The sequence below is a fragment of the Sitophilus oryzae genome, unplaced genomic scaffold, assembly GCF_002938485.1.
Source record: "Sitophilus oryzae breed Bouriz unplaced genomic scaffold, Soryzae_2.0 scaffold_1701_pilon_pilon, whole genome shotgun sequence".
Lineage (NCBI taxonomy): Eukaryota > Metazoa > Arthropoda > Insecta > Coleoptera > Curculionidae > Sitophilus > Sitophilus oryzae.
In genome coordinates this window covers 202,790-346,968 of record NW_022146393.1, presented here as the reverse complement: position 1 = coordinate 346,968, position 144,179 = coordinate 202,790, and positions in this window count along the sequence as shown.

Here is a 144,179-nt window from a genome sequence, read left to right as displayed (position 1 = left end):
AATAAATAACACAAACAATTCGCGAACAGATAAATTGCATCACAGCAAAAGTTTTCTAATGTTATCTTTACAAATATTTTTGTTAGTTTATAATGTACTGAAAATACATATTTCATAAAAGCCGTAATGGTGAAAAGATGTTAGTGTGGTAAAAAAGTTGAACTTTTTAATAAGAAGAAAAATATGGTGTGTTTTATTAAAGTTAATGCATTTTTCTGATACACATTTAGATCCCGTTTTGATTTGTTAGATTTCGAAAAATCATTTCAGCGTTGATGTAGCAAATGCTGAATTAATCTTTAATAAATATATACAGGGTGTTAATATTTAATAATTTACTTGATCATGGTGTCTAAAATCCAAAACGTCAAAATTAACCTTGCTATTTATTAGGCGAAAAAAGTGTCAATCGCCAGTTGAAAACTAATTTCATCCATATCAGTTCAAATAATTCTAAAATTTTAGTAAAATAATTTACTTATTTTTCAATTTACTATTTTTTCTAAAGTTTTAATTTGCATTTATTTAAGAAAATCAATGTAGAATTTGAACCAACAGGTAATTTTTAATTTTTTAATTTCACTAAAAATGAGTTATTTGGGTCATAAATGACCTAAATACAAAATATTTTCATAGTGTCTGTCTATCTGTTTATCTGTTTTTTTGTTTTTTTTTTTTTTTTTTTTTTTTTTTAGATTTAAGAGGTGAAGGGAGAAACCTGCAACAGGTACTCGCCTGGTAAAACCTCCTATGAGCAAGACGAGTTATGTGGGATTTTTACCTCACTAAAACCTAACCTACACCTCTGTCCTCTCTCCAGGAACGTTCTTTCCCCGGCGGCACTCTTTGTAAATACTACTTCGCCGGGCGTTCTTATTTGGTGTTACTGCTGTCTATTCTTCGTAGGTGGTGCGAAGATCCTTGAGTATGGTGTCAGCATACTCCGCTACCTTGTTCCATGCCGATTGACTTTTCAGTATGCAGTCCACTATATTTTCTGGGCTGATAGACAAGCCTAGATTTCTCTCGAGTTCCGTCCTTATCTCCTAGTATAGAGGGCATCGGAAGAACACGTGCTTCGCATCTTCGGTCACCACGCAGCAATAGTGACAGTTCGGGGAGTCACTTCTCTCACCCTCTTGGGTGATGTAGAATCCAACCTGCCTGTGCACACGGAAGAACACCAGGTGATCCATTTGGTGACATCCGGGATTAGTCGATGTGTCCACCGACCTTTCGTCGAGCTGTCCCATCTAACTTGCCAGAGACAATGACTTTCAGGCCTCTCTTCTTCACAGAAGACCTGTCGCTGCTCGGCTTTCTTCTTACGGTGTTTGGTTTGGGCGCTGGCGTTCTCCCGCCAAGGTGTCGATAGGCAGGCATGATGCCACTACACTCACTGCATCCTGTGATACCGTCCGGTATGCTGATGCCACTTAAATCGCTGAGAGTCGGTGGACTGATGTCATTTTTCTGCGATATGTTTTTAGTTCCAGCGATTCTGGCCACACCGGTGCTCCGTATAGCAGGACGGAGGTAACTACTGTTGCAAGTAATCGTCTCCGGGATTGCCTGGGGCCTCCGATATTGGGAATTATCCGTGAGAGTGCGCCCTGAACTACTCCCGCCTTCTTGCTGACGCTGAAGATATGCTCCTTGTAGTTGAGCCTCTCATCTAAGACCACTCCAAGGTACCGGATATGGGGTTGCGGCTGGATATCATGGTCGGCTACTCTGATGGTGATGGTCTCCATTTTCTTCCGACTACTGACTAGGAGTGCTTCAGTTTTATGCTCCGCCAGCGACAGGTCTGCCGATTGCATCCACTATCTTATCCTCCTGATGGTGATGGAGAATGCAGCTTCCAGCTCCTCCAAGTATTTCGCCACAAGGACAACCGCCACGTCGTCCGCGAAAGCCACGAGTGTTGTGTTTGCCGGTAATTCAAGGTGGAGCAGACCGTCGTACATGACATTCCACAAGAGTGGCCCCAGGACAGAGCCCTGAGGTACCCCTCCCATGACCCCATGCTCCGCTGCTCCCTGCTCCGTCTCGTAAAGCAGAAGTCGATCGCTGAAATATGATCTGACCATCCTTCGTAGGTAGTAGGGTACACCCATGTGCCCGAGAGCCTCCAAAATGCGATACCAGCGGGCTGAGTTGAACGCGTTCTTGATGTCCAAGGTGACGATGAGGCAGTACTTTTTGGAACCGCCTTTCCATCTCTTTCCTGAGATGGCTTCCTTTGCGATGTTCGTGACGAGTTCCAGTGCGTCGATGGTCGATCTCCCCTTCCTAAATCCTAATTGGAATTTAGAAAGTTGAGGATCGATGTATTGCTCCAATCTGTCGGCTACTATCCGCTCCAAGTTTTTCCCCTCTGAATCCAGCATGCAAAGTGGACGAAAAGATGCTGGGTCGTCCGGTGGTTTCTTCCCTTTTGGGAGAAGAACCAGTCGTTGTTGCTTCCATCGGGTCGGAAATACACCTTGCTGCAGGCAGGCGTCGTACATGCTTATAAACATGTCCGGTCTCGCGGCAATTGCACTTTGAGTGCGATGTTGGGTATGCCGCTTGGTCTTGGTGCCTTGCCATTCTGCAACCTAGTACAGGCCTTCGTGAGCTCTTCTACCTTCACTCCGGGGATATCCACTTCTCCATCCTCTGGGTGGAATTCGGGGAGTTCTGGTTTTTCCGGGAATAGGTGTACCACTATTCTGTGCAGCATGTCGGTTGGTGCTGTTGAGGGTAGGCTTTTAATCTTATGCATGACCGTTTTATACGGTCTGCCCCACGGGTCCTGGTCCACTTCCGCCCAGAGTTCCTTCCAGCATTCTCGCTTACTCGAGCTGATGGCGTTTCGCAGGAGACGCCTTTTCTCTTCATAAATCTGTCTGAGCTCCTCTGTTGTGGCCCTATCTCGCTTTCGGGCACGCTGGTGTTGCTTTCTTGCCTTGAGGCACTCTCGCCGCCGCCGGTGCTGGGCGATGGTCGCGTTCCACCAATGAACTAGTGGCCGTACTGTCCACTCCTCGGCATCGGCTGCCTCCAGAATGGCTGCTACTTCTTCTGTGAGTTGTTGTTCGGGGTACTGGTGAGGCCCTCATCATCAATTGTAAGGTCTCCGCATCCAAACGTTTGCCGTTCCAGCCTGATGGCTGCCTCCTTGTGATCCCCTGGCGCCGACCGCTGCTGGGATGGGTGTTGATTTCCCAGATTATAGCCTGATGGTCGCTATTTGTAAACTCCTCATCGACTCTCCATTCACAGCCTCCTTTTGAGAGGACACTGCTAATGAATGTTAGGTCGATGATGGAGCTCGCGGCGCCTTTACGGTAGGTGCTCGTATTTCCCTCATTCATAAGAATAAGGTTTAATGATGAGAAAGCCTCTTGCATGGCTTTACCTCTTCTGTCCATCTCACGGCTGCTCCATTCAATGGACCAGGCGTTAAAGTCACCAGCGATTACGACTGGGTCATGTCTCCTCCTCACGTCTTCCACGAAAGTGTCCAGAAAGGTCTCGAATACTTCGATTGGAGCACTGTCTGTCTGTCTGTCTGTCTGTCTGTCTGTCTGTCTGTCTGTCTGTCTGTCTGTCTGTCTGTCTGTCTGTCTGTCTGTCTGTCTGTCTGTCTGTCTGTCTGTCTGTCTGTCTGTCTGTCTGTCTGTCTGTCTGTCTGTCTGTCTGTCTGTCTGTCTGTCTGTCTGTCTGTCTGTCTGTCTGTCTGTCTGTCTGTCTGTCTGTCTGTCTGTCTGTCTGTCTGTCTGTCTGTCTGTCTGTCTGTCTGTCTGTCTGTCTGTCTGTCTGTCTGTCTGTCTGTCTGTCTGTCTGTCTGTCTGTCTGTCTGTCTGTCTGTCTTCGTCTGTCTGTCTGTCTGTCTGTCTGTCTGTTCGTCTGTCTGTCTGTCTGTCTGTCTGTCTGTCTGTCTGTCTGTCTGTCTGTCTGTCTGTCTGTCTGTCTGTCCGTCTGTCTGTCTGTCTGTCTGTCTGTCTGTCTGTCTGTCTGTCTGTCTGTCTGTCTCGTCTGTTCGTCTGTCTGTCTGTCCGTCTGTCTGTCTGTCTGTCTGTCTGTCTGTCTGTCTGTCTGTCTGTCTGTCTGTCTGTCTGTCTGTCTGTCTGTCTGTCTGTCTGTCTGTCTGTCTGTCTGTCTGTCTGTCTGTCTGTCTGTCTGTCTGTCTGTCTGCCTGTCTGCCTGGCTGCCTGGCTGCCTGGCTCTCTGCCTGGCTCTCTGCCTGGCTCTCTGCCTGCCTGCCTGCCTGCCTGCCTGCCTGCCTGCCTGCCTGCCTGCCTGCCTGCCTGCCTGCCTGCCTGCCTGCAACGATATGTCTGTAACGATAACTCAAAAACCGCTAAACCAAATTTGGCACAAAAATACTGTGGCGCTCTAGAATCTGGCCATCAGGTTTTGGTGGGGGTGGGAGGTTGGTAAGGGGGTATGGGAGATGGTTAAAAATTTTAAATAATCGTAACTCCAAAATTACAGTAGCTAGCGAAACGCGGTTTTCAATTTAAGATTAGGAATAATATTTGCAACAAAATTTGTAATAACATCAAAATCAGTCAAAGTCGCAGTTTTTGAGATAAAAAAAATTGGAAAAATTCCTTTATTTTGAAACTAAAAGAACTGCCTACCAACTTTTTATTAACATATTTTAGTATGGGCGGCTATACGTGCCTCCCGGCGCCAGTCGTTTAGTTATTCCAAAAGCTTTATTTTTGCTTTATGTGAGTTTTGCGATAAAATGCAAGGTTTTCGAGTTATTTATAAAAAATATGAGTTTTTAGATGAAAATTTCACACCTCTACTTTTCAACCAATAACATGCTTTAATATTGACTAGTTACCACGGCAACTGAAAAAATTTCCGGAAATTTTTTCGAGGCGCCACGAAACTTTAGTGGAAATTTTTTGACAGTTGAAAAGGTAAACATAAGATCTACAATCATAATGTGAATGAACTACAATGTCTATATATTGAAATATTACCCATTTGAATTTTAGCAATACCTTGGCCAACTTAACAAATTGAAATTATTTTAAAATGTCATGTTGGATTAATATTTTTTTTTTCAAATTTAGGTGTGAAATTTTCTTACCGAATACCACGCAAGCTTAAATTATTCCTGGAAATTTTCTTTCGGGCACGAATATTTTAGGAAAATTATCCCTCGTCTTCGACTCGGGATAATTTTCAAAATATTCGTGCCCTCAAAAAAATTTCCGAAAATAATTTAAGCTCTTGTGATATTATAAGTGAAAAATCAACATTTTAAATCCTAAATAACTAGGAAAATATTATTTTTGTGAAAAAATGTTATAGAACATTTTTTGCTTAGAATTAATCCCTTTATTGATTTTTCTAATTATAAAGGGTGATTTATTTTTTACCCCCGAGAAGAGGTGGCACTCACCCCCAGGGTGAGGGTGAGAGCATACATCGCTACTATTTACTTTTGTTTCTTACATATAGATATCTCTATTCACTGTTAAAATTTCACTTCAATCGGTGCAGCTGTTCAGAATTCGGACCCTAAAACCCCCAAGGCCATCAAATTAGAGGGTTCACATGGAAAAAAGTGTTGGAAAGCTAATTATGGTCTTGATTTGTTCAGTTGATTTGAAAGATAAGTATCCTAGTTTTGCACGGTTGCTCGACCGCCGCTCGACTCAGGAGGGCCAAAAGGTGGTAAAATTCTTGGACTTTTTTCAGATTTTCGCCTATTGTTCCAAAATGTTGCGTTCCAGCTAATGTTGTTGCAAAAATTATAGATGTTTTGATTTATAGATGCTCATTGTTACAAAAATTATAGACCATTAAATTCTGCGTATAATGAGTATCAATTTGTTCAATTCGGTATAGTAGTACGGTTATTATTAATGGTGATATTTACTTATTATGCTGATAAAGGCATTAAAGTGACATATTTAAACGTGCGTCACACGGAAACGATCATTCTAAATAATAAACCACACACCTAACACTTAAAGTTACAGAGCATCAAATTAACATTTTACATGAAGTAATACATACAGAGAAAATAAATATTTTCGCGTTCCGTCGTCCAAAAATTCTGCGAAGAATGAGTATCAGTTCGTTCAATTCGGATCAGTATTCATAGCTAAAACTGATACTTAAAAATAGTTATTTTGCCAGTTTTACCACTTCAAAAGAGCATTTCTTATCCAACGACCGTATTAAGAAACGCCTAATTAGCATGCTCCATAAAAAGCTAGATGATGAAGGATTTACTATAAAAGTAGCAGAGGGAGATGCTGCTACTGCAATTGACTGCAATTGACTTATCACTGAGTTATCCATCAGTAATAATTGTTGGAGAGGACACGGATCTTTTGGTCCCACTCATAGCATTAGTACCTACCACATCAAAGACTGCACTAATAAAGCCTGGAAAAGGTGCGAAGGAAAATAATTTGTATTCTCCCAGACACTTCAAATACTGGGAGAGTTTAAATCAAACATTCTTTTCATGCATGCTTTCAGTGGATGTGATACCACGTCATCATTGTATCAGCAGGGGAAAATTAATTTTGTCAAAACTTTGGATAGGCACATAGACTTACAAGATGCTGTGCTCATCTTCAAAATAATAATGCTTGTGCTGATGAGATAGATGCTGCTGGGATAAAATTCCTTGTATTTAGAATTAAGAACGAACCCACCATGAAGGTATAGACATTATCGTGATTGTGGCTTAAGAAGAATACTTCATATATATTACGTAATATTAGTGAAATTTATATATAATAATTTCAATGTTAATTAAATGTACGTGTGTATTAGTTTAATTCAGAATACCACACTTTTTCAATAATTTTATGGAGAGTTGGACGGAACGAGAAAATTTTCAATTTCCTCAGCATGTATTACTTGATGAATAATGCTAATTTGATGCTCTATAACTATCATTGTATGGTTTATTATTTAGAATGACCATTCCGTGTGACGAACGTTTGAATGTCGCTTTAATGCGTTTATCAGCAAAATTGATAAATATCACCATTCTTCATCTTTCGATTTCTGTCATACTACTGAACCTAATTGAACGAATTGATACTCATTTTTCTCGCAGAATTTAATGGTCTTTAATTTTTGTAATAGTGAAATATTGGCTAGACCGCAACATTTCGGAATTATAGGCGAAAATCTGAAAAAAGACCAAGAATTTTACCATCTTTTGGTCCTCCTAAGTCGAGCAGCGGTCGAGCAACCGTGCAAAACTAGGATACTTATCTTTCATATCAACTGAACAAATCAAGACCATAATTAGCTTTCCAACACTTTTTTCCATGTGAACCCTCTAATTTGATGGCCTTGGGGGTTTTAGGGTCCGAATTCTGAACATCTGCACCGATTGAAGTGAAATTTTAACAGTGAATAGAGATATCTATATGTAAGAAACAAAAGTTAAATAGTAGCGATGTATGCTCTCACCCTCACCCTGGGGGTGAGTGCCACCTCTTCTCGGGGGTGAAAAATAAATCACCCTTTTTAATTAGAAAAATCAATAAAGGGATTAATTCTAAGCAAAAAATGTTCTATAACATTTTTTCAGAAAAATAATATTTTCCTAGTTATTTAGGATTTAAAATGTTGCGGCGGTCGAGCAACCGTGGAAAACTAGGATACTTATCTTTCATGTCAACTGAACCTATCAAGACCATAATTAGCTTTCCAACACTTTTTTCCAAGTGACCCCCTATAATAGATCTTATTTGACTGACCTAATAATGATGATCTAGGATCTAGACTTATAGAAAACCGTAATAAAATAGCACTTTGTAGTTTTATAACTTATCCAATTGACAAAAAGATAAAGAAAACAATTTAATTACTCAGATACAGTAAACCTTGAATAACTTTAACACAAAATCCTAGTCACAACTCTAATCCCGTCGCATTTCCAATAAGAAATAGCTCGAACTACGAACATTTAATTTACTTTGAAACAATGCAAACAATAAGCAGTAAACTTTACCACTTCGGCGTAATTAGCCAGCTGCATCTTAAAACGCTGAACTAATTTTTCAAATCTATTGTATAAGGTCGGTTAATCCTTTGCTAGAGTTTATAAATCATCTTTTTAGTCAGTACCAAAATCAGGGTTGGAAAAATATCACAGTTCTTTGTGTTTTATTATACTTAGTATAGCATCACAAAGATTCCAAATTCCGAATTTTAATTCTAATTCATAAAAAAGGCAGAAAAGAAATCAGAAACTATAGACCAATACGCCTACGGCCAGTAATATATAAAATTTTTACAAAAATAATAAACAACAAAGTACAAAGCACACTAGCCGCTGCACAACGACGAGAACAAGCAGTCTTTAGAAGCGGCTTCATCACGATTGCTCACATATCACATACATAAATGTTCGACTCATATGCCGAATTCGCCCATTGAGCGAAATAAATACTCATTTCGCGATATGATTAAAGCCAAATGAACGGTTGCCAAAACCATAGTTTATTTCGGAATCTGCTTACACTGATTTGCACATTTTGCGAAATGGACAATCTGTAGTTGCTCAAATGCCGAATAATCATATATTTTAGCGAGTGATCATTTTTATTTATTTATTTCGCCGATTGTTTAATTTAGGAATACTCAAACCTCAAATACAATTACAAATATGATATTTATCGCGAAAAAATTACTTTTATTTCTCAAAAATAACTAGTTTACAACTGAAGTAGAAATTTTAATATTAGGTATAAGTATAAATCTACTTATTACAACAAACAGAACTGCCATGACATTTACTGTTGCATTAAGACACATTGACACTTTTTATTTTGGCATTGTTTCTTGCAATTACATTTTATAATGCCTTGCTTGGACTTGCGGAGGGTGCGGGGAGTAGTCGGGTGAGCACTTCGGGGGAGTAGTCGGGTGAGGCTTTCTATCGAATTCTTCCTTCGGCGGAGCAGAGCGGAGCTGTCTTCTATTCACCAAACCAGGAAACCAGGTACCAAGCAACTGACAACTTTTGATTTTCTAACGGTACTGCTCTCGTCTACAGGAGTGGGGAAATCAGCACACAGTAGGGACAACGGCACGCGCCGGCGCCGTATCCCCGCGAGTATCGATCAATAAGAACCAAGACTCTACTACTTGCTTTTAACAAAATAATTATTTTATAAATAATTTAATAATTAAAAGCTAATTAATTTAATCACTACAAATTAATTATCACAAAAATTACGTAACATCGTTACAAACTGTAAGAGACGAAAAAATTTTGTATAAATTCACCAGAACATTATAATCGTATTATACACAAAAAACGAAATGTTACTAACCTGAAATTCATTTCTAGTATATATTTTCTCCAAAACGCCATGTGCTGTTCCTAGTTTGTAAAAACCATCTTCTTCAGAAATGACTATAACCATAATATTTTTAGGTGCCGCACGGCCTCTGTCTTCATCAGGAATTTTAATATAATCACATTCTGCCCAACAGTAACCAAGGGGAACTTCTTTGCACTGTAACTTAATGTCGTATCTGCTTGCCTTTTTAACCCATGTGCTCTCGCAGTTCTATTTTTCTAGATTAATACCGTCCGGGCATTAAGTTTTCTGAAGCCAAATAAAAAAATTCCCATTTCGCAAAATATGCAAATCCGCGGCAGATTTCGAAATAAACCATGATTTCGGCAACGCGTTCATTTGGCCTTAATCATATCGCGAAATGAGTACTTATTTCACTCAATGGGCGAATTCGGCACATACACTAAGAGAAACTACCAGCCGAACAAAAAAATACTAACTTCCACTAGCTATAGCCTATGAGAAAGTTTTTGACTCTATACAGGGTGTCCCACAATTAGTGCGACAAACTGAGTATTTACAACTTTGAGTATAGGAACCCATGTCGGGAAATGTGCCGTTTTGGCATGAGGTGGAGTGCAACTAAAATTTAAAGTTGCATTATTAATTTATTCAAAACATTTACAAAAACTGGTCAAAGTGCCGTCCATTCTGTTGAAGACACAAATGCATACGCCTGTTCATGGATGTACCTACGAACCCTGGCAACCCCGGCGCGGCGTGCAGTCCGTGTTGGTACCTTAGTGCACGTCCAGTCAAGTTCCTTCCGCTCTTTTTAATAATACCGGACATGGGTTCCTATACTCAAATGACTTGTTTTGATGCCCTCTACAACCCCTTTCAGTTTGTCGCGCTAATTGTGGGATACCCTGTATATCCTAAGGCAATAATAGAAGCCCTAGCGAAACAGAGTATTGACGAGCCTTAGGGTACGAACATAGTGGAGGCAGGTTTCTGCTTACCGGCAACCAGCGCCGTCTCAGGGTACCTATTCTTGACCACTCGCATCTTCAAATATTGCTCACATCTCGCATCTCCTAAAAAGCCATATAACAATACACGTGATGCGTAACTTTGCGTATATGCATCACGTGTATTGTTATATGGCTTTTTCGGAGATGCGAGCAGGGTTCGGAAGTAGTTAATTAAGAGGAAATTTACCTGATTAACTAACCTAACCTAACCTAACCTAACCATATTCAAACGCCTCGCCCGCCGCGCCGGCGCCGGCGCCGCACATAGGGGTATTTGGTCTATAAGCCTGGCCAAAAGTGATATTTTTTTATTTTCATTTTTTATCTTAACTGAATACAAATCTATAAATACTAAATGTAAGCACGTTTATTAGCTTTTTTTAAGTCGTAAGATGACTATCAAATAAAAATAATATATTTCAGTTATAAGTATGAATTATCCTGAGTGTATTCTGAATATTTCTAAGATTATAAAATAGTGGAATTGTTTGAAGCGCTTTTTTTGCAAATTGTTTATAATAACTGTCATGATGAATACAGAGCCAGCTGGCGAGTCCTGTTTTATGCCATATTTTTATTTTGAAACATTTCCTTCTATTCTATTTCTTTATAATGTTTTATATTTAAAAAAATCAGAGGCATTTTTATAAGGTGTATGACTATTCGGCAATATTCCGCATGGAAATTAGTATCCGTTCAATGCTTAAAGTCTCCAGCTTTGGAATATGTACAAAAATCTTGCCAATATTTGCCACTGCCAAAAAAAAAACATTGATTTAAATAGATTCTTAAAGGAAATAGTCTTTACCCTATAACACCCATCCTCGCTCAAATATCGTCTATAATATACAAATTACTTTCTTGTTCTAGCATCCTCATCCAATTGCTTGGTTTTGCACAGAATGGCCCTATTTGATAGTTGGAAAGGGTTTCAGAGCAGAGGAAAAAATATTGTGTGGGAAAAACAAAATGGGGCTCCATATTAGCACCCTCTCCTCTAATAATTAATATTACTAGCAAAAAAGCAAAAAAATCATAAAACATAATTTTGGCCAACTTGTAGTTCTTAATACTCTGTGCGCCGTCGGCGCGTGCAAAAGCAGAAATAAATAAATTTTCGTTCCGGTAAAAGCGAGAACGCCGATGAACGCTGGTTGACGCCTACCTGCTTTCACTGTGAACTAGCCGATTTGATTACACGCTTTAATTTTTCAAGGTTATAAGCGTGAGGCGGCGCGGCGCTACTATGTACCCATATACAGGGTGTCCAAGAAATAAGTGCAAGTATTTTAACTTAACTGGTAGCATAGTTCAACCCCAGAAAAACACGCCTATGAGGTTTTTTTTGCGAAAACATTTTTTTTGAAACTTCGGAATTTCTTGAAAATTTTTTTGGAATTTTTTGGATTTTTTTTTAGTTTTTATTTAAAAAAAAATAATTTCTTGATAATATAGCGACATAGGTAGTAGATTAAATTTACAAGAAAGAAAATCCAGAAAAGATCCAGTGGTTCTCAAAATTTTAGCAAAAAATCTTTTTTTTTTAAATTTTCAAAGTAAAATAACTCTGTTATTTTGGACTTATTTGAAAAACGATAAAGAGAAAATATGTTTCTTTTATCGAGATCTACCACCCCTTAAAATACTTGCACTTATTTCTGGGATACCCTGTTTATAACAATACACGTGATGCGTATACGCAAAGTTGCGAACGATGTCAAGAATAGGTACCCAGATTGGCGCCGACTACCGGTAAGCGGCAAACCTGCTTGCACTGTGTTCGCACACTTATATCGAAACTCTGGCCAATATACCGGGTGCGTTTCAAAAGTGGCTCACCCCTGTAACTTTTTTATTTTTCAGATAAAGAAACGAGATTATGTATGTTAATATAATACGACATAAATTAGGACTGATTGAAAATGACACTCTGAATAGAATGACATCATATTATGTCAACTTTTGACTTTTTCACATATGATTTATTTCAAATTGTAACAAGCGGTTCATAACGATAAATGTGCTAATGATCCATCCTTATTCCATTTGAAAAAAAAGAGATATGATTAAAAAAGCAGACCAGGACAAGACACGAAAAACATTAGATAATCAAATATATTTTTCTAAGGCTCCTTGATTAAAAATTGTTTTTTTTTAACACAGCCATGGCTGTAGATTGAAATAATTAAAAATGCACTTTTTTTGTCGACTGGACCAAGGATTAATAATAGATGGAGAATAGCGTAACCATCTAAAATTCGCTGATATAGTCCTAATTGCCAAGAGTCTGAAGAACTACAAGCATAAATTACGCTATTTTTTAGTATTATAGAGGCATTAGTATTATAGAGGCATTAGGCCTCAAAATGAATTTTTTCTACAAACGTCAGTAAAAATGTAATTCTTAACTCATGCTGTCAGTGCCTAAAATGTGACATTATGTCACTGATGGTAAAAGTCACGTTATTTACATTTAACATTGAAGCGATAATGATCGAATGTTTGGAATCTTTCAATTACCCTAGCAACCATAAACTTAATAATTAATTTGATTTCAGCTTGACATATTATGAATTATTCATTAACGTAAAAAGTAAGAATACCTTGATATATACGAGCATAAACTTGTTTGTACTGAAGTAATATACAATGAACTAGTAGACAGAATATACATTCTAATAAATAACTCAACACCGGAAATAGATGAATATCAAAAAATTAAAAAAAATCTATTTAAAAAAAAATTCAAATTTTCAATTTTTTTGGTAAAAATGATAAGTGCAACAGAACTGGAACTAATTTATAATATTACAAGAAAAACTAAAACTAAATATTTTTAATTCAAAGGCAATAGTTATTTGCGCACATTGCCAAATTGCCCGCATTTCTTTTATGCTAAAAACAATAATTAAACCTCATTTGCATATCGGTTGTTCATACTTGACGTAGTTGGTAACACGAAAAATACAATAAATTAGTTAATTATTTAACGCAATTATTTAAAATAATTCACGACATTGTTGTTTTATCATCTAGCAAAATTTGTATAAAATGTACCCGCACAATCATTGTACTCTTATACTTACTACAATAAGCAGGTGAAAATATAATCGCATTTGAAAATTTAATTATACTGTACGATCAACAAAAAAACGGCGTCAAAGACGGCTTGCGAATGAAAGTAGATGAAAATTTTAGAGAAGTGAATCTCTAGACATCATTTACTAAAAATCGACATAAAACTTGTCAAAAATCACTAATTTTAGAAAGATTTTAAAAGGATAATATGTTTCCAGACACACAAATCTATATCCAAAAAAATATTTTTGCTCAAATTATAAACTAAACCATTTAAAAATAAGTTTACTCATTAAAAAAATAAATGAAGACCTTCTCAAGACTATCTGGTAGTAAGGACCATTAAAGAGTAAAGAGTACGGGCCAAATAATGACATCTAAAGTTTGACCTCGCCAAATTTATCATCGATTTTCATTACCCAACCGTCTTTGACGCCGTTTTTTTTTCAAAAATTGACTAAATATAAAATTATAAAACGGGGACTATGCATAGGCATTAACGCCTTAATTTTCTATAATCAATAAATCAGCCCTCCGTACTAGTGATGGAAATACCGGTTCCACATGAGTCGCGTAACAATAGCGATAGTTCCAGAAATATACTGCGATTTTGTAATCGAGGTTCCGATTTCCAAAGTGTCGCGGTCGTCGCTTGCAGTATTTCTGGCATTAGTGCCTAGCTACTCCTAACCAGTGTTGTCAGGTTCTTACAATTGTACCAGCTGTTAAAACCATTCGTGCCATAAACTTAGGTACAACTGATATTGAAGATTGATAATAACTCTGTATAAAACCGTCCCAGATACTGGCTTTTGTTAAAGCCCTGGGACTGTATGATGAGTTATCACTCAAGGAAGGGGGACACGATAGATCTGTACAGTCGCAGTGATTAACCCCCCTCCTACTCCCACTCATTCTACCAGCACAAAATACATTTCGCTGAGATTTTTTGACATTTCCACCACCTTTTTTCACAAACTGCAAATTTTAAAAATGAAACTTTCGTAATGATATAAATTGTATTTTTAAATTTATTATAGAGAATGATAGAAGTTCTGGTCCCAACCCTGCCGTTATCTATGTGCTTGTGTAAATTCATAAACAATTTCATAGACAAATTTGTAAACGATACAGATGGCTAGACAAATTTATGACAGTGGCGATACGTTAGGTTTCAATTTTGGAAATTAAACTATTAAATAAAATACAAAAATATGATCTATTCCTATTACCCCAAACTGACGTCTAGTTTTTATTATTTAAGCACGAATAGATTGACATAAAATATGTACATGCATTTATTAGTATTTAATAATTTTTATTCGCCATCTATTCTTCAGAGTGAATAATTTTTATTTTTCCCAATAATAATTTAGATTTATATTCTTTTGATCTTTATATTCTTCTGATCCACGTTATAACCGCTGCAATTTAAGCGGCCCATACGTGTTGCGCTTTGTTGTGCAATATTTTAGTTCTTTCATCCAAATTCTTTGTTTTCTTTTTCGTTTTTTGGTATCACTGAAATCATCTAGGGTATATACGATAATAATTGACGCAATGGCAATTGAGGACATGATTATTTCTCAAACAATGCACAACTTTAAATGAAAAGTTTGATCAAAATTTTACTAAGTGCATGAGTGATACAGTTGTGCAACGGAACGTTGCGCATCGCTTCGTTGCGCAACTTGTTTGATAATGAATGGACCGCTGAATCAGTTGTGCAACGGAACGTTGCGCATCGCTTCGTTGGGCAATTTGTTTGATAATGTATTGGCCGCTTTAAGGTAAAAAAATACTTTCGTAAGATAATTACATTTTTCTATTTTTTGTTCTTAAAATACTTAATTTATCTGAATTTAATAGAACGCTTATGGAGAGCGATGATTACTTTATAGAAAATAGACCTATATTTTTAAAATTTTCGATGCTGAGAAATACAAAAATAAAATAATACTATAGTTAGTTGCTTGCGAAACTGATTACCTGACGCTCTATTGTTTTTGTTCATTATATTGCGGGAAGTAGCATTATATTTTAATTTTTAAAGAAATATTTATCAAGGAATGACGATGACATCACAGATTAGTTATACTATATGTATACAGATAAAAATCTTATCCCTAATTGTTTTTTATGACGATGTGCAAACGAGTAAAATTTCCTGTGCGCAAAAATAAACTCGCGTAAAATAACAATAAACAGCGTAATAGAGAGATATCGCTAAACCGAATATCGTGCCTGGACGTTAATAAGGCCAGGTGTTATTTCCTTTACGTGAGGTGGTATTAACTCTCTTCATTTATAGTTATCGGATCGGAAAGAATTCTGTTCGCGTCGCGTCCGCTATTTAAACTTAACCTAACTTTGAATTTAAAACTTTGAAATTGTTTTGTTTACTAGGTATTTTAAAACTAAAGGGCTAAAGTGCTTATTTCCAGTACTTTGTTGTTCAACGTCTGCCAGTGGGTTTAGGGCAACAAGCAACAAATTCTCTTAGAAGGGCTAAGTCGTCATCTGCTGTAAACCTAAGCCTCTTTATCGGTTCTTTAATATTGGAAGAGGTGGAATCCATATTTTGGGCCATATTTATTTAATTAAAACTAATCCCAGCTACTTAAATATCAAATTACCTAGTAAAACTAAAGTAATAATTCAAAACAATTCAAACATAACCTAAATTAAAAGATCTCGCCGGCCGGCCCCGGTTATCAAATACCCGCACATGCCCATTTAAACAATTTTTAAACATTATTTAGAAATAGCGCTTGGTGTAATTGATCCGCAAATTACGTCAGACGGTAAAGTTGTTAGCGGGTGTTGCGTTAAAAAATGACTCGCGCATATGGTAACCATGATAAGGTACGCGTAAATACTGCATGACGCTATTCGGTTTTCCGATATCTCTCTAATAACTGTACCGGCGCTGTGCACAATTTTAGAGGCATTAAGTGTGCGTATTATGTGCGCAAACTAGTAACCTAACTAGTATCCGATTCTTCAAATTGGAACCACGAAAAACTATAAAGAAAAAACAAAGTTTATAATCTGTATGATCTGTGATGATGTTCCTTGTTATTGTCCATCAATCTTAGTGTAAATAAAATCAACGGCTCATATTTACGTGTATTGTAATATAATATATTTAATGTTAAAATCAAGAACAAAGTCCAAACCACTATCAAAAAAATTGTTTATTGGTTAAAAATAGATATAAACACTACAACTTATATAAATGTATAAAAGCAAATAAAATATTTTTATTTTATTTTATTTGCTTTTGCGTTTCATCTTTCAACAACGCTATTTTATACCATGCCTAGTACATACCAAAAGTCGTAGCGACGGGAGCACCAACGCCAATAGTAACCGACCAAATCGCGACAGGCAAAACCGGAACCCTAAAAGCGCTCAAGTGACTGCCGAGATCGAGCGGCGATAATCAATTACAGCAGTTACTTCTGGTCGCGACAGGAATAACTATGGCTCTAGGGGCGCGACGGCTGGAGCTAAACACGTCGCTATGCAGTTACTACGGTTCGAGCTTCAAGAGCGATTATAAATAATTTATTTGCAAATTATAAATAATTTATAATTTTGTCGTCATTATGATGTCTGATAGTCGTTCTTCAGTCAACTGATTACGTTTTTCAGTAACAGGTTCCTGATTCGTTGTGGAGCGCTACACGACGTTACAAAACGATACCGCTTCAAAATCGCGTTACTCAAATTCCGACACATCACTACTCCGTACTAGAGATGGGAATTCTAGTTCCTTGGTTCCTTAGTTCTAGTTCCTCCAGAGGAATAGTCCTTGAACTAGGTCTTTAGTTCACAATAGTTCCCGACTAACAATGACATCCTCGTTGTTTGCTAATGGGTTTCGTTGTCAGTCAGAACTATTCACAGTATGATCTGTATAATTTTCATAATGTACGAAATGTAACGAGACGTGTAATTACGTATGTTAAAAACATAAAACATAAAGTTAGTAAAAAACATAAAGTAAGTAATAGTAAGTTTTATTGCAGATAAAAAAAATTAAAAACAAACTGAAATCAGATTTTAAAAAGCTATATCACAAATCAATTGGAGCAAATAATACGAAAATTTTACGAAAAATTGCTTTTTTCCTCACTTCAAGCTTTTTGTTTTTGTTTAAAAATTCAGAATATCTACTTCGTTTTATAAGATATTTCTTAATTTTAGAGACCTAAAGTGAAACATTCCATTAAATATTCAAAGAACAAACTAAAAATCAAAAACAGTATCCACTACAATTTTCTGTGGTAATTACGCCGTCTGTGGCAATAGACAAGGCCGAATCCATCGTCGTTGCCTTGTATTATATCTCGGATCTGTCGAATGAACAGATTCCCGTGAACTAGTATTTTAATTAGTTCCTCTAGGTCTGGATCCGATAGCATACGGCTGGCACTCCCCACTCCTGCCTAGTATCGATCGCGCTGGCCGATCCGTCACCGTCGCATATTATTATACTCGATCCCGGAATAGGTCCTGAGGAACTAGTTCTTTGAGAAACCGGGAACTAGTTCCTTTCATTCCGGGGTCGGAATAGTTCATTGGAACTAGTTCCTTCACGAACTATCCACCTCTACTCCGTACACTAATAAGTTTATGGCTTTTTTAACTTATCGAAAGCCCATTGATCTGAAAGTATATGCATCCTCATCACTACAATTGCAGGCGTTTACGAAATATAGAGGAATATTTATCTTGAGGTTTCTGACTGTAGCTCTGAAGCTTATAAATAAATTAATAGTCAGGCAGAAGTACAACAATAATATTATTTCGAACTTCCGGTCAACATAGTAAATATTTCATTTTATTGATATATTGAAAAATGTAATAATCTACTGTTTGATATGGGTAAGACACATTATCTGAATAAAATATACCCAAATTGAAACACACCACCAAGTTTTCAAATATTTATTCATTTGTATTAATGTCGTCTGAAAATACTGGAAAAAGTTTTGCGTGTCCGGCTAACCCGGAAGAGCTCTAAATTATTATAGTGACCTCAGCCTCTCGTTTGAATAAATCCAGATTTTGTTTGGGAATTAATATTAACGAAGTGGAAATTTATTTGTATGGTTTTAAGCCATATAAAAAATTATATGCTCGCATGGTGCTAATTGCGCTTATTAATAAAACATACTGGAAATAATTTGTTATTCTTCAAATTTTAATTACAGTTTCCAATCAAATTCAGATGCAAGTACATTTATTAAATTTTAATTATACAGGGCGCGTTCAGACGCCGCGGAAGCTCTAAGGAGAACGGTAGTCTATATCGAAATAGAATTTTGGCAGCATATGTATACATATATAAACCTATAATTACGTGACAAAAATTAGCTAGATGAAATCAAATGCTCAAAATGATTCCGTTCTTGTTAACTGCATAAAATGAGTGTCTTTTCAAAAGGATCTTTTCATTTATATATTTTGCATTATGTGGAGTTCTACCTCGAAAAGCAGCTACAATAATTTCTCTCATATTGTCGACAATAGTTGGTCGAGTTTTTTAAACACTGTCTCTAACATATCCCCATAAAAAACAGACTAGATAAAATTAGGAGCATTTAAGTATTCTATTAATTGGTGAATGCACACTGCATTCGCTATCATCAATTCTTCAATATCTTCAATATCAATTCTCTCTGATGTAGGTTAAGTTTGCATTTTTGGCAAATTTCTGAGATTTTTTTTTGTTTTAACTGACACAAAATGATAACTATTTGTTAAAGTTGGACTAATTAGACAGCTATGTTAAAGTAACGTCAGACATATTACAGCCACGTAGATTTTATCAAATAATGAAGATCTACCCAGATCAAATCATGTAAATGAAAATATCTAGGAAAATCTTTGTTTGAGGGGTACGTAACCTTAATAGTATTTTGAAGAGACACGAATTCTCCATTGAATATCGGAATAATATACTGGGTGTCCCATTTAAACTAAAAGAGTAACATGAGTTTTGGTTTCTTAAAACTAAAATTACTTTTTAAAAAAAAATATTTTTACTGAACTACAAGTTTACAGTGTGAAGGCTCGAATCTGACTGCCTAATAACGGTTGAGTTCCCAAGGAAGGAACTGCTGACGCTGACGCTTGGGATGACGGGGTCCGCTAGGTGGGCTGCTCCCATAAGGATCTGCACTGGATCATCACATAATTCCTCCCCCCGAAGATCCAACGATGAGGGTTAACGAGGGAGTTGGACAGCTGGTAACTCCTCTGGAGGTGGCACACGTCTTATGAAGCATCGTTTTGATATGATTTTTCTCCATAAAACGTAGACAATAAAAATTAATAAAAGTCCGTAAATGATTAATGTCCAAAAACTAGGACGGTTGGACACTTGACCAAAGTTAAGTTTCGGTTCACTCTCGAAAATTTGTGTTTTTATTAGGCTAAGTTCATCTAGTTCGAATTCGCCAAGTTTTATGCGAGATTCGGCACTGTTAATATTGTCATTATTATATTCGATATCGGGAAATAAAAGCATACGATATTGATTGCTTATTGATTCGATATTACTAATAGTCTCTCGCGAAGTTGATATTTGACAGTTTCGCGGGATGTTTATGATATAAGTACTGGCTTGTAGCACTTGGATATCTTCTTGTTGTCTGCAGCTTAGCTTCAGTGTTTCTCTAGCTGGAACTAGGCTGATCCATTGGTCGGTTTCGGCAATGTTCTTGACGGAGAGTTTGCTCGGAGATTTGGACTATAACTTTTTGACAGTTTGTAGTAGTACTGGAGCTTAATATTTGGAGCTGGCAAGGACTGGATTTCTGGGAATCTTGTAGATCGTTCTTCTGACAGAAGTATTCGTTCGAAGATATTTCGACACAAGGGTCGTTCATAAATGCGTGGTGCAATTCATTGCTTAATAAATACTTTTTCTAGGTATTAAAGCCTTGAACTGACCTTCGTTTAATATAGGTATTGAGTACAAGTGAAAGTAAGAGAAAGTTTCTTTATATACAATTGGAACTTCAAAAATATAAGTTATTTTATTATTTAATAGAAAACATTTGATTTTAATGATTTTCTGATAAGTATGAACATTTTCTAATTTGAGTTCGATTGGTAATTGTTTATCGTTTAAGTGATTTTTTAATATTTTTAATTCTTCAAGTAAATCTGAAGGTTTGATTATACTAGGATGCATTACTTGTAAGATAGAAAATGTTAATGCATTCTCAACGTCTTGAAGTATAGAATTTATGACGTCATACAAGTTTATAATTTGTGTGATAGTATCCTTTATGGTGTCTACGTGATTTCTCATAGTCTGTTGTTTAACTATTAAAGAAACTTGTTTAAGCCTTGTCTCCAAAAGCTTTTTATTATGACTTATTTGTTCATTGCTTTTGTTAAAATTATGTATCAGTTTAAGCGCGTTAATGTATCAGTTAAATTTGCGCTGTTGCAAGACTTTCTGGTATTTCGCAGTTTTTAAGCTTTTGATACGGTATTATTATATCGCCGTTTTCGATATTAGTTTTTATTTTATTATTTGTTCAGATCTAGGAGAAACATTAATTAAATTTGTATCGCTTCCTACAGAATGATAACAAAGTTTAATTTTTGAAAATGGAGTAATTAAATATCCATCGTCGAAATTTAAATTAGCCTGGAGAATTTTTAAATCGTCTATGCCTAGTAGACCGTAAAAAACGTTGTGGAATTTAAAAAGGAAAAATTTAAATTCTTTTTGTTTTGGTAAATTAAATATTTTTGATGCTGGTAATGTCGCGCTAAATTTGTGAGAAGATTTTTGGAAAACAGTTGAAACTACAAAAGGATCATATTTAATTAAATTTGGAAAATAATTTTTGGCAATTTCTGGGTCAATAAAAGATTTTGTTGATCCGGAATCGATTAATATTTTTATATTAAATTCAGGAAATGTTATATATGGCAGTTCGCTGTAATTTACTGCGTTAAAAGATATTTTTGGTGGTTCTTGCTCTAAGTTTGGTCTTTGGTTTGAGGCTGGGTAGAAAAATTTTCCTCGTAATAATTTTCTTCCGTATAATTTTCGTCTTGTTCGAACATTTCAGGTTGTTCAAAATATTCGTGACTAGTAGAAGGTATTTCGCTATAATCGATAGATTGATTTTGATTTATTTGGTCAGAATTATTTGTCTCCGTATTAAATAGTTCTTCAGAGATGAAATTTCCAGGACCTGTGGCTTGGAAAATGTTTTTTATAGGAGGTTGATATTGTCTATAATTATGCGAGGTGTTTCTAGTCGAAACGCTCATTGGAGTTGGTTTAGGGAATGTCTGATTTGGATTGGGTTTAAAAACGTTGACATTTTTTTGTGGTTGGGGTTGTTTAAATACTTCAGAATTAATAAAGAATTTTTGTGGTTTCGGATTAGGTCTAGGTTGAATATTTAAAGGCTGTGAGGGAACGTTTGGCTGTTGCCGGAAAAAGTTGTTAGGGGTTGTATTAGAATTAAATTGGTTATTAAAATTAGAATGTTTTGGCTGAACAAAATTTTTATTTTGATTATTTTGAGGTTGATTTGAACGAGAGGAGAAATTTTGGAAATAACTAACGTTATTTTCTTGTGTAACAAATTGCATTGCCTCGTTTAAACTGTTAGGTTACATGCATCTAATAGTAGTCGTTAGTGGTTCTTTTAACCCTGACAAAAATGTTCTTAGAGCTAGATTATTGTATAGACTTCTTTTTAAAATTTTCGATTCATTGGTAATTTCATGTGCGTCTATATAGCTAGATAAAAGGTTAAGAATGTTTAAAACTCGATCGTAAAAATTTTGTGGTTTTTCTTGCGGTTGTTGCCTCATCATAACGAGATCACGATTCAAGCAACTTTCGTCTGTCTGATCACCAAAATTATTTAATAAAGTTTGCTTTAACTCTTCCCAAGTCGAGCAGTTTTGTATGTTTACAACTAATTTGGCATTTCCTGTTAATTTGGAAATCCAAGAATTCAACAAATAAATGTTATGAAAATTTTGTGGATTTTCTCTGTCGTAAAAGTTTAGTATCAAAGAATCACAAACTTGTATATATCTGTTTAAATCATTTGCGTTGCTATCAAACTGTGGTACGCAGCTCAAATATTCGGTTTTAAATTGAGAAGGCATTTTAAATTTATTTTGATTATTACTAGTATTAAAATTACTAAAATTATTTTGAGTCAGATCGATTTCCGCTTCACTACTTGCGAAACTTAGGTCAAGACTTGAGTCACTTAAAGGGTTATCATTTTCAATCGATAAGTTTTCAAATATATCTGATAAATTTTCTATATTCATTTGAATTGCACTTACATTAAAAAGACGACTGCTATCTTCATCTTTTCTATAAGGCTGCAGGCTGGTTTAGCTATTTTGTCTCCTCCAGTCCAACGTCCTTGCAAAATTGGGCAATGTGGGTCCCAATTCTTGATAAATCGTTGTGGAATCGTTGTCTTCTTTTTCGCGATGAATGGATTTCTTGGAACCTCTCAGGAAAACTATCCGAATGCACTCCGAAATATCTCGACACTTTCAGTTAATTGGTAAAACAAAAATCACTCGTTCGATACGATAGTGACCCGAAAGTAGCCTACCGACTGCGCCAGTTTGGGTTTCTTAAAACTAAGATTACTTTAAAAAAAAAATATTTTTACTGAACTACAAGTTTACAGTGTGAAGGCTCGAATCTGACTGCCTGAGAATAACGGTTGAGTTCCCAAGGAAGGAACTGCTGACGCTGACGCTTGGGATGACGGGGTCCGCTAGGTGGGCTGCTCCCATAATGATCTGCACTGGACCATCACATAATTCATGCTTTTAAACGTGACCAATGTTCAATATTAATTTTGTCTCACTCTGTATAACTTTTTGGATCAAGTTTTAATTTAATTTAAAGTACAAGAGTTAATTTAACTACATATTAGGCTATACCTAGTAAATTCCAATTTAGGTAGCTTTTATTGTGTAATTTAAAAATTTCTCTTTATTTCTAGAAAATGTTAAATATGTCAAAAACCTAGTAATGGGTTATTATTTAACTATCTGTTATTTTATAACAATTATTTATAAATAACATAACGCAACCGTTACTCCTTCTAAAAAATAACAGATATAAAATAACGACACGTAGAGATCGGCCACTCGTGAAACGAAAAACGAAGTCGGCGCTCTGCACCGCCACGAAATTCTATGCTGCTCGAAGCAATTCCAAAAAACAACTAGGATGGATGGAAAACATGTTATTTCGTCAACCATCAATACAGGCGGGAGACGGAGTGGGAAATGCGCTACGGCGAACGTAGCTGTTTCGGTCGATGCCGTCGATGGTCGTATTGGGTTTGCAACAGCTTAAAAATAATAGGATATAAATGAAGCAGGTTTTTTGAAACAGTTGCGGGCATAACGCCTGGCGTTCGAGATAACAGGAATGGGAAAGGAACGCTGCTGCATCGGTCGATTGTCGATGGAGGTTCGAAACAGGTTGGAGAATAACGCATCAGTTGTTTTAGATACATTGTTTTTCAACCTGTTACGAGCATAACGGGCGGAGGTCGAGATATTATGGCGCTGTATGTTTCAGTACTTACTTATTAAGTTTCAATATTTAGGTATTTATTTATTCTGAAAAATTTTCAGAATAATATTTTAAGATTTTTTAAAAATGTATACAGTGTGTTTTGAAAAATCTGGTCATTGATTAATCACGATCCTGCTTAAAGCCCTTGACGTAAAAAGCTGATTTTTGGAAAACAGATTGACTTTAGGATGTAGAAGTTCGATAAGAAGGGATTTTTCGAAACTCGAATCCTAAGGGGGTGAAACTACCCTCAAATATTAGAATATTTTTTATTTAAAAACCGGTGAGTTTTTCGGAAAAACTCTTAAAACACGTATATTTTATTATGTTGTTTTACATATTTTACGATTTTTTAAAAATATATACAGGATGTTTCATAAAATATGACCATTGAGTAATCACTATTCTGCTTAAACTGCTTGACGTTTAAAGCTGATTTTTCACAAACGGATTGACTGTGGAGTTGAGGTTCGATAAGGAGGGGTTTCTCGAATCTCAAATTCCAACAGGGTGAAAACGCCTCTCAAATATTACAATATTTATTATTTAAAAAACGGTTAGTCGTTCCAAAAAGTTGAGTAATTGATTAACCACGATTCTGCTTAGACTGCTCTACGTTTAAAGTTTATTTTTGGCAAATGTGAGAAAATTTTATCCAGTTTGTATGTTAATGGAAATTCTTGTTTTGCTTTATCATCACCATTAGAAATTATTAATTCGACGCGAACGAAGTCGCGGGTACACGCTAGTTTAAGTGTAAAATTAATTCGAACTCTAGTGTGTAGTTGGTTTACTTATGAAGAATATACTACACATTTTCTTATATTGCTATTTTTTGACCGCAAATGGTAAAATCATAACTAAGAGCTTCTCGCCCGTCGAGTGAGATGCACCCTGTACACTGCTACACAATTCAGGATTTACGCGGATCGAGGGGCAGGGCGTAGGTAGATCGGAATGTATAGGTCTAGACGAGTGGCGGAATTTTGGCTTTTTTTATATCGCAATTTGTAAACAGCGCTTATTTGTAAACAACCACCGTTTTTAGAGAGGTATTTTAGATAACAATCGATATTTAGAAATGTTTTGACACCCTGGAAACACTACCACCGAGCACGTCATTGTTGCAACTTGCAACTGCGTTAATACGCCTGGCGGTGACCGCCTCATACTCTTTCAGATATTTAGCAGTAAAATCAAGAAACCTGTTATTTTTAAGCTGTTATTTTAAGCTGTTTTTTTATAAATAACTATAACAGTTTCAACTGTTATCTAAAAATAACAGTTTTGCCCATTACTACAAAAACCTTACATTTTAGTCATATACTTCTCTTATAAAACTCACCTTTATTTTTCTTCCAGAATCCGAAAATCAATTAATATATAGGGTGTTCCATTAAAAAAAACACAACTTTGATATGTAACTTGTTTTACAGCCTGTAGAACTCTCTATCTATGTTTTTAAAAAGTGCTCTGAATTAACCTACATATATTATATTCTCACAGAATTTCATTTCAATACAAACTGTCGTTCTCCTTGAGCCTCCGCGGCGTATGAGAGGCGCCACCCTGTATATTTTAATCTTTCAATATTACTAATATACTATACATACAAATCTAGAATGCCACTTTATCTAAAGAAGAAAACAATCGACCAATGTGTACTACCAGTTATGACCCATCTGGACCCTTAAAACGGACAATCATGCATTATACAATATACTAACTTAGTCAAAGAGTCGATTTAGTGTTAACTCATGGTGTTAACTTTGTATATAACTTGTAGGTGTATATAAGTTTGTCTGTAAATATACTTATAATATTATATTCAAACAAAAAACAATGTCACCATCAAAGTGTAAAAATTAATTTGTATTTAAAAATCCTGTTCTGAAATTTCAATTTATAAATATCTACCTACATAAAAAATAAAACAAATATGAAATAACCATCAATTCTCATTAAAATATAGTTCTTACCTATTATCGTCCAAATCCATGTTAATAGATAATTGTAGATAACTAATATTTTGGATTTTTATCTTTTATTTTTAAATATATTTTTGAAACTGCTGGTTTATTAACTATTAAATTAATAGTCAACGTAAAAAACCTAATCATCGTTACATGGCTAATTTTTCTTGTAAAGTATCCTTTTGTGTAGCCATTATGAAATAGTCATGTCTGCCAGCGCGATCCCGGGTCTGAAAGCGGGGGCGCCCAATCGAAAGGGTGAAATTTTAACACTAAAAATATTATAGGTATACAAGTTCTAATTGCGAAAATAGCATTTATCTACAACCGTTTAGTTATAACGTTTTTACATCACTATTTTTTTAGTAGTTCAGTTACGTTATGAGATTCATAACACAACTAGTGGTGTTATGAATCTATAACACAACTAGTTTTTTATAATAATGAAAAACAACTACGAACATCTAAATGTATTAATTTTTCATACAAATTCCTACTACTAATTATTATAAATATTAATAACACATTTTTACACTTCTCCAAAACAATTCCTGGTAATGATTTTTCTGGGCAAAAAGTGCTCGCGTTAACTTGACAGGGCAAACTGACTTTTCAGAAAAAAAACTCTCTGCTTGATAAACAACGTTTGTAACTATAGTCTGAAGCAGGTAACAATTGAAATTCCTCACAATTATAATTAAAAAAATGTGTCAAATGTCATAGTTAAAGTTGGGCGACTAATAAACGACAATTAAAACAGCATTTTCTTATTTTTCGGTTGTAGATAAAACGTTGTACATGACACGTGCGTTTAAACATGATTACAACACTCGTGTGATTAGAACGACTCCTCGTCGTTCTAATCGTTTACACTCGTTGTTATAATCATGTTCATAAACACATTGGTACTGTAAATAACTATTATTTACTATTAAGAAACGTGGAAAATTGTTGGCAGACATTTTTCTCGTCGCTAAACGGCAGATAACGCGAAAGAGGGATGAAATTTTGAAAAAAAAAATATGGCATACATACATGCCGATTTGGTGGAATGTCATATTTATTTATTTTAAAAGCCGTATGCAAAAGGGCTGACAAAAAGATGGTGGCTAAATCAGAGGCAGCCAGTTATCAAAAGGCGATATTACTCTAGCGCTTTCAGGGAACGCTCGCCGCCTAATCCATTTAAGTATAGATAAATCATATTAAGCGATTTACCTAATTATAAATATATTTTTTATTATTTCAATAACAGATATACATTTACTATTCTGTCTCACGCATAGATTTAGGAAGAACAGATATCACATTGTGCATTTTAACCCGATCAAACAATCGGAGGTTGACTACGTACTGTAAAAACCAACTGAGATAGAGAAGGCGACATTGCCATATCTCAAATTTGCGCCTATCTATTTAGTTTGATTTGCAGAAAAGGTGATTTTAAAACCTTCACCGGATATCAATAAATATCAATTTCTTAATTAAATTAATAGTTTATTTTTAAAGAAATATGCGTAATAATATGTTATTAACCAGAGGATATATGCGTTACTATTAAAGGACATGTTTACTGTTTAATATGCTGAAACGTCTAGAACTATTGGCAACGTCGCTGCTAGTCTTCCAGAATGAAAATGAGCCGTCCTTCCCACCACCCCTCGCGACGGCCCTTGGTCGTTATAGCGTACTACGTTTAGCTTACGGTGTGTTTGAAGTCGGAATCAAGTCCGAAGTGAACTTTTCAGTGCTTTTCAGTAATTTTTGTTTTTGTTTAACGTACTTTTGAATCTGCGAATTTTCAATATGGTACGACAGTGTCAAGTGTGTGGAAAAATAAGCTTAAATTACCAGAATTTGTCTTTTCACAGGTAGGTACAAATTTCCGCCGTAATTGTACATAGGCGTCCCACCCTTACAATTAAAATAATTTCTAATTATATTTGTTGAATTTTGATCTATTAAAACAAGAACGAAGTAGCCGGTAATTGAATTATAATTCGCCTCAATTACTACCTAACTGTTGTAGATCATAACAAATTTGAATATAAACGTTGCATTTGAAACTTTATTATAAGCCAGAAAGTTACTTTTTTTTCTTGGTCATATTTTGGTCATTATATACGATATTCTAAAGGAATTTTGCTCAACAAATAAACAAAGGTGTTTACCCGACCTTTTTTACATTTTACTGCTTTATTATATCTGCCCCTTCGGCCTTGTTTAGACAATTTTTTACCACCGTACAAATAACTCTAGGAAGAGGTTGGGTGCGTTTACCTTTTTTTTAGAATGAGACGCACTGTAAATAATTTTTAGGCTACTAGTTTTATACATACCTATATACAGAGTGACCCAGGCCTCCAAAAAAACTTTTTACCTATTACGTTTTTGGTTTGTGATTTTTATTTCAATTTTTTACATAAGATGGGGGCCATTGTAACGCACATTTTCAAAATATTTTTGTCAACATACAGGGTGATTCAAACCGCAATACATATGCTTAATAGAGTTCATGAAGATTGAGACATTTAACTAAAATTTGATTGTCTGATGAAGCTACCTTTAAAAGTAATGGGTTTGTAAATAAACGTAATATTCATTATTATGCGACAGAAATCCCATACTGTAGCACACAGATTTAATACTTTTAATGATAAATGCCTTCTATTGAGAGACTAAAAGGTAATTGCCTCGTATCAGAGCCATCATAATATAAGAAGAAGACCGAAAGTCAAATCTTGTCTTATATTATTATTATATTATATAATTTTTTCAAAAAAACACAATTTTCTCATTAAATATTGATTTTAGGTATAGGAAGTTATTAATAATATAAGATTAAACAACTATTACACAGTACTTCACAGGAAGCTATCGATTGCGAGCTAACTAAATCGTTACTAATTACTAATTTTGAAAAGTTCTTTTCAAGATCAAAAAAGGTAAAACTAAAACCTAAACTATCATTTGAGATTAAACGGGAAGTTCTAAATAATGTTGCCTATTCTAAACAAGAAAAATGTATTTATAAGTTTTATAACATCTCTAATTAAATTTGGACGAAAAGAATATTTCTGTTTGCTGTAGGTAATTTTCTCAGGGAAAATACGTAAATAAAAATGACTTTTTAAGTCAAAAAAAGTCAAAAGGACAAGTTATTCCAAAAAAGGACTGTCCTTTTCGAAAAAGGACAGGTGGCAACCCTAGTTATTTCTGGAATGGAAATTTAATGGCAAATCTAAAACTGTAGTTTGAAAATATGTTCCGGCCACCTATGTTTACAAAAATGTCTAAAATGTGCTTTACCATTGCCCCCATATTCTGAAAAAAAATTGAAAGAAAAGTCACCAACCACAAAACTAATATAGAACTGTTTTAGAAACATGAGTCACCCTGTAAATATTCAAAAGTAACTGAAAGTTGATATAGAAGTAACTGAAAGTTTAAATTGAAAATCGAGGTTGGAGCGATTTTCGAAAACTACCTACTAACGTTTCAACATAAGTATATGTGGGATATTAATTATATTATTATATTAGACCTTATAACAAAACTCATCTGACGAAAAAGTGTTAATGTAGTATATTAATATGGAGTAAACATTTTACTAAGTAATTACTTTAATTTTACTTCACTAATAATTAAATTCGTTCCAAAAAACGATACGCCACTGGCCATTAGAACAATCCAAATGCGCCTAGTTGCCGGGGACGGAAATTTTAGACTTCTCTGCACAGCTTCTCTGTCTCTTCTGTTTTTGTTTGACACATTGGAATGTTTGATACACTACCAACGAGTATTTATGAATGAGATGTTCGGTCTATCTTTATAATGTCTTTGGTCTCACGTCTCACTATTTATTTGTATATGACTCATGGTGCTGCAGATTCTCGCTCTCGCTGACGAGTCTTCCTTTGAGTCGATATCTGCACCGTAACTTTTTTGTAGATTTACATGTATTATGTTTCAATTGATAACGTGGCTAGCGTTTCCTGAAAACGCTTATACAGGTATAAGTGGAAACACTTTAAGGGGTGATACTGACCCCATACTCATATTTCAACCACAAGAACATGTCAATGAAGTTTATTCGCAAAAAAACATGTGCATTTTTTTAATTATCCGGTATATTTTAGAGAACTTTTCAGAACTCCCTCTTCACCGCAAATTAACCGTTATAATTTCTTAATCTACAAAGCTTACTGCCTTACTCTATGGTCACGACACTAAAAGAATGGATGCAAATACAGAAAAAAAGCAGGTGACAATAAATCAATTTCTTTGTAAATTTTCAAACTTGAGTAACTCGGATATTTTGGACTTATTTGAAAAACGGTAGAGAGAAAATATGTGTCTTTTATCGACATCTACCAGCCCTGAAAATATTTACACTTATTCAAGACTCACCCTGTAGAGTAATATCGCGCTTTTGATAACTGTCTATCGCTGATTGAGCCACGATTTTTTTATCTGCACTTTTGCATATAGCTTTTTAAATAAATAAATATGACAATCCACCAATAGGCATGCATATGCATATGTTCGTTATAATTTTTTTTTTCATAACTTCATCTCTCTTTTTCGTTGTCTGCCGGCATTTTATCGACGAGAAGAATGTCTGCCAACAATTTTCTACGTTTCTTAATAATAAATAAAATCTATTTTCGCAATTATAACTCGTGTACTTTATAATATTTTTACTATCAAAATGTCACCCTTTCGATTGGCCGCCCCCATTTTCATAACGGCTACACAAAAGGATACTTCACAAGAGAAATTAGCCATAAAACGATGTTTTTTATGTAGCCAGCTCTCCGTGTATAAACGAACTAAAAAGTCTGAAATAAAAAACAAATTCTCAACAATAACCCTATAAAATAATCAAATAACGCACATCTTTTGTCAATTTCCTCCCAGTAGCGAACATCATTGATACCGCGTGATCTAAGTCTCCGATTACTTCTTTGATCTGATTGGTTGCGTAATTTAATGTATCCTATTTTTGTGACGCTTGGTGTCCTTGGCGGTATGCTTCGCGTTTTGCGTAACGCTAGCTTGTGTGTCGTGGCCTTGAATTTTTACTTCCATCGCGCGTAAAGAAGTTTCACTTCAAAAATCGAAATCATGTTTCAAAAATTAAAAAATAAATCGAGATGCGCGAAATAAGGCAACTCGTACCACAGACCCACTTTCAGCGAAGGGCTCGAGCATAGTGACGTCACCGCAAAATTATCGACGTCACGGAACAGGTCGCACAGAGTGCGACGCAGTAGGAGCCGGATATTAGAAACATGAAAATAGGGAAGAAAATGGGAGAACAGGGAATAAGAGAGTTTAGGGGACGACTGTTTGAACCGATGGCAGACGAGTTCTCGGTTTTAAATTTTAATTCGTAGTAGTCTCCTGCCTGTAATCAGGCAGCTTTATATTGCAAATTGTAGGGTACTGTTTTACTCTTCCTTTTAAATATGAACTTGACATATTTTTGAAAACCGATAGCTTTGTAAAACAACTATAATATTCTACTGTTCTCTTAGATTCATATAAAATTAAACATTATTTAAGGAGAACTTTGGCGGTGTATTTTCAGATGTTTAAACATTTACTAAAAGAATAATAAATTTGTCAAAAGGTAAAAGGCACTTGCTCATAGAAAAAGTAGGAGAATTTTTTTTAAGATAGAGAGAGTAGAGACACAGATTAAGTATACTAGATGTATACAGATAAAAATCTTATCCCTAATTCGTGGTACGAAAATTGTTTTTTTATGACGTGCAAACGGGTAAAACTTCCTGTGCGTAAAAATAAACTCGGGTAAATAACAATAAACAGCGTAATAGAAAGATATCGCTAAACCGAATAGCGTGCATGGACGTTAATAATAAGGCCAGGTGTTATTTCCTTTACGTGAGGTGATATTAACTCTCTTCATTTATAGTTATCGGATCGGAAAGAATTCTGTTCGCGTCGCGTCCGCTATTTAAACTTAACCTAACTTTGAATTTAAAACTTTGAAATTGTTTTGTTTACTAGGTATTTTAAAACTAAAGGGCTAACGTGCTTATTTCCAGTGCTTTAAGGCAGGCGGCCACTGCGAGCGTAACTAAACTAAGCTAAGAATATAAAAACAAACGGTAACTAAATGAAAATAAGTTTCATCGGCCACTGGGAACGATTTTCGCTCAGTAGTCAGTTAAGTTAGCTGCGTTTTCGTATTGTGTCTCTGCTATTATAGAACTAATCGCTGCAAAAAATTTGCTGGAACATGTCACGATCACGAATTAAAACAAGCGAAACTAAACTACGATTTGAATCTTCGTTCATATATTTTCGTTTAGTTTCGCTCAAGTGACCGCTGATGCATTTAAAAGTATGGGAGCTGATTTTTGCAACTCTTATCTTCGCTTAGCTTAGTGGCCGCCCGCCTTATTGTTCAACGTCTGCCAGTGGGTTTAGGACAACAAGCAACAAATTCTCTTAGAAGGGCTAAGTCGTCATCTGCTGTCAACCTAAGCCTCTTTAAAGGTTCTTTAATATTGGAATAGGTGGAATACATATTTTAGGCCATATTTATTTTAATTAAAACTAATTCCAGCTACTTAAATATCAAATTACCTAAGAGATTTGATTTAATTTAAAATATCAGAGATATCCTTATAAAAATTAAAATTCAAAATTATCAGGTGCCCATATTAGTCCACGCCGTGGTAACCGTGCTTGTTGATTGTTTCAATTTTGACTTTGACAACTCAATTATTGATGTTCAATTTTGTGTTAAACGTTCAGTTTTAGCAAAAAGCAAAAAATAATATTAATATGGGTGATTCTGATTCTGAAAGTGTCCCTTCGGATATTGAAGGCATTGCGCAAAACGTTGTCGATTCCCCACTTCCCGAAAAATCAAGACCAACGTACTAGCAAGGCTATATAAAACTTGAAAATTGGTGTAAAGAGAAAGGAATCAAGAATATTAGTAACGAAAAGGTTCTCCTGGTATATTTTAAACATCTTTCAAAACATAGGAAGGCTTCATCACTTTGGGTATATTATTCCATGCTACGTTCAGTTATATCAATGAAGAAAAATACAGATATTAGTAAGTACGTCGATTTAATTGCATTTCTAAAAACAGTCAAGGGAAGGATTTCAAAAGGAAGTCAAAATCGGAAGGATTTCGGTCTAAAAAATCGAGAATTTTAAGAAAAGAAGACATAACTCGTTTTTTGTTGGAAGCCAATGATAAAACTTATTTCCTGACAAAAGTTTCATTGATAGTGGGACTTGCGGGAGCCTGCCGGCGTATCGAGTTAGCAAATCTACAGTTGCAAAATGTTAAAGATGAAGGACAATGCATGCATGTCATTATTCCATTTACGAAAACAAAGATATCACGAGAGTTTTTTTTATAACGAAAGGAGAGTTGAAGGAATAAATATGGTGGAAATGGTTCGAAGATATATAGCTATGCGGCCAAGCAACACAGAGCATACTCGATTTTTTGTGGGGTACAGAAATGGAAAATGTATTAAGCAACCCGTTGGCAATAATACTTTAGGGAAAATGCCGTATAAAATAGCATTGTTCCTAAGTCCACAATTGTGTTCACAGTATTGTTCCACAACAATACACTGGGCATTGTTTCCGTAGATCGTCTGCGTCGTTGCTTGCAGATTCAGGAGTGGATTTATTAACCATTAAAAGACATGGTGGTTGGCGCTCTAACACACTGGCAGAGAGCTATATAGAAAATTCCAAAGAAAATAAGAAAAAAGTGTCATGTAATATTTTGGATAACATTTCTGGCAATGATGGGTCTTCAACAAGTTCAAGCACTCAGGAAATAAATGTACTTTCGAAAAATTCAACTCACCTGTCATCGTCGGGAATTAATTTAACCAATTGTACTGATATTATAATTAATGTTTACAATAAATAAATGTATTTAGGTACATTTTTTTGCTTGTTTCTTATTTTAAAATTTGCGTGTTATTATGAATTCATAATTCCTTATGTAATTTTATTATATACCTATACTGCAAGAAATTTGTTTTCTATTTTATAATTTGGCTTGCCTGAAAAAAAAGCCTTTTGCCATCCTTTTACCATCGATAGTTGCGCCCCGGTGCACGGTGGGGTATTAGCATGAAAAAGGTGATCGAAATTCGAAAAAGCAAATCTGTTTAAGATTGCCCAAAAAAAGATAAATGATAAGTTAAATCATGTTTGCCATGAATGGCGTTGCTATGGGTGTGTTTAGTTGCATTCATTCGTTTCAACGAAACGTCAAAGTTGTTACTTCTCACAGATAAGAGGTAAATGGCTAAATTTTATGTTTAAAATTATAAATTGTTGTTGTTCTTGTGCTCTTTTTACGTTTATATTATTGTTTTGATTGAAAATGGCTCAGCAAGCTGCAGGTATGTATTCTACAAAAACGTATTATTTATTTTGATATTCTCTATACTAACGATTTTTTTTGCAACTAAAAGTTAGGCGTACAGAAAATTTTATTAAATTTGTGACATTTTTATTATACTTAGAGATTTAGTTGCGCATTTCGAAGAATTCAGCATATTGTCTATATACGTTTAACTTAGTAAACATTGGACTTTCATACAGTAAAATAAAATACTGCGACTTTTTGCGATATTGCTGGTAAAATGAGAAAAACATTCTTGGTTTCCTCTAATTTACCAATCAGTGATATACTAATGCGAGGTGTAAATCGCGATGGCATTGTTGTGTATAAAGTGATCGCATTAGTGCCATTAGCAATATAGCACCATTTGGCATTAGTAGCGAATTTAGTGGTATGGGCATTGCTCGCAGATCAGTCGTAGCATTAGTAGTATTAGTTGCGATATTACTACTGGCATTAGTGGCATTGACCGTGGAAACACTGGAAGAGTGATTTTTCTTTCCTTATTTTAGAATCGACGAATTATCCTTTATTTTGTTCATATTATTTCCTCTTTAATTGAAAATAGCAATAATTTATATAAGGTCTACATAAAAAAATTGCGATCAACTATCTGTGTCAAATACCCCACTGTGCGGTGGTACGAAAGTACTACCATGGCACGCAGGCCGCTATCTCCCGTTCGGGACTTAATATCTAACCGACACTTTCCGACAAGTCGAATTAACTATCTCTGCGCTGTGGTTGTCATTTTGTGGATCTGCCCAAGCTCACCTGATGATGGAGTAGGGCTCCGAAACCGGTAGTGAGAGCAGGTTGATCCACATTATGACAAACACAGCGTAGAATTAAATTTCTATATAAGCAGTTAAGTGGCAAGAATCCTTATATAATTTTATTATATACCTATACTGCAAGAAATTTGTTTCCTATTTTATAATTTGGCTTGCCTGAAAAAAAGCCTTTTACCATCCTTTTACTATCGATAGTTGCGCCCCGGTGGTACGAAAGTACTACCATGGCACGCAGGCCGCTATCTCCCGTTCGGGACTTAATATCTAACCGACACTTTCCGACAAGACGGAGTTAACTATCTCTGCGCTGTGGTTGTCATTTTGTGGATCTGCCTAAGCTCACCTCATGATGGAGTAGGGCTCCGAAACCGGTAGTGAGAGCAGGTTGATCCACATTATGACAAACACAGCGTAGAATTAAATTTCTATATAAGCAGTTAAGTGGCAAAAATCCTTATATAATTTTATTATATACCTATACTGCAAGAAATTTGTTTTCTAATTTATAGTAACTATTACCCTCAAAATTTCATTCGAATCACTAAAAGCACTTGAAGAAGAAAATTAATAAATCGGAAAATATTAAGACTTTAACGCCGTATAGCTACAAAACAAATCAGAATAGAACCTATGTTGATATGAAAAATAAATCTTATTTTTACGTGAGGAATCTCCCCACGAGAAATGGCACATGTTTTTTGAAACATCCTGTAAATGAGCAACTTACAAAAAAAAAATTCGCCTGTCTCATGAATATTTTCCTTTATTGAATTATTTATTTTTAATTATTCCTCGAGCAAAAATCTGCATAACAAATAACTTACTTTACATATTATCATTCGATTTCACGATTTTAATTAAAAAAGTATCCTCCTACGCTGTTCCACGTTTGTTTTCCCTCCGATTCTTCCAATACACAACCAAAAACGTTTTGCCGACGAGCGAATCGCTTGGGGAATAGATAGAAATGCCGTTTTCTTCTTTTTGCCGGCAAATGCCAGACAGAAAAACAATACAACCGGTAAAGATTCCGAGCCTGAAAACATCTAATCTTATACAAAGTATGGAAAACGTTTTTTATCTGAAGATTTTTGTGTTTCGGCTGTTGCGGTCAAATTGAACCTCCGCCTTGGTTTGGTTCGATAGAGAAAATTTAAATATAAATAAGGAAACGATTTTCTATACTTAATTTTCATAAATTGTTTCCCTTTTTTTGATAACGTCAACACTTTGAACAGCAAGCTTTTGAAATATCAAATAATAAAGGTAAAGTAAAAATATTGATCCTCGAATATTATTCCTGTCTTGTCCTGGCCGGTTAAAAGATGCCCAAATCGTATTTTTAAACATATCTCACTCTCTTCAAATGGAACGAGGGTGTATATTTGGAAAAAGCATTTTTTTACGAATAATTTGGTACCACACACTTCCCAACCAGCACACTTATTTTATAATTTTTAACATTCGGTACTATTCTATTTTATAATTACTTTATTACATCTCTTCAACAACCATTTTGCTGTATTAAAATTGCAAGTGAAATATTTTAGTTTTTAAAATGATTTTGCTTTATAAGTTAGTCGTAAGAACATTCGTAAAGCAAAAATAGGGAACGGTCTTACGACAAATTTTAATTCTGTTTTATAAACGTTTATATAATATATTTTATAAGACATTTTACCTTACCGAACAAATTGGTTTTATAATAAATTTGTACTGCTGTTACTCGACACTAGGTCATTCGTTTGCGAACATATATAAAATTGTTTTATTAAAGTCATGCGACATATTTATAAAATTATTTTATAAAAGTTTTCTTTCTGATATTATTGCTGACATCAGCATATTTTACTCAGACAATACCTTTAAAAAATGATTATATAATTAATACAAACACTGTCATAATAAAAGCCTAATGGAATAATTATAAAACAAGAAAATAATTCTGATGATACAAAAGCATTTGATAATACATTTATAAAACGTATAGACATTTTTGCACGCCATTACTTTCTACTTTGATCTTGTCCTAATATACTACTTGCTTTATCATGTCAAAAATCTCAAATTATTAAAAATAATAAAAAAACATAAAATAAGTGGTGCGTTTAACAGAAAAATATCATAGCTAGTTCGTGAAACAGTTGATCTCTTTGTAAAGGAAGAAGACTCAAGTGGACAAAACGTTTTCTCTTCCGACGGCCATTTATAAACGCATTACAAAAAGTCATTTTCCCATAATAAAACGCCACAACTCTCTAGTCTAAGTATTTATATAGTGGCGTAGGATGGATCCTTTTAGATATTTTATTACAGTACTGGCCAAATGAAAGAAAAACACGAAATAGTATTTTTGATTCTTTCTCTTAAAACTCAAAAATAGATAATATATTTAAGGCGCTTGAATATTTTGCTATTACATATGAGACGCAATATTTAGCTTTTTTGTTCTCAGAACGATGATTAAAAAATAAATTATGCTCTGTGGGAACAACAAAAGCTTCCTCTCATAGTATTCGTCAAAGCAAAATCGGAACCGCTGGTATAACAAAACAACTTTTATAAAAGTGTTTTATTCTAGTTCGATAATTGTTGTATAATTGTCATAATTTTGATAAAATGTTTAACTCTGTAACTGTTTTCAATAAAAGTGTTTTATAATTGTTCCAAATAATATTTTATAATAATTTTGTAAATGTTTATGTAATTATCCTGTAAAAGCTATGGAAACTATAATAAAACAAATTAAAGAACTAAATTGCTGCACAAAAGTTCGCCCTTTTTGGGTTTATAAGCTTGTATAACCGTTGTTGAAATATTTATCGCAACACTGTTATTTTATAAAAATAGTTCTGTATACGTTCTTAGGACATTTTTAAAACAGAAATTGTTAGTTGGGTTGGTATTTCGAGTCAAATTGTCATTATGAATCGTATGTAGCAATTTCAAATAAACCATACTCTAAAATGTCAAAAGTTGACTTATAATATGTCATTCTATTCAGAGTGTCATTTTCTATCGAATAAAGCATCAAAACAATGAGGGTGCCATTTAAAAATCAAAAGTTGTAGTCATTTCCGGTGAAACAGGAAGTAACAGAAAACAATTGAATGCGTCAATCAATCCTAATTTATGGCATATATTAATATACCAAATCTCAATTTTTTATCTGAATAAATAAAAAAGTTATAAGGGTAAGCCACTTTTGTGACGCACCCGGTATTGTAATTTTTGTAATCCATCTGTCGTCCGTCCTTCTGGATTTTCTGGATTTCTGTCCATTGTCACTAGAGGAATTTGATTCTATACATGACATCTATTATTTCGATCTTTTGTCGTATCCACTCTATTCTTTTTACGGTTTCTCTTGGTTATTCCCAATATAATTTCATTGCATTGAGCGTTATGCAACCTGCAGTATCATTATGATGTCCGCTTTCAGTGTCCAGGTTTCGCATGCATAGGTCATGACTGGTAGTTTGTTTGGTTATGACTGTAGTCTGATTTGAATAAATGATTGAATTTCTTCCATAAGTACTCTATGCTAACTTAATTCTTCTGTTGATTTCTGATAGTAGAAATCCCGAGTTGTGTATTACTTGTCCAAAATATATATCTATTCTTCTTCCAATGTTGTGTTATTTATTAGAATGCCTCTTCTTTCCACTAGTTCGTTGTATATTATTTTAATTTTTGCTAAATTCATTTTGAGACTCATTTTATTGCTGCCGGTATTTAGTTCATTAATTTGTGTTTGTAGTTCTTCAGGGCTATTGGCAATTAGGACTATATGTCATCGGCGAAATTGCCGTTCACATCGGTGAATATTGCTGTAAACAGATTTGGGGATATCGGGTCTCCATGTCGTACTCCTTTGCCAGTTGGTAACTCTGCGATTATTTTATATTACTCTTGCTTTGGTAATATACAGCGTGAGTTTCCTACGATGTTTTCTATGGGTATCTCGGAAACTACTGGAGATAGAGAGTCGGTTAAATGGGGAAAGAATTGCAGTTTTGTGGGGTCATAAATATGCGCCTTTCAGATTTTTGAAAAAAAACAAATTTCGGCTATTTTAAAAATTGTCCGTAATTCCATTATAAGCTATTTTAGACAAAAAGTTTTCAGATAAAAGTTGTAGATAATTACATCCTTAATGAGACTGTGTTCTCCGTTTTTTTTTCTAAAGCCTGTCATTTTTGGCATATGACACAAACATAGGTTTTTTAAATGGAAACCATAGTTGGCCATGACTTCATAAAAAGCGCCATTTTTTAAGCTTTTTAGCGATGTAAGCTATAATATCTTTTCTTCGAAAAATTACTGAGTTATACCCAATTCTTATTATTTTTAAACAATTTCACTTAGTTAGCCATGGAAACAAGTTCAATCGCCATTGCTCTCAGAAATGTGAAGCTGTCACATCCAAACTTTGCAAATTAAAATAAACTAAAATTGTAAATATGAATTTTTCAAATGAAGAAAAGCGTGTAGGTACTGGCGCATCAATAAAGTCGTTCCAATATGACTTTCATTATGACACACCACCCCCACACCCCATAATAAAAGAAATGATAAAAATTATTTATATCATAATTATACGCAGGGATAGGAAGAGGTGGACTAATTGCATGGGCTTCCCCGATCACCTGACCTATCCATTTTAGAATTTTTTATGTGGTATAGTTAACAATAAGATTTACAAAACAACTTATGAATTAAGAGAGGCACTCGAAGTGGCGGTACGAGAAAAGTTTAATTAAGTCGACCGGTCCTTCTGTGAGAATAGGTAGTAAAAAGATGCAACTCAAAACAATGGCGGATTTTTTGAACATTTTCTAAAATAAATTAGTGTATGTAGTGATATTATTTTTTTTAAGTATTAGTTTGTCTAATGGTACCTACACATCAGAGCGCTGTGCCGCGAACGCGCAACGCGCGCGCCGAGCGTTGGTCGCGCGTTACTTTTATTGTTTTAACGAACATCCCGCAATCCATAGAAATCCCGCGAACATTAGTTTAGTCGTTAATCATGTCTCTATCATCCGAGAAGAACTACGCCATTTTAATCATGAGTAGTGCGACTCTTTAAACACTCCATTAATAAACAATATTCAAAGAAAAAACACAAAAAAGGTAATATATTCAAAGAAAACACACATAGTCACTAATAAATGGGCGCGGAATGCGCGCGGTGTCTTCACCGGCCGTCCCAACTGAACAACGAACAAACAAAGCGGAGCGTCGAAAAACCGACTAGAGATGGTTCGCGGCTAGCTGTTTGCGCGCAGAGCGCGCGCAACTTGAAAGCACGTACCAATAGAGGCAAAAGGGTGCGCGCGGGCCGTGCGTTTGCGGCGCAGCGCGCCAATATATACGTGCCATAATGTAAATTATAAAGAACCGTTTAGTAATATAGTCTGACTTTTTATAAGTTATAAATCATAACAGAATAAGAATACCATGCAATCTAAGTGCAATTAGTCAAGAAAAATAAAAATTAGCTATTACTAAATTTAACTTTTCTAACATGTTTTAAAAACCGTTTTCTAAAAAACGTAACATTTACCGGTTAACGCATCCTCGAAAATGAATGGTGAAGAAAAGTTGAACCAATAATAATCCTACACGCTTTTCTTCATTTGAAAAATTCATATCTACAATTTTTGTTTATTTTAATTTACAAAGTTTGGATGGGACAGCTTCACATTATTTATGAGAGCAAAGACGATTAAACTTGTTTCCATGGCTAACTAAGTGAAATTGTTTAAAAATTATAAGAATTCGCTATAACTTAGTAATTTTTCGAAAAAAACATATTATATCTTATATCGCTGAAAAGCTTAAAAAATGGCGCTTCTTATGAAGTCATGGCCAACTATGGTTTCCATTTAAAAAAATCTATGTTTGTGTCATATGTCAAAAATGACAGGCTTTAGAAAAAACGGAGGACACAGTCTCATTAAGGATGTGATTATCTACAACCTTTATCTGAAAACTTTTTGTCTAAAATAGCTTATAATGAAATTAGGGACATTTTTTAAGATAACCGAAATTTATTTTTTTCGAAATATCTAGTAAGCCATGAACTTTTTCAAAAATTGGCGCTTTTTATGAAGTCATGGCCAACTATGGTTTCCATTTAAAAAACCTATGTTTGTGTCATATGTCAAAAATGACAGGCTTTAGAAAAAAAAACGGAGAACACAGTCTCATTAAGGATGTAATTATCTACAACTTTTATCTGAAAACTTTTTGTCTAAAATAGCTTATAATGGAATTACGGACAATTTTTAAAATAGCCGAAATTTGTTTTTTTCAAAAATCTGAAAGGCGCATATTTATGACCCCACAAAACTGCAATTCTTTCCCTATTTAATCGACTCTCTATCTCCAGTAATTTCCGAGATACCCATAGAGAACAACGTAGGAGACTCACCCTGTATACTTATCTTGCTTTAGCTTCTTTCTTATATCGATAATATATTAGCAAGTGTTTCTATATAAGACCTGTCAATACCTTGTTTTGCTATGGATTCTATTATTGCCTTAGGATTGTATTGACTAAGAGTGGGGTCCATGGGACCCTCCACTGCGGCCGCGAGGGCCTATCGAGTCGAAAGCCTTCTCAAAGTCTATAAAGGCAATGACTAGCAGAAGTTTATTCTTTTGTTCGGCTGATTCTCTTGGTGTATGTTGTAACAGTCAAATTTCCTCGCAACGACCTCTGTGTGCTAGCTCATAAAATATCGCAAATAGCTATTATTTTTGCATCATGTTTACTATAGTTTTATTGTTAAATATTATTTTATTTAAATTTTACAATTATGCAACCCGATATACACCGCGATTTCATACAGCTACAGCTCCATAATATTGTCACTGGCCCAGCATTAGAATTTTTGTCCATCTCTCTATATCTTTGATCATCACCTCCGTCACTTGTCACTGTCAGATCAAATCAGATGTTTTTGGATTTATTTATCCTTTGTTTTGGTTATTGAAATTTTATAATTATCAGATAAAATTTCGTAGTTAAATTGGTTATTTTTGATGTGGATCGCAGTGTGCAATTCGTTCATTTAATTGTGGGAATTTGGAGTTAAGTTCGTTCATTGACCGGATATGAAATATGACTGTTGGAAAATATTCTAGAACATCGTTTTTTATTTATGCCTTTTTGTGAGTGGGACTAGTCGAGATATATAGTTCTAAATAAAAAATTCTAAAAATAATAAAATAAAAAATTTAATAAAATAAAATTCTAATTAATAAATAGATCTATAGTTCTATCTATATCCTCGAGGGAGATTTCCGGTTGAAATCTGATTTTGTGAAGGAGATCGAATCCTTGCATCACTTCTTATGTACTCCCCGACCGAGAATATCGTCGTGAAGAACTGGCTGCCGTTTCGTGAAGCATTCCCTGTTGGTGAATAGCAGGTCTTGGTAGAGAAGGATTAAGACTTCCGAAGCACATTTGGTCAGAGACATGGTTGGATTTTGTTGATTTACATGGACCGCCGACCAATTTCCGCAATGGGATTAAAATAGCCAAATTTTCCGACCGATATTCCGATTCCACGTGCCCAAGAAGTCCCCAAGTAGAGTTCCAAAGTATGCTATAATTCTTCTGCCTATTCTAAGTCAATGCTCAACTAATTTTTATTCGTATTGTTGACTGGTTTTCGACTTTTCCACGCCCACGTGGTGTAGAAAGATTAGTTGAGTGTTATCTTTCTTAAATCTTATTTGGTTGTTCGTAATTGTAGAGCGAGAAGACCGATCCAGACCGTAGCACAGAACAGTCCAGAAAATAGTTATTAAGATCTTTGAACCCCGACCACCCGGCTGTTAAAATTAAAAAGCTAGTGGCCTCTATGCAAATCATCCCGATTAAGTAAACTTGTGTTTTATTGAACTTCGAATTAGAAAAGGACGCGGCAATGTAATGCGATTAATCGTGTTGAAGCCGCTTCTAAAGCTTGCTTGTTATAGTGGTTGTGCAGCATCTAGCGTGTTTTGTATTCTGTTGTTTATTATTTTTGTGAATATCTTGTATGTCACTGGTAGTAGGCTTATTGGGTCCATGACCAAACCAAAACAATATTTTTTTTATAATTTTGTTGGTTATGTTAAGGCTGTTGAAAGTCGCAATCATGTAAACATTTGTCATGTAAACACTTACCGCCGAAAATAGGAATCTATCAATTTCAGAGAGGGCGGAATTTCAAATTTCTTCTCGAAAATTAAACTTGTGTCAGCTTTCGCAAATATTGCCACCTCCACTCGAAAATATTTACGTTGGGGTATTTTCTCCCTCGAGTCGAATTTTCACCTGAAATTGGAACTTATCCCGAACTGTTATCGATATTTTCGTCACTCATTCGATTCTGACAACATAAAACGTCTTATAAAATAGATTTCTGACGTTTCTTTTTGGCTTTTTAAAGGACGCGAGAGGTAGAAAAATATTTCTGTTTCTCACAATGTGCTATTATTCAATTTTTTACGTTCGAAGAAACCAAAAAAACGAAATATAGAAAAAATAGCCATCAGTGGATTTTTGCTCCTATAACTTAGGACTATTTTGTTTACTATATACAGGGTAATCCGAACTGTATTCCGGAAACTTCGGCAGCATATTCTGCAGATAAAAATACGTAAAAAAGTATAATTGTATGTCCTAAAATGCTTAGTTTCGGAGATACAGGGTGTAGAAGTTTCATTTTTATTTCGATTTTCATTGCTAAGAGATGTGGAAGGGGATATAGTAGATTTGTCGAAGTCGATCGATCGATCCAATTAGTACCTTTGCCACTACTTAAAGTTCTAGGGAAAGGTGTACAGGGTGGGTCAAATTCGACGCTTTTAAAGGGAAACACCCTTTTCTATATGAGATGGACGAAAACTAATATCGGTGTCTGGAGCTCAATTTTTATCAAGAACATGATGGTGAAAACTGCACATCGATATCTGTTATCGTTCCGGAGTTACAGGGTGTTTTTCGAAAATATGCATTTTTAAAAAATCGCTGTAACTTTTTTGCTATAGAAAATTTTGTATTTTTATGAAAACATTTCCAAAGCACCTTTTTACGTAGAATTTAATGGTTTAAGTATAATTTTTTTAAAATTAATAATTTAAGAGTTATCAACAAAAAAATATTTTTTTTTATATGAGACACCCTGTATATTTTTAATTTGTTGAAAAGAACTTAATATTACCTTTCTAAAAATATAGCATACTTGATGTTTTGCTCGAGTTCTCTTCGAAATAGAAATTTTTATAAGTTCGCCCACTTCAAATAAGTAGGCTTTGGACGGCGCTGCCAATAATGCAAAAAACAAATGCTTACCGGTAGCTGTAATCAGTAATTAAAAAAACAAATACATACAACAAAATGTGGTCACTTTTATAACAAATTAAACTATATTTAACAACAAAAACATATTTAAACTAAGAACAATAATAATAAATAACAAAACAGAATACTCAGAATTAATTTTCCTACAAGAGGTGTTCGAAATGTCGACCTTCTTCTCTGATGCACAGATGGCACTATTTCTGGACATTTCTGGCGGAATTCATTAACTCAATAGGGGTGAGAGATGCAAACCCGCTAGTTCTAATTCTTGTCGTTGCGTTGTGAGGCGGTGCCCCGTCTTGTTGAAAAATATGTCTCTGAGTTCCATTAGGGGAAGATCATCAATAAAGTTTCAATTTAAAATCTATTTTGTTGCCTTAAAAATTGCAAATATCTCTGAGAGGTCAGAGTGCCATCAACGGGCCAATGATCCTACCCCTAAAAACACCAGCCCACACCCTAAATCCAAATCTTCCTTGATTTCTCCGCTCCACTACTGCATTAGGGTTTTGTTGTGCCCAGGTATAGGAGTTATACCGATTAAAAATACTGGCACTACATATATATGCTTCGTCTGTCCAAACACATTTTAATGGAAAATCGAGTATTTGGTTACATTTTTCTAGGAACCACTGGCAAAAATTTATGCGGCGTTCAGAATCTCCGGGTCTAAGATGATGCACTTTTCTGGTCCTGTATGCTTTAAATCTGTGTTGATTTTAAGTTCGTCTAACATTACTTCTTGTCAGTCCTGTTAGTGTCTTTAGCTTTCGTGTTGACGTTTTGGGATTATTTTCAAGGGCTCCTAAAACCACGATTTCTTCTAACTCCCTATCCCTGTTTGATTCATACTGTTTTGCCTTGTTTTTCTTAAACTGACCATTATTAATTAGGTTGTACCGCGATCTACCGAAAATGTTCTTAAAAGGTAGCATTCTCTCTGGATATCGGTCGTAACACAATTTGCTTGCTGCCTCTGCATTCTCCCCGGCTTGTATATAACAAACTATCATATCCCATTTTTCGTAATTTGCAAATTTCATTTTAAATTTATTTAATAGATTAAACTAAAACTCAGTGTATTTATGCTAAAATCACAATTTGACAACTGTCAATACAATTTGTTTTCTGTATTATGGCCGAGCCGTCCAAAGCCTACTAGTTCAAAGTGGAAAACGTTTAAATCTCTGTATTTCGCAGAGGATTTGAGAAAAATATTATGTGTGCTATATTTTTGGAAAGGCAATTTTAAGTTGTTTTCAGTAAATAAAAAATATACAGAGTGTCCCATATAAAAAATCGAATTTTTTGTTGATAATTATTAAATTATTAATTTAACAAAAATTATACTTAAACCATTAAATTCTACGTAAAAAGGTGCTTTGGAAATGTTTTCATAAAAATTCAAAATTTTCCATAGCTAAAAAGTTTCAGCGATTTTTAAAAATGCATATTTTTGAAAAACACCCTGTAACTCCAAAACAGTAACAGATATCGATGTGCGGTTTTCACCATTATGTTTTTGATGAAAATTGAGCTCCAGCCACAGATATTAGTTTTTGCCTATCTCCTATAGAAAAGGGTGTTTCCCTTTAAAAGCGCCCAATTTGACCTACCCTTTACATCATGCGTTCAGCTTCACTATTTAATTACGTCTCATGATACGTTATTTGTTTATTTACTAACGAGTCTTGTTGTAATTTTCTCTATAGCTTGAAAATTTTTAAGTGGAAGGTAGAAACACTTGCATTTTTGGTAAAAATAAGTGGAATTGAGTTGGTGTTCGACAGTGGTCGCGCTATTAGTACTCTGAATTCAAAAATCAATATCTCGAAATCTATTAGAAATAATTGATTTTGGTTTATTTCAAAAACTTTCTTAATATGTCTGCTATACTTTCTTCGCAGACAGTATGTGAACATTTTTATAAATAAAAAAGTTACACGATTGCTGGAAATTGCTATGCACTAAAGTAAATGGATGTGTTGTTTAAATTTTTTTAATGGAAAAAAGCAACCTTATCGAATTTTTCTTATTTAAACATATTATAAAAGATCCGTTCTTTAATAAAAAAAAGTTTCAATATCTAAAGTGCTTCTTAAGTTATGGCGTGTTATGCGGTTAAAAGTTGAGAGTTTAAATTACCGCGATTACTGACTTTTCTCGTTATAAAAAAATGGACACTCTCACGATATCCTTATAATTCCACTTCAGATGCTCAGAAACATATCTAATGATTTTATCTAGTTATCTTTTCGAAAATAGAAGGTACTTTACTTGAAAATACTTTACTTCATATGGAAAGGCGCACCAGCAACGCCGCAACAGCACACCGTCACATTCCTCTCACTCCGACTTAATAAGATCCCTATGCGATTTACTTCCACACATGTAAATACGGACCTCAAAATAACAGTTGCCAGCACGGTATACTAAACTAACATACCAAATCTGGTTTTTTTATCTGATAAAATAAAAAAGTTATAGGGGTGAACCACTTAATTACACAAGGAATTAAGAGACCTAAAAGAAACTCACACCAGAGGGTCTACATAGCCAACATTAGACAAAAATGGGCCCAATTTTGTGATAATCTCTTTGTAGAGATTATCCAAATATGTGAGTTGCTACACCATAATTGGAAATGGTTGAATAAGCTGAAGATGATGATAATGATGATGATAACACTATTTAATATTGAATATTATAGTATCTTTTATTTACAATTACATACCTATGTAATACTGACATTACTGAATTAAAAAATTTGAAAGTGTCAAATTATCTACATTTCTTCCCTCTTCCATTTCCCTCACCATTTCCCTCACTCGGTTTTTCTTATTTCTCGTCTCATTTAATTAAGCAAAATATTCTTGTAATATCTTTATTAAATACTTATCTAACATCAACAAAAATAAACAAGAAAATTAACAATAATAATTGTAATAAGATTTTATTACATTTATTTGTTGAAGTTAAAAATTCTAGACTTCTTTGGCTTAAAACCTACATTCTGACATTTTAAAAAAGCGACGAGTTTGTGATATTTTGATATGTCAGTCTTTTCCCTAAATTCTAGCATTGTCCGTATCATGCTGTACGTCGCCCAAAGAGTAGATGGCTTTTTCTGCTTTGCCATGTCGCTAAAATATGCCATCAAGACTGTCTCCGAAGCAATATTCTTAGCATTTCTTTCGGCACACTATTTTTCGTATACTTTCAATGCTATTTCAATCGCCCCCTACTTTTCTCTGGAAGTAAACTCGCTTCTGCTCTTTTTGCAGCTTCTGTAAGTTCTGGTGGAGTACCAATATTAAGCTAGTCTTCATTATCAGAACTTTCCGACAACATTCTGGCTTTCTATATTATATAAATTCGAAAAAACGAAAGAGGAATTCAAAACTGTCACTTAGTTGTTTGTTTTGCTGTTGAAGGTTTGCGCCATAACAACCACTGGTACCGGTAACTATAGATATGGAAATGCCAAAACAGAAAACGACAAATTTTCGCATATTTGTTTATTTTTCAAAATAAAATACTGTCCCGATTTTTTAATTAATGATGTGGTTGTAAATAAAATAATATACAAACCTCGGAGGAAAGTTTTGTTTTCATTATTGTCTCGAGATTTAGTTTCCCTCCTACTCTTAATAGTTGTTTAGAAACCTTAAATTTTGTCACGCTATTTACAATACACATAAGTTATTAGTTTGTTTACCAAGAACAAATATCTTTTATTAGGATTTATCCAAGTAAAAGCTAGATATACCCCGCCAAAGAAGTTAATGTTTGTGAGAAGATGAATAACAAGAACAAATCCTGCTCAGTGAATGTCTTACCAGCTGCAATTTTAAAATGCAAAGACACATCCTGCCGCTTTTGCAAATACAGTCTGCGAATCTATCGTATGAGCTTTTACAGTTAAGCCGCCGGAGATATTCTGGAACACGACAAATGGTACAGATATACACGTATCGAGGGCGCGCATTTATTAGTACTTAGATATTTAAGTATTCTAGCAAGATCCAGACATAAAAGTGTTCTATTTCATTTTTCCAAAAGAACGGAAAAGAAATGGGTTTTACTTAAAGGCGTACTTTTTCTTTCCTTAAGAAAGTAAACCGTAAGAATTTCTTTTTTTTCAATTTGTATAAGCTTATATCGTTTACTCTAATCACTCAAGTTACTAATAAGTTCATTGGACACAGTTTACTCTATACAAAAGTGCATCGTTTGTCCGCTAGAGGGCATCAAACTTAAAAAAAAATATTTATACTAAAATTTATGTAGGAGTGGGTAGTGTTGCACAAGAGTCTTGAAAAAGTTTTGCAAGACCAAGACTCTTGCAAGAAATTCAAGACAAGACTTTCAAAATTTCTTGTCTTGAATTTCAAGACAAGACAAGACTTTAATATGAAGAAATTTCAAGAGTCTTGCAAGATTTCTTGAAAGTTAGAAATAATACATTTTTTAAGTGATAATTAGGTCTTTGCGCAACTTATGCTGGGTTTATACAACATTTACATAGTCGTAATCACAATCATAGTCATAATCATAAAAGTTAAACTATCCACTTCCTATAAACCTGTTGACAACTACCATTAACTTAGCCTTTAATTATGTTACCCAACTTCACTGATATAAAAATTATGATTATGAAAATGTTCTATAAACGTACATTAAAATTGCGTTGTGATTATGACGATAATTAAGACTGTGATTATGATTACGACTTATGCAAATTTTGTATAAACGCGGCATTAATATTGACCAGTGTTCATTTTTTTTTTCTATCATACCCAGTGTTTTAGAGTTGAGAATGAAATAAAATAAAGTCAAGGCAACAAACCGTATATTGGTATAATTGGTATTATACACAAAATTATATTGGTATAATGGTATTATAAAAAAAACTAACGGTAGTTGAAACTAATGGTGGGTTCGTGGAGCACGCTATTTGCGCTATTTGGTACTACTTTTCATGCACGAAATTGCTCCGCTAACAAAAAGTAGTATCAAATAACGCAAATAGTACACTCTAGCATGACCTTTTCGTACACCCATGTACGGAACACACTCTGTGTGTTCACTACCGACACTTATATTATTTATACTGCTCATATTTCATATTAAAACTTTTTTTGGTAGTGAGTAATAAATAACTTAAGGCACAAGGTTAGGTACGAAATAATAACCCAGAACATCTGTGCCAGAACCCATAAATCGAACTTAACCTAACTTATTCTTATTCAGCTTTTATTTGCATGGTGGGGTATTGGTGGGGTATTGCATGGTGGGGTATTAGCATGAAAAAGGTGATCGAAATTCGAAAAAGCAAATGTGTTTAAGATTTCCCAAAAAAGATAAATGATAAGTTAAATCATGTCTGCCATGAATGGCGTTGCTATGGGTGTGTTTAGTTGCATTCATTTGTTTCAACGAAACGTAAAGTTGTTACTTCTCACAGATAAGAGGTAAATGGCTAAATTTTATGTTTAAAATTATAAATTGTTGTTGTTCGTGTGCTCTTTTTACGTTTATATTATTGTTTTGATTGAAAATGGCTCGGCAAGCTGCAGGTATGTATTCTACAAAAACGTATTATTTATTTTGATATTCTCTATAGTAACGATTTTTTTTGCAACTAAAAGTTAAGCGTTAAGAAAATTTGATTAAATTTGTGACATTTTTATTTTACTTAGAGATTTAGTTACGCATTTCGAAGAATTCAGCATATTGTCTATATACGTTTTACTTAGTAAACATTTGGCTTTCATACAGTAGAATAAAATACTGCGACTTTTTGCGACTTTGCTGATAAAATGAGAAAAACATTCTTGGTTTCCTCTAATTTGTCAATCAGTGATATACTAATGCGAGGTGTAAACCGCGATGACATTGTTGTGTACAAAGCGATCGCTTTAGTGCTATTAGCAGTATAGCACAATTTGGCATTAGTAGCGACTTTAGTGGTATGGGCATTGATCGCTGATCAGTCGTAGCATTAGTAGTATTAGTTGCGATATTACTACTGGCATTAGTGGCATTGACCGTGGAAACACTGGAACAGTGATTTTTCTTTCTTTTTTTTAGAATCGACGAATTATCCTTTATTTTGTTCATATTATTTCCTCTTTAATTGAAAATAGCAATAATTTATATAAGGTCTACATAAAAAAATTTCGATCAACTATCTGTGTCAAATACCCCACTGTGGGGCGAGTTGAGTTGCGGTCCGTTAAGATTTTTTTTGCTAAAATTGGCATCGTTGTTCATTTTTTCGTATTACATTTTGTATAGGAAGCTTTCTATGAAATAAAATATAGAAATATTATTACCTTTTTGTTAGAATGTAAAATATTTCAATACAAGAAATTTCAAGAGTCTTGCAAGACAAGACAAGACTTTGCCATTCGAGAAATCTGCAAGACAAGACTGAAAATTTCTTGTCTTAAATTTCAAGACAAGACAAGAAATGGATTTTCAAGACAAGAATTCTTGTCTTGTGCAACACTAGGAGTGGGGGTAGTTTTCACCCTTCCCATACTTTTTCTTGAATTTTGTGAAAGTAAAATGTTAAAGCGCTTAGCCACAGGCTTAGCAAAACAAGCTAAGTTTGATGCCCTCTAGCGGGCACACGAAGCACTTTTGTACAGAGGTACTTTGTGTTCAATCAACTTATTTTGATTCCAAAAATACGTAGTAGTTCTATGTCCACGGATTATTGGGACACCCTGTGTATTATAACACGTCTCTCTCTTTATTTCGAAATATTTTCACTTTCTGCCCAACCAAATTATTTTTAACATATGAGGTAAAGAAACCTATAAAATTAATGTACGAAGCAACATCAATTCGATTTATAAACTGCAGATTATTGCATCTAATTTAAAATAGGCCAACAAACTGAGTACGAGCTTATAGTGACAGCTTAATGGTTTGTGATGAAATATTTTCTTCAAAAATATCCCAGTGATTCGTTGATAGATCTGAATATTTGCTAACTTGTCCTAAAAATAAACTGTGATTATTCTGATGTATATGTATACATTTTCTTTCATATTCATTTAAAGCAAATTAGTTGTACTCTATTGTAAATAAATATAATTAAGGTATGATTTTTTAAATTCTTGAAATTATTTTATGAATTTAAAGTACTACTAAGTTCACAGGTTACAAATAAATGTATTTTATTACCAAAACTACTAAACCAAACCAATTACATACATTCTATATTCTAAGACAAAATCTGTGAAGCGTAATACCCAGAGGTAATTAGAAAAAGGTTTGTTTTCCGAATAAAACATACTCAATTTTAAGAACGCGATATAGGAAGTATAGAAAGTTGAAAAAAGCAATCAAAGTTGCAAACGAGAGTGGAACAAAATAAAACCAATCCAGCTTATCGATTTGAAGCAGTTAAAGTTTTTCAATAACAAGCGATATTCTTTTGTTTCCAGTCAAAGATAATTTTACAATAACGAGAAAATGGAAAAAAAAACTTTGATTAATAAACTGAAAATATTTAACTATATTTTGCTTGGTTAATAAATATGAACATTTATCAACAAAATTTAAGTGTATATTTATAGTATAATAATAAATATTAAGTATATATACAGGGTGACTGAAATAATAAATTTGGGAAATTTTATTTTTTTAAATTAATCATAAATTTTTCTGCGAAAAAATGATGATAAAACAGTTTCTGTTGAACTTTTGACACAAAAATATTTCAAATTTCTGCTCTCAATCTAATAACTATTTAGTCAACATGTTTAATTTATGTCAGTGATGAGTTATTTTGGTAGTAACGCTTGCGAATTGTGAGCTACAGCTTAACCAGTTTGCAAATGGTGATCACACCCTTCATTTACAAGTGCACCCAGATATCTAAAGGATGACACTTGTTCAATCATTGTTGATTCCTCCCGTATTGATAAAGCCGGAAGGCAGAAACACTAAGTGTCTACGGGTAGTGTGTTACAGCCATGTTTCGTGGCTAATCTTACTTCTTCTTCTTAGCACATAAAATCTCAGCCGGAGGTTGGCGATCAATTGGCAATTGTGATTCGGGAGATGGCATCCCTGAAAATTTTGGACTGATGTTTGATCAAGCCATCGACGCGGTCTTTAAGCCAGGAGTTCTGCCTTCTTCGACGACCTCTTTCCCTCGATTTTCCCCTCAATTATAAGACATAGTATTTCGTATTTATCTCCTCTCATGATATGCCCAATATATTGGATGTTTCTTTCCTTGATAGTTGTAAGGAGTTCTTTGCCCTTCTGCATAGCTCAGGTACTTCAGTGTTGGTTTTTCTATCCATCCAGGGATATTCGTAGTATTCTCCTGTACAAATACATCTCAAAGCCTCGATGCGGCCTTCTATGGGCGGACTGAGAGGCCAGCTCTCTCCCACAGCCATAAGGAAAATTGGGGAATATATAACATCAAAGAAGCATTCGCAGTCGGAGTTGTAGGTCGAGGTCGCCTGATGAAAAGGTTCTCATACTGAGAAAAAAGCACTCCCTAACTTGTTCAATCAGTGACAGGATTCTGCGCACCGGATCACCCTTCATTTACAAGTGCACCCAGATATCTAAAGGATGACACTTGTTCAATCCATGTTATTGTTTATTTGAAGAGTGGCTTGTATTATTGGTGTTTTTGAGTAAACCATAAGTTTCGTCTTTGCCCTGTTCATAAGCAACCCATAACGTGCGCTATGTTCCGACACTGTCCAATAACTGTTGGGTTCAGGTAAGCTGCTTGCTAGCAATGATGACAGTATCGTCGAGAAAGTATCGTCGGCATATCTGATATTGATTAATTATGGTTCCATTGATTTTGACTCGACCGTGCATATCTTTAAGGGCTTCCGTGAAGATCACCTCCGAATATAAATTGAAGAGCAGGGGTGATAATATGCAACCCTGTCGGACGCCTTTCCCTATAACCATTTCTTCCGACAGGCGGTCCTCCACCATTACTAGGGCCATTTGATGCCAGTAGAGCTCGGTTACAATTCTCAGATCACCCTCGTCCACACCCGTGGCTCTCAGGATCTCAGCCATTTTCTGGTGTTGCACGCAGTCAAAAGCCTTACAGAAGTCTATGAAGCAGGCATATATATTTATGTTCATGTCGCGTGCCCTCTGTGTAAGTATGTTAAGCGAAAACAGTGCTTCACGGGTCCCCACGCCATTCCTGAAGCCAAACTGGGTGCGATCTATCTGCTGTTCATATTTCCTGTATATACGCGTGTGTATGATTCGTAGAAAGATCTTTAGCACATGAGACATTAAGCTTATCATTCGATAGTCGTCACACCGGGATGCGTGGGCCTTCTTAGGCAGGGTAACAAAAGTTGACTTGAGCCAATCTGATGGTATTTTACCGGAACTGTATATATCGTTAAAAAAGTCTGTTAGGTAAGTTAGCCCAGCACCGTCTTGATAGGTGAGGAGTTTTAGTGTTTCCGCGTGAATTTCATCCCGTCCTACTGCTTTACCATCCTTTTGTAGATTGATGGCCTGCCGTACCTCGTCCTTGGTGATAACAGGGCTCGCCTCATTGATGTGGCTTGCCTGTGGGCTCTGATTTGGCCAATTATCACGAAAGAGGTTTACCACATAATCTTTCCAGTGTTTCAGCTTTTCCTCAGGGCCCACGAGGATTTGGTTTTGGGTGTCGCGCAGTAGTCCGCTGTGCCTTTTTTGATGTTTCCAAGTCACTTCTTTGATCTTTTTGTGCATATTAAACAAGTCATACTTCTTTTGAAGCTGCTCTATTTCACTGCACCTATACTGCATACCTATGTTCCACTATATCATCCTGCTTTTCACTTGTTGGTGCGTATACCTGAACAATGCTCATTATTCGACGTGAGGTTTTAATTTTAAGAACCATCAGGCGATCCGAAATGGGAAAGAAATCGACGACCGATCTCTCAATACCTGAAGAGACCAGAATTCCGACACCGTTGTAATGGTTCGGGTTGTCATTTCCTGAGTAATAGAGGGTTCCGTGTTCTGTTCTTATAGTGCCGGAACCGGGTCATCGGACTTTACTTAGGCCCAAGATCTTTATTTGCAATCGGTGCATCTCCGCATCCGGGTTGGCAAGTTTACCAGCCGCGTAAAGACTTCGCACATTCCATGTGGCAACCCTGGTAATTCTGTCAAATATCTGTAATTTTGCATACGGGGGGATTCTTCGCACCCTCTCTCCATTTAAGGAGTGCCCCGGACTGAGGGCCCTTTCTGAGTTTGTATCTGCCATATTGAATTTTTTGGAAAGTTAGTACAGTAGGACTTCCGTTTCCTTTTTGCACCGCAGTGCAGAAGCCGTTTAAACTGTACCAGTCACGCCTTCTACGTTCGTAGATATGCCGTAAATGAAGATTATTTTTCAATCGCCACATATAGGATACTGGGGGAACTGCTGCCTTCCACCAGGTAGATTTTGGTCCGCCCGGGTATTTGATTTCCCCGGTACCCCCCATATCTGGGAGGCATTCCCCAATTCGCCACCCGGGGAGGCGCCCGATGGGGGATCTACAACCCCACACGGGCATAATTAGCTTATGCTAATCTTACTGTAGGTTGCCCAATAATTTCATTCTTCTTTTTTATTATAGTCCCCACGATAACATCTTTTGTTTATCTATATAGATAGCGTCATCTTAAAACAAATCCGTCCTTTTATATTGCAGAAACCTCTCTTAGCACAGAATATTATTCTAAAATGTCCTTTTTCATACTCCTACTAATGACTTGTAATATACGTTTATTAATCTATAGCTTTGCTCTTTCGTTGTTTTTAGCGCGAAAAGAGTTTACGACGGGGCAGTTAAATGTTTAATGCCACTCTTAACCATGTTTATGACGTACTAGGTAAATAGTTAAAGTTTTAGGTAAATTTTATGGGCACAAGTAGAGATGCGGTATGATGATATAATTCGTAAAAGGTTTCTTTTAGAATATAGGGCAATAATACGGCACTTTACTGTAACGGTAGTCGAACAGTCTTATTTTTGAATGTAAATTTTCCTTTAACCCTCAACTGGTGTGGTGGGGTCCAGCGGACCCCAAGCACTATTTAAACCTCTGTAAAATGTTTACGTTTAAGAATTAGGCCTCGCCGCGCCATTTACATTTAAGTTAGGGTACCAATATGCCACTGTTAAAGGCGCACTTGAGTTTATCAAGTATTGTTCCTACCAGCGGGGGCTAAAGTTTCATTGGGGTCTGTATGGCACCACCACGCCAAGAATGTTACATTATTAGGATGGTGGGTAGTCTAAAACGTCTGCCTCACTGGGACGCTAATTTTGAGGAAACATTGATTTTTCTCCGAAGAATAACCATAACTCCGATTCTGAATCTCTTACTTATAGAAGAGAGAAAATTGAATAATCAACATCAGAAAAGTAAGAGATGTGGTATATGGCACCAACTGTCAATTTATTTATTTCGTATGAGAAGCACAAATACAGGATATGTGAATACATTCTATAAACATACACAGAGATAAGCATATATAAACAAACAAATAGTTGTAAAAGAAAAAAAGAAAACATGCATGAGAAATATAAGGACTTAAAAATATTACAAGTTTTCATAAAAAAAAGTCATAAAACATATATGTAGTCAGGGACAAAATTTACATTAAACATTTATATTGAGGTCATTTATCCAGTCAATTGCCGAAGAAGCAGCGCAAAATAAGTTCTGGATGCCCCCAGGAAAGGCTCTGGGTGGACATTCGGTCAGAATGTGGTCCATCGTTTGTCGTGGAGCGCCACAGTCGCAAGCTAGTGAGTCTTCAATTCCCCATTTATGAAGCATATCACGGCATCTGCCATGACCCACCCTAAAACGATTTAAACGACTCCAGGTATGACGAGAAAGGTCCATGCCCGGGAGGGCACCCGATATATCGGCAACTAAGTTCAAGTTGCGTGTTCCCAGACTGCTAGCCACAAGCTCGTTCCATTTGGAGTGCATATTGTACTCGCTCTTAAGTTCGTCGTCCATCCAGATTGGGTTGCGAGATTTGAGGTGCTTAGAAGGAGGAGGATTGATAGACAGTTCAATAGGTAAGCCGTCTTGGGTGGAAGCCTTCATCCACTCCTTTTGTGCCATAGCTGTTCTGCAAATTTGAGGGGGGGGGGCAATATTCGCCAGGATCGGGAGCCATACTGTTGGGGTTGATCTTAATGTCCCAGTTACAACTCTCATAGCTTCATTGAGCTGCACGTCGATTTTATACGTGTGGTGACTTTTGTACCATACCGGTGCACAGTACTCTTAACCAATTGTCAATGAAGTAACGAAGCAGTGTTTGCAAAAAAATCGAGTTCCTAGACGATTTTTGAATAGTTATCTTATTTTATTAATTTTAAAATATCACCCAAATTTTTTGCCAAATGTATCTTGCTTGGCCATGAAGCTTGAAGTTGTTCACTGAGGCATGCTAGCATTGGTGAATTTTATAAGAAACATCAAAGCAAGAGAAAAAGTGCATCTACCCGGTACCTTGTGAATGCCGTGAATCGTATATTGAAAAGACTGCCTTCTAAATTTACTGCTTAACGAACATAGAGAATATTTGAAGCAGAGGTGAAACATCCAACTCAGATATTCAAGCTATATTTGGTCTAAGTAGCTCAACATAAAGTGGTCGATAACTCAGATTGTCCACAAAAAACCTCATCGAAAATTTCTTTAATTTAATGAAGCTGTTTTCGTAGCAATCAATACCATCTTTATCAATAGAAGTATAAGTAAAGAGAAAAACTCAGCTAAAAATAGTAGTACTTTAATTTATCTTTTTAATTAAATACAGGGTGTGTCAAGTGCTACGTTTGGCCTTTGTTACTATACGGATGCGAAACTTGGACCCTAAAACAGGAGGACCTCAGGAAGGTGGAGGCATTCGAAATGTGGCTTTATAGGCGAATGCTACGTATAAGCTGGACTAATAGAACAACAAATGTGGAAGTACTGACCAGAATGAACACCCGTACCCACTTTGTCAACACAACAAAAATAAGGAAAACCGCTCACCTCGGGCATATAATGAAACACGAAGAATACGAACAGCTTCAGCTAATACTTCAAGATAAAATCAAGGGAAAGCGCGGCATATGAAGGAAGAAGAAACCGTGGCTTCGAAATATACGAGATTGGACAAATATTTCAGACGGCAATACTTTAATACATCGAGCCCAACAAGGAAGGGACGATTTTGCCATAGTGGTCGCCAACCTCAACGGAGACGGCACCTAGGAGGAGGAGGAGCTTGATATAATGTCATTTTAACAGAAAGTCAACGGTTTTTATACGTATCTGTTGGAAAAAAAAAGTGTTCCTAAATAATTGCATTTAGATATTTTAAATAATTTTTTCTTTGTGTTTTTGTGCTTCCGATGACATGAAGAGATAAACTTGCCGAAACATTGTTTGTGTACTACCTATTTTTTGTCCTTTAGGAAAATTTGTTTATTAATAAATCACTACTGACAAGTTGGTCTCCGTTGGAATAACGAAGCAGTGTTTGCAAAAAATAACTGTTTTATTTTGTAGATTTTCATACAGTGCGAGTGGCGAGTTCCTAGACGATTTTTGAATAGTTATCTTATTTTTTTAATTTTAAAATACCACCCAAATTTTTTGCCAAATGTATCTTGCTTGGCCATGAAGCTTGAAGTTGTTCACTGAGGCATGTTAGCATTGGTGAATTTCATAAGAAACATCAAAGCAAGAGAAAAAAGTGCATCTACCTGGTATCTTGTGAATGCCGTGAGTCGTATATTGAAAAGACTGGTTTCTAAATTTGCTTTTCGCTTAACGAACATAGAGAATATTTGGAAGGCAGAGGTGAAACATCCAGCTCCTACATGTTCAAGCTTTATATTTGGTCTAAGTAGCTCAAATATAAAGTGATCGGAAACCTAGATTGGTCCACAAAAAAACCTCTCTCGAAAATGTCTTTAATTTAATGGAAGCTGTTTTCGTATCAATCAATACCATCTTTATCAATAGAAGCGCGTATAAGTAAAGAGAAAAATTGAGCTAAAAAATAGTAGTACTTTTTTAATTTATCTTTTTTAATTAAATACAGGGTGGTCCGAACTGTATTCCGGAAACTTCGGCAGTATGTTCTGCTGATAAAAACGAGTAAAAGAGTTCATATAAATGTATGTCTTAAAATGCTTAGTTTGGATATACAGGGTGTAGAAATTTCATTTTTATTTTGATTTTTTCTAAATAATTTCTGAGTTAACGTCAATATTTGGATGAAAATTGGTTTTTGGGAATTTTTACATGAGAAATTTGAATTTGAGGTCAACATGACTCCTATTTGTAGGGGGCGCCACCTACATGTGTTTTATCTGTTTTGAAGAGTAATAACTTTTCGTCCGTACCTGTATAAAACTCCCGAGTGAAAAAATATATACATTTCTGTGCCTTTTAACGTAAAAAACGTCTCTTATTAAAAACCGCTACGATCAACCGTTCTCATGATATTTACAATAGAAATAGTCAATACATATCATTATTGACTGAAAATAAACATGTTGAGTATATACCCAAGTAGCATCTATCTGACTTCGAACTAAATCTCACCTGAAGCGATGTCAGACTTTGTGCAAATTTAGGTCGGGTGCTGGTTATACGACCGGTGACGTCGCTTTCCTATTAAAAAACGACGTCGTTGGATCCGAGTCCGTAAATCCAACGATCTGTCGACGTACAAAATAACAACGTACCATTTTTATTAATTTCCCAACGTTGTTCCCACGTTGGCTTGCACGACGTACATATACTTGAACTAGCTCGACGTCTACCCTTTGTCCGAATAGGATACGTCTCACTGATAATCCCTAAAGTAACGTCCAATTATATTTTGTTGTATTTTATGTTCATATTTATAATCTAATTTACGTGTCTCTATTTAGGTCCGTAAATACAACCCATTAAGTAGAATTTGCGGCCTAATGAACATCATGAACATAACCTATTAAAAAGTTTTTGTAAACAAACTTAATTTTTATTATTATGCCTAAAAAACACTAAAAAGGCATTTAGACATTCATCTACATTTTACAGAAAGAGGTCGAGGCTTTTGCAAAATAATAATAGTAGTAGTGATGTCTTGCCTCCACCCACGAATGCTTTTTATCCGGAAGAGATGCTGCATTACACTGGTGCATCTTAATTTCATTTTTTAGCTTAGGAAACCAGCAGACCCAAGAATTCGAACCAGTACGTCCTCCCAGATGTGAGCTACTGGTTCCAATTCTTTTAAATTTTGTATATATACTATCTTAAAAAAGTGGCTGCCCATTTTTTTTAAGGAGAAAACAAAAACTAAAGTATAGTTGCACAAATCCACAAATCACTGATACGCAAAGTGAGATTACGTGGCGTACGTTGGAATTATATACGTCATAATACGATTGCCGGTCGTCCGGTTTGATGACTTCGGTCGTGTGAGACGACTAATGTTGGAGACCCGGTCGGAATTGGTATATTGGTAGTTCATATTAAGTTGGACACACAAATCCGCCATTCTTAACAAGTATCAGATTGTCAGCCATTTTAAAATCGTTTTTTGTTTTTAAAATTTATATTCACATTCCGATTTCTAATAGAATAATATTAATAAGGTTGAGTTTGGGGGAACCACAGTACAGTTTTATGATTAAACCAGATAAAAAATAAAAAAAATAATTTGCGAGTTACTTTTTTATAGATATTTTTATTTCATAAATCTACCTAATTTTGAAGGCGCTCGTTGTTTTCCAGAGTATTTTAATCAGATATATAAAAAAGTGACTTCCGTTGACAAAACTGATGTCTGGATTAATGATTCAGAATTATTATAATATGAAATTAGGTACGCACTTATCGTTATATTCTAGGAGTGATTATGAATCCATTTGTAATTAGGTAGTTTGGTTAGGTTTTTTTCATGCATTCTAGGTAGCGAATATGAAACCAACCGTAACGTAAGTGCTTAGCGACGAATTTTAAGTAACTAAAATCCAATGTAATATGACGTTGGTACTTGGTAGAATTACATTCCCTATTAGGTCAGATACCGACGTCGAGGCGACCCGAATCTGTATTCCCCATTTAGGTGCAAATAAGGGTCGTCAGGCGGTCGAACCGACGTTGGTACCCGACGTCGGGTTTAATGAACGCGACGTATACCCGACGTTAGATAACGTCCAAATGCTACTGGGTAGTTATTACTAGTACCCTTGGAATAATGAATATACTAAGAGTTGGCAGGGTAGGGTAGAAGATGCACAGGGCCGGACTTCTTTAAAATATTAGTGAGTAATTGATGAGTGAGCATGCATTAGGGTGCGTTTATGTTGGAGTGGCGATAAACGATAAGAGCAGCGATAGTAGTATTAGTAAAGAATATTAGTAAAGAATATTATTAGTAAATAGTAAAGTAAATTAGTAAATAGTAAAGAATATTATTATATTAATTTATATGTAGGTGTTTATATTGGAGCAACGGGTCGAGACACGGTTGGCAGTTGAGCAACGATAAGAGCAGCGCTAATTCACTGCTTTTATCGTTTATCGCAGCTCCAACATAAACGTACCCTTAGTGAGTACCCAAAGGACTACTACTTGGTAATTATAATTAATATCTTCAGACTGGAAGTCTACTAAAATTATGATCGAACATCACAGGTAAGTTCGTTTTATCATATAATTATTCACAAAAATAAATATTGCTGAGTAGATAGTTATTTGACTGAAATGATAAATTTGGGAACTTTTATTTTTTAATTAATTACACATTTTTCTTCCAAAAAATGATGATAAAACAGTTTCTGTTGAACTTTTTGCAAAAAAAAAACATTTAAAATTTATGATTTCAGTCTATTAACTATTTAGTCAACATGTTTATGTCAATAATGACAGGTATTGATAATTTCGATTTCAAATATCTCGGGAACCATTATCACTATTATCCGTAGCAATTTTACCAAGAGACTATTTTTACGTAAAAAAGGTCGTAAATGTATATTTTTTTACTCACTAGTCTTATACAGGTACGGACGAAAAGTTATTACTCTTTAACTCTACTAGTTTACTCTACAAGTAGGAGTCATATTGACATTAAAATCAAATTTTTGGCATCAAAATACTCCCAAACACCAATTTTCATCCAAATATTGACTATATTGCAGAAATTATTTGGAAAAAATCGAAATAAAAATGAAACTTCTACACCCTGTATCTCAGAAACTAAGCATTTTAGCACATACATACGAACTGTTTTAATTATTTTTCTCTGTAGAATATGCTGGCGAGGTCTCCGGAAAAGAGTTCGGACCACCCTGTATACAGGTACTTGATACGACTGATTGATTTCTGCAAAAATAAATAGGATATTTAAAGTTTCTGTATAAATTAATATCGGTTTATTGTCGGTCATACTTTTGATATTTGGTTTGGCCGTTTTTATAGCCAAAATCTCCCTTAATCCCATCTGGAAAAAAGGAGGAATCCGAAAACAGAAAGGCTCTAATTTGTGATGACATGAAAGGGAAAATTGCAGTTGTCAAATGCCAATATGATTCGTAGCTAGCGGTCCTTTTTGACAGTGAAACGATCGATTCCTCTCTGCCACCCCTGATCTACGTTCGACAGCGTCGTTCAGTCGCAATCATCAATAACAGCTTAAGGGAATACCGACAAAAGTGCTAACAGTTAAATTGTTTTTTTTATCACATTGAAATTATTATTTTTCAATTATTAGAAGCAACAATCCTTTCGTACTATTCTCCATTGATGTTCTATTCTATAATTATGTCACTGATTTGGTTTGTCAATGGATATCAATAATTATTACAATTTAAGCTTCATTCTGAACCTCGAAATCAGTGGAATAAATTAGTAGTTTCAATTATCCGTTGAGAAGTTTGTTCACCTAATTTTAATATAAGCATTCAGAACCTCATAATTAGCGGTAGTAATTTTCAATTAATGGAAAATGTTAACAAACTTTTGACGTTTCCACTAATTATACTTCAAAATTTGGGAGAAATGTCATTTTGGCTTTTGATTATCACCCGTCAAGAAAAATTTGGTTTGAAATCAAAAGTTTATTGTTGTATATCTAAATATTATGCTTTCTCTATGGATACAACAGACTACCGCAAGCTGTTGCTAGGATATTTTATTAATTTTAATTGTGTTTGTCTAAAAAAATTGTGAATGATCTTAAACTAAAAAGTATAAAAACTAAACGCTCTATTTTTCCTTTTACCCGCCTTCAAAGGTTTTGCTTTGATAAAAAGTATAAAGTGGAATTGAAACCACTAATTTATTCCACTAATTGGGAGGTTCTGAATGAAGCTTATCAAAATAAAAACATTAAATCACCACAATACACCAAAACACTTTTACTTTTACACTAGACGCGCTTATCGCTAACCATGTTAGCATCATCAGCAGATTATTTATTCAAAGGTTTAAATTTTGATTTGCCCAATGCAATGTTTTGGAAGAAATCGTCGTGGGTATTGAAACTGCTATTGAGCACTTACCCGATGCTTCCAAGGTATTTACAAGAGAGGCTTGGATCCATTGTCAAAAAATATCGTTTCAGATAAATTATTAAAATATCAGGGAGTACAAGATTGTCAAGAAGTTGCAAAACATAGATTGTTTCTACCTAAAATCAGATAAGGTAAATAAGGTTGTTAAATTAGATAAAAAAGACTATTACGATAAGATTAACAACTTAATCGATAATGGTCCCTACACTAAATTAAAAAAGAATCCTTTGTCAAAGATGGTAGCAGATGTTAAAAAAACTTTAAAACAATGTAATATTCTTATTGATCTTCCTTTAAAAAGAAAGCTGCAGGTATCCAATCCCTCAGCACCAAAATTGCATGCGTTGCCAAAATTCGTAAGACGGATAAATTTATGCGCTCAATTGTTTTGGCTGTAGATTCTCCAACTTGGCAAAATAGTAATCAAGGGAGTTCGAAAATTTACCTAATTAAAAACCCTCTTTCTCAGTTAAGTATAAATCGGACCTTTAAAAAAAAATTAACTAAAGAACTGTTAGAGACACGGGTTTCTAAAAAGTTTTTTATACATATTATTGGGCAAGTGAATTTGTAGACATACTTTGACTTTTTATGAAATTGAAGTTTCAGAGATAGGTATAGCATAAATCCGACCTTTTCTAAAAAAATAATTTTTACTAACAAACGATTCGTGACCATGAGTTTCTAAAAATATTTTTATACATATTATTGGGTAAATGAATTTATAGACATAGTTTGACTTTTTATGAAATTTTACTTAAAAAGTTAATTTTGTGTATATTTTTTTTCGTAATTTTATCTCATATTTTAATAGTTATTCTGCTTTTCAGGGCAGAGACGAATCCAACAAACCAGAGATTATTTAAAAAAAACGTTCTTGGGTCGTAAATGGTATAACTCAACCGATAAACAAATTAGACAAACACAATAAAGTCCTCCAGGTGCCAGCCCACCAAAGGATAAAAGATAATTAAAAAGTAAATTATCTAGCTAGAAAAGGAGCGAGCACTCCAATAACTGGACAAGAACAGTTCAACTTCCCAAGTGGAAAGCAACATATAGCGGTTACGTATGGATAACCTGGAATAGGAATCATCCAACGCAACGGTCTAAGTTACTCGAAGAAATTTCTTAGAACTAAATTTTCACGAACGTGCAAAATCAAAGGTTTTCATTGATTTAACTAAGTACAATCTTCGGATTATCATGGGATTTTTAACAGCACACCGTCTGCGTCTCCTCAAAACCCACCTCATCTGGAACCGACGGGCTAACTTTAAAAATGTTTTCGAATCTGCCAGAAAGCACTCTGAATCACTTAACTACTTTAATAAAAATGTTATTTCAAAATGGTATTTTTCCAAAAGGTCTTAAGATGGCAATAATCATTCCTCTGCATATAGGAGGAGACAAAAGATCAAGCCAATCGCCCAATTGCACTCCTTCCAACGCTATCTAAGATCATAGAAAGGTTGGTTATAAGAAGGCTGGTATCTTTTCTGTTTAACAAAGTACTTACAGAACATCAATTTGGATTTTTGAGCAGCAAGTCCACAAATGACGCTATGTTTTCCCTCCTTAGTAAAGTTTACTCCAGCTTAAATAACCATCATTCTACATCAACAATTTTCTGTGATTTTTCTGAGGCGTTCGACTGTGTAAATGATAAGATCCTAATTAATAAACTGCAGCACTATGGGTTCAGGGGAACATCTCTAGAATGATTTAAGTCTTATCTGAGCAACAGAAGTCAAACTTGTGAGGGTGGAGACCACGTTGTCTCCTAGCAAGCCAATAGAATGTGGAGTACCTCAAGGCTCAGTACTAGGCCCTATTTTGTTTCTTCTTTTTATTAACGACATTGCTAACATAAACATCAGTGGTAAAATATGTCTTTTTGCGGACTACACTAGCTTCACTTGGAGCAACAAGGACGTCATGGCACTTCATAGGATTATATTGAATGACTTAATCACCATTAAATCTTGGTGCGATTCGAACCTCCTGACTCTCAACATTTCTAAAACTAAAGCTTTGTCGTTTAAAAACTCGCTGCAGCCTTTTGTACTTAACAACACCACCATGGACGTCGTAAAATCTGTAAAATTCTTAGGGCTTGTTGTAGGCAATTCTCTGAAATGGGACATGCACATCGACGCTTTGTCGAAAAAATTAAGCTCTGCCTGTTTTGCATTAAGATCTGTTTCTAAGGAGCTTAACTTGTTTATTATGCACTTTTTGATATTCACTGGGACTAAACAGCAGAACTCATTGCCAGGACTTTTCTAAAAAATTAAAAATATTAACTCTCCTTTCCTTACTTATATTTGAATCCGTTTGCCTAATACGTAAGCATGTATCAGCTTCTCAAGAAAGGCCATCTCACACTTATCCACTCAGGAACGCGGAGCAAGATCTTTATCTACCTACCCCACGCTCAGAGTTGCTTAAAAGTTCAATATTATACACCTCGAAAAAAATGCAAAATCACCTGCCATTTGAAATCAAATCCATAACATCATTTTCTTCATTTCGCAAAGCATTGAAATCTTATTTACTAGACAAGGCTTTCTACGCGGTAAATGACTTATATTTTGATAATCGAATTTGATCTTGTAAACACTGGTCTAATATTTGCTATTATCTCGATTTACTATAAACTTACTAAATATTTTTGAATCTTATTTTTATTTTTTTATTCTTTGACATTGTAAACATTTATAAATGTTTATTTTAAACAATAAGACTGACAATGTAATTTGTATACTACTTGTTTTGTATTCTCTTTTGTTTGCTTACTACAAATGGTTTGTCTACAAATTGTAAAATTTTTTGACAATAAAGGTATTTATTTATTTATTAGCGTGTACCAGCGACTTCGTTCGCGTTGAGTTAATCATTTGTAATGGTGATGATAAAGCAAAGCAAGAATTTCCATTACCATACAAACTGGATATAATTTTCTCACATTTATGTCAGCATGAGAAAGAACAATATGGCAATATTAATATATAACTTGGTAATATTTGAGGGGCAATTTCATCTCGTTGGCATCTGACTTTTGAAAAATCCGTTTGCCAAAAATAAGCTTTTTACATTTTACAAGCAGTTTAAGCAGAATCGGTGTTAAGAAATTACCCAACTTTTTGGAACACCCTGTATGATTTTTTAAAAAATTTCAAAATATATAAAAAACCAAATAAATTTTGCTTGTCCAAGCGTATTCCCGAAAGAATAACCGTTTTTTAAATAACAAATATTGTAATATTTGAGGGGCATTTTCACCCTCTTAGAATTTAAGATTCGAGAAACCCCTCCTTATCGAACCTCTACACCCCACAGTCAATCCGTTTACCGAAAATCAGCTTTAAACGTCAAGCAGTTTAAGCAGAATCGTGATTACTCAATGGTCATATTTTATGAAACACCCTGTATAAATTTATAAAAAATATTGAAATATGTAATACAACAAAATAAAACATACGTGTTTAAAAGTTTTTCCGTAAAACTCACCGCTTTTTAAATAAAAAATATTTTAATATTTGAGAAATAGTTTCACCCCCTTAGAATTCGAGTTTCGAAAAATCCCTTCTTATCGAACCTCTACACTCTAAAGTCAATCTGTTTTCCAAAAATCAGCTCTTTACGTCAAGCGCTTTAAGCAGGATCGTGATTAATCAATGACCAGATTTTTCGAAACACCCTGTATACATTTTTAAAAAATCGTAAAATATGTAAAGAAACAAAATAAAATACACGTATTTAAGCGTTTTTTCGGAAACTTGACCGTTTTTTAAATAAAAAATATTGTAATATTTGAGGGGTGGTTTCACCCTCTTGGAACTGGAATTTCGAAAAATCCCTTCTTATCAAACCTCTACACCCTAGAATCAACCTTTATGCCAAAATTGAGCTTCTTACGTTGAGTGGTTTGAACAGGATTGTGATTAATCAGTATGTCAGTCACATTTTATATATTAGTATAGATTTATTTAATGGGGAAACATTACAACACCTTATCCCTCAGTGCGCCAAGCCGACCATAAGCTATAGTAAGACTGAGATCGAGAACTAATTCTCTAAAATCGTCTCAGATACTAGCCTTTGTCAAAATCCTGAAAATGCATGATGAGTTTATAATTCAAGAAAGGGGGACACATTAGATCTATAAGCATATAATTGACTTGGTTTTATTGATTCAGATATAGGGGGGAAAATATGGTAAAAACCATAATGTTACTCAACGCAAATTAATATACTTTGCATGTGCAACACTTTACTAACTTCATTACTAACATTACAACTTTATTATAAATACGAAATTCTGAATATAAACGTCCAATTTAAAGAGATTTTTCAATTACGTTCACCAGCCGACGAATAAAAATACCGAAAGTATGCTAGCTCTTGCACTACTCTCCGATTTACAGAAGAACATGATCCCTGCTAACTCGTTATCCCATCCTAACGGTAAGTAATATAAAGTAGCATTAATTAAAATATTTCCACTATGTTTAACATCAAACGAAAGCCTAACCAAGAGATTAGGAGTGCGGGGAGCGCGGGGAGCAGGGGCGTGCAGTCTACAATAAATAACGCTTTAATGTACAAAAAGCCAAAATAGCTTCATCGACAAAGCACTTACAAAACAAACAAAAGCACAAAAAATATACAAATAATAAAAATATCATACAATAAAAATCAATTCAAAAAAATTTACGCCATTAAAATTACAAATCAAACATACATGGACATTGCAGAACACAAAAAAAGGCGTATCAATAAAATTTTACAATAAGAAAATTGCAAATGGATATAATCATGTAAGAGTTATAAAATATTAAATATTAAATACTAGACCTTTAACCAGGGTGTGAGATGATCAATATTTTCAAATTCAAAATTAAACATCAACAAAAAAGTCGTTTACCGCATATAAGTATACCGCTCTCTCGAGCTCTCCAGTAAGTATGATTTCAAAGCTTTGCGAAATGCGGGAAAGAATGAAAGTGACTTGATATTCAAAGGCAGATTAACATTATTTTTAGCATTGTACAGTATTGAGCCTTTAACTGGTTCTGAGCTCGGGGTTGGCAGATAAAGATGGTGCTCCTAAGTGGATAGTTGTGAGATGGCCTTTCGGGAATAACAGATATGTGCTTGCGGATTAAGCGGATTCAAAAATGAGTAAAGAAGGAAAAGTTCTCTGAAAAGAAATTCTGGCAGTGAGTTCTACTGTTCAGTCCCAATAAATATCGTACTGCTCTCTTTCGAAGTTTGAAAATACGATCAAATTTTGTTGCACAGCAAGTACCCCAGAATGGAAGGGCATAACGAAGATGTGACTCATAAAAGGCATAATAGGCTATTCTAGAGGTTGATATGTTAAGTTTCTTAGAAACTGACCTTAGCACAAAACAGGCAGCGTTTAGTTTCTTTGATAAAGCTTCGATGTGCAAGTCCCATTTTAACGAGTTGTCCACAACAAATCCTAAGAACTTCACAGAGTCCACGATGTCAATAGTGGTGTTATTAAGTACAAACGATTGCATAGTACTTTTATAGCACAAAACTTTAGTTTTTAATAGGTTGAGGCATAGAAGATTAGAATCGCACCAAGATTTAATGGTAAGTCGCTGTATATAGTATTATATAGTGCCGTAACATCTGGGTCGCTCAAAGTGAAACTAGTATCGTCCGCGAAGAGGCAGATTTTACCGCTAATGTCTAGATATGCAATGTCGTTGATAAACACCAAAAACAAAATAGGGCCAAGTACTGAACCCTGAGGGAGACCATATTCTATAGGCTTACAAGAAGACATATACGTATCAATCCTCACAAGCTGCCTTCTGTTGCCAAGATATGAGGGAAGATTCAAGCGGCATTTCTCTGAATCCATAGTATTGCAATTTGTTAATTAAGATATTATGATTTACACAGTCGAAAGCCTTAGAGAAATCACAGAAAATTGTAGCTGTAGAGTGTTCTAGCTGAGATGTGGCTAGAGTATACATTATTAAAAAGGTCGAACATAGCATCATTTGTGCAACTGTTACTTAGAAATCCAAATTGATGGGTAGTAAGTATTTTATATTTAAGGGGAAAAGATAGAAATATTTTTTTAATATTTCAATGATCTTAGATAATGTGAGCAGAAGTGCAATTGGGCGATAGTTCAAAGCTTGATCTTTATCTCCTCCTTTATGCAGAGGAATAATTATTGCTGTCTTAAGGCAGTTTGGAAAAACTCCTTTTTGGAATGACTCGTTAATTAAAGTAGTAAGATGGATTAATGTGCATTCCGGAAGTTCAGAGAACATTTTGACAGTAAGCCCATCAGTCCCAGATAAGGATTTGTTTTTAATACTTTTAATTGTACTACGGAGCTCTTCTAATGCTACGGGCGTTAAGAAGAAACTATGTAAATTCTCATTTGCTATGGAAGCAAGAGAGGCATTGCTTTGACTAAAAAAAATAGGATATATAACAAATTTTTGAAATAGTCATTAATCAAGTAATTTAGTCTAGAAAAGAAACTACTTTCAATTTCACAATTTTTCTATTATACTGACATAATATACCTATCTCCAACATGTTTTGAGATAATAAATAAAACGTGTAAAATTGACATAAACATGATCTTAAATAAGCATTCGTAAAATCATGAATTGATTTGAGCGATTTTATAACAAACGGAAATAAATATTTTTTGATCTTCCTGTTTGATATCCAATTGGTTGATTTAGACAGGTCGAATAACTCGGCTTTTATGATCTATGATTTAACCAATTCTTATTCAAGATGTTTTTGTCAATTTTACGCATGTTTTATTTTTTATATCAAAAACTATTAAAGTTAAGTATAGGTTAATATATAGGCTATAGGTTAATATAATAGAAAAATTGTGAGATATGAAAATATTGTAATCGCAAAATATTTTTCGATGCACGTCATCAATCATATCGACATTGACACTACCTGACTAGATCAAATTTTGGAAAAATTATTGTTTAAATTTGTTGTATAATTTAAGATACCGAGCAGCTCTTAATTTGGCTTTATAGAGGAAATTATTGTAACAGATATTTTATTTAGATTAAAGCTGCAAAAATTGGTTTAAACCGAATTTTATTATCGCTATGTTGGTCACATTGCGCCGTTTTCAGTAAGGTTGTTGTATATTATTTGACAATTATCCTAATGTCAGTCATTATTTTGTATAATATCGTGTTGTTGTTGAATATTTGTGAGTAATTTTCGTTTTTTTGCCTATTTCCATAATATTTTTTTTAAAAATTATACTTTTAAGCACAAACAGTTCATTTAAGAACTAAATTTTAGAGTTTTTGTATTGCATCTCTTGAAATTGTGTGTTGAAAATACGCCGAAGCGTTTAAACAATCGAAGGAAAGAGGTTGTAGCTTCCCTGATAAACTATTTTGAACGAGAACGTGACAATAGAGGTTCTTTATGACCCTTGACTGCAGTCAGAGAAGTAAGTTTTATTGTTAAACACATTATACCACTTTCAAAATTATTTCTACGTTAGTTTTTATTAAATTCTGTAATTATTAGTTTGTGCATTAATAGCACCATCTTACTTGTTATTACCACTTATGGCGTTGTAATATGTACATCAATAAATAAATAAATAACACATAATAACGCGTAGAATAATCTTCATAGACTAGTTTTTGCCAATATGTAATAAGTAAAATAAGCTATGAAACAAATAAATCAATTAATTACTAAAATATTAGTTAATAAATTAAAAATAAGACGTAAACATTTTTAAAAAATGATATAATAAATACATTTTTTGTCACTTTTAAATTAAGATTCACCTCATAAATCTATCACAACCTGGCAGCGCTGTCGCCATCGCTTGCCACTCAAAGTTGATCACGTGCATCGGAAATTGTTTTGCGATTACCATAGTTTCGAAAAATGTCATACTATACCGGGTGTTCCATTTAAAGTAACAAAATTACACTTTTACTATGAAGCGGTAATACTGTAAGCGGTACTGTATACTGGACATCTGTCTAATTTAGACAGATGGAGCAGGTGCCTTTATACAAAAATCAAATTTTAAAAATTCACACCGGTTCTCCATAAATATCTAACGTATTATGGCCGTGAATCACCCTGTATATTTAATTAATACCTGAAGCAATACAACAGAAATATCTTAAACATGTAAAAAATACAACAAAATAAAATACTAAAAATAATATATTTAAACTACACCAACTAAATTTAAAACAATTACTAAAATATAATATTATTGCTTCTACACAATAACAAAAATAAGTTAATATAATAACAAAACAAATATTACTTTGAAAACTAACAACAAAATAGAAACTAGAAGAAAAACAGATATCAGGACAGCCAAGAGAACTAAAAAAAAACTTTCACAAAAACTAACAGAAACTATCACCAAATACAATATGTTTCCCAAAAAATTAAATTAAAAAATCTTAAGAAACAAATTAAAAACCTGATATCTAAAAAGCTAAAACGTAGACGAGCCATCGACCAACTTATAAAAAAAGACCAATAAAATAAATAAATAAATAAATGCCTTTATTGTCAAAAAATTTAACAATTTGTGGACAAAGGTAAAGTAAACAAACAAAAGAGAACACAAAACAAGTACACAAATTACATTGTCAGTCTTATTGTTTATGGTAAATATAATAATAGCAAATATTAGACCAGTGTTTACAGGATCAAATTCGATTATCAAAATATAAGTCATTAACAGAGCGGCCTTGAAAACCTTGTCTAGTAAGTAAGATTTCAATGCATTGCTAAATTAAGAAAATGATGTTATGGATTTGATTTCAAATGGCAGGTGATTGTGCATTTTTTTTCGAGTTGTGGGCAACGGCTGAGCTACGTCGAAACACCGGTTCCTATTAGAACACCGAAGTTAAGCGACGTAAGGCGATACTATAGTGGATGAACGGGTGACCGGTTCGAAACTCTGTATCGTGCTGTTGTCCAAAAAAGAAAAAAGTGTAAAATCTATTGACACACACTGCTCATTCACGCCGGTTCGAGGCCTGATGAGATCGGATATCTCGTGAGTAAGAGTCGATTTAGACACTTGCCAAGTCGGTAGGCCATTGACCATGATATGGCCGAGGACAGCGGTTCGGATTCCGCGTAAACAAAGTAGGCCCCGTCCAGATTAGCCCTGGCAGCAAAAAGGAGACGTTAACTGAAATCTTTACTTTACTTTACTTTTTTTCGAGTTGTATAAAATTGAACTTTTAACTAACTCTGAGCTTGGGGTAGGTAGATAAAAATCTTGCTCCGCGTTCCTGAGTGGATAAGTGTGAGATAGCCTTTCCTGAGAAGCTGATACATGCCAATATTTTCGATACCATCTGCCCAGAGAGAGCCTTAAACGTCTTCAAACTGTTACAGACGATAAAAAACATAACCAACAAATGCGAAAAAAAGGAAATAAAAAAATAACATATTTTGTTTTTTTATAAAAAAATACTTCTCTCAACCTAAACACAGTGAACAAACAATTATATTTTTGATACTGAACTTTACGAGTGAGGTATGTTTCTTAAAATTGTCTTTTTATGTAATATTTCGCCGTACGCCACTGGTAGGGAGCGAATACGAAAATGACTTCTTCGAAATTTAATTTTCTTGCAAAATCTTACCGCGTTAAAATTTATGTTTAGGTACGAGTACAAAAGGTCGGGTGGGGCCCAGTCCCCCATTAATTTGTTCTTTGCTCTCTTTATCTCTGCTTCTTTTGGCTTCTTTCTATTTTATTTAGTAACCTTCTAAATTATTTTCAATTGGAATTAAATTTGAGTTAAATCTACTGCAGAAGTCAAAAATTAGTTCTACAAAAAAAAAGTTTAAAAGCAATGAACATGTTGATATATCCTTAATTGTTTAATGGGGAATACGACTAATATTAAATATTTAATTTAATTTTGTAGTCTGTTTATTCCTGAGTATATTATTAGTGAAACTGAAAAATCTGAAAATTATTTATATTTTTAAAATGAACTGAAATTTCTAAGTAAAAGAAAAATTTAATTTAATTAATTTTTTTCTTATTCCAATTTAATTTCATGCAAATAAAAATAACCTCTTGTTTTTTGCATTATATAAGATCTTGTAGTATTTTTTACACTTTGGATTTTACTAAATCAACGGGATATTTCTGAAATTAAATTTGCTGATTTTTATTTAATTAGTTTTTCCATTTTCTATGATAACATTCGATTATTAACTCGTAAAAATGTTCAAAATTAAAAATGTACTATTAAGGTTTATGTAAATATTATGATTTTATATACATATTATATTTAATAAAAATCCAACAAAGCCACGAAAAATTCCTATTAAACGAAGATAGTGATTAAATAATGGTTTAAATTGACAACAAGTATTAAATTAGATTTTAAAATTAATTTGGAAATATATTGTTTAATTTAATTTTGCTTTAGTATAACAATGGTCCATCTATTTTATCATAAAATTCAAATAAAAGTTATAAAAAATACAAAGATTATATTTGAACACAAAGATGAATAACTGGGTAATATTCAAATTTGGATAGTCTTTAGGATTGTTTATTGTTAAAATTTTAGATAAAATTTTAATAACCTTAACTTTCAAACTTAAATAGGAAATACTTCAAAAATAAACATTACTACTAAAAAAACAAAACATTTTTATATTTTTCAAATTGATTTTATTTCAACATCATTTTTACAAAAAGTTGAATTAACAATGCAATTTATGTGTAAAATATATATAATATACAAGGTGTCGCAGAAATGAGTGCAAGTATTTTAACTGGTAATATAGTTCAACGCCTATGAGGTTTTTTTCGCGAAAAAAAAATTGAAAATTCGAAATTTTTTGAACAATTTTTTGAATTTTTTTTTTAGTTTTTAGTTAAAAACATAAGTAAAATAACTCCGTTATTTTGGACTTATTTGAAAAACAATAAAGAGAAAATATGTTTTTTTATCGATATCTACAACCCCTTAAAATACTTGTACTTATTTCTGCGACACCGTGTATATACAAGTTAAAAAATGTCTATACCTATGTGGCGGATTCATCTCATCTCTCCAAAAAAATCCTTTATGGGTATTTCGTACGTAAGAAAAATAAAAAAAATAAAATTAAAATGTAATATACCAAATACCCTGTGAATGCGATAAATTTTACATTGGTGAAACATTTAGACCCTTAAGTGTTAGAATTAAAGAACATAAAGATTATTTAAGAAAGGGAGATTTTCACAAATCTACGATTTGTCAGCATTCATGGGACACAGGGCACAGATAAATTTTAATAACGCCAAAATTATAATGAAAGAAGCGATAGCCTCATAAAGAAAAATAAAAGAAGCTTTTTTAATTCAATCCAATAAAAATAATGTATTGCTCATGCATCTGTAGATGTTAGTAATGTATGACAATGTGTTCTCGAATAGTTGAATTTAAATATTTTAAATAGTTTTTTTCTTTATTCTTTGTATTTTTTTTGCTTCCGACGACGGAAAGAGATAAACTTTCCGAAACTTTAAGCATTTTTTTCTTTGTTAGGCAAATTTGTATAACGGTAAACATAACTTCTGACAAGCAGTGTCCGTTTAGGTTTAACGCAGAAGTGTTTAAAAAAAATAACTATTTCATTTTGTAGATTTTCTTGCAGTGCAGTGGCGAAATACACCTAAAGGATTTTTTTATATACAGGTTGTTAACTCGACAGTTACTTATAGAGGAACAGAATGGCAACACTGCCTATTAAGAACGCATGCACTTATAGGGTTTTCTGCCGACTCGTCCCGTCGTCGCGTCGGCCGGGCCGGCATCGACGACCGGGCCGAGGTTGCCATATTTCAACATAAAGCTCTTGCCGCGAGTAATAAACAAATTAGCAATTGATTGCGGTTACCATTTGAAGAAACACATTTTGTTTCTAGTTGTTCAGGCATATTTCTTGTTCATTGTTCATAGTTCGGGTATATTTCAGGCATCTAAATTACTCAAAATTAAAACTATTAATTGGTAAAGTGGCAAATAAAATGGCGTCTCTTTAAATATTATACAGGATGTCAAAAAATAGTATATTTAACTTCGTTGGTTAATTTTACAGATAAAAACAAAAAGTTCCTTTAAATATTTTTTGTTCATTTTTGTTTATAAGAACATTGGTAAATAACCATTTCTCCTGAAATTTGGTACACTTACACACATTTTAATGCCAAAGCGAATGGCGATCGTATAAAATTCCGTAACAGCCCTAAGAGTGTACTTTCCATTAGTGTAGGAGAGTACTACTGGTGGTACTTCTTTTATTCTTCTAGACACAGTAATTTCAACTTTTTTATGTTAAAAAGATGCTCTTCGTTTATTTGGTATTTCTGAACGGTGAACAGTTTTCACGATATTTGCATTTAAAAGTTCCGATGCATCGATTTTAGTATTAGCGAAATCTGATTAATTTAATTCAAATTTGTTTATATTATAACATTTTACTAATACTAGAATCGATGTACTGTAATCTTTGAACTCAAATATCTGGAAAAAAAAAAAAAAAGTTTTACTTTTACCTATAGAATCACCCACCGAAGACACTATTTTTTGACACCCCGTGTATTACAGTTGAGGGTTGAAACCTTTGGTGTTAAACAGCAAAATAAAAGCACTAAATCACCACAATACACAAAAACACTTTTACCTTTTCGCGCTTTTACTTGTAACGAAAATATTTTCGTTACATTTTTCCTTTTATATCGTTTATCCGTTTTTTTATATATTATCGATTTTTTGCGGAACCTCGATAGTGGTACACATCACTAGCGATGGTTGTTAGTTTAAATTGTTTAAATATTTTATATATTTTCTGGTTGCCTATGGGTTACCGCGAGGGGTAAACCGCAGAGGAATTATGGTGTACACTATGAAGGAATTCTACAGGAATTCCAAGGAATTACGAGGAATCCCAAGGAATTCCATAGGAATTACTAGGAATTCCAATTATTTCCGTAGGAATTCCTTAGAAATTTAGAGAAATTCCACAGGAATTAAGAGGAATTACAAGCAACTTTATAAAAAATTAACGAACATTAGTAAACCATGAATACTATAATAGGTAGTACTAAATTTAAAGAAAAACGTTTTGCAGGCGATTTTTTACTATCCATTTTTCATTTTCACTTCCAAAATTTGCTAATATCAAATATCTACACAGGTTAGATATTCTTTTAATTTAATATTGTACCCTCGATTATATATCTAAAATATTTTCCAATAGTACGGCCGAACCACCCCCGAGAGATCTACTTATAACGTTCCCTGATTTCGCCATTTTAAAGAAACCCTCATAAGATTTTTTTATTCAGTACTCAGAAAGTGTAAAGTTGATTTTTTCATTTCCACGGAATAATACCTAGGTATATACTATAGGAAATTAATACAACTTTAGGTGCACTTCATCAATGATACCATGCGTAATCTTATGGAATTTACTGGTGATCGTATTATGACGTGCAACTGAAGTTTTATTAATTTCCTTTCCTATAGATACGAGTATAACTAGGTCCCTATCATTTCAAAAAATCCCGAGAAAAATTAATTTTAATAAGTAAGTGCCGACATATTTCCAGTATTTTACCTCATGATCCCCTATTAATCCTAAAATTTAACTAAAAAAACGTAAATCTCGTAATAGTACTTTTTATTGTTAGATCTAGTACTTATAGAGACATTAGACATTTATAAAAATCACCAGAAAATTCATAGCGGAACTGCGAAACCGAGGTGGCAACGCTGGTTCAGACTGAAAGAGTTACCGAGTTCGTACCAAAGAATTCCAAGGAAGACCTTGAATGATTGACCTTGACCTTGAAGACCAGGAATTTCAAGGAATTCCGAAGGAATTACGAGGAATTCTGAGGAATTATTTGAGTAAAAGGGATTACGGTGTACACTTTTCCCTCTGCGGTTTACCCCTCGGGTTACCGATAATAATTTGTTTATTTTTAATGAAAACGAAGGTTTATTATTAATATTTTGTTTAGTGTTAAATAATTAAGATGCAATTGTTACACACATTTTTTGAAGGTATGTAGGAAATTATATCGTATTTATTATTTTTACTATTAATTATAAATTTTTATATTGACATTTGGTACTTAACGCATGTCTAATTGAATGGGAGAATTCTATAAAGGGACTTGTTTTGCCGAAAATCACTCTCTCTCATCTCGATCTTCTTTGCTTAAACACCTAGTGTTTTTCCAGACACCGGCACGAGGTACGACTTGGAAATTATTTATTAGTTTTATTTTTTTAACATTTCTTACTATCTAATATGATTTAATTATTTGATTTAATTATTTAATTAGCTTCTAACTTTAAATTCCTTTTTTCTATTTTATCTTTTTATCTCACAATTAATTTTTTTATCATAATTTTTTTATCTTCTTATCTTAGTAGCACGTGTATAGTAGTTTTATAATTTTTCTAATACCTTTAATTTTTATCTAGTACTAATTATTTTTATTTTTATTATTTATGTACTGAGACGCAAGCTGTCGAACAGGAACCCGCAGAGGTGTTCGATTTAGCAATCTCAGGGGCCATGAATAGAATCAATCACTGCAGGAGTACTCTCAGAGACGAACCAGGAGGGACTCTGGTAAGAGAAGTAAGGATTTTTATAATATTTTTATTATACGACTTATGTCACCTTTAACGAATCCTTGCTTGCCAGAGAGGCAGCTCTTGCTTTATCTGGACCCTGTAGTGGTGGTGTCTATTGGCAGGCCATTCGACAGATAGATTTTGTTTTTTGTTGTTTTTGGGTCACTCTAGGGAACGTATCTTTACCTCGTATCTGCCAAATTTACCTTACCTTATCTTTATCTTATTTGGCGGATGCATTATCTTTGTTCCTGGGTGACATATCTTTTTTCTTTAGTTTTTATCTGTCGAATTGAGCATTTATCGTTTTCGTATCTTATCTCTATCTTTCTATTTACCTTTATCTTTCTATCTAGTTTTTTAATTTATCTTTTAATATCGCATATTAGTATTAACTTTTGTTCTAATTTAAATTTTCATATATTTCTAGTTTTTTTATCTTACATATTTTTTTATTCTTTTTACACGTGTCTACAAATTAAATCAAATAATTTACTGTAACAATATATATTTTTTTTCAAGTCGTACCGAAGTGATTATGGTGGTCTGGAATTTTCTAGAGAGAGAAAGCAAAATATTTCTCTTTTATATTTTTTTTATAATTCTATATTTAGATTCCTTATATTCTTTAAATAATTTGGACAATCTTTTCAACTATAACTTAATTTAAACTGTCATTTCCTATTTTCTTTTTTAAATTTTAATTATAATTTTTATTATAATAATTCGTAGTTGGATTTAGATATTGATTATTGTTTATTTGAATCACTAATATGTTGTTTAATCATAAGTTATTTTTATTGTACCTTCATTGGCAACCAACAGACAGTTAAATTGGTAATTTAGAACACCACCACAAAACTGTGTACTTATCAATTGTGTTGAGTAGAATACTGCTGTTTGTTATCTTCTAGGAAGATACGAGAATTGACCCTCCCCATAAGTAGCTCACGCACTGAGACTGGTGGAGTCTCACAAGCTCTCCAACGTTAGCCGGACAATCACGCTACCCACCAGCGGACGAGTGCAGCGAAGAGGGTGAGGCCTTTCTCCCAACCAACCGAAGCAGAAACACTTAAGTATTCCAGTTGCATATCTAATCTCATATAATCGAGACTGTCACAGCCAATTACATTGATTGTTTATAATTGTTAATTAAATATAAGTCATTAATGAAATTTTCTATTGTCTTATTTAATTCCAAAGCATACTTCCACAAACCAGTAACTTTTAGAATTTTGTGGGTTATATACTTTTACACTGACGCGCGTTTCGCTAAAAAGTGTTTTGGTGTATTGTGGTGATTTAGTGTTTTTATTTTACACCGTGTGTATTTTATCAGATATACATGTTTAATTTAAAAATGTTCGAATCCAAATCCAGTATTTTTGTCTTTTCGAAAGAAGGTGGTAGGAGAATATAAAAAAACACCTTAATTATGTAATTGAGATAAAGATATCAAAATGTTAGTTTCTAAAAAAACTGTGCGTTTTTGCAAAATGTAAACACGTTTAAATAAATAAATTGGAAAAAAATCTTTATATTTCAAAAGGTATTTACTATAAGTATTGGCTGGTTGTCGAAATAAACCATTTTAATTGGTTATAAATTGCTGGTGTGAATTCAAGAGCAAACATATTCTTGGATGATATAGAACTCTCCAAAAAATCCTCTATGGGTATTTTGCCACTGCAAGAAAATCTACAAATTTAAATTGTTATTTTTTGTAAAAAATTCTGCGTTAATCCCAAACGGAGACACTTGTCAGAAGTTAGGTTTACAGTTATACAAATTTGCCTTAACGAACAAAAAAAAGCTTAACGTTTCGGAAAGTTTATCTCTTTCCTTCGTGGGAAGCAAAAAAATACAAATAATAAAGAAAAAAACTAAGTATTTAAAATATCTAAATTCAACTATTCGAGAACACTTTATTTTTTTTAAAACAGATACGTCTACAAATCTACTATACAGGGTCCGGCAATAGTGCGTCGGGCATCTGTAGCTCATAGAATAAAAAACTTGTTGAAGTGCAGACCTAAAGTATGTACCAGGATGTATTTCGGGAAAATATTTTAACTTCTATAGGGTGGCTCAAAAAAGTGTGAGTGGACCTGGATGATTTTTTTTAAATGGAACACCCTGTATATTATTGCATTTTTGGCTTCCTTTCAGATCACTTTACATAACCCTATGATATGAATAAATATATTTCGATAGTTTCAGAGTTATTAAAAATTAAATCAAAAATATATATGTTTCAGCCTTTCTAAAAAAAATTATTAAAAATACAAGCACTGTCCTGAAATAAAAACTATATTAGGTATTTACATTAGATGGTCTGTTCTCACTTTGCTATAAATATGATAATCGTAAATCATACAGGATGTTCAATATTCTACGCCAAACTTTCTAAAATATAAAATATTTTTTCTTTGTTTTTTTTTTAAATGGAACACCCTGTATATTATTTTTTTATTAGATGGAGAGTAAAAACATTTTATTTATTTATTACATTTTTTGTATTTAGAGTATTTCAAAATTTTTAACGATTTCGCACATACACGCAGTTATTTATTTCATATGGCGCTTTCAATGGTAAAATATGAGAGAAAAATCATTGGTGGGCTTTGATAAAAATTTACTGTGGAAAATGCCATATGAAATATAAAACCGCAAATATCTGCGAAAACGTTCAAAATTTTGAAATACCCTAAATACAAAAAAAATTTCATTTTTTAATTCTCCGTCTATTGAAAAAATAATATACAGGGTGTTCCATTTAAAAAAAACGAAGAAAAATTATTTTATATTTTAGTAAGTTTGGCGTAGAATTTTGAACATCCTGTATAATTTACGATTTTCATATTTATAGCAAAGTAAGAACAGACCATCTAATGTAAATATCTAATGTAGTTTTGATTTCAGGACAGTTCTTGTATTTTTAATAATTTTTTTAAGAAGGTCTGAAAAATATATATTTTTGATTTATTTTTTAATATCTCTAAAACTATCGAAATATATTTATTCATATCATAGGGTTATGTAAAGTGATTTGAAAGGAAGCCAAAAATGCAATAATATACAGGGTGTTCCATTTAAAAAAAATCATCCAGGTCTACTCACACATTTTTGAGCCACCATATAGAAGTTAAAATATTTTCCTGAAATACACCCTGGTACATACTTTAGGTTTGCACTTAAACAAAATTCTCAATTTTTTTATTCTACGCGCTACAAATGCCCGACGCACTATTGCCGGACCCTGTATATCAAGTTAAACTTCAAAATTAACAATTACTACCTGATAACATTTACTTAATAAGGTAAAACCAAAAAGCCCCAAACTTTCTGTATGACTATTTTTAATTTTTACGTGGGAATGTTATGTTTATTTGTTTAATGTTCTTTAAAATCAAAGAAGCGATTCCCATACATTACTAACATCTACAGATTCATGAGCAATACATTTATTTTTATTAGATTGTATTAAAAAAGCCTCTTTTATTTTTCTGTTAGAGGCTATCGCTTCTTTCATTATAATTTTGGCGTTATTAAAATTTATCTGTGCCCTGTGTCCCATGAATGCTGACAAATCGTAGATTTGTGACAATCTCCATTTCTTAAATAATCTTTAATATAATCTGATAATAGAACATTATAACTACACAAAATTAAACTAAGAAGAGAAAATCCAATAATTCCCCGCTTCGATCCTTTGTAGGACGTAGCAAAAAGCTCAATTCACCTCGACGGATCCTGTTTTCAGAATATAAATTCCTGTATCCGTATATATTTCATCCCAGGCCGTCCCACCGAGATATATTGCACGCGATATGCAAAAAGATATTGTTGTATTATGATATATTACCTTTTCTTACTGAATATAAAACCTCTTTCGTTCGTACTAGTCGCGAAAAGCTGCTAGTTGTTCCGGATATTTTGCCTCGGAGCCCCTTTGCCGCTTATATTGGAAGCGATCAAACTGAAATTTATTATCGAAATTTTAATGTAAAGAAACAGATGTTTCAGAACAACATAGTGGAAGAAAATAAAAGCTTATCGGAATTTTTTTTTCTTGTTAAATTGGAATTGGAGATATTAAGTTCTAATGTTGTATACTAAGTGTAGTGTTTTAATTTTTATAATTTAAAAATATTCAAAATTTTGTGTCTTCTTTTTCTCGACCGCTAACTCTCGAAAGAGTATAGTAACATTATAGCTCAATTGCGGGTATCGTTGTTCTCAATCCATTTCTATCTTGAGTAGATAGAGAAACTATGAAATTATTCACATTTTTCTTTAGATCTACATTTCGAAAGCATCGATTTTTCTTCTGTTCGCAGTTTTCAGTGTCCAGGCCTCAGATGCATAAATAGCGATCAGTGTATTTAGTAATTTTAATCAGTGGCAGCTTAACCATGAGGTCAAATGGCCAATGCCCCTCCAAAAAAATCAGGAGAAAATTAGAAAAACTTATTTAAATTATACTTTTTGTAAATCACTTTTTTTCATCCTAAAATATTCAAAACTATTCCCAATCTATCCAATTTTCGCTTGAAAACATTTTATTTTACCCATTTTCTCTACTGCCGGTCAAAATTTTATTTTGTCCTCCGTTCCCCCTATTTTTTACACGTATTAAACTCCAAGTGCCGCGACTCGTGACGCCAACAAGGTAAGGTATACTACGTATAGAAAATACAATAGGTTAAGGTGCGATAGATATAGTATATATTGGCCATTGACCGCGTCATTCGTAAAAGAATTTGTAAGGTAGGCAACTTTATATACACTTGTATTTGGTAGTTTACTGACAGACGATATAAAAATTGGCGGTTTTTGTCTTTCTCTAGAAACCAGCGTGTTATTATAATTTGTAATATTGTTTATTAGTTCAGAATCAATATAGTTGATTAAGAAATATCGAATGCATTATTTCTATATTATTACAGGATTTCATATATCATCATATCGGTGGAAAAATTTCGTCGTTTGGGTGTTTATATAAACTCAAATTATAAAACAACTCAGGTTTTTGTATTGTTTATCGCGTATCGCGTATAATGTTTGGTTTAGTCAATATAAATCAATATTTAAATTTTTAATATCGAAAAAATTTTTAGTTTTAGTTGCCGTAGCTTTGTCGTAACCGAGGGTTTGATGCAGCGCGAAATTTCTGCAGGTAATAATTCATAATTTTCTGGTTCTGGAAAAATGATGAACTCTTGTTGGCTGATTCTGGAATAGATGTTTTCAAATAGACAACATAGTGTTTAGTTTGTAAAATCGTGCGGTTAAAAGAGAAGAATTGCTGAAATTTCGAAAAACGTTTAGAGAAAGAATTGACTTAAAATATAAAATTATTTATCAAGGACCAATAGACCAAGACCTGCCAATCGCTTACGCGTCGAGGACACTTAATGACTCTGAGAAAAATGATTAAAACGTTTAGTGAAAGAATTGACTTAAAATATAAAAAAGTGAAATAAAACTTCTAGAAATGTGTATGTGTATACAGGGTGTTTCAAAAAACATGTGGCATCTCTCGTGGGGAGATACCTCATGTAAAAATAAGATTTATTTTTCATATTAACATAGGTCCGATTCTGCTTTGTTTCGTAGCTACAGGGTGTTAAAGGTTTAATATTTTTTCGATTTATTATAATTTTCTTCGAAGTACTTTTAGCGTTTAGAATGAAATTTTGAGGGTAAAAGTTACTATAAAGGCAACATATTTTAATGCTAAAAAAGTGTCGATATATTCACCAGAGACGTGCATATGGGTTATCACTGGAGTATTTTTCTAAAAAAAAGGTATGTACGCCACTGACTTTTCCTCGCTTGATGATAAATTTAGGAACTTTTTGTTTTTTTAAATCAATCATATTTTTTTTTCGAAAAAATGATGAAAAAAAAAGTTTCTGTTGAACTTCTGGCACAAAAATATTTCAAATTTATGATTTTAGTCTAATAAAAATTTAGTCAACATGCTTAATTTATGTCAGTGATGACAGGTATTGATAATTTCGATTCCAAATATCTCGAGAACCATTATTCGGTAGCGATTTTTGCGAAGAGACCTTTTTTACGTAAAAAACGTAGAAAATTTATATTTTATTTACTTAGTAGTTTTATACAGGAACGGACGAAAAGTTACTATTCTTCAAAAGTTATTACTCCTCAAAATAATTAAAATACATGTAGGCGCCCTCTACAAGTAAGAGCCATATTGACATCAAAATCAAATTTCTCATATCAAAAAACTCCCAGACACCAATTTTCATCCAAATATTGACGTTACTTCATAAGATATTTGGAAAAAATCGAAATAAACATTAAACTTCTGCACCCTGTATCTCCGAAACTAAGCATTTTAGGACATACATTTGTACGGACTTTTTTACTTATTTTTATCTGCAGAATATGCTGCCGAAGTTTCTGGAATACAGTTCGGACCACCCTGTATAAGTGGCTCTCCCTAAATGTAGGAGTCATATATCGGAATCGAATTTCTCATGTCAAAAAACACCAAGGCAGCAATTTTCATCCAAACATGGACGTTAGTTTAGAAATTTTTTAGCATAGAAAAGAATAAAATTGAACTTTCTACATCCTGTACCTCCAAAACGAACGATTTTAGGACCTTATTTCATACAAACTTTTTACTTATTTATACAGAGAAGACCAGGCTACTAGTAACATAGCAAGTTGCCGGACGAATTTACGTGCGTTCGTACTCGAGATTCACAGCCGGCTAGTCGGCTATAAGGCAATGGCAGTACGCAGTTGCAGTTGTGATTGGACGGGTCGGTTGTGACAAACTAGGAATACGACGCAAGGAGTGCCGAGTATTTATTATTTTCATTTTAAGTTTTTTTACCTTCACTTAAGGTAACATTTAAAATAAAAGTACTTAAATATTTATTATTTGAGTGTGCTTACAAGCCAAAACTAAAAATAAATAAATTCTCTAAACACAAAACTCATTTCCAAAATTAAAAAATACACCAATAAAATAAAAAAAAATTACTCTAAATAAAAAAAAAGTTATAACAAGTGTTCAAAAAGACCACCTTCTTGTGCTAGACAGAAGCCTAGGCAGTCGTAAAATCCCCGTCTGACACTGGCTAACATATTAGGGCTAATAGTTTGGAAAGCCTTTCGTATTTTTACTTGAAGCTCATCCAGATTATTAGCCCTATTATGACCATACACTTTGGATTTTACATTACCTCACAAAAATAAATCATTGGGAGAAAGATCTGGTGATCTAGCGGGCCACAAAATAGTTCCATATCCACTAATTAAACGGCTGGGAAAAGTATTGTTCAAATATTCTTGAACAATACGGGCACTGTGGGCAGGGCAACCATCTTGTTGAAACCAGACATTGTGGAATCTTTCTCTCAATAACTCACGAATTCTAGGGATAATCTGCTGCTGTAACAAGTCCAAATACCTTGCAACAGTTAAATTACCCTCTATAAAAAATGGACCAATCATATGCTTCCCTACAAAAGCACCCCAAACATTTAGCTTTTGAGGATATTGCGTGCGTACCTCAAAATATCTGTGCAAATTTTCCCGAGACCAATATCGTACTTGTGTAGGGTTATGACGACTCAATAAAGGAAAACTTGATTCGTCGGTGAAAACTATACGCCGAATAAAGTTTTCATCTAAATTGGCCTTTTCCATTACAGATTCACAAAACGCCATACGCCGAAATTGGTCTTCATGGAAAATTTCTTGAGTTTTGCGCGCTTTATACGATCTGTATCCATTCTTTTTAAGGACTCTTTTAACCGTGCTAAGTGAAGAATCTGTTACATCAGCAATTTGATTACTTGAAAACGTGGGATTTTGATCCGCGGTAGCACAAATGAACACTTGCTTTAACTCCAGTTCTTCATTAATCAACACATCAGGATTTTTGGGTTTTTGGATACGCACCCATGTGTTTCAAAACTATTAATAACTCTTGATATAGTAGGTAAAGATGGAATTGGCCTGTTTACAAAAGTTTGTGGAAAAATTGTTTGTATATCCCGATATGATCTATTTTGGAAATACCATTTACTATTTTTCAATTTGAATTTTCTCACGAACTTCGTAAACATCCATTATTTTACTTAAAAAATAAATTTTACACGAGAACTGTCGCGAGAATCTATGTATTCGTCTTGGCTATTAAAACACGAATCAATACAAATTCTGAAACATTCTTATCACATATCGATCTATTTTTATTTTATCGCATTTTTTCGCCTGCTTTTTATCCGGCGGACGGGTATATATACGCTAATTCGTCCGGTTCTGCCTATGTTGGTTACAGCATGTTTTAACATACACTCTGAATAATACTCAGATATATGGCTAAATTTGATTAGAATATTTTTTAAGAAAAATACTTTTCATTTTTTTCCACTAAAAAGAAGATAAATGTATTTCCACCACAAATATTTATCTATTTTCCCGAAACGACAAACAAAACTAGCCGAACGTCAGACTTAAATAAGCTCCCAGATGCAACCGTACAATCTCTTACTCCTCTTCGTCCCTCTCAGCGATTGAGATTAATCATTTCGAGACAAATTTTGCCAGAATAAAAGCTTAAATCTTCGTAACGATAATGGCAAGGGAAGCGACGGGCGCATTTGCATAGAGACTTGTATGATAAATGTAAATGTTCGGGTACTGGGCCAGATCCAGACGTTGTTCCAGATGATTATTGCGGAACGGCAGGACCAGCAAAAGTACGGCAATAAATCTCGGATTTATTATTGATTGTCTTCTAGTTTTCATAATAAGCGAAAATCTTATATCGATTTCCAGTTAATCATTGTCGCAATTTTCCTGAAACAAACGGATAAAACTTCATATTACTTAAAGTTTATATACGGGGTGTCAAAAAAACAGTGTATCTAACTTTGGTATGTGATTCTACAGATAAAAATAAAACAAAAAGTTCCTATGAACATTAATTAATTACATTAAATTATAACATTAAGAAGGTTAAATAAAAATAATATACAGGGTGGTCCGAATTGTATTCCGGAAACTTCGGCAGCATATTCTGCAGATAAAAATAAGTAAAAAAGTTCTTATAAATGTATAAAATGCTTAGTTTCGGAGATACAGGGTGTAGAAGTTTAATTTTTGTTTCAATTTTTTCCAAATAATTTCAGAAGTAACGTCAATATTTGGATGAGAATTGGTGTCTGGGAGTTTTTTCATATGAAAAATTTTATTTTGATGTCAACATGACTCTTATTTGTAGGGGGCGCCACATACATGCGTTTAAACTGTTTTGAAATGTCATAACTTTTTGTCCGTATTTGTATTAAACTACTAAGTGGTAGTAAAGTACATTGCCGTGACTTTTTTTGTCATGGTAAATAGCGCTACGAACAACCGTTCTGAAGATATTAGGAATGAAAATTGTAAATAGATGTTATTATTGATAAAAAATAAACACGTTGAGCAGATAGTTATTTGACTGAAATAATTAATTTGTGAAATTTTTATTTTTTCAAATTAATCATAAATTTTTCTGCGAAAAAATTATGATAAAACAATTTCTGTTGAACTTCAGTAGTGAAATACAGGTAAGTACGGAAATATATTAGTCTCCAAACAATTAAAAAATTAAAACATAATATGTAGGTGGCACCCCCTAAATGTAGGAGTCAGACATCGGAATCGAATTTCTCATGTCAAAAAAACACCCAAGCAGCAATTTTCATCCAAATATGGACGTTAGTTTAGCATAAAACGAAATAAAATTGAACCTTCTCCATCCTGTACCTGTAAAACGAACTATTTTAGGACATGATTTTATACAAAATTTATAATAATTTGTATATGCAAAATATGCTGCCCATGTTTCACCATCCTGCTACAGCATGTTTTAATATACACTCCGAATTTTTAAGAAAAATATTTTACATTTATGCTGCCCAAGTTTCACCATCCTGCTACAGCATGTTTTAACATACACTCCGAATTTTTACGAAAAATATTTTACATTTTTGCAATAAAAAATAGATGTATTTCCGCCACAAATATATATCTATTTTCCCGAAACGACAAACAAAACTAGCCGAACGTCAGACTTAAATAAGCTCCCAGATGCAACCGTACAATCTCTTACTCCCCTTCGTCCCTCTCAGCGATTCAGATTAATCATTTCGAGACAAATTTTGCCAGAGTAAAAGCTTAAATCTTCGTAATGATAACGGCAAGGGAAGCGACGGGCGCATTTGCATAGAGACTTGTATGATAAATGTAAATGTTCGGGTACTGGGCCAGATCCAGACGTTGTTCCAGATGATTATTGCGGAACGGCAGGACCAGCAAAAGTACGGCAATAAATCTCGGATTTATTATTGATTGTCTTCTAGTTTTCATAATAAGCGAAACGGTTTCTCTTATATCGATTTCCAGTTAATCATTGTCACAATTTTCCTGAAACAAACGGATAAAACTTCATATTACTTAAAATTAATATACACGGTGTCAAAAAATAGTGTATCTAACTTTAGTGCGTGATTCTACAGATAAAAATAAAACAAAAGGTTCCTATGAACATATGCCCTAAAATATTTCTCGAACAAGTTGCAACGCTCGAAAGGTTAAATAAAAAAAAATATACAGGGTGGTCCGAACTGTATTCCGGAAACTTCGCCAGCATATTCTGTTGATAAAAATAAATAAAAAAGTTCTTATAAGTGTATAAAATGCTTAGTTTCGGAGATACAGGGTGTAGAAGTTTAATTTTTATTTCAATTTTTTCCAAATAATTTCAGAAGTAACGTCAATATTGAAAATTGGTGTCTGGGAGTTTTTTTCATATGAGAAATTTTATTTTGATGTCAACATGACTCCTATTTGTAGGGGGCTAATTTTTCTGCGAAAAAAATTATGACAAAACAATTTCTGTTGAACTTTTGACACAAAAACATTTCACATTTATGATTTCAGTCTAATAACTATTTAGTCGACATATTTCAATTTATGTCAATAATGACAGGTATTGATGACTTCTATTCTAATCTAATACCTCGAGAACCATTACTCGTAGCGTTTTTTACGAGACGATTTTTACGAGATCTGCTAGCCCTGAAAATATTTGAACATATTTAAGCCTCGCCCTGTATATGAGACTAATATTGTATTGAGACCAATCGATTTGACAATTATTGTAACTTATTGTTCTTTCTAATTTTGTTTACACTTTGATTCAAGTGTTTTATTCACATTTCAATATCTTTCTAGATTTATAATATACCATTTTCCCACCATTTTCTGTTAAATCTATACTACAATGTGTAGTATATCACAGTTTTGCAGTGAACATTTGATGTGAGCCTTAATTGCGAAAGATTTTAGAAGACAATTATGGTTCGAAACCTAGCTTGTTTAAAAATTAATTTTCTGTGAAACTTATTTTTTTGTGAATTTTGCCGATATTCAAACTTATTTTGCTATTCGCGGAGAAGAGTGCAATAAACCAGACTATAAAAATCGGTGAATCCAATTATTTTGTTTATTTAAGATAATGATGATGTAAATATTTACAGACATTGTATATTTTAGAATAAATTGTACCTCTGGATACGAGATTTATACGAAGGGCTGGCAAAGGTTAATCTTGGGTCGAGATTTCCGTATGTAAGAAGAGTACAATGCGTTTATAATGTACTGAACAAAGAGAGAACAGTAAGCACGTTACCAAACGTATGAAATGAACCGCGAAACTATAGCTTTGTTCGGGTTCTTGTTATTACCGATTCTGAACCGTCCTAGAATGTCTTCATATTTTCTTCTGCGCATACGCATCATAGTTCTAGGACGGTTCAGAATCGGTAATAAGAGAAACCCGAAGTAAGCTAATGCATATTGCTAAGAGACGTGGAAGGGGATATAGCAGATTTGTCACAGTCGACCGATCAACCCAATCAGTACCTCTGCCAGTACTTGTTTATTTATTAACAAGTCGTTGTAATTTTCTCTATAGCTTGAAAATGTTTAAGTGGAAGGTAGAAACACTTGCATTTTTGGCAAAAATAAGTGGAATCGAGTTGGTGTTCGACAGTGGTCGCGCTATTAGAACTCTGAATTTAAAAATCGATATCTCGAAATCTACTAGAAATAGTTGATTGTAGTTTTTTCAAAACCTTTCTTATTATTTCTGCTATATTTTCTTCGCAGACAGTATGTGAACATCTTTATAAATAAAAAAAATACACGATTGCTGAAATTGCTATTCACTAAAAGTAAATGGATGGGTTGTTTAAAATTTTTGAATGGAAAAAAAAACCTTATCGAATTTTTCTTACCTAAACATATTGTAAAAGATCCGATCTTCAAAATAAAAAAAGTTTCTAAAATGGTTTTTAAGTTATGGCGTGTTTAGTTGAGTTTATAAATTATCGCGACTACTGATGTTTCCTCATTATAAAAAAAAGACACCTTAATGATACCTTTATAATTCCATTTCAGATGCTCAGAAACATATCTAATGATTTTATCTAGTTATCTTTTCGGAAAAAAGTCTTATAAACAAGCGGTCTGCGATCGTGATTTTACTTTACTTGATAGGGAAAGGCGTACCGGAAACGCAGCAACAGCACACCGTCGCATTTCTCTCACTCCCACTTAATAAGATCCCTATGCGATTTACTTTCACTCATGTAAATACCGATCCAAAAGTAGCAGTTGCCAGTTGCCAGCACTGTATAATTACTTACATATATTTTTAACAACTAAAAATGTCCTGATACGTGATACCATTTCTAGTATAGATACGATGTCGTTCCAAATATCTATCGGAAGTGGCGTCGGTCGGTCGGTGGCGCCAAATTTAAAATTTAATTCAAAGTTATTTGTACAGAAAATTGAAACACAAGGCGATGGGCGTGAGCGGCAGCGCTTCGATTTAGGGTCCTTTATCAAAAGGGCATTCGCAATAAAATTGAGATGGTCATTTTGGCGTAAAATCGAAACGATGGCCTCGCTCGATCTTAGACCATGGTATTAGAAGTAGATAGACACTCAAAAATCTTTGTATAGAGAAGCTTAAATATAGTGTAATCTATAATATGCGTATAACAAATAAAAACTAATACTTTAATTCATTTTGGTGTTCTGTACAGGGTGGGTCAAATTGGACGCTTTTAAAGGGAAACACCCTTTTATATAGGAGATAAACGAGAACTAATATCGGTGTCTGGAGGTCAATTTTTATCAAAAACATGATGGTGAAAACCACGCGTCGATATCTGTTACCGTGTATGAGTTACGCCGGTGTGCTTTTCAAAAATGTGCATTTTTAACAAATCGCTGTAATTATTTTGCTATGGAAAAATTTGTATTTTTATGAAAACATTTCCAAAGCACCTTTTTACGTAGAATTTAATAGTATAAGTATAATTTTTTTAAAATTAATAATTTAAGAATTATCAACAAAAAATTTGATTTTTTATATAGGACACCCTGTATATTTTTAACTTATTGAGAAGAACTTAAAATTACCTTTCCAAAAATATAACATACTTGATATTTTGCTTCATTCCTCTTCGAGATATAGAGTTTTTAATAAATCGCCCACTTTAGGCTGTGAACGGTGCCGGCTGTAGTACAAAAAAATTGTAGCAATGAGCAGCAATTAAAACGAAAATAATATTTGCAATGAGAGATTTAGAATTTCATAACAATTTAAACTTAATTTAACACCATCAGCACATTTAAACTATATCTGATAACAATATAAATTAATAGAAAACTAAGACATGAGATTTTCCTACAGGTGTTCGATATGTCGACCGTGTTCTGTTATGGACAGACAAGACCGTTTTTGAACTCATCTCTCGGAATTCATTAACTTAATAGGGGTGAAAGATATCTAATTCTTGTGTAGATCATACAGGCAATTTAGAAATAAGAACCTTTATTCTTCAGCAAAGATAAAAATCCATAGGCACTAAGTCTAGCAGCCTCGACGGTCAACGGCTGAGATCTAAGTTAATCAAGTTAGCTGATAACTTCAGCGTTCTGAGGCGGTGCCTCGTCTTGTTGGAAAAATATGTTTTCGAGTTCCATTAGGAGCAGATCATCAATGAGAGGTCCAAAACCTACTAGTTAAAAGACGAAATTTTAAAAATTCTGTATTTCGAAGGGGATTATAACAAAATACCAAGTGTGCTATATTTTTGGAAAGGTAATTTCAAGTTCTTTTCATTTAATTAAAAATATACAGGGCATCCCAAATAAAAATCAATTTTTCTGTTGATAACTGTTAAATTATTAATTTTCAAAACATTATACTTAAACCATTAAATTCTATGTAAAAAGGTGCCTTAAAAATGTTGTCATAAAAATATAAAATTGTCCATAGCAAAAAAGTTACAGGGATTTGTTAAAAATGCACATTTTTGAAAAACACCCAGTAACTCCGAAACGGTAGCAGATATCGATGTGCGGTTTTCACCATCATTTTTTGATAAAAATTGAGCTCCAAACCGATATTATTTTTCGTCTATCTTCCATAGAAAAGGGTGTTTCCCTTTAAAAGCGTCGAATTTTACCCACCCTGTACATACCTTGTATAAAAGCTATAAAAAATGTTAGTATTTCATCATCATTTTTTTTAAATAGCTGACTAAAACAGGCTAAACCCCACCTAACCGTAAAGTGAAGTGAAGTGGGAGTTTTTTAAACATGTGGTACGGATAAATGGTTGACCGACTGATCTGGAATGATCGAGACTAATCAATTTGACAGTTTTGGTCAATGATTCTTTATATAATTAGTTAAAATCCTCTACTGAAGGACAGGACACTCAAACTCACAGTCTTGTATAAAAAAAATATTTTAAATTTTTATTATTTAAATAGGGGCAACATGTTTCGAGAATCAAATCCCATCTTCAGACCCAAAAGCCCAAAATAAATCAGTCAAACGAATAAAGGTAACAAAACAACAAATCCTAAAAAGTTAAAAATTATCCAAATTATTAGAAAAATTATTATTAAAATTAAGAAATGTCACAGAATGCCAAGCTGAGCTTTACAACAAACAAATTATAATTACATTGACAGCATTTACAAATATAAACTTTCTCAAATATCTAGAGGAGTACTTAAAACGATTTCCAAAGGAAGGAAGGAAGGAAAATTGAAAATTCAAATTTTTTAGGCAAGAAGAACCAAAGTATTTGTTGTAGTAAGTGTGATAATGGAATTTAGTTTCTAAGATGCATTTCAATTATTTAGATTTATATATGTAAATTAGAATTAAGTAAATCAGTTTTAATTATCCGTTATGTAAATTAGAAATAAGTAAATTAGTTTTAATTTAAGCAAATTGGTATAATTGTTCAAACTTCGGATTCGAAAAAAAAACATTTTTTATTGTATTTTAAACTATACACACAACGCTTTATTGTATAAAAAGCCAAAACAGCTTCATCGACAAAGCAAAACAAAAAAGCACAAAAACAAATATACAAATAAACAAGTAAAAATGTCATACAATACAAATCAATTTCATGAATAAAAACGTAAAAACATGATTAGTGTTAATATGAATGTATTACATACATATGTTTAAATAACGAACTTAACAGAAAACAACAGATTTAAAGATTCACTGAAAAAGTGGTAGTGTTAACATTAAATAAAACATTATCAAAAATAATTATGCGATCGCACCTATCCGTAAAACAAGCAAGCAAAAAAACCTCGAAAAAAACAAAATAACATACAAAACATCAGGCTAACATGATGACAGATCATGACCAATGACAGATAAAAAATTCTTCCGGAAAGTTACACTTTACGATATAATTTTTTAACAGTTAAAGGCAAACCCCATTTAAACACAAAACTTTTTAATACCTACTACTGTATCTAAAAGACTTTTTTAAATTACTAAATTCTTAGCCACGCTTCTGTTTTTCTTGGCTGTTGTGCGTCACGTCACAGATTAACAGGCCCACGTTTGCACCACAAGGCGATGCTGCAGACCACTAGGTAGACCAGTCGTAGCAATTTATGTTATACAACTTGTAGTCAATCTACACAAATATTATCAAAAACTTTTTCTTTTTTAAAATGTTCAGATTTGTAAAAAGTATAAGTCAAAATCGCAAAACTTAAATTTGATATGAGTTTCTTAGTTTTTAACTAATATAGTGGCGAATTACAAAAATTCCTTTTCAATGAAAATTAATGAGTTAAATAAAATAATTTAATAAATTACTAGCTTTTTCTCGCAACTACGTTCGCGTTACACCTCGAATCGTTTATGCATTGATTTAAATGATTTTTTACTTCTTTATAGAGAGCTAGTGAACATATAGATGTTTTTTATTTTTCATCTTTTTTTTATTTATTAAGAGCACTAATACTCTCTTTATAGGTTATTTTTTATTCTTTGAAGGATAATTGAGGAAGATATATTTCCTTATGATGTCACTAAATAAACCCTTGTATAAAATTTTATACTGTCTGGTTTATAATGTTATAGTATTGCATTTTCGTACAGCAAACTTTCATTCCCTATTTTACTCCCTAAGGGTATAAATTTCATAAATTCGCTTTACCTTTGTGCCAATTTTTATGTGTATAATCCAGACGTCACCAAGTTTTATATAAATTTTTACTAACTTTACCCATTTGGTTGATGAATTTCAAAAATTTCTTCTAATTCTTTTTGTAGGATTTCATTCTTCTAGACGAAATAGTAAGGAATTTTCATACAACAAACTGTTCCGAGATAATTTTACTCTCTAAGAGGATGAATTTCCTAAAATCGCTTTGTGTAGCTAATTCACTAATGTCGTTTAAACGAACCTTTGTGCTAATATTTATGTATCTAAAGCTGGCGGCATCAACTCACTCTAAAATATCTAAAAACGTAATATATAATCTAACTGACACACCACTGACAATGACAACTAATTTATTTCTGGAGGTATTGTGTGTAGGTGTTTTCAGGTATGTTTTAGTATTTAGTCGTTTTACACAAAGAAATAGCCATTAAGCACTATAAAAATACTTCATAACAAATCTACACATATATACCTTTCATTTAAAAAAAGAATCATCAAGATTGGTAAAGCGCTTTCGGCGGGATGGATGCAACAAAAAAACCCTTTGAGCTTTTATATATGTATGGACTAATTATTTTTCCAACATATTTTACTTTGCAAATTTTTATAATATTCAGACTCGCCAATATCGTACTCCACCGTGTCCAGCCTGTTTAGCCAAACGTAGGCCGATTCCTCTTCGGCGGCGTCGTGACCCTGGCCGAAGGAAGAGTCTTGAAGACGCTCATCCGCGCATAGGAATAAGTTGACTGCGTAGCGTATTGCGTATTAATCGATTCTGAAACTTTCTATCTCGTGTATAACATGTTACGCAAGTTTATTATTTTAATCTCGATTTTAATAGATAAATGTGTGAAATGCCACCTGAATATCTTCCGCCATGACATGTTTTTACTTTTTTGTTATGGTAAAGTGATTTGTATAAACTTTATTCAATAACGTATATTTTCCTCCATTTGTGATTTTTTAATTTTAAGCGAAAATTAAGTATAACATTTTAGGAAAAAGAAACACTGTAATATTTAAAAGAATAAGAAGAAATTAGTCTTATTTTGAAAGGAAAATATAGAAAAAACTCTTTCTATAGAAAAAGTCTTTATACTAACCAGAATCCGGTGACATATACGCGGTCTCACCGGAAACATTACTTATTACTTCGCATAACTTGAAGAATATCTACTTTTAATAATGAACACTTCAGAAATACACCAGTAAAAACATTTATTATTTGAGATTAAAACTCGAATTAAATTATAAATATTAGTTACCTATGTTGTTATAGCTTTTATAGGCCTGTTTAACGACTTAATAAGTTACCTAGCGAAAAAATCTGTGCGCGTACCTACCACTATTGTTACAGGTTAATTCGTTAAAGAAATATGTTACACAAGTTAAAAACGCTAAAATTTTAATGGTATTACTTGTGCATTATTGGCCTTATAATGTAATTTGTTGGAATTATATCTTCTTTAAATATAATTAGACTTTTTAACGACTTTTAAGTTACCTAGGAAAAAATCTGTGCACGTACCTACCAGTATTGTTACAGGTTAATTCGTGAAACAAATGTGTTACATATTATTCGTGGTATTAGTGGTATTATATTGGAATCAGCTTGGCATTAGTGGGGCATTATATGAGAAATTTTGGTATTTAATTTGTATTTTTGGCATTACTTTGGCATTAGTATACAGACATTTGTCAGCGGTTTACTCCTTGTAGATAATCAAAAAGTTTTTTGATAAAATTTGCTTTTCATGTCAGATCATTTCTATGAAAAATTACATTAGATTTTTATTAAAGACGCTGGGTAATTAAAACATTGACTAATAAACCTTGTCCACTTTAAATACGGGGTCACGAAATATCCTCCTTGGAGTGTTTGGGTTAAGGGGTGTATAATAAATTAATCGTTGTTTTATAATAAAAACCATAAAACATTTATTTGTGAGTAAAATAATGCAATGGTTGGATATCTCTCCTTTATAATTCGGTGACTAAAAATACACTAAAATAATTAGAAAAAAAATCTTGTACTTATTTAGTAATTACGTCAATATTAATTAATTGACTTTCTAGTCTATTTTATTTTATGTACAAATATATTATTAAATTTTAAGCATTAAGTAATAAAACACTTTGTGCCCTCTTATATCGTAAAAGGTTACGAAATATACTCCTGGTTACACCCCTTACAGAAAACAGTGTAAGGGGTGTAAATAAATTGTATAATCACTGTTTTTTATAATAAAAACTATAAAATATTTCTTATTTGTGAGATTAAAAAAACAAAACAATGCATTGGTTAAAATAAGTACATTCAATACTGTTTTCAATTGTTAATTCAATAATGTGTTATAACATAATATAGCCATTACTATTATACTATTATTATTAAAATAATATGTGTGTAACATATTTCTTTAACGAATTAACCTGTAACAGACATTTATATGCCCAGTATATTTTTGTTTAACAAACCAATCAGGAAAAATCCAAAACCTACCGTTATAGGAGGTATAAGACGATTAAACTTATATAATGACAACTACTTATCGGATAACAAATTAATTACTACTGTCAGCTAGTTCAGCTACTGTCTAGGTAGAATTTACCTAGAGTACCTACACCTACCTATGATGATGTAGGTAGATTAAAGCTTATTTTGACGTTACCTCTCACTTCGGTGTCACAAGCTGAATTTTTCAGGGATGGAAGTACAGTACATCACAGTACATGATATGGGGACCCTTATTCCGAAAGTAGTACAAAATTAGACCGTGTAAAAGGGCACTATTATCAAAAATCGATATATTAATACCACCGTATATAGAAAACAAATACTTATTTTTTGATCCAGTACACAATAAAGTCTTCGTAGGGAGTATTTTTTATAATTATTTACAAAAAAAACATTTCCATTAGCGCTTATGACCAAAAAAAACTTTAAACATGAATAATCATTTCAATCATGCGAAAATTTGGTTTAAAAATAGATTTTTTTTTAATATAACTTTCATTTAACGAAAAACGAAGGCCTAAATGAAAAAAAGAAACAATTTAAAAGTTTCGCTTATGTCTTGACAAGGTACCAAAGCAAACCCCATATTTTTTGCTTTTAAACTAATAAAGATATATCAATAAACAATTAGCGATGTAATGGTTTTTGCGCTGCGCCGAGATTTCCTACACCCTTGTATATATGACGTCATGGTGTGGCAAATGTAGCATTTTAATTCGATTTGGGCTCCCTTATATAGGATAACAGAAACATTTTCAATGTTAAAAAATTTACGTCATAAAATTACAAATAAAACATATATGGTACACATTGCAGAAAACTGGCGTATCTAGAAAATTTTACAAAAGGAAAACTGTAAATAGATAAAATAATGTTATATATTATAAAATCAAGAGTTATAAAATAAAATATTACAAAAATATACAATGAGGAACTGCATTTTTTTGAACAGAGAAATTAAAATTTTAGTGAAAATAGCAATCACTGAACGACTCGGATAAAACTCACATTTTAGTGAAAAGCTACTAGAGCAGGAATATTTTCAAAACCCTACATTGCAGGAAGCATTTCATGTAACAATTGGGAAAACAACGTTATCAGGGTAATTAAACCTCGCTGAATACGAATCTGCCTGTCGCCAAAGCGAAATTTTGACCGGAACTCCAGAATCTATGATGGCGGCCAAACACTATATTTTTGTATATCTCCATTGTCCGTTAACTAAAAATAGTCATTTGAACGTCTGCTTGGGCTTTTTTTCGGATACCAAACACATTGCAATTCGTAGAATTTACTTAGCTTAAGTTTGGAAAGCATAGGTTTTAAGATGGCGCCCAAGATGGCCGCTGAATTTTTTTTGCTGGGACTTAAGCCACGAAATTGAGAAAATGAATATTTTAGAGATCAAACATTGTTTAATATTAAAAAAAATGACAAAAAAAATAAAAAAAAAACAGTAACATCGGCCTCTTCTTGAGAAATATGAAGTCCTGACTGACCCGGTAAATCATGCAGCTACCCTCTAAGCAGCAGTGCAGCGTGAACAAGAGTTCGAAAATCATCATTGACCACTTGCCTCGGAATCGGAACGTCTTCGTCTATGTTTTCTAAAGCAACATCTGCAACAACTTTTGACGAAAACTTCCGGGGAATAAGAAGGGTTTGTCTTTCTGTGATATCCAGATGTCTTTCTTCTTCCAGCCCTTGTCTAAGCTAAGGGCTGGAAGAAGAGGAACGAGTCTTTAATTATGTCTTGCAATTTCTCTTTAAAAGTTGACAAGCGGGAATCAAATGACTTCGGTATGTCAATGTTGATTATTATCGCCAAGTGAACGTATTTACGCCAAACATCTGAGAGTTTGAAAACATGACCAACATAACATGTAAATTACTACTGTTGTCACATTCCTTTATCTGCACCTGCACCTTTTTTTTAGCCCTCACTATACACAGACTATGGTATTTTACCTCTAATGCTATCAGGCACGGCATACAATTGATACGATCAAACAATTCATAGTCATAATTAGCAAGCTGCCTTATAGTCTCTTTTATTGGATCTGACATCACCTGCCTTAGTATCTCGTTTCTCTCGCTTTGGCAGAAAATACACTTGTTAATGTCCACACGGTTAATCTGAGCCCTGGTGACGTATCGCGATGACGACGACGACGGTTCGGTGAGTTCGGTGTCATCACATCCTGCATCTAGCGGTGGTGCCGATTTGTTCCGCAACCTTTCCAATCTGCAAGGATCGGTAAAGTTGGAGTAGCATCCGCGGTGGTACTTAAATTTCTCTTCACTATTCACTGACAATATTTGTTCGATCCTAAAAATAGTGGCAGGAAAATCAGCATCATGAAGTTCTTTCCGCAAGCCAGCATACTTCAGAAGGGTCTCTTTGCCATGATCTGTCAGGTTTGATAATTCCTTTTTCGAGCTTTTTCTCTTCTGGCAAATTATGCATAAGAGGTGATTGTACGTTTCAGCTGTATCAGCTAAAGAGCACATCGTTGACGCCATTTCCTGCAAAAACGGCATTATATTAGAAAAAAATACTAACAGTGGCTACTTCGAGGCAAGGTGGTGTAAAAAGATCCCCATTTTACAACTTTTGTGTAAACCCCAGTACAAACTTAGCCAATTGCTTGTGACACAGCGCAGCTATGGCGTTAGTTGTAACGACTTTTACTTCCGAATTAAATAAAAATAATTCTTAAGAGAACACACTCAACCACTAAAAAATATCCATATTTTACATTCTTAATCAAAAAGTTGTGACAGAGCGCAGTTATGGCATTAGTTTGGGTTGCCCCAGATAGACAGCGCTGCCTGTAACGACTTTCACTTTTGAATTAAATAAAGAGAATGTTTAAGAGAACGCACCCAACCACTAAAAAATATCCATATTTTACATTTTAAATCAAAAATACTTCTAAACTAAGAACCTACTCAGTTTTGGCGGCCATTTTTAAACCTATGCTCTGCAAACGGGTCGAATTACCTTAAAAACGTTGTTTTCCCAGTTGTTACATGAAATGCTTCTTGCGCTTTAGAGAGAAGGAATTTTTAAAAATATTCCTGCTCTATACATGATAGTAACATTGACTTTACAATTCACAAATAATCAAGTCTCTGTCAAATTACTCTATAATTCCCCAGCTTCAATTTTTTGTTTTATAATTTTGGCATATTTGTAATTAATTTTTTTTTTCTGGTATTGTTAACACTCAAAAATTATAGAATTAAATTATATACCGGGTGCGTCTCAAAAGTGGCTTACCCCTATAACTTTTTTATTTTTTTATTTCAAAATACTCGATTTGATATATTAGTATATGACATAAATTAGAATTGATTGACATATTCAATTGTTTTCGGTCCCTTCCTGTTTCACCGGAAATGACTACAACTTTTGATTTTTAAATGGCACCCTCGGTATTTTTTTACTTTATTCGATAGAAAATAACACTCTGATTAGAATGACATATCATATGTCAACTTTTGACATTTTCGCATATGGTTTATTTGAAATTATAACTTGCGGTTCGTAACGAAAATTTGACTCGAAATACCAAGTGTGTGGTATCAAATTATTCGTAAAAAATGCTTTTTCCAAATATGCTAATGAGCCACCCTTGTTCCATTTGAAAAAATTGAGATATGGTTAAAAATACGATTTGAGCATTTTCTAACTGGCCAGGGCCAGACACTAAAAACATTAGACGATCAAATCTATTTTTCCAAGGCTTCTTGATTAAGAATTAGCGTTTTTAACATAGCCATGGCACTCTAGATTTAATTTTAAAATACGATTTTTTATTAAGCGAGAATGTCAAAAGTTGATATATGATATGTCATTCTATTCAGAATGTCATTTTCTATTGAATAAATTAAAAAAAAATACCGAGGGTGTCATTTAAAAGTCAAAAGTTTTAGTCATTTTTGGTGAAACAGGAAATGACCAAAAACAATTGAAAACGTTAATAAATCTTAATTTGTGTACTAACATAACAAATCTCGTTTTTTTTATCTGAAAAAAATTAAAAGGTTATAGGGGTGAGCCACTTTTGAGACGCACCCGATTTTTTTTAATATAATCAATGCAAAAATTTGAATATTTTTATTTTCATAATAATATCGTTATCCTTTGAATCTTTAATAGCATGTAATTCAGTCGCCTTCAGAAAGACGAAATAAGGTTATATCCACAAACTCTATGGTCCAAGAATTCGGCATTGACGTACGTCCAGCTAGCTTTTGTTCAAAATGGGAGAGACGGGTATACTTTATTATCTTTTTTTCTCTTTTCTTTGATAGGGGTTAGGGGTAAAATAAAAAACGATTGTTTTGCCTTGCGGTGGCACTCCCTCCTGATACGTCCGGTTGATGTATTTGATTTCGTTTCTTTTTTTCTGGCCCGAATGGTTTTAGATAAGAATATTCGACTATTTATTTTTCTTGGCAATCTTCTGTAGATCTTCTAGATACTAAAAAACATTAATTGTACAGGGTTGGTCAAATTGGATGCTTTTAAAGGGAAACACCTTTTTCTACCGAAGATAGACGAAAACTAATATCGGTTAGGTTGTCTGGAGCTCAATTTTTATCAAAAATATGGTGAAAACCGCACATCGATATCTGTTACCGTTTCGGAGTTACGAGGTGTTTTTCAAAAATGTGCATTTTTAACAAATTGCTGTCACTTTTTTGCTATAGAAAATTTTCTATTTTTATGAAAACATTTCCAAAGCACCTTTTTACGTAGAATTTAATGGTTTAAGTATATTTTTTTTTTTAAATTAATAATTTAAGAATTATCCACAGAAAATTTTATTTTGTATATGGGGGTGTCCCATATACAAAATAAAATTTTTATTTTGTATATGGGACACCCTGTATGTTTTTAATTCATTTAAAAGAACTCAAAATTACCTTTCCAAAAATATAGACTTGATATTTTGCTCGATTCCTCTTCGGGATATAGAGTTTTTAAATATTCGCCCACTTTGAATAAGTAAAATCTAGCTGTGAGCAGCAACTAAAACGAAAATAATATTTGCAAGAGATGCAAAATTTTATAACAATTTAAACTATATTTAACAACATCAACATATTTAAACTATATCAATAACAATAAAAATTAATAGCAAACCAAGACATGAGATTTTGTTACAGATGTTCGACATGTCGACCGTCTCCTGTATTGGCAGACGGGACTGTTTTTGAACATTTCTCGCGGAATTCATCAACTTAGTGGAGGTGAAAAATACCGTCATATAACTGCTAAGTACTTCTAATTCTTGTCTAGATTATACGGGCAATTTAAAAATAAGAAACTTTATTCTTCCGCAAAGATAAAAATCCATAGGCACTAAGTTCGGCGGCCTCAATAGCCAATGGCTGGAATCTTGGTTTGCTATTAAATTATTCTCGAAATCGGCTGCAAAAATTTGCTGATAACTTCAGCGCTCTGACGCGGTGCCTCGTCTTGCTGGAACAATATGTTTTCAAGTTCCATTAGGGGCAGATTATCTATAAAGGGTCCAAAGCCTACTAGTTAAAAGTGGTGAACTTTTAAAAATGCCGTATTTCGAAGGGGACGATAACAAAATATCAAGTGTGCTATATTTTTGGAAAGATAATTTTAAGTTTTTTTCTTCATTTAATTTAAAATATACAGGGTGTCCCAAATAAAAAATCAATTTTCCTCTTGATAACTTTTAAATTATTAATTTAAAAAATATATACTTAAACCATTAGATTCTACATAGAAAGAACTGAAAACAGAGAAAATTGGAGACGGGCGGTGCGTGCGGCTGTTAGGTCCTTAGAGCCAGAACCAGACACACGTCGTACGCGACGTACGGACTTAGACGACGAATTGGTGAACGCACACTGCATTCACCAACTAAAAGAATCTTACCAATTCTCTCTGATGTAGGATAAGTTTCGATTTTTCGCAAATTTCTGAGATTTTTTTTTTGTTATAACTGACACAAAATTATAACTAGTTGTTAAAGTTGGACTAATTAGACAGCTATCTTGAAGTAACGTCAGACATATCACAGCCACCTAGATTTTATCAAATAATAAAGATCTACAGACACTAAATCATAAAAATAAAAATATCTAGGAAAATCTTTGTTTGAAGGGTAGGCATCCTTAATAGTATTTTGAAGAAACATGAATTCCTCATTGAATATCGATATAATATACTGGGTGTTCCATTTAAAATAAAAGAGAAACTTGCGTTTAAATGTGAACAATGTTCAATATTTATTTTGTCTCACCCTGTATAACTTTTTGGGACAAGTTTTAATTTGATTTAATGTACAATTGTTATTTTAGCTGTATTTTGGACTATACCGGGTAAATTCCAATCTAGGTAGCTTTTATTGAAATTTAAAAATTGTTCTTTATTTTTAGAAAATGTTAAATATATCAAAATCCTTACATTTCAGTCATGTACTTTTGTAATAAAACCAACCTTTATTTTTCTCCTAGAATCAGAAAATCAATGAATATATTACAAAAAACAAAACTTTGATATGTACAGTTTTCGGGGACACGCTGTAGAACTTTCTATAATTTTAAAAAGTGCTCTGTATTAATCTACATCTGCTCAAAAAATTTCATTTCATTACAAACTGTTCTCCTTGGAGTCTCCGCGTCGTATGAGAAGTGCCACCCTGTATATGAATATTTCTGTTTTATTCTGTATGGTTTAATTGAACTCTGTATCTCTCGCAATTACATTAACCATTCCACAGAATCTCGCCAGCAATCCCACATTATTCCATTTTCAATTTATCCTCCGAAAACCGCACAATACCAACTCCATACACACTCGTCATTCTGTTACCGATGACCATTCGTCTTAGTTTCGAAACGTCCGTCAACCGGCGCTATCTGCAACCACTGAAGCGAACTATTTTTCATCGTTGTTATAGCGCCGTACACACAAACGCGTTTTGCCAAATCCATTTGCCGCACCGCCGTTTGCGCCTCGAGTTGACTGACGCGAGAACGCCGACTTGATTGTGATTAATATATTCCTCAAATCTGGATTCGCTGTTGTGGAGTCTAACGAACGGAATAGGAATAAAAGAGTAGTGTACAATGAGGCGTTTGGTCGATGGGCATATGTGCAACGAGGTATACCGTGTTGGCAACTGTTACTTTTGGGTCGGTATTTACATGTGTGGAAGTAAATCGCATAGCGATCTTATTAAGTCGGAGTGAGAGAAATGCGACGGTGTGCTGTTGCGTTATTGTCAGTACGCCTGTCTCTGTCCAGTAAAGTAAAATCACGATCGCAAACCGCTTACTTTTAAGACTTTTTTCAAAAAGGTTACTAGATAAAATCATTAGATATGTTTCTGAGGGTCTGAAATGGAATTATAAGCATTATAAGTTTGTCCATTTTTTTATAACGAGAAAACGTCAGTAATCGCGATAATCTAAAAACTCAACCTTTTTACACATAACACGCCATAACTTAAGAACCACTTATATTGAAGTTTTTTTTTATTTTGAAAATCGGATCATTTACAATATGTTTACATAAGAAAAAATGGATAAGATTGTTTTTTTTAGGTTTTTTTTTCCATTCTAAAATTTAAACAACCCAGCCATTTACTTTTAGTGCATAGCAGTTTTCAGCAATCGTGTAACTTTTTTATTTATAAAGATTTTTGCATGCTGTCTGCGAAGAAAGTTTTTGAAAAACTACAATTTATTATTTCAAATAGATTTTGAGATATCGATTTTTGAATCGAGTTCTAATAGCGCGACTACTATCGAACACCAACTCAATTCCGCTTATTTTTACCAAAAATTCAAATGTTTGTAACTTGCATTTAAACATTTTCAAGCCATAGGGAAAATTACAACGACTCGATAATAAATAACCAAATAAAGTATCACGAGACGTAATTAAATCGTGAAGATAAATGCATTATGTACACCTTTCCCTAGAACTTTAAGTACAGACAGAGGTACTGATTGGGTCAACCGGTCGACTGCGACAAATCTGCTTATCCCCTTCCATGTCTTTTAGTAACGTGCGCAGTTTCTCGGTTTATTTCATACGTTTGGCAACGTGTTTACTGTTCCCTCTTTGTTCAGTACATTATAAACGCATTGTACTCTTCTTAGAGTGGCTGCAACGACGCGACGTTCCATATTCCTGCTGTTAAAACATAACAGCTGGTCTCGCAGCTGGTTTGTATATATAAAAACCAATTGTTTTGTTTTAATAGCAGGATTACGGGAGGTCGTTGCAGCCACCCTTACATACGGAAATCTCGAACCAAGACTAACCTTTGCCAGCCCTTAGTATAGTAATTATTAGAGCTGGTGTATAGAAGAAAATGTTGGAAAAGGGTTAACAAGTATACAGTGTATATTTAGATTGTATGGAAGGGAGGAAGTTAATCACCACAATCTTACATATAGGGTGTCCCAGACTGAGCGTGCATTAGAAGTTTCTAGAGAACTACAATACATAGAATTGCTCCACGTTAGGCGCCAAAAATTGCCACGCCCTTTCTAATTTGAAGTTCAATAAAACACAAAGTTTACTTAATCAGGATGAGTTGCATAGAGGCCACTAGCTTTTTAATTTTAACAGCCGGGTGGTCGGGGTTCAAAGATGTTAATAAAAGGGCGCCACGATATTATACTCTATGAACTCGGCAATAAAGATGTAACTATTAAGTAGACTTCATCACTAACCTCGAACTGTTGAGTGCAACTACCATGAACTTCAAATATGCTATAACTCGTTAAACTTAAGTGACTCTAACTTAACTATGAGGCTAGACGGTAAATAATACTACTAAAATATTTAAGTAATTTATTAAAATATTAAAAAGTTAAATATATATAAAAAAAAACGAATGAAATGTAAAATGTAATATGTTAAGAAATTATTTAAATCGAAAGGTTGGAAAAGAAAATGGAATTTTAAATTAAATGCAATAACTAAACCTATGACGTCAAACCCCCTTATCTAAGTTAATACTAGATACAAACAGGGTGGTTTTTAGAATGAGTGGGAGGGGGGTTAATCACTTCGACCTTACAGATCCATTGTGTCCAACAGGGTGGTTTACACAAATGAAATCTATATTATACTAATCTAAACTAAAATTGTACAGTCTTACTCTATTCGATTGTACTTGAAAACAACTCGGAAGTTCCTCCGGCTGAGCTACGGTGTATAGCTACAGGGTGGCTACGGAGGTGCACAGCAGCTCGGTGTACTGTCACTGGAGCCCACGGATGTCAGCAGACGTACGGATGCCGGCCAGGTGTAGGACTTAAGGTGAACATTAAAACCCTAAATAATATTGGTTGTCTTAGAATAGAGCCTCAATTATAGAACAAGAACTAGCACAACGTGTAGGAGTTAATAAAGGTAATAACGAATTAATCAAATCTAAACTTTACCTCAATGAGGGTTTATGATGTCCAACGGGTAACATTAAAAAATGGGGACACCCATTTAAAATAAGAAAATCGCTGCCAACTTCCGGTGTTTCCGGAAATGCCACCATATCGAAAATAATTTTAATCGATAGACCTCGTTGTAAAACATTGATATGCAAAAAATCTCTGATCTAGATATTGTGGTTCTCTAGAAACTTTTAATGCACGCTCAGCACGGACTGTTCACAGGTACGGATGAAAAGTTATTACCCTTTAAACCTGTTAAAAAATATGTAGGTGGCGCCCTCTAGAAGTAGAAGTCATAATGACATGAAAATCATATTTCTCATGTCAACAAATTTTCAGACACCAATTTTCATCCAAATAACTATTAATGTTACTTTATAAATTATTTGGAAAAAATCGAAATAAAAATGAAACTTCTACACCTTTATACCAGACTCCTTTAGGACATACACTTATAAGAACTTTTTTGCTTTTTATCTGCAGAATGTGCTGCAGAAATTTCCAAAAATAAAGTTCGGACCACCCTGTATATTAAAATCCATTAATAGATGTAAAGTGATTTAGTATTGATAAATGAAAATTTGGTCATCGATATCTTATTGGTTGAAAGGTTATCTCCATGGACTAAATTAGCATGAAAGTTTTCTATTAATTTTAGTAGTTCCCATTTAAGTATTATTAATGTTTATCAATGTGACTTTAGATTACGATCTTAGCAAACTAAAATACTAGTCTCTATTAGTCTTAATGATAGTAATAAATCAAAATATGTGGTTTTTTAATCAATCCAACAAATTTTACCCAAATATGTTATGTAGTAAAATAAACTATTAAAATATGTTTTATCATAATTTGTTATTGTATGATTTACATTTCTTTAAATTATGTTCATGGTAGTAGTATATTTACCCACTATTTTTATTTTTTATTGCTTTAATTTGTTTATAATACAATATATGTCTAATAGTCTATATAAAATCTATGTTATCATAAGTACTTATTAATAAAGTCAAATCAAGTTTCTGAATACATAACCATGATATATTTTGTCGATTTTTTTCGAATAAAAAAATTAATTCCCACAAAAATCATAGATGTGTTGCGATACAACATCAACTATAGAACAAAAATGTATATGTATCAAATAAAAAGTTTGCAAAATTTATGAAATCAATTAAACAGATCCTAATATTATCCATTTCGTAAAGCATACCAACTAGTCTACACAGCAAAGCTACTTCCTCTACGCCAGTATAGATTTTACAGCGTCATGTTCGTCGGCTATAAACTCCATGGGGCAGAATTACCAACCAATTTAATTCTGTAAAATATTCGTGCAGTCACTTTTTTCATAATGTTAGAAATATGATTATATAAACAAAATTGATTTATTATTTGGGAAGATAAGCACGGACCGCTGTCGGTTGCGCCAATGTGATGAGACACTTCAGCACGCTCGTTTCAATGCTGTCTGTGTTTATTAAAGTTTCCTGACGTATTATTTGTAATTTATAGTTGATTAAATGTGTTGAATTGCAGTTTATCGGAAAGGTTCTGTGTTTTTATTATTTAATTGCTAAAATCAGAAGTGGGATAGAGCATACACCACAATAAGCTTTTGAGTGGCATGGTGAAACGTGGAGGATGCATTGGAATAAGATAAGTACAAGTTTCTAATTAGGTTTACAAATTGAAAGTATTGGTTGATGTTTGTGGCTTTGGAAAAGTACAAAAAGTTAATAGTTCAGTTAATCAGTTGAGTATAATAAAGTAAATTTTTAAAGAAAATGAGTCACGGCGTCATGTCGCAAAACTCAGAAGCATTGCCGCATTTAGATTGAGCATTGCAGTGTTTATATTAAGCAGTTGGAACATTTAGCAGTTTTAGAGCCTAAACAGATAGCCTGTATAAAGTTAGGGAGAGAAATATTACAGTGAATGTTATTAAAACAAGTATTTTCTGCATTATTTCATAGCGATTTAAGTTTAATTAAGTTTTTATGGTCTGAAATTATCTGAATATGTTTTAATGATCTGTTTATTACTGGTAAATACATTGGTACAGAATGGTTGGTTTAAAATATTAGCCACACCGTTTAAATTTTAATTCGGAATAAGTTTTTTTAATTGCATAACAAATAGCAATACAGGAAGTTTCTGTCAAAAAAAATATTGATCGGTATTTATTCAGGCGAAGTGATAAATATTGTTGCTTTTGTTTGCAAGGCTGCTGTTGTTTTTTTACTTATTTCTTGCAGGTTAAAATAGTCTTGTTTTGTTGTTTTGGCTAAATTAGTCATTATGTCATACATGCGATATTTTGTTATTGGGTCATTCTAAGCAAGCGTTATGTTTTTATTTTATTAAAATATTAGCAAAATTAAACATTCTAACTGAACTTATTAATTATTACTCGTAAATAGTAATATTATTCAATTGCATTTGTTATGTTTGTTTCTATTTTTCTCAATTTGTTTTATTCAAAATGCAAAAAATTGAGAGTTTATTTTATCTGTGGTTTTATGCAGGGGATTTCAACTAACTAATTTTAAAACGCAAATTATTAATAGATGAGATGCATTACTGAGTGGCACTTATTTTTTGTATATGTGTTGAACTAGTTTTGTTTATTAATCATTGTCTACTTAAGTTTTGGTATGTATTGCAGAAATATAAAAAAATGATGATAAAAATATTAATTATAATTAGTTAATGTAGATATCAGAATACGAATGGCACGTGTTATAAATGAATGTGTTGAAAGCATGGACGCTTTGCACTGTGAGTAATGTGTGAGTGTGTGAGTGCTGTTAGTAATGTAATAATTTAGTAATGTTTTAGTAATATTTAGGTGTTCAAAGCATGGACGCTTTGCACTGTTGTAGTATTTGAGTGTTGAAAGCATGAACGCTTTGCACTGTTGTAGTATTTGAGTGTTGAAAGCATGGACGCTTTGCACTGTGGTAGAGTGTTGAAAGCATGGACGCTTTGCACTGTTGTAGAGTATTGAAAGCATGGACGCTTTGCACTGATGTAGTATTTGAGTGTTGAAAGCATGGACGCTTTGCACTGTTGTAGAGTGATGAAAGCATGGACGCTTTGCACTGATGTAGTATTTGGGTGTTCAAAGCATGGACGCTTTGCACTGTGGTAGTATTTGAGTGTTGAAAGCATTGACGCTTTGCACTGTTGTAGTATTTGAGTGTTGAAAGCATGGACGCTTTGCACTGTTGTTATATTTGACTGTTGATAGAATGAACGCTTTGCACTGTTGTTTAAATGTTTAAGTAACATGTAACATATAAGTATGTAACATCTAAGATTGGAAAAAATATATTTCTGAGAATGTAATAAATGAGTATTGAAGGTCTGGAAGGTTATGAGTAAATTGATTAGCTAATAGAGTAGTAGCTGGATCCGTTATAAAGGAACCTCTCTAATTAAGATACCAATTCCTATAAGAACAACTGACTACTCAGAATATCACCTTTGGTGGATACCATTGAAGAATTCCTTCCTGATATTCATAGGCGATTCCGAATAGAATGACTTCGAGAGCGAAGTCCGTGTCAGAATTGGCCGTGTTAGAAATATGATTATATAAACAAAATTGATTTATTTTTTGGGAAGATAAGCACGGACCGCTGTCGGTCGCGCTAGTGTGATGAGACACTTCAGCACGCTCGTTTCAATGCTGTCTGTGTTTATTAAAGTTTCCTGACGTATTATTTGTGATTTATAGTTGATTAAATGTGTTGAATTGTAGTTTATCGGAAAGGTTCTGTGTTTTTATTATTTAATTGCTAAAAATAAGGTATATTTCATCCGACGCCTCTGCAAGAAAGTTGTGGATTCTCTGGTCAATATTTTCGACTTCTTTGAAAGATATCCCTTACCTTTTCGCTTCAAGCAATAAGCCTGTAATATTTGCTTATGTCCTGATTGTCAATCTTTATCATCGCCTTGACCATGGAAAAATTTGGCCAAAGCGTTGACGATTTCCATATTTTGGACTTTTCTTCGAAGTATGCCAAAGGTACTTTTTCACTGAACTTGCCAGTGCCACTAACATTTTTAGGTCACACGATCTCAAAAATCGATTATACTCTGTTTTTTTCTTCTCAGGTAAGATTTCGACGAACGATGACAGAAGAAAAGCAGATGACGTCCCATACCAATCTATTTATTTTACTAACAAAACTTTCTAATCGTTTTTAAGTTAACTATGGATGGGTTTAAATATAAATCCGTCACGCGTCGTCTCTTGTTGTTTTTAAATTCCGTTTTATTGGTTTATTTCAAAAATGACAGATCATATTTCAATTTTATTTGTTTGACGGAACGATGAACGACAAACGGCCGCCGATGCGTATGAACTCGCCTTTAGATTTTTGAGGTTTGTCAAAGTCTTGCCAAATTATAGATTATAATTTTGTGTCAACTTATGTCAAATACCCTGCGTTTTGGAAGATCATTCATTTTGATTCGTGTTATTACGTGTGTTTTTTGTCTTTTGAAGAAGTCAAGTGGAGGAAAAATCGAGGGAAAATTAACTGTAAACCCAAAGCACAGTTTATAGTTAATACTCGCTGGCCAGGCAGAAAGTCTTATACATCAATAAATTTACCATCAATAAAGTTTGTATACCATCTCGTCGTAGATATGTGCATCTCGTATATGGTACAAAGGATCGTACTAAACATATACCAAAACCTGGAGTAGCTGTAAAATTTCGACATCACACGATAGGTAAACAATGGATTTTAGTACTGCAAAAAAATAGTGTCAAAAGGTACTTGTTTAAAAAAAATAACATTAAAGTTAACTAATCAACCTTTAAGGTATAACATTTGGTTAAAATAGTTTGTTTTATTTATGTTGTTTTATTTATTCCTGTGGAATATTACAAATTTATATTTGTACCTACGTAAGTTATATTTATAAATATAATAATAAATGCGGGAAGTTTCTTTAAGCTTGAAAGTTCTTGAAGAGTTCTTTTTTATATTTTTTTGGTATGTGGTGTTTTGTTCTTATTTGTTTTGTATTAATAGATACCGTTTTTTTTTATAAAATAACTCGATTGCATTTTTTCAGTTTTATACAGTTTTTTTTCACAATAGTTTGAAGTGATCACTTGTCAGTCAAATTTTAAATATATTAATTTCCTGCTATGCGTTCCAGTTGTACCAACTTATTTCTTCGTAAAATAAAATAAACTACTTTGAAATTAAAATGACAGACACATCTATCACTGTGAAGGATTTTGTCGTTGGACAGACTATATATGAAAACTCGTACTGATCCTTGGACTTGCTGGGTAATAAATCAAAAGTAATTCTATTAGCCGCTTTTTCAATTTCTGCTAGGAAATACTCAGTTTCTTGATCACTTTCCATCATTTTAAAAGAGTTAAAGTACAAATTTGACATTAGTTGACCACAAATAATCGAATGTTTTGAATTTTTCAATTACCCTAGCAACCATAAACTTCATAATTAATTTGATTTCAGAATGACATATGTATTATTAGTTATTCATTAACATAATAAGTAATAATACCTTCATATATACGAGCCTAAACACAACGTAGATCCTAATATTATTTATTTCGTAAAGCACAGTCTACACAGTCACAAACTAGTCTACACAGCAAAGCTACTTCGTCTACGCCAGTATAGATTTTACAGCCTGATGTTCGTCGGCTATAAACTCCATGGGGCAGAATTACCAACCAATTTAATTCTGTAAAATAGGCGTGCAGTCACCGCAGCCGCTAACACGGTTTGTTCGGGGTTTTCTCCGCCACTAAATTCGGCGACTGGAGTTGCACCATCCAAAGAGAACATCCCTATTAAAGTCAATGTCGCATTAGATCCGCTAAAATATAACGTTGGAGCCCTAACGTTGGTGCAGTATGTTTTTATGTGATCGGTACCGCAGTGGCTGTGGCCTAACGTATATTGAAGTGGTAAATTTTCGGTTTTGGTGTTAATTTGAACGACCGAGGTTAACTCTAACGGTGTTTCAAATATTCTGTGGTATTGAATATCGTTGAAAATAAACTAATCAAAACAATTATAGCATATTTTCTAAAAAAAATATTAATTTGAAAAAGAAGACACTTTTAGTAAGCGTTCAGCGACCCAATGTGAGTACATAATAATTAGTTAAAATCCTCTATTGATGAACAGGAAACTCTAACTTGGTAACTCGAAGAAATTTCTCAGAACTTCCGAGAAAAATCAAAGATTTTCCTTGATTAAGTAAGAACAATCTTTGGATTGTCAAGAGGTTTTCAATAGGACACTGACTCTTGAATGCACACCTTAGTGAATTGAAGTTAAAAAACAATGGCGAATGCAGATTCTGTAGGGAAGATGGGGAAACCTGCGTTTTGGAAAATAATGCATATTGATTCGTGTTACTACGTGTGTTTTGTGTCTTTTGAAGTCAAGTGAAGAAAAAATCGAGGGAAAATTAACTGTAGACCCAGAGCACAGTTTATAGTTACTACTCGCTGCCCAGGCAGAAAGTCTTTTACACCATAGGCCAGTCAATCTGGAGGTTGAGGTGGAAGAAATTAGTAACCAACCGATCTCAACGGGAATGTGTAGATAATGATCTCCTATTTAACCCCTCAAAAGTCCCATTCGGTCCCAGTGGGGGAAGTTTGAAAAAAACCGCCGCCATCTTGGATTTTTTCGTTTTTTCAAATATCTCGGTTTGCATTACTTTTTTCGAAAAAACTAGAGATATGTTTCTTGTAGAAAATTAAATTTAGAATATTTTATCTTCAACCATTTTTTCTCTAAAATAAATAGTAATAGAGATAGAGCAATTTTTTACTATACGTTTCATAAATTTTCCAGTATTTTTAAACCAATCAGCTATAATTTTTGCGTTAACAGTATAGTGTTAATATAGATAAACCAAGTATAAATTTAAGCATTAAAACAATTAAAAATAACGTTTAAATATTATTTATTAAATAAAATTATTGTTAAAAAAATTATTATTAAATTAAAGTTATTAAATAAAATCTGCTATGACGTCATCCTGAGCGTCATTTTCGTCCTCAACTAAAATACAAAAGTTTGTGCAACTACAACTACTACTGTTGAAGTGAACATTTGAAACATTTAAAAGCCAGTTTTCTACAAGATCAATTTTTAGAGCACTGACTCCCTTTGCAATTGCAAAATATTAATTTTAGTAGCTCAGAAGGCGCCACATCTTCTGTTGATTGAATAGGTACGAGATTGCCTTTTTGGTTTTTCTTCCATCCATATTGTAAAGGATCTAACTCGATACCAATCCATTCTTGAATGTAAAAAATACAACTTATAACATTTTCTATAATAGATATATCTTTACAGTTACCTGAAAGTATGTCCTGAGTAAATGGAGTTTTGTTGAGTTCTCAGTTGGAGACAAATTAGCTAAATTAAAGGTAGTCTTAAGGGCTTGCCTTGATGTAATCCTATTGTATAGAGTGTATCTCCGATGGTTCATTGGTTTAATATAGCTTGGGCAGTGATATACCTTTAAAAGATAATTTAATCCTGACTGAAACAAGTCATCTTTGTTAGGATTTTTTTCTAAAAATACGTCGAGGTATTGACAAAGATTGTCATCTTTTTTCATTACCGACAGGCACATTTTTGACTTGTTTCAGTCAGGATTAAATTATCTTTTAAATATATTACTGCCCAAGCTATATTAAACATATGAACTATCTGAGAATCCCTTAAGACTACCTTCAATCTATCTAATTTGCCTCTAACTGAGAATTCTGCAAAACTCCATTTACTCAGGACATACTTTCAGGTAGCTGTAAAGATATACCTATTATAGGAAATGTTTTAAGTTGTATTTTTTAGATTCAAGAATGGATTGGTAACAATTTAGATCCTTTACAATATGGATGGAAGAAAGATAAAAAAGGCAATCTGACACCTATTCAATCAACAGAAGATGTAGCGCCTCCTGACCTACTAAAATTAATATTTTGTAATTGCAAAGATCAAGAAGTCAGTGCTCTAAAAGTTGTTCTTATAGGGAACTGGGTTTTGCATGTTCTTCAAAGTGTGGTCATTACTACGGAATCAGTATCACAAGCTTTTGTATTTTAGTTGAAGCTAAAATGACGCTCAGGATGACGTCATAGCAGATTTTATTTAATAACTTTAATTCCATAATAACTTTTTTAACAATAATTTTATTTAATAAATAATATTTAAACGTTATTTTTAATTGTTTTAATGCTTAAATTTATACTTGGTTTATCTATATTAACACTATACTACTAACGCAAAAATTAAAACTGATTGGTTTAAAAAACTGGAAAATTTATAAACCCTATAGAAAAAAATTGCTCTATCTCTATTACTATTTATTTTAGAGGAAAAATGGTTGAAGATAAAATATTCTAAATTTAATTCTCTACAGAAAACTTACGGAGATATTTGAAAAAAACGAAAAAATCCTAGATGGCGGCGGTTTTTTTCAAACTTCCCCCACTGGGACCGAATGGGACTTTTGAGAGGTTAAATAGGAGATCATTATATACATATTCCCGTTGAGATTGGTTGGTTACTAATTTTTTCCACCTTTACATATAATACTCGGCTACGTTTACTGGCCTACCAATAAAGTTACCATCAATAAAGTTTGTATACCATCTCATCATAGATAAGTGCATCTCGTATAATATGGTACAAGTATCGTACTAAACATATACTAAAAACTAGAGTATCTGTAAAATGTCTTCACACGATAGATGGATTTTAGTACTTCAGAAAAATAATGTCAAAATGTACTGCAAAATAAAACACTAAATCACCACAATACACCAAAACACTTTTACTTTTACAATGGACGCGCGTTTCGCTAACCATGTTAGCGTCATCAGCAGATTATTATAAACTAAAAGGTATTGGTTTAAAAAAATTAAGAGTAAAGTTAATTAATCAACCTTTAAGGTATAAAATTAAGTGTTATTATTAATAAAATAGTTTGTTTTATTTATACTTGTGGAATATTACAAATTCGTATTTGTACATAAGCTATATTGATAAATATAATAAAAATGCGTTTCTTCAAGCTTGAAAGTAAGAAATAATTATTTTGTATATTTTTTGGTATATGGTGTTTTGTTCTTGTTTGTTTTGTATTAACACATTCCGTTTTTTTTTAATAAAATAACTCGACTAGTTTTTTTCAGTTTTTTTTTCACAATATTTTGGAGTAATTACTTGTCAGTCATATTTTAAATATATTAATTTTCCCGCTATGCGTTCCAATTGTACCAAACCAAACTACTTTGAAATTAAAATTACAGACACATCTATCACTGTCAAGGATCTTGTCGTTGAACAGACTATATTGTCACCTTATATAAAAAAATTCCACGCATCGACAATTATAGTGCACATGCAAATGAGGCTGCGACACTGTAGTAATTTGAAACAGAACCTCGTGTCACCGGAACAAGACAGATCGTTAAGAATGTGGGTCAACGACCGGGGGGATAAAGAAATGCAAACGGGGGAGCGGTGGGAGACAGGCCGATAGGGAGGAAAATGGGGAAACGAAGGACGTAAAGAGGGGAAAGTGACGGCCAGTTGCAATTTCTTTGTCGGAATGGATTATATTAAATTCCGACACGTCCATTGCGGATAGGGGCGATATGGAACTATTGCATAATAAGTTTGAGAACGTGAGGATATTTTCTTATTAATTGTTGACGTTTTCTACGCCTTTCCTTCTTTCTGGAGTAGAGGAAAGCATTTTTTAAAAGTGGGTTAAGAGATCGAATGAGGACTTTGACCTCAGATGTTTGTGCATTAAAATATCTAGAGTCCATTAATTGATAAATAGAAAATTTGAAAAGTAAACGCAAAACAAGTTCTGATACGTGTGATCAACTTTGAATGAAAAGGGATGGCGACAGCGCTGTCGGATTGTGATGGATTTATGAGGCGGATCTTGGGAAAAAATTGGGAAACAGTATATACGGGGTGGTCTGAAGTGTATTGCGGAAACTCCGGCAGTGTATTCTGCAGATAAAAATAAGTAAAAGAGTTCGTATCAATGTATGGCCTAAAATGGTTAGGTAGTTTGGGAGATACAGGGTGTAGAAGTTTCATTTTTATTTCGATTTTTTTCCAAATAATTTCTGAAATATAGTCACTATTTGGATGAAAATTGGTGTCTGGGAGTTTTGTGACATGAGAAATTTGATTTTGATATCAAAATGATCCCTATTTGTAGGGGGCGCCACCTACATGTATTTTAACTGTTTTGAACTTTTCGTCCGTACCTGTATAAAACTACTGACTGAAAAAATATATATTTCTATGACTTTTTACGTAAAAAATGTCTCTTGGTAAAAATCGCTACAAGCAACCGTTCTCAAGATATTTAGAATGGATATAGTCAATACATGTCTTTATTGACAAAATTAAGCACACGTTGAGTATAGTTATTTGATTTATTGAAATAAACAATTTTTATTTTTTTAAATTAATCATAAATTTTTCTGCAAAAAAATGATGATTAAAAAGTTTACACAACTTTTAGCACAAAAAGATTTGAAATTTATGATTTCAGTCTAATAACTATTTAGTCTATGTTTAATTGATGTTAATGATTATAGGTATTGATAATTTCGATTCCAAATATCTCCAGAACCATAACTCGTAGCGATTTTTACCAAGAGACCTTGTTTTATGTAAAAAAAAGTCGTAAATGTATATTTTTTTACTCAGTTGTTTTATACAGGTATGGAAGAAAACATTACTCTTCAAACCAGTTAAAAATATGTAGGTGGCGCCCTCTACAAGTAGGAGTCATATTAACATGAAATTGACGTTACTTCATAAATTATTTGGAAAAAATCGAAATAAAAACCAAACTTCTTCGCCCTGTATCTCCAAAACTAAGCATTTTAGGACATTCTGCAGAATATGCTGCCGAAGTTTCCAGAATACAGTTCGAACCACCCTGTAAATTATATAATTTTTTGAAGAATTTTGCGTTTAATTTTTAATTCAATAATTTATATTTAGTAATTAATTTATTTATTAACAGTAGTTACTAACACTCACAGTAGGAATATTTAAATTTAAGGCAGCAGTGAGTCGCTACAAATCGAAATAAGTAGAAATCACTTTGAAAGTGGTATAATGGTGCTTACCAATCAAACTTGCTTCTCCGACTGCATCAGTCGGGAGTAATAAAGGATCTTTATTTTCACGTTCTCGTTCAAAATATTTTATCAGGAAAGCTACACGCTTTGCTTCGACTGTTTAAATGCTTCGGCATATTTTCAACACACAATTTCAAGAAATGCAATACAAAAGCTTGAAAATTTAAATAATAACAACTTCTGAAAATACTGTTTGTGCATAAAAGTACAATTTATAAAGTACTATGAAAATCGGCAAAAAAAACGAGAAGTACCCTTGAAGATTTAACAACACTATATTAAACAAAATAATCACTGACATTACGATAATTGTTAAATAATGTACAACAACGTTGCTGATCGCGGTGTGACCAACATGGCGATAATAAAAATCATTTTAAACTAATTTTTGCAGCTTTAATCTAAATCAAATATCTGTTACAATTATTATTGCTCTATAAAGTAAAATGAAGAGCTGCTCGGTATCTAAAATTATACAACAAATTTAAACATTTTTGGTCAAAATTTCATAAACTAGTGAAAATGAGATAACCCGAAGAAAGCTATTTATTTATCTTAAAAATAAGTAAAGAAATTACATATTTTGTTTCATCTACAAAATTCTCAAGATGTGTTTACTTGGAAAACAGGCCTTTTTCAACAAACTTTTCTTAGTAAACAATATTTTCCCTCGGAAAGATCTAAATCCAGGGCCGGGCCACCCGGGCGGTCGCCCGGCCCTGGATTTAGATCTTTCGGATCGAGATTTAGATCTTTCGGATCGAGATTTAGATCGGGCGGTCGCCCGGGACGCCGGAAACGAGGGGCGCCACGACAGCAACTAAAATATTTAAAAACAGTAATCTAAACAAATAGCAACGAATATCCAGTTCAATAATTAATCGGTACTCTCAATTTCCACATTAACACATTAGCTGACTAAACTTATCACAATATCTGACTAAACATTATAAACACTATACTATATCCTAGATGTATCTTATTATAGTTTACTCATACTGAAATTATGCTAAAAAAATCCTTAGCACGAAAGCTTTGGTATAGTTCTGATTTCTTCTATTCTATATGTTTTTTGAGTGCTCTATCCGAAACTGGGATTTGCGAATTCATTTTCGTGGAAGAATATTAAACGAAATTAAGTAAAAAAATATAAATCAGATTTGTTCTTGGCATTTTTATAACTTTTTGTAAATAATCCTTCTTTCTATAATTCTCGTTTTTATAAATTTCTAAACAAACTGTTTTGGGTCAAGAGCCAGCAAAATTAACAGTTTCAAACTGACTGCTCAAAATTGCATTTTTTTCTACTATCCACACCCTTTATTTGTTATTAATGGCTGATATGCCCTTAAGTTATATGCGGCAAGTATTCATTCGCAATAAGCTGAAGAGGATCCCGATATCCTTATTATCGAAAAAAAAAATTATAAGTTTGCCTCATTAATTAAATTAATTTATTAATGGTAGTGGGAAAGATATCAATCTTTTGGTGGTTTTGATTGTTCCGGATTGAATATAATATGTAGTAATACACTGAAAATGGTAGCAAAATCGTAGAATTTTCTCACACAAAGAAAAATTTCTCACAAAGAAATTAATTGGCTGATCCTCATTTTGCAGCCGGCAAAACTGTCTGATCATAATACTGATTCTGCACTAAATATGTAATTGTTTGTGAAAAAGAAAGGAACATTTTCTTAAATTCTTAATAATAAAATATAATAAAAAATAATGCAACTGCTTGCAATTAAATACTGTTATGTTTTCAAAGATCACTTATACCAGAACGAGACTGCCGAAGTTCTATTTCTTCTATATACCGAGTGCGTCTCAGAAGTTTCTCACTCTATAATTTGTTTATTTTTAACACAGCCCTGGCACTATAGATTAAAATTTAAAATACGATTTTTTTAAGCGAAAATGTCAAAAGTGAACATATGATGTACCATTCTACTCAGAATGTCATTTTCTTTTGGAATAAAGTAGAAATATACCGAGGGTGCATTTAAAAATCAAAAGTTTTAGTCATTTCCGGTCAAACAGGAACTGACTAAAAACCATTGAATACGTCAATCAAACCTAATATATGTCATATACTAACATACCAAAACTCGTTTTTTTATCTAAAAAATAAAAAAATTATAAGAGTGAGTCACTTTCGAGACCGGTGTAGAAAAAACAACAATCGCAGACTAAGATTGAACGAAGAGAAGAATTTTGAAGTATCTTTAAGTGAAAATTTATTGTTAAAGTAGCATAAATATGCTTAGTTTGTAGTTAAAGTATAGGACTGAAGGAAAAAGAGAGTTATAATAACTGTTAAGGTGGGGGGGGGCGTCAGATAGGGTACTCGCCCGGTCTCAATATTTTCCTTCCGCCTGTCTAAATCTAAGACCAACGCTATATTTTTTTTTTCTGGAGATGGTTATCCTTACCTCAGGTTAAACTACTAGATGTTGGACTTATGCTTGCGGCAAAACTTAACTCTTCTGCTGGGGTAGAACTTAGGAGATGTGTAACTCGTCGTTTCTTAGGTTTTATAGGATGCTTCAATAAATGGCTTAAGGGGCCTTCCACGACTAGTTCCTGGCTGATGGAGATCGCCGGCATCTTCTCGGGCATTAAAGATGTTGCCTGGTAGTATGAATTTGCAATTAAGCCAAGAGTGATATTTGTTTATAAAGTATGTTTTATTATAATGACAAGTTTTTAATTTACTTAGTCATAGAAAAAGACTGCACTTTTTTTTAAACTCTGATACTGAGCATCGTAAAAGACTTCGTAACTTGGTAACAACCTAATTTTTTTTAATAAGTTTCGGTAGTTTTTCATTTTCCTCGTAACGGAACCACTCCTCCACTAATCTAATATTTTTAATGATGTGTTAGCCTACAATTATTAAAAAAACGCCAAAATTAGGGTAGGTGAAACTATTAAGTAGTTTGTATAAAAACTCATTGTTTACCCTTAAATGCCTTTAAAAACACAAAAATATCAAGAATGGTTTTGGATGTATTTTAGAAAATCTTCGTTAAACTTAATTTCTAATACTTTATCACTAACTCCTATTGAATGATAGGACATACCTTCAAGTTCTTTGTCCATTTTCTGAAAATCCAATAAACACTTTCACTATAATTCTTAAATACTATATAGTTCACTAAAAATTTGGAATTATAAAATGAAGCTAGATTTAAGACTAACACAAACATAACTGGACAACTCTCATAATTTTCTTGGGCGAAGCAAATAAGAAAACTGGTTAATTTTGTAAACATCAATAAGTGTTCTTAATAAAAATGTTACTTTAAAACAATATTAAAAATATGATTAATTTTATTTTTGTCCACGGCTTGCCACGGCTTGGAGCACTGTGCGTCGTTCGAAATTTCACGAGGTTTAACCCCGTGGGGCAGATTCCAGTGACGACACCTACAATTATGCGTAATTGATTCTTTTTGTGTTCTAGTAGATGTTTTGTCTATTTGTTATATACAACTGGCCACAGTCTTTGTGCTGTAGGCAATCGTCACGGTTGAAATATAGTCAATATTTGGATGCAAATTGGTGTCTGGGAGTTTTGTGACATAAGAAATTTGATTTTGATGTCAAAATGATTCCTATTTGTAGGGGGCGCCACCTACATGTATTTTAACTGTTTTGAACTTTTTGTCCGTACCTGTATAAAACTACTGACTGAAAAAAAATATATTTCTATGACTTTTTACGTAAAAAATGTCTCTTGGTAAAAATCGCTACAAGCAACCGTTCTCAAGATATTTATAATGGATATAGTCAATACATGTCTTTATTGACAAAATTAAGCACACGTTGACTATAGTTATTTGACTGAAATAAATAATTTTTATTTTTTTAAATTAATCATAAATTTTTCTGAAAAAAAATGATGATTAAAAAGTTTACACAACTTTTAGCACAAAAAGACTTGAAATTTATGATTTCAGTCTAATAACTATTTAGTCTATGTTTAATTGATGTTAATGATTATAGGTATTGATAATTTCGATTCCAAATATCTCCAGAACCATGACTCGTAGCGATTTTTACCAAGAGACCTTGTTTTATGTAAAAAAAGTCGTAAATGTATATTTTTTTACTCAGTTGTTTTATACAGGTATGGAAGAAAACTTATTACTCTTCAAACCAGTTAAAAATATGTAGGTGGCGCCCTCTACAAGTAGAAGTCATATTAACATGAAAATCAAAATTCTCATGTCAAAAACTCCCAGAAACCAATTTTCGTCCAAATATTGACGTTACTTCATAAATTATTTGGAAAAAATCGAAATAAAAATGAAACTTCTTCGCCCTGTATCTCCAAACCTAAGCATTTTAGGACATTCTGCAGAATATGCTGCCGAAGTTTCCAGAATACAGTTCGGACCACCCTGTAAATTATATAATTTTTTGAAGAATTTTACGTTTAATTTTTAATTCAATAATTAATATTTAGTAATTAATTTATTTATTAACAGTAGTTACTAACACTCGCAGTAGGAATATTTAAATTTAAGACAGCAGTGACTCGCTACAAATCGAAATAAGTAGAAATCACTTTGAAAGTGGTATAATGGTGCTTACTAATCAAACTTGCTTCTCCGACTGCATCAGTCGGGAGTAATAAACGATCTTTATTTTCACGTTCTCGTTCAAAATATTTTATCAGGAAAGCTACACGCTTTGCTTCGACTGTTTAAATGCTTCGGCATATTTTCAGCACACAATTTCAAGAAATGCAATACAAAAGCTTGAAAATTTAAATAATAACAATTTCTTAAAAAACTGTTTGTGCATAAAAGTACAATTTAAAAAGTACTATGAAAATCGGCAAAAAAACGAGAAGTACTCTTGAAGATTTAACAACAACACGATATTAAACAAAATAATCACTGACATTACGATAATTGTTAAATAATGTACAACAACGTTGCTGATCGCGGTGTGACCAACATGGCGATAATAAAAATCATTTTAAACTAATTTTTGCTGCTTTAATCTAAATCAAATATCTGTTACAATCATTATTGCTCTATAAAGTAAAATGAAGAGCTGCTCGGTATCTAAAATTATACAACAAATTTAAACATTTTTGGTCAAAATTTCAAAAACTAGTGAAAATGAGATAACCCGAAGAGACCTATTTAATTATCTTAAAAATAAGTAAAGAAATTAAATATTTTGTTTCATCTACAAAATTCTCAAGATGTGTTTACTTGGAAAACAGGCCTTTTTCAACAAACTTTTCTTAGTAAACAATATTTTCCCTCGGAAAGATCTAAATCCAGGGCCGGGCGACCCGGGCGGTCGCCCGGGGCACCGGAAACGAGGGGCGCCACGACAGCAACTAAAATATTTAAAAACAGTAACCTAAACAAATAGTAACGAATATCCAGTTCAATAATTAATCGGTACTCTCAATTTCCACATTAACACACTAAATGGACTGCTAAACATTATAAACACTATACTATATCCTAGATGTATCTTATTATAGTTTGCTCATACTGAAATTATGCTAAAAATATCCTTAGCACGAAAGCTTTGGGATAGTTCTGATTTCTTCTATTCTATATGTTTTTTGAGTGCTCTATCCGAAACTGGGATTTGCGAATTCATTTTTGTGGAAGAATATTAAACAAAATTAAGTAAAAAAATATAAATCGGATTTGTTCGTGGCATTTTTATAACTTTTTGTAAACAGTCCTTCTTTCTATAATTCTCATTTTTATAAATTTCTAAACAAACTGTTTTGGGTCAAGAGCCAGCAAAATTACCAGTTTTAAACTGACTGCTCAAAATTGCATTTTTTTCTACTATCCACACCCTTTATTTGTTATTAATGGCTGATATGCCCTTAAGTTATATGCGGCAAATATTCATTCGCAAGAAGCTGAAGAGGATCCCGATATCCTTATTATCAAAAAAAAAATTATAAGTTTGCCTCATTAATTAAATTAATTTATTAATGGTAGTGGGAAAGATATCAATCTTTTGGTGGTTTTGATTGTTCCGGATTGAATATAATATGTAGTAATACACTGAAAATGGTAGCAAAATTGTAGAATTTTCTCACACAAAGAAAAATTTCTCACAAAGAAATGAATTGGCTGATCCTCATTTTGCAGCCGACAAAACTGTCTGATCATAATACTGATTCTGCACTAAATATGTAATTGTTTGTGAAAAAGAAAGGAACATTTCCTTAAATTCTTAATAATAAAATATAATAAAAAATAATGCAACTGCTTGCAATTAAATACTGTTATGTTTTCAAAGATCACTTATACCAGAACGAGACTGCCGAAGTTCTATTTCTTCTATATACCGAGTGCGTCTCAGAAGTTTCTCACTCTATAATTTGTTTATTTTTAACACAGCTCTGGCACTATAGATTAAAATTTAAAATACGATTTTTTTAAGCGAAAATGTCAAAAGTGGACATATGATGTGCCATTCTACTCAGAATGTCATTTTCTTTTGGAATAAAGTAGAAATATACCGAGGGTGCATTTAAAAATCAAAAGTTTTAGTCATTTGCGGTCAAACAGGAAGTGACTAAAAACCATTGAATACGTCAATCAAACCTAATATATGTCATATACTAACATACCAAAACTCGTTTTTTATCTAAAAAAATAAAAAAAATATAAGAGTGAGTCACTTTCGAGACTGGTGTAGAAAAAATAACAATCGCAGACTAGGATTGAACGAAGAGAAGAATTTTGAAGTATCTTTAAGTGAAAATTTATTGTTAAAGTAGCATAAATATGCTTAGTTTGTAGTTAAAGTATAGGACTGAAGGAAAAAGAGAGTTATAATAACTGTTAAGGAGGGGGGCGCCAGATAGGGTACTCGCCCGGTTTCAATATTTTCCTTCCGCCGGCCCTGTCTAAATCTAAGACCAACGCTATATTTTTTTTTTCTGGAAATGAACAGTATTCTGGTTGGGGTAAACCTCAGGTTAAACTACTAGATGTTGGACTTATGCTTGCGGCAAAACTTAACTCTTCTGCTGGGGTAGAACTTAGCAAATAAGAAAACTGGTTAATTTTGTAAACATCAATAAGTGTTCTTAATAAAAATGTTACTTTAAAACAATATTAAAAATATGATTAATTTTATTTTTGTATCTTGCCACGGCTTGGAGCACTGTGCGTCGTTCGAAATTTTACGAGGTTTAACCCCGTGGGGCAGATTCCAGTGACGACACCTACAATTATGCGTAATTGATTCTTTTTGTGTTCTAGTAGATGTTTTGTCTATTTGTTATATACAACTGGCCACAGTCTTTGTGCTGTAGGCAATCGTCACGGTGCTGCCACATCTTTTTAATATTCCCTTAGTGTATTGATCGTCACAAATGATGGGTCACCTGCCACGGCCTCTCATCTGGCCCCCTCTTTGCCAAATCTGTCCGCTTTCTGGTTGCCGACCAGATTGCTCTGACCTGGGGCGCTATTCTGTACAGTCGTCGGTATCGGTAAGTTACCGACAGCTCTCGGTACGTACGGCCAATGAGCGTCGTGTTAATTGTTGTTGTCATAGTTTTTAGCTGTCACTAATAGGACATATAGCAAATTTGTATCGACGACTATCGGTATCTCTACCGTGGGGTTAACAAGAGGACGGTAGAGATACCGATCCTCATCGGTACAAATTTGCGATATCTGCCATAGGGCCGATCGGTAACTATGACAACAACAATTAACACATATTTACTATATGCAAATACGTACCGATAGCTATCGGTAACTCACCGATTCCGACGATTGTACAGAATAGCGCCCCTGGCACCAGCACAGAGCGACGCAACCAGAATAGTGCTTCTTGGCAGTCTACTACAGTTTATGATCTCACTGATTGCATAGTGATGCTTCTTAAAGCGCCCAAGTTGTCAAAATATACCGTATATTACAGCCATTCTATAACCTAGATTGTCAGATGTCTAGTTTCTCCAAGAAGATACATATACCTCATCATCATCATCATCACGCAGCCCCCTTTCACGTCCATAGTTGAACATAGGCCTCCTCCAAACGTCTCCAGTTTTCGCGGTTTTTAGCTGTAGCAATCCAGTTAGTTGTTATTTGTTTCAGGTCGTCGGTCCATCGGGTGGGAGGTCTGCCTTGGCTACGCTTGTCGGCTTGGTCTCCACTCTATAAGTCTTTTGGTCCATCTCCCGTCTGCCATTCTAGCAATGTGTCCAGCCCATCTCCACTTTTGTTTTGTGATTCGCTGGATAATGTCATCCACTCCCGTACGTCGGCGTATCTCTTCATTTCTTACTCGATCTCTCAAAGTCAGACCAATCATAGATCTCTCCATCCGTCTCTGTGTCACTCTCAATTTTTCTGCGGTTGCTTTTGTTAGAGTGAGTGTCTCTGCGCCATAGGCTAAAACCGGGAGGAGACATTGGTTAAATGCCTTTCTTTTCAGGTGTATTGGGATATTTGCTCCCTCATTTTTCCGTATGCCGCCCATCCCAAGGTAATTCATCTAGTCAGTTCACAGATTTGGTTATCTCTGCTAATTTTTATCTCATGACCCAAGTATACATATTTGTGGACTAATTCTATTCTGTTGTTGTGAATTTGTATGCGTTCGCTGGGCACCATATTAGTCATTATCTTAGTCTTGTCAAAATTTATTGTTAGTCCAATCTCGTGTAATGCATCGTTAAGTTCTTGAAGCATGTCTTTGATCTCTCCCAGACTATCTGGCACTATAACGATATCATCCGCAAAGCGTAGGTGGTTGAGCGTCTCTCCATCGATAACTATTCCTTTTTGTTGCCAAGCCAGCATTTTGAATGCATGCTCAAGAAGAGTAATAAACAATTTTGGCGACATGGTATCGCCCTGCCTAACTGCCCTTTTTATTTTTATCTGGTTAGTTGTGGAATGTAGATTTACAGTTGTTGTAGCATTGTCATATATGTTTTTTTATTATGTTACAATATCGATGGTCGATTCTACATTCTTGTAGCGCTGTTAAGATGGCCGGTAATTCTACCGTATCGAACGCTTTTTTAATATCGACAAATATCAGTGCTAGGGGACGATTGTATTCGATGGTTTTTTCTATTAAGGTTTTTAAACACTGCAGATGATCGTTGGTACCAAATTCGGAACGGAAACCAGCTTGCTCTTTAGGTTGGTAGAAGTCCAATTTTGCCTCTAGTCTATTTGTTATAATTCGGGTATATAGTTTATAAAGATGGTTAAGAAGGCTAATTGGTCTGTAATTTTCCAGGTCTGCTATGTCTCCTTTTTATGTAAGAGGATAATTATTGAGTTATTCCACTTTGTAGGGACATTTTGATTTTCCAGACAGAGATTGAACAGCCGTTGAATATTGGTCATTAATACTGTTCCTCCCACCTTTATCGCTTCTGTGACGACACCATCATCCCCCGGAGCTTTATTGTTTTTCATCTTTTTTAGAGCATTGTAAATTTCACTTACAGAGATTTCCGGAACATCTTCAGAACCCTGATTTTGAACCTTTCCTTGTAGGTACTTCCTCTAGTCTAGAGTAGAATGGTTGGTGTATAGTGTTTCATAGAATGTTTCCACAATCTGTAATAAATGTTCTCTATTAGATGTTATATTACCATTTTTGTCCTTGAGTTTGACAATTTCTTTTTTTCCATTAGTGAGCTTGCGTCTCATTATTTTCACGCTCTTATTATCCTCGATAGTTTTGACAATTTTTTCGTTTCTGTACTTTCTTATGTCTTTTCTGATTTCTCTTGATATTTCCTTATTTAGTTTATTTAAATCACCTTGACTGGCGTGTTCGTCGCTATATATATATACCTATACCTGTGCCTCCTGAAATCACGGAAGCATCTGTGTAGACTGCTATCTCTTGAGTATTCATTACTACTACTATTACTTTCCCATTCCGCTCTACTCGGGATGCAAATCCTTATATTTTCTCCAAAATCAAGTTCAATGCGCATATAGTCCGTTAACTGTAGTTGCATTAATGTACAGATCATTAAGTTAGAAGATCTGCTCTAAAAATCTTTAATAAAATGCATCAAATGTATTAAAAGAAAAAAATATTATTTGCCATATTTCTTACCGCGGCTAGTGTCGCAATATACAAAAGTATAAAATACGTTGCTTTATGCATGTTACGTATTTTCTTGTCGTGAAAAATGACGCGTTTCACTGTCACCTCTTTCCGAGGAAAATGCGCGTATATTCAGAAAGATGGATTTTTCCGGTTCAAGTGGACCGTTTTTGTCGACAGTCGAGAAGGTTTATGCCATCTTCTTGTTTTCTAGTTTACAGTTTTCTATCTCGGCTAGACTACGTCTAGAGAAAAATGGATTTTTTCTCTAGACGTTTAATAGGCTATTTTGCTGTTGCATTGTAGTTATTTCTTTATATAAAATTTCTAACAACACACACATAGCCTTTTCACCTCTTCATTTTTTTTTCATAATAATTCAAGTAGACACATTTTTAATATGTATGGATATCTCATAATTTTAACTTAATTGCATATTGGGTTGTTATCCATATTTATTTAAATTTGCTATAATTATATGACACTTTTTAATACAGCCAGCAATAAAGTGGGTCTCAAAATGAATTTATGCTAAAACTAAAGTAATGTACAGGGTGGGTCAAATTCGACGCTTTTAAATGGAAACACCCTTTTCTATAGGAGATAAACAATAGTTAATATCGGTGTCTGGAGCTCAATTTTCGTCAAAACCATGATGGTGAAAACCGCACATCGATATCTGTTACCGTTTCGGAATTACGGGATGTTTTTCCAAAACGTTCATTTTTAAAAAATCGATGTAACTTTCTCGCTATGGAAAATTTTGTATTTTTATGTAAAGATTTCCAAACCACCTTTTTACGTAGAATTTAATAGTTTAAGTATAATTTTTTTCAAATTAATAATTTAAGAATTATCAACAGAAAATTTAATTTTTTATATGGGACACCCTGTATATTTTTAATTTACTCAAAAGAATTTAAAATTACCTTTCCAAAAATATAACGATTCCTCTTCGAGATATAGAGTATATAAAAATTCGCCCGCTTTAAAGAATAGGCTTTGAACGGCACCGGCTTTAATGCAAAAAAAAATCTAGCTGTGAGCATCAATTAAAACGAAAATAATATTTTCTATGAGAGATGCAGAATTTTATAACAATTTAAAATATATTTAACCAACATCAACACATTTAAACTATATCTAATAACAATAAAATAAATAGCAAACCAAGACATGAGATTTTGCTACAGGTGTTCGACATACCGATCGTCTTCTGTTATGGACAGACGGGATAGTTTTTGAACATTTCTCGCGGAATTCATTAACTCAGTAGGGGTGAACGATACCCTCTTATAACTGCTAAGTATTTTGTCTAGATTATACGGAAGAATAAGGAGCCTTTATTCTTCCGCAAATATATCCATAGGATTACATCCATGCGCACTAAGTCAGGCGGCCTCGACGGCCAACGGCTGGGATCTTGGTTAGCTATTCGATTATGCTTGAAATTGGCTGCAAAAATTTGCTGATAACTTCAGCGTTCTGAGGCGGTGCGTCGTCTTGCTGGAAAAATATGTCTTCGAGTTCCATTAAGGGCATATCATTAATAAGGGATCCAAAGCCTACTAGTTAAAAGTGACGAACTTTTAAAAATTCTGTATTTCGAAGGGGATTATAACAAAATATCAAGTGTGTTATATTTTTGGAAAGGTAATTTTAAATTCTTTTGAGTTAATTAAAAATATAGAGGGTGTTCCAAATAAAAAATCAATTTTTCTGTTGATAACTCTTAAATTATTAATTTTAAAAAAATTATACTTAAGCCATTAAATTATACGTAAAAAGGTGCTTTGGAAATGTTTTCATAGAAATACAAAATTTTCCATAGCAAAAAAGTTACAGCGATTTGTTAAAAATGCACATTTTTGAAAAACACCCCGTAACTCTGAAACGATAACAGATATTCATGTGCGGTTTTCACCATCATGTTTTTGATGAAAATTGAGCTCAGACACCGATATTAGTTTTCGTCTATCTCCTATAGAAAAGGGTGTTTCCATTTAAAAGCGTCGAATTTGACCCACCCTGTACAACAAACTAGTCGACAGAAAAGACATTATAGTAAATAACAACAACACTGGAAATAATAGAAGAATTCATATATTTGGAACAACTATTACACAACTCTGGATCTCTACTACCAGAAATCAACAGAAGAATTAAGTTAGCATGAAGTACTTTGAAAGAAATTCAATCATATTCAAATCTGGAATGCCACTTTATATAAAGCAGAAAACATTCGACTAATGTTTATTACCAGTGATGAACACTATGCATGCGAAACCTGGACACTTTAAACTGACATCAGCATGGCACCCACGAGGAATTAAGGAACCTAGAAGAAGACCGAACCTGAGATAGGATCATGATATTAGGAAACTAACAGGGATAACTTGGGCTAAAAATAGACAACAATGGGCCCAACTACAAAGAGATTATCTAAATATGTTAGGGAGGGTACACCATAATAATTGGAAATGGTTGAATAAGCCGAAAATGATTACTTACAGCGGACACCCCTCCCCAATCCTCTATATTCTCTATAAAATAAAGCATTAACACTTTTTAACTCTATCCAGGGCTATTCACTCTGTTTGACTTGGCGAATTGTTGCTATTAACACTCAAATTTTTTTAAATTATAAAAATTTGAGTCGTTAAAAGACTAATAGTACTACAATTTAAAATTATTATTTTCATAAGTTACAAAGTATCCCAAACAAATAAAAAATATAGGGATATAAAAATCCGTTGTGTGAGTTTTATAAATGGAACACCTTGTATATTAAAACATTTTGAGTTGCTATGATTAAAATAAAGGTAAGTTTTTGTAAAAAATTCATGTTTAATCATTACAAATTATATTTTTAACAGAATAACAAAATTTCAATAGATGGAGATAGAGATACGATCATTGCTGTTATTACTTGAATTGGCGGTTTTTTATTATAAGTATTCTAAATATTAAAAAAATATATATTTGGCATATGTGTTTACTCGGTAAATAAAATCACTACAGTGCTATAATATATTTGGTTTTAAAATGCTAAATTATCCTAGAGAAATAAATAATTACTAGGGCTAATTGGCGCAAATCTTTAGCAAAGTTAGCTTTATTTCAATAGTAGAAATATAAAATGTGATAATATACAGGGTGTATCATTCAAAAATAAAATAAATCTAGAGCTGCAGCAAAGTCAGTTTTAAAAAGACTGTCAATTCTAAAATCAAAATTTCAATATAAAGTTCAAATGACTTAAGTTTTAATTCTTTGACTCACGAATTAAGAGGGCTAGAATAAATCTCTGTGTAGCATTTATAGTTTTATAGAAATTAGCATAGTGATGTAGAAACCGCATCTTTGTACCTCTACTAATAAACGAGAAACCCCGCAAAATCAAAAATGAGACACCCTGTACGTTTATTTAACTGAGTATTTTTCTTTGGAGAAAAATAGTAAATACAAGAAAAACAATTAGCCATGGCAAAGTTCAAACAAAACCTAAATACAATAAACGTCTAATAATGATGAATTATATCGAAAAAAGCGATCTTCCGCAGACCCGACGAAGGGAAAAAAAAAACTTTTTTCTGGCCGAACAAGAAAACGTTTCATTTTCTTTTCAGAAAACCAGATAATATATTTTCATTTTTGTTACACAATATGGCCACAGACTCGTTCCAGCTGAAAAAAATACCGTTTTTTTCCGCTCAGTCAATTTACTCGGCCACAATGGTTTGAGAACTGGTTACAAAAAACATTTCCATTAGCGCTTATGACCAAAAAATACTTTAAACATGAATAACTCATTTCAATCATGCGAAAATTTGGTTTAAAAATAGACTTTTTTTAATATAACTTTCATTTAACGAAAAACGAAGGCCTAAATGAAAAAAAGAAACAATTTAAAAGTGTCGCTTATGTTTTGACAAGGTATCAAAGCAAGCCCCATAATTTTTGCTTTTAAACTAATAAAGATATATCAATAAACAATTAGCGATGTAATGGTTTCTGCGCGCGCTGGCCGACTGCGGTCGCTGCGCCGAGATTTCCTATACCCTTGTATATATGACATGGTGTGGCAAATGTAGCATTTTAATTCGATTTGGGCTCCCTTATATAGGATAACAGAAACATTTTCAATGTTAAATAAAGTTTATTGACTGGTGAATCCAGAACCCTAAGTCGGACAGAGGGATTGCGGGTATTTTGCTACTGCGCAGCCCATTACATTTGCAAAATATAAATCCATAAAATATCTTTTAGGCAACTTGAAATTTGTATATTCTTAAATTTTAGCATCTAAAATGCTTACAGCGTGTTTATTAGATAATATTAAAAAATATATGTTAATTGCCAGACTTATTCAACGCATTTTAATACTTGCCTGACGCGAATAAATATTCTAAATCAGCGCGACAAAAAAAGTCTCAATTCAAATATTGATGGTTTATGAAGTGTACTTGAGGGATTTCAGTATCTGTTTCTTCATAACAGCTGAAAAATTCCTGTAGCACTGTATATGGTACCCTTTTGTCGGGGATACATTTCCTGGTAAAACCACTTCTTTTAATTTTAAGCGCAGGTTTAAAAATTATTCACATTTTTCTAGTCTGTCTGCATAAAAAATAATCACTTTATCACTAGTGACTAGTGTCTTTTTTACAAACTACACAACTTAATTGTTTATTTATCCATTGTGATTTATTAGTAGTTACATATCCTTAAAATTAATAGTCACTAAAATATGTATTTGCAGTAATAACTCTAAACGATTTACACTATGCACTTCCAATATTTAGTTTATAAATACATATTTTTTTATACATGGTAACTTAATTGCAACAAAATAGTCTCTGAATTAAAAGCCTGTAAATAATTGAAATGAAACAGAAAAAAAAATGTTTTTATGAAAATTTTAAGTATTTCAAAATACTGTTACGTCAGCCGCATCGTACGGCTGCCGACGGGCCTCAATAAACTATTTTTTTCGCTTATAGATACTCATAAGACTTTTTTGTCGCGCTCATTTAAAATCTTTATTCGCCTCAGGCAAGTATTAAAACCCGAATTCGTCTGGCAATTAACACATATATTTTAATATTATCTAATAAACACGCTGTAAAAAATTTAGAATGCCTAAAGTATATTTTTCAATTAAACATATTTGGGATGGTCGGGTTACACTTTAAACCCGAAAATAAAGTCTGGCATACTTATTTCTGAGTGAAATAGATGCTAAAATTTAAGAATAAACAAATTTCAAGTTGCCTAAAGGATATTTTTCGGATTTATTTTTTTTACAAATGTAATGGGTTGGGCAGTAGCGAAATAACCGCAAACACCCGGCCCGACTTAGGGTTCTGGGTTCACCAGATAATAAACTTTCATTTTTTTATTATTTTAACTTGCCTAAAATATGTTCTCTAAATATTATTATAAAATTTAAAATATGTCGTCAGCTCTTAGACTATAAGTTTTGAGGTCATTGAAAGACTATTAGAGCTACAATTTAAAAATATTTTTAGATACAGAGTGTCCTAAATAAATAAAAAATATTATATGTGATTTTTTTAAAGCCAAAACAAACACCCTGTATCTTACATTTTACGATTTAAATAAAGGTAAATTTTATCAAGATTTATCTTGATCACTATAACTTATAATATCATATTACAGATATCACTTAAACCGTTTCCTAGCCTAGTACTATAATTTTTAGACCATATATAGTAAATTTCTAAGTCTAAGGGGCAGCCTGACATAATTTGTTTTCTTAATATCTCCGGTTAGAAAGAAGATAGAGACTTGCGGTTTGGCGCTGATATTTTGAAAATATTGTTTAACTGTGCAAAGAGAAATATAGCCTCCTATTTAATTTTATTTATTTTATTAATGTTTTTATGCAAAAGCGCAATATCTGTTATGGTGTCAAACAGCGCCTTTTAGCTACCACGAAAAAAAATATAGAAATAAAATTTATACTGGAGATCATTAAAGAAGAAAAGCCCTTTTAAACGAGCCCTAGTTTGTTTAAATCGGGTAACCCAAACCAGAGTTATCCTTATTTTAATAAAAGCAAGTTTAACCTTCCCCCACCACTTTATTTTATGAGATAGAGCAAAATATTCTATATCAAAAAATATACAAATTTCTCGATGATTACAATAATAATATTTAAAATATCTCTTCACCTGCATATTTTTGAGAAAAACCCTGTTTTCTGATTGGCTATCAGAGAAACGCCTCCTAGCGGACATTTTTCGAACTTGAAAATAATTTCCAGCGATTTCTCTTGGTCGAGTTACTTATTAGAATTTCTTTTCCCAAAGTTATATAATAAATAGTTCCTGAGATACAGCCGGCGTCCATTCTTAGTTGGCCACCCGGTACATAAGCGCCGCATCTACGCTCCTGCTCCAGACCAGATCCAGATTCGACCGGACCTGGACTTGGCAGGAAGACGACAGCGGCGGTGTAACTTCGGTCGAATTTAAAATTCTTGCGGTATCGTCGTTTCCCTCTGAATTCTCTCTTTTCCGCTTTGTCTCGTCGAAACCGCAATCTGGGGCGAATTTCGTTAAAGGACTGTTTGACAAAGAGACAAAGTATATAAATCTGTTGCTATTGATTAGAGATGAGTGTTATTTTATTGTTATATCGTTGTATTTTTTTTTTAAAAATCACTATTTATTTTATTTAAAAAGGATTTTATGTATTAATACTGAAATCTTTGATATTGAGATCGCTTACAAGAAAATGTGAATCATAGCTTAAAAGGTATTGTAAGAGAAAGCTCATCTTTAATAAATCTATAAAGTAGTATAGTATCTCTTAAAGTAGTAAGTTTTTATTATATTTGTCAATAATGTAGTGGTAATCTGACATAAAAGATACCTATGTTGACACATTATCAAGATATTATATTTTAAAACTGAGAATTGTAATATTTAACTTTATTTTTACAATATGCAAATTTGTTAACTTTTTTTCAGGAAAAAAATCAGTTATATTTGTGGCGTAAAATATTCTACCTCTAAAATATATTAATTTTATTCTTTAAATTTATTTAATTACTATTTATTAATCTAAAACTCACCCTGTATTTACTTAAATACAAAGAGAGTTTTAAATAAGTTCAAATAATTTTTTTTTTCAAAGGTTTTTTTTTTCGAATTTGAAAATTTTAGATTTTTTTAAATTTTAGTTAAAAAACATAATTTATAATATGCTTTATAATTTATAATATGGCAACATAAGATTATATTTTAAAGAAAGAAACCCTAGAAAATATCCAGTGGTTCTCAAAATTTAGGCAAAAATATATTTTTTTAATTGTTAAAGTAAAATATTTATGCTCTTTTGGACTTATTTAAAAAACGGTAAAGAGAAAATATGTTTCTTTTATTGAGATGTACCAGCCCTGAAAATATTTGCACTTATATAAGACTATAATATTATTTATACACCGGGTGTGTATCAAAAGTGGCTCACCCCTATAACTTTTTTATTTTTCCAGTTAAAAAAACGAAATTTGGTAGGTTAGTATATGACATAAATTAGGATTGATTGACGTATTCAATTGTTTTCGGTCACTTCCTGTTTCACCGGAAATGACTACAAGTTTTAATTTTATATGGCACCCTAGGTATTTTTTACTGTATTCAATAGAAAATAACACTCTGAATAGAATGACATATCATATGTCAACTTTTTACATTTCGCATATGGTTTATTTGAAGTTATAACTTGCGGTTCGTAACGAAAATTTGACTCGAACTATACACCTGGTATGTGTGTGGTATCAAAGTATTCGCAAAAAAATGCTTTTTCGAAATACGCTAATGAGCCACCCGTTCTATTTGAAAAAATTGAGATATGATTAAAAATATGATTTGTGCATTTTCTAACTGGTCAGGACAAGACACTAAAACATTAGATGATCAAATCTATTTTTTTATGGCTTCTTGGTTAAGAAATAGTGTTTTCAACATAGCCATCGCACTCTAGATTGAATTTTAAAATACGATTTTTTATAAAGCAAGAATATAAAAAGTTGACATATGATATGTCATTCTATTCAAAATGTCATTTTCTATCGAATAAAGTAATAAATACCGAGAATGCTATTTAAAAATCAAAAGTTGTAGTCATTTCCGGTGAAACAGGAAGTGACCAAAAACAGTTGAATACGTCAATCAGGATTGATTGACGTATTCATTTACGTTTACGATTATTTTCATTTCAATTTATGTCATATACTAACATACCAAATCTCGTTTTTGTATCTGAAAAAATAAAAAAGTTATAGGGGGTGAGCCACTTTTGAGACGCACCCGGTATAACTATACATATACAGGGTGAGTCTTAAATAAGTGCAAATATTTTCAGGGCTGGTGAATCTTGATAAAAAAACATATTTTCTCTTTACCGTTTTTCAAATAAGTCCAAAATAACTGAGTTTACTTTAAAAATTAAAAAAAAAGATTTTTTGCTTAAATTTTGAGAACCAATAGAACTTTTCTGGGTTTTATTACTTGTAAATTTAATCTACCACCTATGTTGCCATATTATCAAGAAATTATGTTTTTAACTAAAAACTAAAAAAAAATCAAGAGATTCCAAATTTTCAAAAAAAAATCTTATTTTTTTAAGTTTTTATTTTCACTTATTTACGACTCACCTTGTATAGTATAAACATGTTTTCTTGTAGAATAGCTGTATTTTTAAAGGTTTTTTTTCTCAAACAGAGCAAACCTACTGAAATTAAAATTCTTTTCCCGTTTTTGTCGGCACTACAACTTTTACCGAAATTACAATCTGGGGATGAATTTTCTGGTTAACTACCTTCAGAAAGGTAAATATATGGAAAGTATATTAAGGAAATGTTCGAATTGGGAAATATAAAAGCAATAAAAGTGCTTTTATCGATATAATTTAATAACTTATTCTTTATTTTACTCTTCAATAAAAATATTTTAACTAATAAAAAACTGTTAAACTGGTATTAGTAAAGTTTCTGTCGAATTTAAAAATTGCCACACAATTACATATACATACATAAATAAAAAAAAAAACATAAATTATTATGATATGTAATATATTTTTCTTGGAATTTTACAAGATTTCTGTTACATGTATTACCCTTGTGATCAAGTGTAATCGATCGGTAGTTTTTAGTTTTTTTCGGTAGTCGGTAGTAATTTCTAAAACTACAGACCTTATATACTAGAGAAAGCAGTTCACAAATGATAAAATTGGATGCAGGCAAGCGCGGGGTTGTCAACTGAGAACACAAGCATTGAAAGGTTTGATGAAATGTTTCCATACTTGGACAGTCAAAGATGATAATTTCCTCATTGTCTACTACTTTCAAGCAAAAAGTTATTAATTATTTTGCTATATGTTATGACAAATGTTCTAATATTAAGAGATCCTAAATACAGGGTGACCCAGGCTGAACGTGCATTAGAAGTTTCTAGAGAAGTACAATATCTAGATCGGAGATTTTTTACATATTATTGTTTCACAACGAGAACTGTCGATTAAAAATATTTTTAATATGGCGGCATTTTCGGAAATACCTAACATTAACCGTTTATGAGAAAAATATTTAAAAGTCAGATTTAGTGATTACCACCACAACTGTGTAAAGAGAAGACTATATGTATATCTGTTTCATAAATTAAATTGTTCGAATATCATATAATATTGGCCGTAGCTGTCATGAAATTGGGCGATTAAAACATTACCATAAATATTTTTTTTTAAATTAGCTCACTTTTTTATTTCATTAGTAAAAATATTTTTCAATTCGTTACTTTTTGGTTATACAGGGTGGCGCCTCTCATACGCCGCGGAAGGTCCAAGGAGAAATGAAATTTTGCCAACATTATGTAGATTAACTGAAAGCATTTTATAAAAATATATAGAATTATACGGGGTGTCCCCATAAAAAGTTACACATCAAAGTTATGTTTTTTTCTAATGGAACACCCTATATATTAATTGATTTTTGGATTCTAGGAGAAAAATAAAGGTGAGTTTTATTAAAGAAGCATACACCTAAAATCTAAGGATTTTGACATATTTCACATTTTGTGAAAATGAAGAGTTAATTTCAAATTTCGATAACAGCTACCTTAATTTTAATTAACCTTGTATAACCTGATATTTAATTACAGTAACCATTGTATGTTAAACCAAATTTAAATTTGACCCGAAAAGATATACAGGGTGAGACAAAATTAATATGGAACATTAGTCACATTTAAAAGCAAGTTACTTCTTTATTTTAAATGGAACATCCAGTATATTTTTCCGGTGTTCAATGGGAAATTTATATATCTTCAAAATAGTATTAAGGTTGCTTACCCCTCAGACAAATATTTTCTTAGATATTTTGATTTTTATGATTTTGCGTCAGTAAATCTTTATTATTTGAAAAATCTAGGTGGCTGTGTGATATACCTTTTGCTAATTTAACAAAAATTAAAGATTTTAGAGTAAATAATCAACGGTAATAAAAAGATACACGTTTAAAACATATTTCAATTATTACAGAATTAAAACTACATGTAAACCTATAATTATGCGACAAAAATTAGCTAGATGAAATGAACTGCTCAAAATGCTTCCGTTTCTGTTAACTACATAAAATGATTGTCTTTTCAAAAGGATATTTTCATTTTAAAAGTTCTTATAAAACTCACCTTTATTTTTCTCCCAGAATCCGAAAATCAATTAATATATAAGGTGTTGCATTACAAAAAACACAACTTTGATATGTAACTTTTTTTGGGGACACCCTGTAGAACTATCTATATTTTTAAAAAGTGCTCTGAATTAACCTACATTTGTTCACAAAATTTCATTTCAATACAAACTGTCGTTATCCTTGAAGCCTTCGCGGCGTACGAGAGGCGCCACCCTGTACATGTTGCTATACCTAAAATAAATCGTTCTTCTATTTGGCTTTTATTAAAAAAAAATAACTAGGTTTCTATTTGAAAAAAATATTTATGATAATGTCTTTATCGCTCAATTCCATGACTGTTGCGGCCAATATTATATGACATTTGAAAAATGTAATTTATGAAATAGATTCAGCCATTCACTTTTCCAATTCATAACCACTTCACTTTATGTCACAACGGCTATGTTAATTAGTAACTTTGATGTTTAGGCTATACAAGTTTTTTTGAGAGACAGTTATTTTTGCAATTAAATTTATTTTTTCCTCAAAAACGGTTAATGTTAGATATAGAGTGTTTAATATCAAAATTCTTAAAATATTGCGGAGAATTCAAGTGTCGTATAAAAATGGGGGTACCCGCTTAAAATAAGAAAGTTGCTGTCAACTTTCTAAAATGTTCTTAATCAATTGATCTCGTTGTAAAACAATGATGTGCAAAAATCCGATCTAGAATGTAGAAAGAGTAAGAGGGGGTGGGGGGTTAATGCGACCTTAAAGATCTTAAAGGTCTGCTTACCTGCGACCTTAACGATCTATATTTCCGATCTAGATGTATATAGTTCTCTAAAAATTTCTATTGTACGCTCAGCCTGGGACACTCTGTATATAATATTGATTTTATGTATTTTATTTATAGCTATCATAGTTCTTATTAAACATGAAATATTTTTACTTTTTAATCATCTTTAATGCCTTTACGTAATATATTCCAATTTTTAAAATTCTTTCTTTATAAATATATCAAGCGACTAAAGGGAAACTTCGATACTTTCAAATTCTTCAAACTTTTCGAAAATAATTAATTTCAGACTAAATCAAAAAGAACCGAACGGGATTAAAAAGATTTAGGTCATTTTATTTTCAGGATTCTCTTATAATTTTTTCGAAAGAATGCGCTAAAAAAATCTGCTCTCGAATTAGAATTTCAAAGTTTCAAGCGGCAGACGTACCGGACTTGTAACGAAAAAAATTATAAACTATGCGAAAAACAACACAAAAAATATGTATTAAGGAAAAACTAAATTCTTATTGCCATTGTATAAAGAGGTTCGGATTTCTTTAATAGAGATTTTTGAGAATGGAGCAAAACTTTTTCGTATAAAAACTTCCTAAAAAACTTTTCGCGTTTAAAACTGCCTAAAAAAACATTTCTTGTTTTATTTTTATATTTGATATTATCTGTTATATATGTACTATTGTATTGTGTATTATGTTACTATTATGTATGTACAGAAGCAAGGTCAATTTGATTATTTTATTTTTTTATAACTAGCGATACATATTATTTTGTTTACATAACTTTAGTCGATAATAGAAATAAAAAAAAACAAAGGTGGGTTAGAAAGCCCATTTTTATCTGAAAAACGGCTAAACCGTTTATAATGCTCTCTGATTTGTTGGATTTGTCTCCGGCTCAAAGAGCAGTTTTAACTATTGAAACCAAAAAATACGAAAAAAATCACTAAACAATATACAGAAAATTCTTCTTCTTCTTTTACTTATTTGAGATCTTTCTTTCGATCTGTTAATTTTAAGGTTGCCTCTGTAGGAGTTCTTGCGAGATGAACTGCCAACTGTCTTTCCATCTTTTTGTAGGTCTTCCCGGCTGTCTCTTACCCATGGGTTTCCCTGCAAGAGCTATACGTGGTAGCCTGTTTTTTTTTTCATGCGTTTTACGTGCGCGAACCATCGTCTTTTTCTTTGCCTACCCCATCTGACTACGTCCTGTATTGAACATTGTGTTTCTAAATCTGTCTCTTCTAGTCTTCCCCATTATAGTTCTTAGGTTCTTCATTTCAGCGACTCTTAACATGATTTTGGTCTTGTTTGTTTCCTCTCGGACTTCTATGCCATATGTCATTATTGGTCTGATGCAGGTCTTATAAATTTTAATTTCGCTGTCAGTTCGCATGAAGGGATGTGTCCGCACTATTTGTCTCAGACATCCTGACATGGCCATTGCTCTTTTTATCTGGCTTCTCAGATCTTTCTCATCATGGTAGTGCGACATATCTATTCCTAGGTATCTAAACTGTGAGACTTGCTCAATAATTTTGTTTTCTACTACCAGTTTGCATCTTACCGGCTCTTTAGAGAAAGTTTAACATTTAGTTTTTTCTGTGGAGATAATCATATTTAATTCTCGGCTTGCTCGATAGAATTTATGAAGCTGTCTCTGCATATCGTCCTCTGTCTACGTGATAATGGCTGCATAATCAGCGTAACACACCATGCTAACTCTGTTCTATCCCATTCGATAACCGATATTCATCGAGGTCACCTTTTCTATGATGATGTCCATTAAAAGATTGAATAAGAAGGGACTAAGGCTGTCTCTCTGTCTAATGCCTCCTGGTGTTGGTATGTCTCGTGTTAGATTATTACCTGCTTTCACTTGAGTTGTGTTATCGATATTTAGCTTTCTGATGATTTTCACAATATTATCAGGCACTTTTTTCTCTTTCAATATGTTTATAATGTCAGATAGGCGTACTTTATCGAATGCTTTAGTCAAGTCGATGAAACAGATATAGGCTGGCGTATTAAACTCTTATTAACTTCTTTTCTTTATCTTAAAACTATTGCTTTTTATTTAATTTGTTTAATGATAAATACGGCATCTGTAGTTGATCGATTTAGTCTAAAACTTTGTTGTTCGTCCTTATTCGTAATTTGTTCCTCGAGTTTTCCTTTCAAAATATTAGTATGGTTGTATTGAGGAGAGTTATGTCTCTGTAGTTTTCGTTTTCGGGTGTAGTTTTTTGTTCTTTTTTAAATATAGGAATTGTGACGCGTTTGTGCCATTTTTGCGGAGTTTCTGATGTTTCGAGAATCTTGTTAAATAACAATCTCAGATATTTTAGTAGCTCGGGACCACCATGCTTCCAAAGTTAACCAATCTATTTATTTAACTAAAAAAGTTTCTAATATTTTTTAAGTTAACTATGGATGGGTTTAAGTGCATCTCGTATGGGTTTAAATGTATATCCGTCATGCGTCGTCTATTGTTGTTTTTAACCAGTTTTATTGGTTTATTTAAAAAATGACAGATCATATTTCAATTTTATTGGCTTGACGGAATGATGAACGACAAATGGACACCGATGCGTATGAACTCGCCTTTAGATTTTTGAGGCTTGTCAAAGTCTTGCCAAATTATAGGTTACAATTTTGTGTCAATATATGTCAAATATCTGCGTTTTGGAAGATGATGCATTTTTATTTGTGTTATTACATGTGATATGTGTCTTTTGAAGTCAAGTGGAGGAATAATTGAGGGAAAATGAACTGAAGACCCAGAGCACAGTTTATAGTTAATATTCGCTGCCCAGGCAGAAAGTCTTATGCTCTTATACACCAATAAAGTTACCATCAATATAATTTGTATTCCATCTCCGCAAAGGATCGTACTAAACAATACTACTGGAGTAGGTGTAAAATATCGAGATCACACGATAGGTAAATAATGGATTTTAGTACTGCAGAAAAATAAATAATGTCAAAAGGTACTGGTTTAAAAAAATTAAGATTAAAGTTAATTAATCAACCTTTAAGGTATAAAATTTCGTAAGTGTTATTATTAATAAGATAGTTTATTTTATTCGTGTTGTTTTATTTATTCCTGTGGAATATTACAAATTTGTATTTGAACATGTTATATTAAATATAATAATAAATGCGGGAAGTTTCTTGACACTTGAAAGTAAGAAATAGTTATTTTTTATATTTTTTTGGTATGTGGTGTTTTGTTCTTGTTTGTTTTGTATTAACACATACCGTTTTTTTTTAAATAAAATAACTCGAGTTATGTATCCGGCAAATCAAGGCCATGCCAAGAATAGCTGCAGAAGATCGTCTTCTCCCGAATCAGCATTATTTACATATAAAAGCAAAATGTTTTCACACTATTGTCATTCCTGTTTATTCTCTTAATGTTGTCACTGTAACTTTTGAAAATAAATTTTTTTAAAAACGCAGCTCCGAGTTTCGTTTACTTAATTCTCTATTACATGTTTTCAGTTTTATACAGTTTTTTTTCACAATATTTTGAAGTAACCACTTATCAGTGAAATTTTAAATATATTAATTTTCTGCTACGCCTTCCAGTTGTACCAACATATTTCTTTGTAAAATTAAATAAACTACTTTGAAATTAAAATGACAGACACATCTATCACTGTCAAGGATCTTGTCGTCGGACAGACTATATTGTATTTTGTGTGCTGTATAATTCATAATACAGAAAATTAATTTTTAAAAATGTCTATATAGATATATTTGAAGAAATCATAAGTTCATTTTGAATTAACTTCAGATCTTATTATTACTTAGATTTTAGGTAAAATCTTTCATATCTTACCTTTTTAATATCGACCAGCACACATAAAAGTATCTTATATAGAGACAAAGCTTAAGAAAATAATATTTTAAATTGTTGGCTAATAGTATAAAATGCAGATTACACTCTTTCAAATAAAAAAATAAGCAGTATTTAATTATGACTCAAAAAAAATTATGACTCTTTTCAAAACTTATTTTGAAACAAAAATCTAAATTTTCTATCATAACCAGACAAATTATGAAAAAATTACTATGCCCTGGTTATAGAACCACAAAAACGAAAAGTTATTGTTATCGTATTTCCGGGAATAGTTTTTTATTTAACATTTTCGCAAAGAGTAAACTATTTTCTCCCACATTTTTGCTCTCAATGTCCCATGGTAGATACACGACGTGAGATATAACAAATGGCATTCCGCACCCGGTAGCAGACCAACTTTAGTGGCGATAAGATTGGGGAAAGAAACTTTCCTTATTTATACCATCAGAAAAATATGAAAGTCGCCGCCATGTTGGCTTTTCCTTAAGTCCCGCCGAAAAATGAATGAAATACTAAGATAACGAGATTTATACTAGACAAAGTTTGGAGATATATTTTGTTAATTATTATCTTAATTTTATCAGAATAAACTAATTATTAACTAATTATATTTTAAAAATCTATATTACTTTTTAATGGTAATGATAACCCATTAAAGGATACTTTCAAACTCTTAAGGAAGAACACGGTCTCCTCAACGAACACCTCAGTAGATTGAGGCTAAGAAACAACGGCAAGTGCAGATTCTATGGAGAAAATGGGGAAACACCAGAACACCTCTGCCGTCGGCAGTTAAAAGGCGGCAAGTGAATTTTTTTTCAATTTTGAGATTTTTGCATTTTTAGACTAATTAGACCCTACTCTATCTAAATATTCAAAAATATTTTTGAAAAATATTTTTTTTCTACGATTTTTGAAATTTGAAAAAAGCGGCAAGTGACATAACGTCACCATTTTGGAAGTAAAAAGGCGGCAAGTGTAAATATTTAAGTTAAAAGGCGGCATTCTTGCAAATATGCC